General features: G+C 41.8%; 2 protein-coding genes across 10 annotated transcripts; one reads left to right on the top strand and one right to left on the bottom strand.

The window, feature by feature from the left end:
- The first annotated feature begins 29,272 nt into the window (after positions 1-29,272).
- On the top strand, positions 29,273-61,326 carry ENO4 (enolase 4). 7 transcript variants are annotated; one of them, XM_053389080.1, is made up of 14 exons: positions 29,278-29,796; positions 31,555-31,683; positions 34,806-34,996; positions 35,959-36,101; positions 39,836-40,005; positions 40,644-40,775; positions 49,680-49,745; positions 50,543-50,599; positions 53,248-53,415; positions 53,693-53,818; positions 56,962-57,151; positions 57,927-57,994; positions 58,993-59,110; positions 60,796-61,326. In XM_053389080.1, exons 1-14 carry the CDS (start codon positions 29,605-29,607, stop codon positions 60,906-60,908), a joined length of 1,863 nt encoding a protein of 620 aa, XP_053245055.1. In that variant the 5' UTR covers positions 29,278-29,604; the 3' UTR covers positions 60,909-61,326. The 7 variants fall into 7 exon arrangements, with proteins under 7 accessions (XP_053245060.1, XP_053245058.1, XP_053245056.1 ...); XM_053389086.1 differs by lacking the exon at positions 29,278-29,796 and adding an exon at positions 29,923-30,104; XM_053389082.1 differs by lacking the exon at positions 29,278-29,796 and adding an exon at positions 30,123-30,235.
- Positions 61,327-62,169: 843 nt separating this feature from the next.
- On the bottom strand, positions 62,170-132,114 carry SHTN1 (shootin 1). Of its 3 annotated transcripts, none has more exons than XM_053389077.1 (17): positions 131,888-132,114; positions 123,982-124,034; positions 117,984-118,044; positions 109,461-109,555; positions 102,656-102,824; positions 101,631-101,728; positions 98,817-98,898; positions 97,234-97,328; positions 92,618-92,764; positions 89,059-89,212; positions 85,954-86,068; positions 81,017-81,099; positions 79,698-79,804; positions 78,775-78,828; positions 76,485-76,605; positions 75,644-75,815; positions 62,170-68,291 (listed from the first exon to the last, which is right to left on the bottom strand). In XM_053389077.1, exons 1-17 carry the CDS (start codon positions 131,943-131,945, stop codon positions 68,087-68,089), a joined length of 1,869 nt encoding a protein of 622 aa, XP_053245052.1. In that variant the 5' UTR covers positions 131,946-132,114; the 3' UTR covers positions 62,170-68,086. The 3 variants fall into 3 exon arrangements, with proteins under 3 accessions (XP_053245052.1, XP_053245054.1, XP_053245053.1); XM_053389079.1 differs by lacking the exon at positions 131,888-132,114 and adding an exon at positions 131,528-131,621; XM_053389078.1 differs by lacking the exon at positions 131,888-132,114 and adding an exon at positions 131,333-131,488.
- Positions 132,115-143,215: the final 11,101 nt, after the last annotated feature.

The raw sequence follows: 143,215 nt of genomic DNA, 5'->3' as shown, positions 1-143,215 counted from the left end.
TGCCATGGAGGTCTGCACCTTCATTGGAGGTTTTTAACTAGAGGTTGGAGGGCCATCTGTCAGGGATTATTTAATCGTGATTCCTATATCCAGGAAGTTGGACTAGGTGACATTTGGTGTCCCCTACACCTGTATGGTTCTACATAAATGTGACCAGTGATTAATAAATGTGATTAATGACACAGGAAATATAAGCAAAGATAAGCTGACAAATTTACAATGTATGATTACTCCAAGGCTGAACGAGAATACTTGGCAGATGCACCCATGATTTTACACAGAAATTCTGAAATATCTAGCAGTACAGACAAGATGGCTTGTTTCTGTGCGTATCTTCATTCTACCCCTTCCTGAGCTTCAGAGTGATCACCTGTTTAAGAAATTCAACCACAAGTGTACCTTATCAAATGTATATATAAACTACTGAAATTAAAATTACCTCCCACTAAACAGTTGGTGTTGCTGGATCACAATTGTCAACGAAAGACAGAAAGCCAGCAAGTACATACAACTTTGCAGAGGACATCTAGGAGAAACCGTTCATGTCAGCCTCTTTCTCTTCTACTTGCCATTTCCTTAAAATATACCATACCGTAAGTAGCAGGTACTGCTGCTGAGGGATAGCTTTACACCAGCTTAGCACAAACTGCAATAAGATGCCTGATCAATACTTTGTGCAAACAAGTACAATGCAAGGCACTTAGGAAAGAGTAAGCTGAACTGTTTCTGTCTAGAGGTAGTTTTTGCTTAACTAGCTGCAATTACTGGAAAGGAAGCAGAGGATACTGCTGTCAATGTGAGATGCTTAGTTGTGAGGAACCATCTAGCGGAAGCCAATACACTGATCTAGAAGTGGTAGGAATGAGAGATAAAATATCTCAGGACCTGAGTCAGCATGTTGATGGTGGTGGTGGTGATTTCCTGTCTTGGTCCCTTTTGTGATTTGCCAGTCTTTCCCAAATAGGTATGGAATGGTGTTTGTACCAGTTAGAATGCCATCATGTTTTATGGGAGGGAGAAAGTCTATCAAGCAGAGGTTGGGTGGCCATTTGTCAGGGATGCTTTAGTAGAAATTCCTGCATTGCAGGGGGTTGGACTAGATGAACCTCAGGGCCCCTTCAGACTCTACAATCCTATGATTCTATGGTGTGTCAAATTCCAGTGCCCTTGTCCCAACAATAAGGCCAGTACCTTGCGTAGAGCTCTATATTGTCCCATGACATCTGACAGGAGATATCAAGATATCAGGACACGGGTGGCGCTGTTGGTTAAACCACAGAGCCTAAGGCTTGCTGATTGGAAGGTCGGCGGTTCAAATCCCTGTGACGGTGGTGAGCTCCCGTTGCTCGGTCCCTGCTCCTGCCAACCTAGCAGTTCGAAAGCACACAGTGCAAGTAGATAAATAGGTACCACTCCAGCGGGAAGGTAAACGGCGTTTCCGTGCACTGCTCTGGTTCGCCAGAAGTGGCTTAGTCATTCTGGCCGCATGACCCGGAAGCTGTACGCCAGCTCCCTCGGCCAGTAAAGCAAGATGAGCGCCGCAACCCAGAGTTGTCCACGACTGGACCTAACAGTCACTGGTCCCTTTACCTTTACCTTTTATCAAGAAACAAGTCACTGCCTATCTACACTATCCTTCCTTGGGTTCTATTTGTCAGGAAACTGACATTTAGACATGTAGCTCTCATTTAGGTTGCATGAATTTGTTGCTCTCCAAAGTGGTTAATCTATAAATGTGTGGCCATTCATACTGCACAATTTCAGACCTTGTTGTTTCCCCTCATATTGATACCCAAAGCAGTTTCATCCTTTTGCAATGGAAAATGAGAAGTTAAGTTCCCGTGGCTTTTAGCACTATTATCAAGTTCTATGGAGAAAAACGCAGGCCTTTGGAGGGAAGCCACAACACCCAGCAAAATCCCTTGGAAGGAAAGATGAACCTCGTTCCATAATGAAGCAATAAGCTAAGCTCAGGGGAAGGCTTAATGATCGATACAATAAACATTTACTCAAATCTGGAAAGGGAAGGAATGGATTAGTAAAGAGGTGTAAATCAGCATCTCTTTGCAAGACATCCTATTTTCATGTTTACTAGTCTACTTCACTTTTCCCCTTAAAATATTTACATTGCCTTTCCAAGTTTAGTAACCAGAAGGGAATGCACTTCCTGGCAGCTGGTGCAGAGGACAAAAGGTCATCGTTTAGACATTAACTGTCAGGAAATGATCTCCCCCATGGTTATATTATTACTTGATGCTTTTAAGGTTCTGAGCGCTCATAGGTTCCTTTTCTAACCCTCTTCTGCTTCTAACAGCAATTTATCTTTTCTTGAGTGCTAAGCTCTTTTTGCAAAGCTTTATGCCCCACTGCCTGCCAGATGCCCCTTATCTTGGAGGCAGCTATCACTTAATTTCCAGTTCGTAATAGCACTATGTAACAAGTGACACTTATTTTTCACAGCTGAGCTTTCTTCTTGCTATAGCACTCCATCAAATGGATGCCAAATATGGCATAATATTTGTATTTGGAAATCCCATCTCCAGACAGGTTAAAGCACATCTAATGATCAATGGTACCCAAAGACTTCCTTGAAAGGATTCTCATCTTTGTACAGCTACAATCCTAAGGCTTACATAGGAGTAAGCTCTGTTGAAGACAGTGGGTTTTTTTTAATATACTTTTGAATAAACATACATGGGTTTGCACTGCACAATTTCCCTCTTTTCCAGAAACAGAGGCTACTTCATTATCTCAGGGACACTTCCCGCAAATAAGTGAATTTATTAGAACCTAATAAATCAATGTATCAAAAGTACATAACGCTCACTCTGCTTGTTGTATGCAACTATAGTTACCCAAGGGAAACAAAGCAAAATAGGCCAGTTGTCCATACGAGAGAAATTTGTCATGTATTCCCAACTCTTCTTGAAAGGCATCGTACCGGAATGATCAAGCATCTGTTCCAAGTATGTTAAAGGGATTTGATGTGTGTGGTCTTCACACTTGAGAGGTTCATAGAGTTTGTATTTGGGTATCCAAAAACGAAGTGTAGGGTGAGAATTGGCTAGGAAACAGGAAGCACAGAATCAGACATTCAGTTTTATGTCAGAGATCTTCTAAAACTCCCCTGAGAAATATTTCTAATGGAGTCTTGAACATCCAGTAGCTAAACATCCCTCTGAAGAGGTTTTATGTGCTGACTTACTTGGCTAGCCTATTAATTTTCTTTCTCTGTTCTTGTCTGTAGTTTGTTTAACCTTACACAAATGCCAAAATCCAAAAACCCAGGTTTCCATTCATCCCAGTAATTATTAAAGTCACCCTTTCCTAAAATTAGACATGGAGATGTCTCAACCTCTTACACATAACGAAAGCAGCCAGCTGTTATATATTCTACAATGCACTGCCATCTTGCGGTTAAATTTAGGAATGACTGCACTCACAGAGCACAATAGGGGCCATCCCACTACATTCCTGCACATCTTTTGCATCCTGAACAGCTGATCTATTTTTTTTGGGGGGGGGGCGAGGCACATCCCTAGCGTCTGAATTTAGAAAGGAACTATGTGCATAGCACCCTCATATACACGTAGATGAATTAGGGAGCAGGTGGCGCTGTTGTCTGAGTCTCTTGGGCTCTACTGAGCCTCTTGGGCTTGCCAATCAGAAGGTCAGTGGTTTGAATACCCAAAATGGGGTGAGCTCCAGTTGCTTTGTCTCAGCTCCTGCCAACCTAGCAGTTTGAAAGCATAGCACCAGTTACAGAAAGGTAGCTGTGTTGGTCTGCCATAGTCAAAACAAAAAATTTTTTTCCTTCCAGTAGCACCTTAAAGACCAACTAAGTTAGTTCTTGGTATGAGCTTTCGTGTGCATACACACTTGTGTATCTGAAGAAGTGTGCATGCACACGAAAGCTCATACCAAGAACTAACTTAGTTGGTCTTTAAGGTGCTACTGGAAGGAAAAAAAATTTTTGTTTTGAAAGCATAGCAGTGCAAGTAGATAAATAGGTACTGCTGTGGCAGGAAGGTAAAAAGTGTTTCCGTGCGCTCTGGCACTCGTCACAGTGTTCCATGCTCCAGAAGTGGTTTAGTCATGCTGGCCACATGACCCAGAAAGCTGTCTGTGGACAAACACCAGCTCCCTCGGCCTGAAAGCGAGATGAGCGCCACACCCCATAGTCAAGTTTGACTGGACTTAACCGTCCAGGGGTCCTTTACCTTTTTAGATGAATTGCATCTCCAATTCAAATAAATCCACAGATATCCTTCAGTTGTTATAGGCTGCAATCCAATACCCACCTAACATAAGTGTCAGCTTTATTGAACTCACTGGAACTAACTTCTGTGTAAAAGTGTACAGGATTGCACTGTTAGGACTGTACTTCATATCACGACTGAGTTATGAACATTTTAGCACAGTTCATGAGCAATGACTCCTCCTTAAGGGCAGTGCTATTTTTCTTGAAACAGAGGTGCTGGAACTCACCATGAACGCCTTCCTTGCTCTCTTATAATGGCAATGGTGCCCACTTGAAAGATGCTGGAATTGACTTCTGGCAAGTTCTGGCTGGGGAAAAAAGCGCTGCTTAAGGGACAGATGAAATGATAAAACCATTAGCTTGTCTTCACCAGCACAGGTGAAGAGATATCTTCCAGCCTCAATACTTTAATTAAGATCAGTTCTTCAGCTAGCATCCAGGAAAGGGTGAAACATTTAGAACTCCAACACTTCAATGTTCACATCCTCCCAAAAGTTTCAAGAAGAAATTATGAAACAGATTTTTCTAAGCTGACCTTTAGTTGGATCTTTTTATGAATAATTAATTGGGAAAAAGGAATCTTCTCTTTACATCAGTGCTGTGTTTTTAATTACCGTATTTTTTCGTCTATAAGACGCCCCCATGTATAAGACGCCCCCTATTTTGGGGGACTCTGATTTAAGAAAATGGGGGGATATGGCCCCCGTGTATAAGACACCCCCAAATTTTGGACATTATTTTTGGTCTTATACACGGAAAAATACGGTACAGGCTCTTCATTACAAGGATTGGTTTTATCAAACCAAAATGAAATATCTGGCTCCTACAGCCTTTCTTTTATGCTAACTAATGGGAGGCGTAGAGAAATATTTTCTACACCTGCTCACAGTAACATTGTTTTAACATGGCCATTTCTCCTAAGCCACTGCTATAAAAGCCATTGCTATATAAAAAAGTAAAGGTGAGATAAAACAAAATGATCTTGCAGCCCAAGCTACTGTGTGTTCTGAAGCAGAAGGCAGCTTTGTCTTCATCAAGGTTAGTGCCTGGACTCAGAGTGGGGCTGTGGGGGTGGAATTGGGCTCTCAGCACAAGACCCCGCTAAAAGGATGTAATTTCTTCTCTCAGCTGGAAACCAAGTGTTAACTGCTTGGACCCCACCCTCCAAAAAAAGCCCTCTGCTCTGCTGCTCTCAGTGATTCTGCAAGCCCCACCCTGCAGGGAACACTACCACCCATCTGTTTCTACCCTGAGCCTGGGAAAATTCTGGTTCTTTATCCCCAATGCATGCATCCCACCACCCTTTGCTTGAGTGGCAGGCTGTGGTCTCAGACATTCTAATTGATCTTTTGGCAGCAGTATACTGTAATTTGTATGGAAATGTGCATGTGTCAGCTCAGGCCGTCCTGCAGTGGACTGTGCACAGTCGTGTCGTTTAAGAAGAGCACTTCCTGATCCATAATTTTCTCTGTGTAATTTGCACCTCTGCTTTGCAGGCACACGAAGAACATTTCTATATACACACACAGAGGTGATGAGCTGTCAAAACATGAAGCTTTTGAGAATATTCTATATTGACTCAAACTCGGAGCACTTAACAACCCTCCTTCAAGCAGAATAAATGAGTTGTAGGCTGTTTCCTACCTAGGCTGATGTAGTAACTGAATTTGCATATGTTGCTCTTTGTGCCTTGCACTAATCCAAAGTAAATGGCCAGAGATATGTGCATTATGTTATGTGCAAGAACATCATTTTTCAGTGGGATTTAGATAGTTGTGGGGCATTCCACTCAAGGCATAGCATTCAAAGGTCTGGATTCTGACTCATCTGCAAGCTGTAGCTCAGCCTAGACTTTAATGTCCTGAATATTGTGATACCAGTATGTTTTTTCCCTACTTGTGATTGCCCTTTCAGCTCAATCTTTGTAGATCTAAATTCATTTAGAAAATGGCTTTTATTCCATATTATATCTGCACCAAGTACTGAAAAATTTAACTAATAAAGGATTGCGGTTTAGAAAACAGGAAAAAGAGAAGAGAAAATAAAATAAAATAAAATAAATAAAATAAAATAAAATAAAATAAAATAAAATAAAATAAAATAATAAAATGGCTTTATGATGAAAGGGACACATTTCACATAGTACAACATTGTTAATCACTTCATACTTTCCCTCTGTTAGCCTGCTGATCTTTCTTTCATTGTGTCTCCTCGGTGAAACTGCGTGTTCATTTCTCCACTTCTGCGTTTTCTTTTGCACGTAGGTGGGTCAGCCTTATGAGCCTATCACATATTGATGGAGGGGGGAACTGAATTGTTCTTAGCCATTTAAAACTGCATAACTATTTAAGAGGGAGGGAGGGAGGGAGCAATAGTGTGAGAAAGAGTGCCACACTGAGGATGAAGGGACGGGGTGGATATGCCACAAATACAATCCTCTAGAGCAGTGATTTGAGCCTGTGGCCCCCCAGCCATTATTTGACTCCAGCTCCCATGAGTTCCAGTCAGCTTGGACAATGGTAAGAGATGATGGGAACTGTAGTGCAGCAACTTCTGGAAGGCTACAGGTTCTCTGCCTCTGCTCAAGGGCCTTGAATGTGGCACATTCTGGTGAAGAAACCAGAAGCCTTCCTCCTGGGCATGGTAGGCCAATTGGTGTCAAGGAAAGATAGGACGTTTTTTATGTACGCTACAACAGCAGCAAGAGTACTATTAGCGAAGTATTGGAAGACACAAGAACTACCCACACTGGAAGAATGGCAGACTAAGGTAATAGACTATATGGGACTGGCTGAGATGACCGGCAGAATCCGTGACCAAGGGAAAGAGACGGTGGAAGAAGATTGGAAGAAGTTTAAAATTTATCTTAAGAACTGTTGTAAAATTAATGAATGCTAAAATGTTTTGGGTAATGCAAAATAGAATTGCAGCGATTAGCAATTGGATATGAGAAATAAGATCTAAAGAAAGTATTATATTGAAATTAGGGGATGCTGAAAAGATTGATAACAGGGATGCAGAAAGGGGAGGTATGGGGAAGTCGCTGAAAGAAGGCTTAAGAAATGAAAGGTTAAGAAATTATACGTGTTTACATGTTTGTATGTCTTGTATTGTGTTGTATTGTCTTGTATTATGTGTGGAAAAAACCAATAAAAATTTTTAAATAAAAAAAATTTTTTAAATAAAAAAAATAAAAAAAAAAAGAATGTGGCACATTTGGTATACAGTATATCTATATTTTAAAGTGTGGGGTGATTTTTTTTAATGCTTTTGTGGCATCTAATTGAAGAGGCATCAGAACCACAGATGCGTTCATCCAGTACGGGCCTACCATCCAAGGCCTGTGAGAGGGAAGGGCGTATTGTCCATGACCATGATGGGCGGTAGCATGTGTGTAGCCAGTATTTTTGTTAGTGGGGGGGGAGGACTTGGTTGGGGGAGCAGAAGCAATGTGATTGGTCAGTTAGTTAAGTATTTCTATTGCTTTACTTGATCGGGGGGGGGCAGCTGCCCCTCTGGCTACGCCCATGGGTGGTAGATCATAGAAAATACATTGGAGTGGTTTCAGCCGGAAGCTATAAGTGGCAACAAATGTGGTTATGTTTCCTAGCTATCTCTGGCCCCCCAAAGGGAAGTCTGCTGTGTATACAAAGCTAAAGCACTCCTGATTGAATTGTAAATGGCAGTTGCCTCGGAAATCTGATTTTAGGGCTACCATTTTCAAGAGCAGTGAAGCAAAATTTAAACTCCATCCACCTGCCGTTTAGATTTGTTATTCCTATTTTATGGGGTATTCTACAAGTACTGTGCTTTTTTCTTTACTTTTCTTTTCTTTTCTTATGACTGTAATGGCTTAAACTCTGGTGCATTTAGGTCTCGCAGATGATTGACAGGGATTTGTTAAGGATCTTGACGTAAGAGGTAAACAATGAGAAAAGCCCATTGCCCACCTAGTTTTACTGAAAGCTATTTGATGTGTGTTCCTATGCAACAAAAATTAAGTGTCTGTGTAGGTGTTCCATGTTTTTACAAGCTCTACTCTTCAGTTGTTATAAGATAAAAAAAAAACCACCACAATTTTCACCCTCAGTAAATGCTTCCTTTTGGAGAGAGAAAAAAACCCACTGGAAAAGCATAATTCATCTGCCCACTTACAGCCTCTATTTTCTTCCTGGCAGTGAAGCATCTTTGACTGTGATTGTTGTTTTCCCTTTAAAGAAGCCAATGTTGAACAAGTGACAGATAAGACAATTTCCTACCTTCCCGTGACCATACAGACCAATTGTTCATTTGAACTGAAGCTGGATTTAGTAGAAAGAGGGGAGGGGGAGACCCTACAAAGCAGCCAATGCACTGCAGTGAGGATTCTGCTTGGCAAATTATCCTTCTAAACCCGGAACATTTAATGGGTGCTCTCATTAAACCAGCAGGGAGTTTAAAGGCAGCTTTAGTTCTCACATACATACAGTATATGGTGGTTGTGAGGTTGTTTTTTTAAAAGCATTCAGTGATTTCCCCCCTTGCGCTGAATCATTTTATTTTCTCTGCAATCTTTCAAAACTGTTTGGAAATATTGTGCATCTTTAGCTGGGAATAATAGAATAGAAAAGAAATGCATTCCTGCAGAATGCTGTAAATCTTTCTGAGGATAAAAATCTATGGAGATGGAGGAGGTGAACATGGTCTAGTTAATGCTGTGCTGTGAACCAACGTATTTCCACTCTTCTTACACTTGTTCGTATGTTTTTGTAAGTGAACACCGTGTGTATACAACAAATACAGGTATGCTGCATTCTCATAGGATCATCTTGCAAAGTGTACGTGTCAGGTAAAAAATGTTTCATTGAAATCTGTCCTGGCCCCCGCCCCAAAATGAGCTAGCAGAGGCTCTTACTTATAAGTAAGAAAGAGATCCTTCTTCAGACAGGTAACAGTATGGGCCCAGCAGAAAACACAGGGCTCAGGAGCCTTAGTTCAGGAGTTCAAGAGCAGGGCAAGAAGTTCAGAACCAGATGGAAGCAATGAAGATATCCCAAAAGGTTTCGATGCCCCACTCACCAAGCTGTTAAAGGCGAGAAGTGACCTGCTGACTCATGAGGTTTGTGGGAATGTCAGGATTGCTGATGCATGCTCAGTCAGGATGGGTGGGTCATTGCTCACCTGTGAAGGCATTGCTTGATTCAAGGCAACAAGATTGCACCCTCCTGTTCAGGCTCCTGTTCAGTTGCTATTGCCTCCTGCTCCCACCTCCATGGCCCTCCACTGAGGCTCTCTGCTCTGCAAGAAGGGAGGGAGGGAGGCAGCACCCCTGCTCCCCCTTCCAAAGCTGCTGATGTCAGGTTGGAAAATGGTGATCCCTGTTCCTTCCCATAATTCTCCCTCTCCCTCCAGTGTCGGAACCGGGCTCATGACAAAATTAACCATTATAGTTATATCGAGCCATCTGTTACACTTGATTAGACTCTGTTATTCTTCAGCATAGCTGCTCTGAGCCTCAGTGAGAATCTTCCACACCGAATATGCCAACTAGTGAGCATGGCTGGGGCAGGCTTTGCAGCCAAGGAAACTCTGAACACTCCACGGACTTTTGCTGCTCAGATGGCATTGCTGGATGGGGGCCTAAAAGTCGCTGTGGCAATCAGTATTGTCACTCTGTCCAGGTGCTTGTGAAATGCAAAGTTATAGGACAAACCGGGCCTTTATTTTTGGATGCAGTTTCCTTTTGAATGATGGAGGGCTGGTCTGGTAGAGGGTATTTGATAAGTGCAGGCATGACTAACAATATTAGCTTTGGTTTCTAATGTGGCTTAAACACAGCTCATGGGGTGGCTGGGCTCTGCCACCTTCCATGTTCATTCATCTCATCTGGCTTCAGATTCACAATGTGAAGTGGGTGGCTTTCTGGAGCCTCTGCATTGTTTCTGCCCCAACGCCTCTGGGTTTATTGGCAAAGGAGGAGGATTGCTGCTAATGACCTCCCAGAGGGGGAGAAAAGGGAAACTCCTGATTTAGCGAAGGCCATTCTTGACCTTGACACAAGATGGGACAGGCAAGGGGAAGGACTCAAAATAGAGCAAATAAAAGAAAGGGAGATCAAACAAGAGCTTGAGGCTGGCCACATCCCCTCACCCCCCATTCAGCTAACACCTGGCTCAGTTAGAAAACATGACCGGTCCAACCTTCCCCTTGCAGCCAATTGAAGCTGTCATCTCCCAGCTTGTCACCCGCTGTATCTGGAGGCCCCCAGGCTACCCCAAGAGCTCTAATTAGGCCGAAATAGTCCTTCTGCAACTGACCTGCTAAGACCTTTGGCAAAGCATTTAACATCATTAGTTAACATTTTTTTCTTTTTCTTTTTTCTTTTTTTAAAAGTGTGAATGTAAATGAACAGCCAGAGTATTTCAATAGGGAATGTCAGTGGCATCGTCCCCCACACCACCTCACACAGGCATATTTTTTTCATGAATAGTTTGCTTGTACTCACAAAAGTTGGGAGGCGGGGACAGCGGGATGGGTGTGCAGCACAGAGGGATCCACCAGCAGATCCAGACACATGCAGAGCAAAAGCAAGGCCAGACATGATAACCTTCCTGCCCTTTGGAGATGAAAGGAGAGGGGTGGGAATCAACAGTAACTTAAAAGATAGCACCACTCTTTCTGCAAAGTCAAAACCAGTGTTTTCCCAAGAGTTAAATCTGCTCATCACACATGGAATTACATGTGGAGGGACAGGGAGGGAGAATAGGAGTTAGTGCAGTTTTTAAGTCAGTTTCTGCTGTAGCACGTGTAAATACCTGAAGGATAACCATGAAGTAAACATATTGAACTCTGCAGCTGTGTAAACATGTTACACATACGCAGTGCTTTTTTTCTTTTAAAAAAAATGTTTAGTGCTACTGAGCTCCCGTTGCTCGGTCCCTGCTCCTGCCAACCTAGCAGTTTGAAAGCACGTCAAAGTGCAAGTAGATAAATAGGTACCGCTCCGGCGGGAAGGTAAATGCCGTTTCTGTGCGCTGCTCTGGTTCGCCAGAAGCGGCTTAGTCATGCTGGCCACAAGATCTGGAAGCTGTACACCGGCTCCCTTGGCCAGTAAAACGAGATGAGCGCCGCAACCCCAGAGTCATCCACGACTGGACTTAATGGTCAGGGGTCCCTTTACCTTTTACTCTCATTTTGACTCAAGATAATCACCATTTTATAGTTCAAATCAGGCAAAATAAATACAGTAAATGGACAAAAGATTCACAAAATGTTTAGGGGTATGTGTACCCCTGCGTACCCCCAGAAAAAAGCACTGCACATGTGCCTCCAAAATAGATGGCCAAGGCTGCACTTGAACTACTGTTCATGTAGTTCATGCACGGGTTCATGTCAGTATCTGTTTCTTAACTTGTCTCATTTGGGTCCAAAGGGGAGAATCTTATAATTCTACTTTTCCCCTGCAGGTGTTTTGATGAGTCATGCAGAAGACATGTCAGGACGTGTACATATTTGCAGTGTGGAAATGTGTAGAAATGAGCCTGCAAGGTACAACCAGAAAATTACCCTGCACCATTTCTAGTCCTTACACATCTAACAACTACGCTCATGCTTGCCATGCCTATGATATATCCCAGTAACAGCTGGCGCAGTCTGCATTCTGTTAGTCATGATAGCTATGTTCTGCCTTCAGTTTTGGAGGTAGTATACCTCTGAATATCAGCTGCCGGGAAGCACATGCAGGGAGATTACCACATGTACTCTGGTCCCACTTGCAGGTTTCCCATGGGTATCTAGTTGGTCACCGTGAGAACAGGATGATAGACTGGATAGGCCTTTGGCCTGATCCAAGAGGGCTCTCTTGATCATCCCTAATCACTTCCCTTCAAAAAAGTGAGCACCCAATATATTCATTTTCTCTCCAGGTCCCTTGGGTTGTTTGGACAGATTTTCAGGGGAACATTAAGAGTGCCATTCATTCATTCAAACAGGCACTTTATCTTCAATTAAAAATCCCCGGTGCAACTACAAAAAACCCCCAGTGCAACTAACAACTAACATATGGAAAACAGTTGTATTAAAAAGAAATTTCCAAAAAATCCTCTCGAACAAAACATCACCATCATAACTAACTGAACAACGAAACCTAGCAAGTCTATCACCCAGAAATGGATGTGTCTCAGAAAGTGTTTTGGGAAACAACAGCAGTTCCATAGAGATGGACCAGAACATCTCCCACAGCCTTTGGACCACTTATGAGAAGGCCCCTTGATGACAATGGGCTACAGCCTGTAATGTGAAGCAGCAGGCAGGGCTCCTGGAAGAAGTGGGGCTGTGTGGGGCTAGAATCCTTTGTGTGATTGGAGGTGTGACACTGAACATTCCTGGGGATGATCTGGCAAAAATGACTGTCACTTCAGGCAATGCTAATTTATAAAGAAGGGGAAGAGGTGCAACTTGTTTTCTAGGAACCAGAACGCAACCGAAGTGTCTTCCTCGCTGTACCTTGGGAGCAGAGCTGAGGTCATGGAGGGTGAGAGAGCCCCTGACTAGCCTAAGGGGGAACTGTATCCTCTCCTCATGCAAATTCAGAATGTAGTGTTGGTTGTGTCCCCATCCCATGGGATTATCAGTAATGCTCCATACAAAATTGTAGCCTAATGGTGCAATGACCTAAAAATAGGGTTACTGGCTGATTGAAGAAACTTTAGTTGATTAATCATAGAATTGTAGAGTTTGAAGGGACCCTAAGGGTCATCTAGTCCAACCCCCTGCAATGCAGAAGTCTTCAGCTAAAGCATCCATGACAGATGGCCGTCCAACCTCTGCTTAAAACCCCCCAAAGAAGGAGAATCCACAACCTATTAATTGATTAATTCATTAGCCAATTGATCAAATCTGCAAAAGTTTGCATAATAAGACTATAAATTCAACACTTCTAAAGAAAAATGTGGTTTCGTTTTCAAATGATGTGTTACAGCAAACTTTGTCATATAAGAGCCATGTCTTCATCAGTTCAGGGGAGGAGCTGCTTTTAATACAGTTGGTAAGTACTTGTCCTAAAAATAATAGCATCCACCACTCAGGAAATTGGATGTTTTTTGTTTTTCAAAAAATTTTATTGGGTTTTCACAAAATTAAGAAACAAACAAACAAACAAACAAACAAACAAACAAACATAAATCACATCCTTATTAAAACTAATCTTCTTAACATTGTTAACTGATTTCCTCGTGTCCCCCTAGCTGGGTTTCAATGCAAATCATTTTAACGGTTTTCCAAATCAAAGTTCTTAAAATCTTAACTTAATCCCTTAACATCAGTCAATCTTCCCAATTCAGCATTAAACATAATAATTCCTCACATTGCTTATTTAAATCCTAGGCCTAGTTGGAAATTGTAAGCTTTTCCCAATTATTTTAACTTTATCTATTTAGCTAAATAGTCATTAAATTTATTCCATTCTTCCATACTCCTCCTCATTCTGATCGCGGACTCTTCCGGTCAGGTCGGCTAGCTCTGAAAAGTCCATCATCTTCATCTGCCATTCTTCCACGGAAATTGGATGTTTTTTTGATATAATTGATGAACTTGCTAAATATTTCAGTCCTAAGGAAAATACTTTAAAAAATGTCTTGTCATGTCATTCACACCGGAATCTTCATTTTTCCAGCCATTAACCAAAGTATTCAGTAGCACGTGCATATATAGATGGGTCTTAAAAAGATAATGCCTGCAAATCCCTGCTTTCAAGATAATCCAAAGGAGGCTTGTTGTGTCTGTGCTTTGCAAACTGGGTAAATAAAAGGGATGCCTTATTTTGACTCTGCATGCAAATGACAGGCTGACAGAGATAACATTCCCATTGGCCTTCCCAGGGCGGAATTGTCAACAGAAATTCTGCAAGATACACTTCGGGGTGATGATTGGGGGGTGGGGTAACCATGGAGAATATAAGAAGCCCATCATAAAGGAGCATTTAGTGCTTTAAAGCTAAATACCTCAAGCATTTTAAAGCAAAGAAGAAAAACCAGCGAAGGGAAGCCAGTAACCTTAAGCACAGAGTACTTGGGAAGTCAATGGTGCTCAGGTGCCTAACCCCTTTCCCATCACAGACCTGTCCCAACCCAGCCATTTAGGGGGCAGCCCTCCAGCTGGGAAGCTCATTGAAAAGCTCTGGCTCCCTGCCTTGCTTTAGCACATTTGCGCAAGAGCCTCCCACTGTGGCCACAATGGGCTCTGGGAGAGATGAATCAAACCTGTCAACAGCTGCAGGAGGTAAGCCCGCAGCATTGTCTTAAAGGGCCAGCCTTGTTAAACGCAACCCTAAGCACTGTGGCTCAGGCACCTGCTAACAAGATGAAGCTCCCTCATCTTCCCCACGTGGTGGGCATATCTTGTCTTTGTGTAATGATTTAGCCTGATCGGCTTTCCTTCCTTTCACTGCTGCAGATAAAGGGGAAGGGAGACAGGGCTGCTCCAATGACCAGATAAAACAATTCCCTGGGAAACATTGCTTTACAACAACTGTTCCTGGAAATGTCTCAGTGATTGGGAAGCTCTTAGGGCAGTTCAAGAGCAAGGTTGCTAAAAAAGATGTTTCTGCATATGGATGATATGTCTCCTTCGTGCATTTGCCGGGAATAACAGTGAAGTTGTTTTCAGCTTTCCCAGGGCATTCCCTCTGCAAATCAGGAATTTCCATAGGATACAAAGACATTAATTAAGGAAACAATTTAAGGAAGGGGAAATTATCATTATCATTATTCTTCTACCTGGAAATAAGTCCTACTAAACACAGTGGGACTTGCTTATGAGAAAACGTGTAGAATCGAACTGTTAATGTACATTAATGACGCTTAATTCAGGGTACATGAATCCTGGAAGAAGACCATGGCTGCAATCTTGTGCATATTTACTGGGGTGTAAGTCTCATTGTACTCAGTGGGACTTTGGAGTATACACACATAGGATTGAAGTTACATTGCCAGGTTCAGGAATGGAAGCAACCGTTGTAGTGGAACAGTTAAAATATTGGACCAGGAGACCAGGGTTCAAGTCCCCATTCAGATATGAAGCTTGTTGGGTGGCCTTGGGCCAGTCATTCACTCTCAGCCTAACCTACCTTACAGGGTTGTTGTGGGGATTAAATGAGGAGGGGGAGAAGAAGCGTGTATGCTGCCTTGAGCTCCTTGGAGAAAAAGTGGGATACAAATGCACTATATATATAAATAAAATAAACAAAGCATCCTAATCAGGATTGTGTGATTTAGGCTGCAATCCTAGCCACTGAATTAGCTATTCCCTTCAATTTCAACATGCATACACAGTCAAGGAGATTTTTGGTACTGGGGCCTCACTTATGGAACTCTGTCCTAGGGATGGGGAATACACTGGTTCAGTTCACATTTAAAGGCAAAGCTGCCTGATTTGCACATTCCAAAACATTAAGCAAACCGAAACACAGCTGTCCTTCAAAATGAGCACTTCTCTGAAAAGTGCAGTGCGGTTCTCCAGCCAAGCAAGGTGTACATAAATGCATATACCAGGGCAAAATGTGCACGTACATGTTGAACGTAGCATACAAAAATGCATGCCCCACGGAAAAACAGTATGCAAAACTGACATATATATATATATATGAAATATCACGTATATATAGGAAATATCCTGCCTGATGCCTGTACCTGACATCCAAAGACAACCAGAGTCTGTTAACACCATCCCTTGCCTCCATATCAAACATTTGGGTCTGCAAGGTTCTACTTTAAATTTTCCAATGCCCAGGAGTTATGTTACATTGAGCACTCTGCAGCATTGTGGGAAATGTAAATAGCCACTCCCAGCCATCCTGGGCGCCCTTCTGCCAGTGTAAGGTAAAAATTAAGTGACCTTTCATGGTAGGCTAAGAGGCCACACCATGACTTCACTCTCTTAAGCAAGACAGAACAGCAACAGGAAACTCTTGATCTCACTCAGATACACCTACGCACAGCACCACCTAGTGACTAAGCTGTATGATGGCGTTATCCACATAGTGCTCATTAGTGTGAGCAGAGGCATAAGAGGGCACTTTGCTCAGGGCCACCTTAAAGCTTGAGCCAGCCCTGGGATACAACAGAGAAAAACCTGGAAAAGAGCAAACAGAAATTTCAGATACTGCTTGCTGCTCTGCACTATCAAGATCCTATGAAGTCCTCACTGCCCGTCACTTGGTGGCAGCACTGACACACAAGACACCAAAATCCCACAGCAAATCTCCAGTTTACAGAGATTTGCTCAGTAGCTATAGGCAACCACCATTTCCTGAGGAATATTATGTGAGCCAACAAGTTATTCAAATCAAATTTCATCTTGTTAATAGCTAATTATTACACCACAGGTGTGAAAAAGAACAGAATTGGCGAGAGCTACCATTTCATGCCTAACCTTTCTTCAGACTGAAGAGATTTTGCAAAAAAACAACCACCCAAAAACTGAAACAAAACACCAACTTAGCTGTTGCAATTTTAAACAGGATTCCCAGCTCAATATTTGTTTATTTAAAAATGAAAAACATTATACAACAGCAGTAGCATTTACTCTACAAAGAGGGGTTGTTCTTTTAACAAAAGGGAAATGCTAGAATATCTGCAGAAATGTCTGAACATTCAGAATATTGGTTGATTCCCTGCTGGGATTTTTAATATTTCATATATTTAGCTCTGACTTCTTACTTTTGACAGCTGGGTTCGGAGGGCACAGGAGCTTTGCAACAGAGGAAACATGAATGGCATTGGGATTAGCTTGATTTTTGTGTGTACAGCTGGCTTGCTAATGGGTTTAGATCACGGGTGGAGAATCAGCAGCCCAGAAGTCCTATGCACACCAACTCCATCCAGACGTCCAGACAACCACTCTTTCCCCCTGAGAATAGCTTCCTTTTCTGCACTGTGTTTCAAAGATGGTTAGAGATGTGGCTGCCAATGTCCCCCCAAAAGGAGAAGGGGTTCAAGGAAGAAATAGAGTGGTGGGAGGGGGAAAATCAGAAATGGGCGGAACCAAAACATAAGGAAACTTGTGGCAGGGGGAGGGGAACTCACTGCAAGCGATCAGTTCCAATCTGTGTTAATGAAGGGGGCAAAAATGGGGAGAGCTAAAATGTTTAAAGAAGTGTGGAGTCGGGAAGAGAAAGGGGGAGGGAGAGAGAGAGATGCCAGCACTATGAAATGGCACAATGCTGAAAATTATACTCATATTTGGCTCTGTGTCTTTTTGCTCTGCCCACCACAGAGATGCAACCCCAAACAATTCCTCCTGAGGGAATGTAGATTGCAACTGGGGACGAAGAGTCTCCTTCACCCCAATTTGGATTATGAACTCCAGTTTGTGTGTGTGGATTTTGGTTTTATGGTTTTTACTTTTGGTATCTTGGGATTTATTTATTTTTAAAAATTCAGTGTATAAATAATAATAAGCCTTCCTGCTCTTGAAGTCTTCACCTCGGAGATGCGTGGCCTGCTCTAGAAAAGAAAAGTCGCACAAACATCCTCATTGCAATGTTTGTGTTGGCTCCATGGAATTGGCTAAGCAAATTATTTCATGTACAGCAGTGTACATGCTTGTCCCCACTTCATGTTATCTGTGATGTAGGTTAGGCCGAGAGAAAGTGGCCTAAGGTAAGCATTTTGGTTGACTGAGAATTTTGTTTTTGTTTTTTTTTAATAAGATATTTATTAAGATTTTCAAAATATTACAGAATGAAAAAAGCAAACCATTAAAGAAAATAATAATAAAAGAACAAACCCCTTCCCACTGTGTAAAAAAGAAGAAAAAAGAAAAAATTCAAAATAAAAAGAGACACAAAAATGACAATAATACAACAATCCCAAACCCTTAAAAAAAAGACAAAAAAGACAAAAAAGAAGACATTTAAAAACAAATTCATTATTTTCAGATCCTTAACTGTCATTACCTTCTTTCTTAGACCTCCTCCTCCTCCCTTCCTTTGTATCCTAGTTATAAATTATCCCAGCAAATCCTTTCCATTACATTACCCCAAGTTGTTTTAGTCTTATCTTTCTATAATAGAATAAACCTTAAAATTTAAAAAGCTAAAATCTAGACCTTACTAACTTCTTATAATCGTAATATTCTTTCATAATTCTTTAAGCATCTTTACTAAAACCGAGTAATTTCTTCCAACATTTTTCTATCATTCATCAACTTTGTAAAGCATACTGAAAAACAAAAAAAACAAGATACAAACAAATCCAATCTTTATCCAACGTCCCTCTCTCCTGGTTCCGGGTTTTGTCAGTCCTTGTTCCCATCAGCCTAGCCCATTAACCTGGTAACCTTATGTCCGAGGCCCTCAAGTCACTTCCATGGCCCTTCCGCGGCTCTTCTTCATATTTGTAACTGCGCTTTCCCTTATCTCCTGCTCGTAGTAACTCCAGCCTAGCTACGTCTCTTGCTTGTGGTAGCTCCAACTTGACAATGTTTTTAACCCTTCTCGACAGATCAGATTCTTTTCCGTATTCCTTGCTGCATTCCATGTAGTATTTTAAAGCATGTTTCGAGGGCCTTCCAAAGTTAGGAGCCCCCACAGTCCCAAACATTTCACAGCCCATTGCCATATTTAAAAAGTCCAGACATCCCAACATAGGGGGGGTCAATCCAGCCCCCCATTTCCAAACCACGCCGAACTTTCCCTTTCCAGCTCTGGCTTTTCCCAAGTTCATTTGTCCAGTCCACAATATCATACTCCTGTTGAGTCTGTTCTGTCAAAACACACTCCTGGTTTAGTGCCTCAAACTCCTGTTCTGTCAAGACACACTCCTGGTTTGAATCCTGGGTAGGCTCCACATATTTTCTCACTGTCTGGTCCAAATGTCCCACTGCCTGATCAAGATTTCTAGTCAAGGTCACCATACAGTTCACCTTTTCATGTAATTCTTCCAGTAGAGCATTTGTTTTGTAGAAAGCAGACACCAAGGCTTCTGAGTACATTGTCCTGCAAGGTCAAATACTTGTTCCCACGGTTACTCTGTAGCAGCTGTCAGTTCCCTGGAGTTGGTTACAATTTCACAAACTCCCCCTAGGGGGAAGACTTGTTTTTATTCTTGCTACAGAATTTCCTTTTTAAAAATACTTTGTCCTTATATATTCCTTTAAAATGCGAAAGGGAACAGTGGAATCGCAAAGTTTCTCTTCTTTTAGCTATCTGTCAAAAAACAATTGTTTTTGGTCAATGAGCTTCCCACGTCAGTCCTGACATCCCTCTCCAGGATCAGGACGGAGGAAAATTTCTTCCCTTTAAAGTCACTTCAAACAAAAAGAAATTCACAAGTTAAAATGTTGAAATCCAATCTTTTAAAAACGATTTTCTGAGCTCTAGTTTAAATTGCCTTTGCTTTATTCTGTTTACAAAAGAACGGAAGAGTGACTTCCTGTTTAGCTCTTCCCGTTCCGTACCAAATTCAAATAATTTTTTTTTAAAAGTCCGATTCTGTCCCGCTCTCAAATCTTTGTTCAATATCCAGTTGTCCAATTTCTTAGTACTCACAGGTGCTTATTTTAGAGTCCAAATTGTCCCAGGATAAAGGCAGCGCTCTCTGGCAACAGCTATGCGGCTTCGCTCCTCGGAAGTAGCGATTGACTCACAGCACCACGCCGCTTCCCCCTCCTCACTTCGGAGCCCGTTGGTGGGTTACTTAGCGGATTGGGGGGGTGCTAAAGGTGCCCGCCGAGTCCCACGGTCACAGGCTTCATCCGCCTGTGATTTTGAAAGGGTCCCCGCTTCGCCGTAGCGGAGAAGACCCGTTTTCCGAGGAGCCAGTCCCTCCAGTTCAGAGGGATTCCGCCATTGCTGGTGGCGCCACCCCGGAAGTCCGCGGTTGACTGAGAATTTTGAATTTGAGCTTTTTAAAGGAAAGGATCAAGGAGACACAAAGTGGCTAACAATATGTTAAAACAAAAACAAAAGCACTAAAAAGCTGCAGAATGCAAAAAGATACAAAGCCATTGTTACAACAAGGAGACATCCCCCCCTGCAATAAAGACACTTCACTGCTGTTCTCCTCTTGAACCTAAGGACTAAGATACAAAACGTCTCTGACCACTTGGAGCAACTCTGTTGGACAACTCAGAGCAGGTACAATAGTGGCAGAAAATAAAACATCATCACTGTTACCACAGAATAATGTTTTAAGATGTTCAGCAGCCTGTGTTTGATTGAATTTGTCACTAGACTTTCTGCCACAGTCTAGTTGTCACCCTTGCCATATTGTTGCTGCCACACCCTTGGACCACCAAGGAGCTAGCATAGCACGAACAGGAAAAGGATGTTCAGGAGCGATCCTATTAACTGCCTGAGTTGTTTCCTTATTCCAGAGGTCAACCAGGGCTTCAACAGGGTTGTAAATTGAGTGACAGAAAAAAATCCCAAGATTCATCATGAAACCATCTGGATTCATCAATCTTCTGGAATGGACCATCTTAATGGGACCACTATCTCAGCAGACACTGGTAATTTCAAATGAAATCAGGTAAGAATCTGACATGAGGAAAGAACTATACTAAAGGTTATATCCAATGAAGTTGCCCTGTTAGTTTAAAGACTTAAGTGGGTCTACTCTGAGGATGACTAACAATGGATAGCATCTCCTGCTAGTTGCTCATTTTCCATCATTCTTTGTTGTCTGTCAATTTTGGCATATGCCAAGAGGGGGAATAAAGGGCAAAGACAAGTTAAATTCCTTTGATATTTAGTGTTGGGAGTTTTTTGTTTGTTTTTTAGTTTTTTTTACAATAGCAATATATTCACTTGTCATGTTCTTTTCTCCCCCTCTTGTCTGTAACCATTTCCTAGAATTGCATAAAATGTTGCTTAAACTTTTCACATGAACTCTCTGTGTATTGAGAGTTCAAGCAAAGGCCAGTTTGTTCCAAAAATAGACAGCAGTGGCAGCTTATTGACACCAGCTCCTTCTCTTCAGATGTGTTAGGTTTGGGGGTTGTTTTTGTTGTTTTTACCTTTCATGTAAAATGTCTCTCCAGAGCCCTAGTCGTTTCCACTCCTATCACACTGCCAAAATTGAAGTAGATACCTATTTTTTTGACCCATGGTACCTAGTGACCTACGATAGTGAAGTTATAGTTCCTTTGCCAAATTTCCTCTATATAAGGTATACAATTATTATACAATATAATAAATCAGCAGTGCATCTGTTGTTTTTCCTCTGTGGAATTTTCAACTACAGAAGAGACAAGGTGCTTTTTTAAGTGGATTACCTCTTCAGTTAGTGATAGTTGCAGCACCAAAACTACTAATGGACAACAAATTCAAAACAAATTGATTCTGCCATGTTTTGATTGCAGCTATAGAGAGCGAGGCTAGTTACTAATACAATTGTTATAGTCACTTAAGCTAAATATACCTTTGGTACCTCAGCTATATATATTGAATTAAACAACACATGTCATAGTTGTAGTCATCGAAGAACACAATATCTATCTCAGCTTTTTTATATAAAAAAATTAATAAATTATTATTATTACCGTATTATTATTATTGAACTGTCATATTTTAAAATATTTACTATGAGGATGCCAATACAGATAACTTCCCAGTAAACCTCTCAATTTGTTTAAATGAAACATTTATTTTTTTCCCCTTATTAAAAACTTCAGTTATTTGGGGAATAGGAAAAACACTGAGACATTAACACCATGCAAAATTAACATTATCTGCTTTTTTAAAATAAGTTTTGTTCACTGAGTCAAATATGCTAAATCATATCTCAACTGAGTTAGGATGTCAGAATATCTTTAGATTCAAAATGTTCCAGAAAACCCACATCTCCCAGCAGAACTAATACAGTGGTACCTCGGGTTAAGTACTTAGTTCGTTCTGGAGGTCCGTTCTTAACCTGAAACTGTTCTTAACCTGAAGCACTACTTTAGCTAATGGGGCCTTCTGCTGCCACCGCGCTGCCACCGCACAATTTCTGTTCTCATCCTGAAGCAAAGTTCTTAACCTGAAGCACTATTTCTGGGTTAGCGGAGTCTGTAACCTGAAGTGTATGTAACCTGAGGTACCACTGTAGTCTACTGGAGATCTTAGGACTTGTATCAAGTCTCATGCCAGTCACCAATTTCAATATTATCATAGTTGGGTTACAGTAAGCACAAGTAAGGTGTGTCTTCTCAGAAGCAAACTCTGCTGAGTTCTATGGGGCTTGCTCCCAGGTAAGTGAATGATTGATTGCAGCCTACAATTATTTTAAATGGCTATTCAAACCTTTCGAATATATTAAAACATCATCTGGTTCAAAAACCACAGTACGAATAATTCAGGATGCAAAATATTTTATTGTCTTTACCTTAATGTAGCATGAGTTCATCTGAAAAAACCAGCGTGGATTTCGCCAAACATCCAAATTCGTTACTGCTTGTATCTTAATATTTCATCAATTGTGATTAAATTATGAGTTTTGCATAGGCATAGCAATAGCTGATATAGAAACATACACACATGCACAAAATGTAAATTTTGTGCTTATAGTCTGCAAGCCCATTAACGCAACAAATGACAACATTGCCAAGAGAGTCATTATAGTCTATTGTGTCAATGATCCTTGAACTAATAAGTCTTTAAGTAAGCCTTGACATGATAGCTTACAACAGCTCCTTCATAATGTCAGTACAATAGAATCCTAGTGAGACTTGAGATCATTCTCTTACTATGTAGATAACCTATATTGTACCGCACATACGAATGCACACACTACAGTCTCCAAATGGATTAGGGAGAAATTGCTGCTGGTTTCCCATAAGCTAAGAAGTTAGTGATGTGAGTTGTTCTGAACACTAAGCAATTATGTTTTAGTTGTTTTTTGTATCCCAGAGCATCAATCCAGCTGGAAGGCCATCTCATACTAACTGGCAGGAAAAAATATTCTTTAAATACCCCTTACTCCTGATAACATTTTATGGAGAAATGCTATGAAGAATCAAAGTTAAAACCATCCCCATGTTATAAATTTTATGTAGTCATCATTTTAAAAAAGAACACTAAATGCAACAGCACAGGTATGACTACGCTGTAGCTGGTGAGCCATGAGCTGTTTCTGTGCAGTATAAGTGCAACTTCATTTTCTTGAGAAAACGAATCAAAATGCTGCTGTCTAGGTACTAGTAATACACCTTTTCCTCAAACACATGCAGGCATCAAAGGGGAAGACAGCAGTAGTGCAGTCCCCCAGCCTGCAAATTATTGGAGTTTGCAGACCAGTTTGGCTGGAAGGGAAGAAACTGGCTAGAGAACATCAAATGGTGTCAGGGACTGGTTGGACACAGAGGAATGATGGGGGGAACGGGACCAGCTGGGGAATACTAAAGGGAAGAAGGCTCAGAGCCTGGGGAATGGAGGTGGGATGACAATGAGTGGTCCGAGGGAGAAGACTGGAAATAGAAGGTGTTGGAAGCTGAAGAGGTAACAGGGATTAGTGAGCAGGGAGAGTCTGTGGCAGAGAGAAGTCAAGAAGAAGAAGAAGAAGAAGAAGAAGAAGAAGGAGGAGGAGAAGGAGAGTGGGATGAGGGAAGTCAAGAGGCAGAGATGAGGGAAGAGGCACAGATGTTTTCCCCTCCTGCGGTGACAAGCTACCCTGGTCTCCCAGAAGCAGGAAAGGCATGAAGAGGGCAGAGGAGAAATTATTGTCACACATGTGCAGTCTCAGATTGCTTGGCTGCCCCATTATCAGAAATGCAACTTTGAAATGAAATTTCCAATGGGAAGCATAACAGTTCCTTCCAAACTGCAATTCAATGTGAATTCCACATAATTGGAATTGGGGATCTAGCAGGAATTTAAGGATAACCCAATTTAGAGGAAATGAAACTAACCAAAGTTTGAGACAGTCACTTTATCTGGACACATATGGAACTGAAAGTGATGTCGCAGGAGACTTTTCCACAATTTAGCCAGATCTCATGGGATGTAGAAATACACTGCAATCACAATCACACCTCCTTTAAGGAATGTCTTTTCAATTTAGAAACTTCTTTGGTGAATACAGAGACACGAGGAGGGATTAACTCCCTGGAGAGATACTGTGATATTTCAGAAAGGATGTGAAAGGAAAAGAAAATGATTCAGTGAAGATTTTTCTTCATTACTTCCCAGCCCACCAAAGTGAGCACACAATGAGGGAAGTTCACAAACATTGATTTTAGATCTGAGGAAGTATACAGCTAACAGCATTTTAAGTGTATCAATTTTCAGTTAGTTCAACAACATTACGAATGAAAAAAGAAACAAAGTGAAAGTTTTTATGGGAAATTGCAGGCTAAAAGTGATCATTTAGATTGTGAAATGTTTCTTTTCATGAAAAGTAAAGGGTTTTTAAATACAGAAGTAAAGTCAGGTCGGGCTTTTGCTTGCTTTATCCTTCCTAGACATTTTGCAAGCTGTAATCTGTGTCCCTTTCAGGATGGTAATCTTCAGCAATTTTGTTGCTCAAAGAGTCTTTTTTTGATCCTAAGAGGTACTTGCTAGAAAATTTATAGCAATAAAGATCATAACCAACCTTTGAGAAGTCTTGAGAAACAGTACACTCTGTGTTCAAAAATAAAAAAGGCTGTACACATCGCTAACCAAACTATTCCTAAAGCTTTCTGCAATAAGCAGTTTATACAAAAAAGAGCAGTTTAAAGCTTGCTTTATGAATATTGTCAAGCTTCATAAATAACTAAGTATAACCCTGGATTTTTCTGTAGGCCTTCTTGTATGCAACAATAAATAGTCCTTACGAAGTTATTCCCATTTTATAGATGGAAATGCTTAAGATAGCAGAAGTTCAAGTAAATGGTCTAAGGAAGGCAATGCATCAAGGTTCAATGACAACACAGAAGAAAGAACTAATCATTTTCATATGAAAACATTACAGTGCCTAATTTATTGTGATGTGTATAAACAGCTGCAAATGTTGAAATACAGATATAGCATACCTCTTTGCACAGTTGAACCAAAGAGCAAATGTAGAAAGGACATGGTAAAGCAAATGACCTGTTATGGCTGTGTTTGAACATTGTAGTAAACCATGACTTATCATGATGAGAATGAACCACAGAGAGCCTTGGGTTTAAGTGTATTCCCCTCCTTATCCCTCTGTGGGTATCTGTGCAAATAGTTCTGTTTTTGATTAACTGCAGTTCATCATTTCATCTCAACCTGACAAACAAATAAATCTGTTTATTCTTAACTTGCAGCACTGAAGTGACCTCCCCGGGGGTACAAGCCTGGGCAGTGTGGTGGAGGTCCTGGGCTGCCAGGTGACAAGAACCTTGGCCTCATTGATGTGGCTCAAAGGAAAGCAGAGCAGTGTGTTTGGCACCAACTTGGCAGCAGGAATTGCCAGAAGGAGACGTACAAGGCACCATCCAACCCTCTGAGGGACTTCACTTCCGATTTGTGTAGGGTTTACTTCTTAGCCTTTTCTTCTCCCAAAGGCAGCACAGGTTTAGGATCAGTTTTCCTTCTCCCTAGATGTGCTGCTTTCTCAGGTTGACTAGCTCCTACAGCACTTGCAGAAACTGCCTTCTTGATTGTTGGACCCACTATTGGTCTCTTCCACCCAATCTGCCAGAGCTTGTCTTCACATTCAAGGGAAGTTCATTGAAGGTTTGAGACCCATTGGCTACTCTCACCTTGTTTAGCCAGCCAGTCGAAGCTATTCCTGATGTGGCATGCTGACAGCTTCTAGGAGCCACAGGTGAGAGCTGAGTGCAGGATGGAGATCAAAGGTAGACAAACTACTCCAGAAGGAGCACAGTGTGTCTCCCACCTCCCCCAACATCCCTTATTAACTATGGTTTGTTTAAAATAGGCCAAATTCAAACCATGATTTCTGAAGTGAGCTTGTCAATCAAAACTGGAAGTGAAAGCTTCTGATCTTTTTGTGGCTCTGCTAGAGGAGAGCGAGGAGCAAATGAGTCCAAGACTCACATCAGTTTGTATAATAAACCATGGTTTGTCATGATGTGTGAATGAAGCCAGATCCTATAGCAATGTGGGAAACTTTCTTTCTTAATAGGCATCCGTCCAACTAATCCAACTCCCATCTCTTGCAGGGGCTCAATTAATGCCAGCGCCTTCTGTCAAGAGTTTGGGTATAACCTTTGATGCCTCCCTTTCTATGGAGGCACAGGTTGCAGCCACAGCAAAGATGGCATTTTCCCATCTCCGCCATATTAAGCAGTTGGTCTCTTATCTCTCTCGCCCTGATCTGGCCACAGTGATCCATGCAACAGTCACCTCCAGGCTTGATTATTGTAACTCACTCTATGTGGGGCTGCCCTTGAAGCTGACCCACAAACTCCAGCGGGTGCAGAATGCTGCGGCAAGGCTCCTTATGGGGTCCTTGCCATGGGATCACATTCATCCAGTACTTTACCAGCTGCACTGGCTCCTGGTGGCGTACAGGGTCAGGCTTAGGGGACTGGTTTTGACCTTTAAAGCCCTATGCAGCCTAGGACCATCATACCTCTCCTGGTATGTACCGCAGAGGACCTTAAGGTCCATAAAAAACACTTTGGAGGTCCCGAGCCTCAAGGAGGTTAGATTGGTCTCAACTAGGGCCACAGCCTTTTCAGCGCTGGCCCCAACTTGGTGGAACACTCTGTCACAAGAGACCAGGGCCCTGCGGGATTTGACATCTTTCCACAGGGCCTGCAAGATGGAGCTGTTCTGCCTGGCCTTCGGCTTAGACTCACTCTGACACCTTATATGGGATTTGGTATATAAATTTCCCCTTGGCTTTTTTGCTGGCCCATGTAGGACCAGCATGGATAGCTGGCTTGGGTGAATATCTGGTGTTTCCTCCCTTTATGGTCTTGATTTATGGGCTACTACTAAAATGAGGCTGCATTTTAAGCTGTATTTTAAGCCGTTTTTTAATCCCCCCCCTATTTTTTTCTATTACATTTTATTGTAATTTATATTTGGTGTTAGCCACCCTGAACCTGGCCCTGGCTGGGGAGGGCGGGGTATAAATAAAAATGTATTATTATTATTATTAATAATAATATTAATCTGATCCTTTCTTTGGAAAATTGGAGTGGGCCGCGTATCATTTTTGGAAGCTGAGCTGCAGGAGGGCTTTCATAATACAGGTGAACCACTTCCTCTGTTTTCAAACTTCTTTTTTAGACCAAACACCATCCCTGCATAAAAGGGCATATTAGGAGGTCTGACGAAACCCAAAGGTTTTGCAGAAGAACAAAAAATATTTAGGAAAAAGCCGAAGGTGAGAAACCTCCAAAATACCAAAAAACCCAGAACACATTCAGTAGCTATGGGATGCTGACCGGGGGGCAGGGGAATGGAAAACCAGCAGAAGTGAAATGGAATGGAGTTTCATGAAGGAAGATATGGTTGGCTGCTGCTCAGCACATGTGAGTGATTCAACAGGAAACAGGAGGGGTTTGCTTCTGCTTCTCTCTCACCCTCTGGATGGCCTAGTGGGGAAACATGTGGCTTGTGGTGCTGTGCAAAACAAGAGGAACAAACAAGAGCGAGGCCTCTTCCAGCTTTTTTGACATCTCTCCGGGTGACGAGGCTGGATGCAATGGCACTGCTGAGTTAATGGCAGTAAAAGCCACTGCCTATGCTGGCTTTTACTTTAGTGTCAGCAGCATGGAGAATTAAGCCCACTGGGCCTAATCAAGGCTGTTTCACCACCCAAAGGGAAAGCACAGAAGACAAAGAGGGGTCATGCTGAGGCTGCTCCTGTCTTGGACCACCTTTCCTTGTGGAAACTGCAGCAAGGACCCTGGGGCTCACTGAGCCTCCTCTGGGTGGCTCTGTCACCCAAAGGAAGAGAGCAGGTAAGAAGCCTTGCAGGACCAGCTGGCACCTGTCTGGCTTGCTCAGTGTCTCCAAATGAGTGACAGGGAGCCTGTGGTCTTGCAGATATCAGTGGGGAGTCCAATTCCCATGAGCCTCAGGCTGCATGGCTAATGGTGAGGAATGACAGAACAGCTTGTGTGACAGCAGCTGCAGGTGGCTGTATCACTGGCTGAGCAGCTGGCATGGGTAGCACATGCACGTACTGGGAAATTCCCCCCATTAAGGATTCCCTTATTCAGGTTGAAAACTGCAAAGGTTGAGCTGCTGGTAATAAACGAGGCTGCCCAATACCAGGTATGCTAGGCTGGCCAGCAGCAGAAGCAAGCAAGGTGGTAACTAGAGGGGATGCTGTAAAACCAGAAAATTCATTGGTGGAAGATGATGTCATGTCTACAAGGCCCCTTGCACTTGGGATGAAGTATCCTCCTCTGAAAGGAGTCCTACTTGTCCATGTAGGAGGCCCCTTGAAAGGACATCAGGAAGCTCTCTCATATAATGTGCCCTCTGCAATGCTGGAAAAGATTTCAACAGGCAAAGACACGCTTGTGTGCTGTGATGATAGCAGAAACAGCCAAAGAATGTCCAGAGCTGGGTGCAGAGCTCTTAACTGCCATTTTGCCTGCCGCTCCCCCATCACCGCCAAGTCCAAGTGGGGCTCCATTGGTACAGCAATGCCTGGCAGTGCGGTTTGGAGGCACTTCCTGATGATTTCCCCTTAGTGTGAAGTTGAAAGAAAAAACTCTGGCTGCTCCCTGCCTGACAAGAAAGGAGGAAGGAGTGGGCTGCAAGCACTGATGAAAGCAGGCATGAGTCCCGGACAAATAAGCATCGAGACAAGGGAGGGGAAACAGGGCTAAATAAGGGAAACAAGTGTTTTTGGGGTTTTTTAAGTTAGGAAAAACAACACAGGGAGTAAGCAAAGGGAAAAGCGACACACATACGAAAACAGAATCGGAGTCAAAAATCAGCAGTTGAAAATTGGTTGGGGGGGGGACCAAAATGCAATCACAAGCCTGAGCAGAATGGCAGGAGGGTCTCTCTCTCTCTCATACACGTTCTCTCTCTCACACATGCGCACAGAGGCGTCTGTCCCAGGTGAAGACAGGGAACAGGCTGAGCTGACAAAGACACGACTGCGCTTCCCGCCTTTGGGCACCAGGTGGCGCTACAACCCGCCGTGTCCCAAGTTTATTCAATCTCCGGAGGAACCTAATCAGCCGGCGCCGAGCCGGAGACGTTAACAGGGCTCAGCAGGAACCTCCTCGTCGTGGTCCTCCCTCAGAAGTCGGGGCTGATGGATTCGGAATGGGCTGTGCTACACTATTCGGCACAGGACCGAAGCCCGAAGGAAAGAACTTGAGGAGAGGAGGAGAAAAAGAGGAAAGCGATCCCGCGAGAACACGGTAATCTCGGGGCGGGAGGCGCGCGTGCCCCGTCTCCTAGCAACGGAGCCCCGGCGCTTCTCCGGGGAGACATGGAGTATTGCGGGAACCGGGCTGCGGGCGAGCAGCAACAGCAACAGCAGCAGCAGCAGCGGCGGTTCACCATTACTGATCTCAAACACCAGGCTGCGGAGTATTACCGCAGCAACGAAGTGCCGCAGCGCCTGGAGGAGGTGCTCAACGCCATGTTCTACCAGCGCCCAGAGGACTTCTACGGGCACCTGGTAAGCCGGACCCGCGTGTAACGGCACCCCCGCTTGCGCATGCGCCTTTGGCCCAAACCGGGGGATGGTGCGAAGTGTGCCTAGTGCGCACGCGCACCGGGAGGGGGGGGGGAGACGCCTTAGGTGTGGGACCGTCTGAGTGGGAGTGCAGAACTCCCTTAATGCAAGTCGTGTGTTGCTGGTGTGTGCATCTGCATGGTAGTATTTTGGCCCTTTACAGGGCGAGCTTCTCCATGATATTTCCGAGGCAAGTCGCACTGAGCTCCTGTGTGTCCCCATTCAATCCAACGAGAGTTACTCCTAGCTAAGTAGGTATATAGTGGCTGCATATTTACTGCTTAAGTAAACAGCAACCGAGAGCCTTGACAGCACCTTAAACACCAACACATTTATTTCATGGATGGAAATCTGCATCATCAGCTGTGAAGAGTGCACTCTGGTACATGAAAACCCGTGCCATAATAAATTTGTTTGCAGAGTGATCCTGTGCAGGTCAACATAGAAGTAAATTGGGCAGGGAGTGGTTAGCATATGATACTGTGCTGCCTAACCCTGAATTCTTGGCATGTAAAAAGCTTTGATTCTTACTAATGTACATAATTTTCTCTCAACTGGCAACACTGAGAACTTGGTTCTAGCTTTTCTTATTCTGGCCTCTCAATGAGGATGACTGGCACTTGGTACATCAGAATTAACTGTAAGATTATTAAAATGATTTAATAAATAACTCTTAAAATATGAACTGACCTGTATTTTGTCTTCTATTTTTTTCTGCTCCTACAGCCCTCCAATAAACTTACATTGCTACATATCAGTATAATTTGCATTATGATGAGCAAGGCACACTTAGGAGGTAGAAGGGTTCTCATCCTGTACAATTTGCAAGTCTATTGTAAAGAGGACGTTCATGGGATTCATGCCACATAACTGTATATGTTGGCAGAGTATACTTACATGGTGTATAATCTTATGAATTTCCTCTGAACAATATACTGTAGCATATACAGTAAATGTCATGGTCTGCTTTAGTTTCCCATTGGTAAAATGGTAATCTTATGACATAATCTCAGTGTTGATTCGGATATTAATAAATCAAGGGTTATAATGCACTAAGCCCACTAGAAAATGTGATTTAAATAGGGAATTAGAAAATGTGAACATATCTTTTTATGATACCATTTGTCATTGGAAGCAGAAATAGTATTATATGTCATAGCAAGCTCACATTTGGGCAGGCTACTAAGACCTGACAAAATTTGTGGACCTCTACCTTTGAAATTCACCCATCAGTACAAAACATCATAGTGCCTTTTGGAGTACTTCCTGATCGATCATTTCTCCTGATTGCCAGGCAGCATGCCGTATACTAGCATGTGTCAGGGAAAATGCTGGTCCCTGTATTAATTCCTGCTAGTCCAAAGGGCAGGCTAGGATCCTGCAGAATCAATGTCAGTGGCACAATCCAAGAATTTATTGTGATCCATCCTTGACTTCATCTCAGATGAACTGGTATCATTACAGTTTACCATACTCCAGAAGATTTAGTGAAAGCCAAGAGGGTACCATTAGGATTTTAAAAAGAAAGGAGATAATATTGTTGGTAATAGATATGATCCCAAGCCATGGGTGCAGGAACTACTAAATGAGCAGTCTGATAAATGTCAGGGAAAAGTTTCACTGCAGACGACTGTGTACTAGGAGAATAGAAGTCTCATTTTAAATATATGGGAAATAATTGCTATAATTGTTATCTTCCAGGCAAACTACTTCTCTGAATTATCAAAGCCTCCAGTGATAACCAGATTAGTTGGGAAAAAGGTGCTTGATGGGATCGGTAGGCCAACGTTAGAAGTGGAAGTGTCATGCCGAGTTAGGAACTGTGTCAAGGTATGAACTGTTACGTGCTTTATTCTCTATTTGATCCAGAGACATCTGACTGCCAGACTGAGGGCTGCTTGCAGCCCTACAAATAACATTGTCCGTGAGCTTATATGGACACTGGTCAACCCCTGCCAATTTTTGTCTCAATATGATGAAACCAAAGGCCCAAAGTAGGTTTGATGTTAAAATGTGTCAAGGCATTTACAAAGTAGGTTTGATGTTAAAATGTGTCAAGGCATTTAACATATCTAGGTGTTTTCCCCCTTAACTAGCTGCTGTGTGTTATGTGTGTGTCAGGATTGGGACCATGGTGCTTGGAGAAGGGTTTCCAATATTTCTTTTTTTCCTTGATGAAAATCCCCCCTCATGCTATTAATGTGAACACAATCTAATTAATGTGTCCTAGGGCTGGTAGCAATTTTGGTGGAGCGTTTCTTCAGGACCACTGCATGGTAGAAAGTGGTAATGTTTCCTTTCCCTGTGCACCATGATCCTGAGTGTAAAAAAAGTTTAGGGGCAAATTAGACATCATACTATCACCCTTTTGAAATTTGGAAGGGTCTTGTCTGCTGTGACTTTTTATAAAATGTCTTCACTAGGGTTGAGGGATAAGGATAAGGATAAGGATGAGACACCCAACAGTGAAGTATGCACAGGGCTGGCCCAAGGCATTTTGCTGTCTGAGGTGAAGCAGAAAATGGCATGCCCCTGGGAATTGTGGTTTGTTAAGAGTGCTGGGTTAGGGCATGGGCAGGGAATATTAGGCTCAGAGACCAAATGCAGCCCTCTAGACCTTTTTGTTAAGGTCCAGGCCAGTCCTCTTCAGTCCTGCTTTGAGTCCTCTTTGAGGGTTTTTTTGTTGTTGTTATTAACTGAAATGTGTTTTTGGATGGAGAGAAGGTACTGTGGTTGTGGGATAGGGCTCATCTCATCCCCCCTCAAAACCCACTGCCTCTTTCCATTCTCCTGGCTGACCTCTGCCTTGCCTTTGAACCATGGCTTACTAGCTGGAAACCGTGGCTGCTCTTTTGCAAAGCTGGGAGCTTGTCCATCAGGAGGCAGCTGCACATGCAGCGTGGCACTTGAGCAGGACTCTGTGGGTTAGTGGCTTGATAGATTTACGGAAAAGAAGATGTTGTGAAATGGGGAGGAGAAGTGCTGTGGTGAAGCAAGGGGGACTAAATGCAGATGGATAACAGGGGTGGGAGGAGAGGGAAACTCCGGAAACAAGGGAGGGTGAACTAGAGAAGGAAAGAGCAGGCAAGGAGAGGGAAAGCAGGGAAGCCAGAAAACAAGTATGATCTGGAGAATGAAAGTGTGGGGGACTTTTCTGCATTCCTGAAGAAATTGCTCCATGTAGGAAGCAGGGAGGTGTGGACTGTACCTAGATGCAAATTTGCCACCCCTCACAGAGTGCCACTTGAGATCATGGAAGGGGTGGCCCCAAGTTTACACTTCCATGAGTACATATCTCTCACATTGGGTAACAGAAATGGCATGAGTGGAAGGACAGAAGACACCCAGTGTTTCTGTGTTTTTGCTCTTGAAAAATGTATATTAAGGTGTATTCCATATTGAGGTATATTCAATAGAGAATCAAAGGATAAATAACTGTTAGATGGATATGTAGCTGGTTGATTGACCGAACCCAAAGAGTACTCATTAATGGCTCCTCGTCACCCTGGAAAAAAGTGACAAGTGGGGTGCCGAAGGGTTCTGTCTTGGGCCCGTTGTTGTTCAGAGTCTTTATAAACAACTGATGAAGAAATTGGGTGGGGGGAAGAATCATAGGCATAGCCAGGGGGGGCAGCTGCCCCCTATAATCCTCAAAAATTATTGAAAAGCATAAAAAATACTCAATTAATTGCCCCCCAACAAAAGCCTGTAATGCCCTCTATTAGGGGGAATTTTAGGCATGATCTCACCAAAAAAGCTCAATAACTTTTTGGGACCCCCATAACAAAAAATGTGGCTATGCCCATGAGGGGGGTGCTAATCAAATCTGCAGATGACACCAAACTGGGAGGGGTAGCTAATGCCACAGAAGATAGAATCAGGATTCAAAATGACTTTAACAGATTGGAGAACTGGGTCTAAACTAACAAAATGAATTTCAGTAGGGACAAATGTAAGGTTCTGCACTTAGCCGGAAAGAACCAGATGCACAAATATAAGATGGGGGGCACTTGGCTTACTAGTAGTACATGTGAAAAGGATCTTGGGGTCTTAGTGGACCACCACCAATAGTGTGATGCAGCAATAGAAGTATAGTATCCAGATCAAGGGAAGTAATAGTACTATTCTCTTCTGCCTCGGTCACACCACACCTAGAATTCTGGGCACCACAAGGGATATTGACAAGCTGGAACATGTGCAGAGGAGGGTAACTAATATGATCAAGTGCCTGGAAACCAAGCCTTATGAGGAATGGTTGAAGGAGCTGGGTATGTTTAGCCTGGAAAAGAGGAGGGTGAGAGGAGATATGATAGCCATCTTCAAATATCTAAAGAGCTGTCACATGGAAGATAGAGCAAGCTTGTTTTCTCATGCTCTGGATTGTAGGACTCAAACCAATGGCTTCAAATTACAATAAAGGAGATTCCAACTTAACATCAGGAAGAGCTGTTTGACAGTAGGAGCTGTTTGACAGCGGAGCGGTCTCCCTTGGGAGGTTGTGAACTCTCCTTCATTGGAGGTTTCTAAGCAGAGGTTGGATGTCTATGGATGCTTTAGTTGAGATTCCTGTATTGCAGGGGGTTGGACTAGTTGACCATTGGGGTCCCTTCCAACTCTACGATTTTCTAATACTGTAATATAACCTAGAGGCATTTGCATTATTCAGAAGTTCATATAAACAGTGTAGTTTACATGGTGAAAGAAGCACATGGACTAAACAAAATTGAAATGAAAGGAGCTGTGAAGAATTCTACTCTAGCAATAAAATTATTTTAAATACCTTGTCAAAAGATTTGATATGTGGAGTTTATAACATTTGACAGTGAAAGTGATAACCCTTTCCATACATCAAAAATAAAGCTTAAATAAACCTTTAGCACAAAATGATTTCAATGTAGTGTTTATTATGTGAAATTTCAATGGTGAATCTATTTTTAAATACTATTCTGCAGAGGATTTGTTCTAGCATGATCTCTTCTCATGCTGAAATTCTTGAAAACGCTTCACCAGAAGCAATTGATGCTGATGAAAGGGAAAGAGAGGAATCTATAAAGATAGCAATTGAATGGATAAATGAATCACTGAATGAAATGTTCACAGGCCTTCAACCTACTGACCAGCATAAAGCTGATGAACTTCTAGGGTAAGTTTCACATATTTATTCTGCATGTTATATAGCAATTCTTTTCTTTTGAAAATCCATTATGTTGCACTTACAAGACTGTAATTCAGGCTGCAATTCTATACTTTAGAGTAAGCCCTTTTGGACTCAGTGGGACTTACTTTTGAGCAGACTTGTATTGGATTGTACTTGTACTTGTACTTACCAGCATGTGGCATACTTGAGGATTTGAAATGGCTGTGCTTCAACCATAAGAGTCTGGTGGTCTGGAGGCAGATTATGACTGAGTTTAAGCTTAGTCTGTAAATAAAATTATCATCTACCTTTGGGGGGATACCAACCTGGAACCCATGAAAAACTGTACTGTGTCAGAGCCTGCTGCCATTTTATTTTAAACAAAAAAGTACCGTAAGTCTCTAAGCCCTCCTAGAAAGTTAAGCAAAATGTGCAGGTACCCTTCTAAGCAATTTTAGTGAAATGATCACTCATGGGCTAAAACCACTGATAGACAGGAGTAAAATCAGAGCTGTGATAGATGAGTTGCTTGGACACCAGGCAATGGGAATACCTTGGGTCCGAAAGAGTTGCTGGTTTCCCTTTTATGTACTTTATCTGCTTCTGCCTTATTTTCTAGTAGTCCTTAGAATCTCCATAGTTTTCCCTTCCTTTTTACCTAGCAACCAGGAAACATCTTCCCCGTGGTGGGTTTCTCTGAGTTCATGTACTCCCTAGAAGTTATTTTCTGCAAATATAGCTACACAGTAAGTGCGAGTGGGGAGGTTAAAGACCTCCACCCCCCGGGCAAATACAAAATACCTCTCTAATTTTGTGTTATGTGTTTTATCAGAAATGTATTACTATTTATAGAAGTGAAGGTAACAAATTTCAGTGTAACCTGTCACCCTAAAGTAGACTTGCATTTGTCAAGAAGTTTCTTGAAGTACTAAAGCAACCAGCGGTTACTGCGCTTCCTTTTATTACAGTGAATATTTTGCAAAGAAAGCAGAAGCAGATGAAGAAAGAAGGGAAGCTGAAAAGGAGAAAGAGAAAGAAAACCAGGAAGCAGAGGCTTCTGGTGCTTCAGCTGCTCCAGCTCCTTCTGGGAAAAAAAAGCCAAACAAAGCAGGTTATAGAATAGACCTTGTATCTATAAAGTAGATAGCATTCCATTCGATTTACCAAATGGGTATCATGGCTCTCAGGCTTGTATCCAACGAAGTTGTCCCGTTCATACAACTTCTGTTTGTGTAATGGAACTTCCCCTCCGTCTTCTCTTCCTACATGCCCCTTGCACACCCACCCACCCACCCACCCAAATCTTTCTCTGGAGGGTTGGCGGAACTCCCAGAACAGATTTGGGAGGCCACCTGGGGAGGAGAGCATGGGGAAGTTCTATTCTGCAAGTAGGAGTCCTTTCTGGGATAAAGACCCACATTTACTTTCTTACCTAAGCTTGTAGAAGGGAAGGGTAGTTCAAAGCATGCTTCTGCTAGCTTTATTTTGTTTTATCACATTTTTATGAAATGTTATTGAAATATTATCAATGTTGCATTTTTATTGTTTTTGAGTAAGCCACTTATTATTATAGGAAGGGGTATAAAATGTTATAAATAAATGAAACTTTTGCACATAACCCGTTATGCTTTCCTGGATTCTCCACCCTTCAACATGTTTTGTGTCCCCATATCACTCTGCATACTGGACTTAATGATCCCAAGTAAAGTCATGGCAGTTGTAGATTGAGGTGTGGGTGGGTGGCTTGCTTGCCTTTGTTGCTATGTGATGCTTCAAAATGGGAATCACACAGGCAAAACAAAAGAAAAAGATTGGGAAACACTAGATCTAGATACCTAGCTCTCTTTTCTTGGGCAATGCCTTATCTGAGTGTCAGATATGATCCCTAGACTGCATTCTTTGTCTTGACACGTGAATACGCACTCCATTGTCTCATGTTGATTTAGTTCATTTTATTAGGAATCAGTTTGATAGAGGGACATGGAACAGCACACCTGCTGAGAAGTTTATATTTGTTTGATGGGATCTGGCAGGAAAACAGCACAGTGGAAGGGGGCTGAAGGTGTCTCCTAGCCACACCTTTTGGCTTTAAATTGAACTGCTAGCTCATCTAGTTGCCAGCCAGGGCCATGCCACTTGTTATCTGTAACGTTCAGTAACGTTTCACTAATGGAAACAACATCGAGATCATGTTGACCCTTGAGAGCAAGAGTCTTAAGGATGCAACACCCATTGATTGTTTAACTCGAGGGAAATGTGTCGAATGTTTCTCCTCTTATTGGCTTTTTGCATAATTGCAGTGACCTGTTCATGATAAGAAGAAAGTGTTCTTATTCATATACTCTTTAACATTTCGTATCTTTCATGATTGTCGCGGTGCTTTTTTGTCTGACAGTACTCACCAGTATGGAGTACCACCACCCCTTTTGTAGCAGCTCATGACAGCCATTTTATGCCAGCACCCATGGCATTTTAATGAAGATTATGAGTACTGGCACCCCATTTTGTACCAAAAATACTGCTCGGAGTTAAATTTGCTTAAAAGTAGTACTGTAGCAGAAGTTTGTATTGTTGCATTTGCCTCACTGATAATTTTAATTGCCATTCTTGATTTCTTAGCAAATATAACAAAATCATTTTTACTTTTCTGGGAGAAAATATTTAATTACTGGAATTTCAGTAGTCTCAATAAAAGCCGTTATAGAGAAGTTGAACTTCCGAAGAGTAGAATTTGTCATTTTATGGAGAATAAAGGTGATTTTTGAGAAACTTTAGAGAACAGCCTGTTGCTTCATGCCTGACACCTCACTCATAATGCACTCATTGCTGTGCATTCCACTCCTAAGGAAGATCAAATATATGATGTGGTTCAAATATATGATGTGCTTCAAACACTTTAGTTGGGTGTCTGCATAGAGTTCCATAGTTGCACTTGACAGCTTTCATGTTCTGCTGTTCGAAAGTTCTGTTAAGTGCTTGGATTAAAAGGTCAGGTTTTCAAAGGCACTCAGCACCCACAACTAGTGCTGGATTTTCAAAAGATGCCAGCTCCTATTTTAGAGTCAAAGCAAGCCATTGGATGATAAGAATTTGAGGACTTGAGGACATAAATGTCACAGTGGGAGTTTATGGTTGCTAAGCTCTATGCTTCAAAAATCCAGCCATTATTAAGGTGTCCAAGTGAGAGCCAAGTAATTTTCAAAATCTACTCTGGATTCTTAAGTTTTGTGCATATAAAATGCTCTTTGGAAAGTCTGGAACTAAGGGTGCTGGAAGATGAAGGGCATAATAATAAGCAATGGAAGAGAAAAGGAAATAAAAGAGAAGGGTTCTATCCAAGACTGAAACAAGCCTTCATTGCAGAGGTCAAAATATCAGATTATTGTGTCTAAGAACAGGTGTGATTTAAGCCTAAAAGTTAGGTGTGACAGCATGGGTTATAGCCTGCATCATGAGAGGGAAAGGAGGCAAGCCAGCCAGCCAAACCAACCCCACGCCTTCCTCTCACCATTGCCACCATGGATGACGTTTATTCTTCTCTGACTCCCTGACTAAACAACAGCTTCAACTTTCTATTGGTCCACTTTAAGCGGTCCAGCTCCTGTCTATATTGGGAGGAGTGGTATTTAATTAATTGGTTTATAAACTGCTCCTATATTCAGTAGTGTGGAAATGGTGTAGAGAAATAAATATAAAAGCAGATAAAAAAAACATAAATTTTATTTATTGAAAACTGCAGACACATACTAATTTGGGACGGGCTGGGAGAAAAGTTTTTTACATGACAACATGGAGGCTTGTTTCACATCTATGGAAGGTGAATTCCAAACAACTGGTGCCACAGTTCTCAGAGCATGTGCCTAAGTCACAGCATGGTTTACATGCTTTGCTATAAGCATCAACAGATCTCTATTCCCAGATCTAAGTGACCAGCATGGGATGTAGGGGGGAGAGGTGGCTTCTTAGATGCAGAACTGTACAGGCAATTCCCGTTTCCACAGGTGTTGTATTCTGGGTCAAAGCGCGTGTCTGCGGAGCACACATAAGCCTGCCCTGTTCTGCCCCCATTCCTCCCTCTTCTGGGTACAAAAGACCTGTGCGTCGGCAGTTGCGTGCTAATTGGACATGCGTAAATGGTCGCCACCTGTATAGGGCTTCTTATACCAGTAGCAAAGTCTTGAAACTAGCTTGGAGGCAAATTGGCAGGGGTGAATTGAATAACAAGGTCTCATACCAAATTCCCTGCTGCCCAATAAGCTATGCTTTTATTTAAGGCTGCGGTAAGGCATCAAGTTAAACACTTTTGGGGGAAATGATTTTAGAAAAAAGTTAATTTTACAGTTTAATTCAAGCACCTTTTCTTTCTTGCAACTCTTCAACTTTTATATGGAATATTTTAACTACCCCCTCCCATTGAGGACGAGAGTCTTGGTTAGGTTTCTGTTTCTCCTTAATTACCAGCTTCCCGTGCAAAACTTCTCGAACTAGTATTCCTTGCATGTTTCACCTTCCTGCAATTTTTTGACCCCTATATACATGAGTTTTCAACATAAAGGGCAACCATTTTACAGCCTAGTTACAAACAAAATGCTTCAAAGTTCTGTTCCATCACAACAGGAGGTTAGTGTTAGAAAGTTCGTTAGAAGAAGTGTCTTAATATAAGGGGTTAAGATGGCAGTCCTCAAAACACCTATCTCTGGAGCAGTGTCTTTGACTCCAATAGAATTGATCTAGAATAAGAAGTCCCGATTCTTTGTTTTAATTGACTTCATAGCCATATTTTACTTAACCCTATGATGCTGATATTGTCAATAGAAAACTATAAACATGTTTTTGTTTTCTCAGCAAAGAAGTTATCTGTGCTGGAGAAGCCAATCCCTCCTGCAGAACCCGCGGAACCTGTAGTTATGGGTAGCATGGCTATTGGGTGTACATCTCTTGCTTTTGCAAAGACTGCTGCGACTCTTCGTGACATGCCTTTGTACTTACATATCGCTTTGCTGAAACACGATCAGGTACTTGTCTGGATTTTAGCATCCAGAATTCTCACTCAAGATAGGAATAAGAAGTAATCCAGACATACGTGCAGCCTAAGTTCTGCAGAACCTGTTGCTCAATGTTGATGTGGTTTGTATCGCAACCATATTCTAGTACATTTATTATACAAGTATGGCTTAGCTCTGTGCTCTTTCTTCCACCGGAATCCATAGGAATGGCCATAATGAATCTGGCAGATATCTCTGTGCTAGAACCAGGGCTTAGTCATCACCTGGTGTATTGCTGTGCAAATTTGTGCCCTTGGTCACTAATATGCAAGTGTCATGTTTTGTGACATAGCAATTAATTCCTTTGGTTTTAATTCTAAAGGCGTCCAGGTAGTCGATGCTGCCCCATGCTTACTGTGCTCTTGCTTAATTTAATGGGGGGGAGGTTGCTGTTGACCAGCAAGTAAGCCTCCCAAGTAAGGGAACTGCATGGGATGGGATGGGATGTAAATGCCGAAATTAAGTAAATAAATAATATGGAGCAATCAAGCTGCATCTACAGTTCCAGCAGTCCATAGTATTTGGAGGCATATGTAATCATCTTTCTGTTCCGGATAATTTGCAAAGTGAAGCCTAAAGAAGTTCCCACATGACTTTTTCCACTTTAGGAATCGCCTAAAGAACTGGCTTTGCCACTTCCAATGGCAACAGTTTTGAGTTGTGGAAAATCATCACCTGGAAAACTGAATCTATTGAAAGAAGTGATGGTTATACCTCCACACTGGTTACCGGTTAAACAGGTACCGTGCGCAACTGTTTTCCCTTGTTTATAATAAAACACAATATTGAAAAGCACTTGGCCATATTTTAATCAACCTGTAAGAAGTTAATTGCTTTTTTATGGCATAATCCAACTTCCCGTTCCACACGCTTATACATGCTGTCTTCAACTGGAATAAGAGTGAACAGGACGTAGGATTGAAGCCTTACTGCCTCACTACTTGTTACTATCGTGGCATAATTTCTGATGATGTGGGGTTACACGTATTAAATACCAGGCATTAGGTGGGAAGAGGGCATTGTCCTCAGGAATGAAGTATGTGGTTTCAGTCTACTCTCTCCAGTTGTGATAAAGGTGAAAATCATCCACTCCATATGGCAGTTAGCACAAGGAAAAAGTCTCATTGGTGTCTCCTCTGTGCTTGGTGGTATTATTATTATTATTATTATTATTATTATTATTATTATTATTATTATATGATTGCTAAACACATCATTAATGTAACATGTTATTATTATTTTTAAAAAAGATATTTATTAAGATTTTCAAAGTTAATACAATGAAGAAAAAAGAATCAAAAAAAGAAAAGAAAAAAGGTACAAAAAGTAGAAAAATACAAAAAGAAAAATTAAAAACACATAAAGTTCACAATAGTTATTTTTCATTGACATATTTCCCCGACCTCCTCATACCTCCCCTTTTTGTATTCCAGTTCAAATTATTAGTTCAGCAAATCCTTGTCAATAATTCTTAACCTAATTCCACATCTTTTTTTTCCCTATCCCTCAAAACATTACAGCTGCAAACCACTTAGATTCTATCCAACATCATTCTAACATTCATTAATTTTACAATATTTCTGTAAATAGTCCTTAAATTTCTTCCAATCTTCTTCCACCGACTCTTCTCCCTGGTCACGGATTCTGCCAGTCATTTCTGCCAATCCCATGTAGTCTATCATCTTCAACTGCCATTCTTCCAGAGTGGGTAAATCCTGTGTCTTCCAGTACTTTGCAATAAGTATTCTTGCTGCTGTTGTAGCATAAATAAAGAAAGTTCTGTCCTTCTTTGGCACCTGCTGGCCGACTATGCCTAGAAGAAAGGCCTCTGGTTTCTTCAGGAAGGTATATTTAAATACCTTTTTCAGTTCATTATAAATCATTTCCAAGAAAGCCTTAATCCTTGGGCACGTCCACCAAAGGTGAAAGAATGTACCTTCATTTTCTTTACATTTCCAGCATTTATTATCGGGCAAATGATAAATTTTTGCCAGCTTGACTGGGGTCATGTGCCACCTGTATATCATTTTCATAATATTCTCTCTTAAGGCATTACATGCCGTAAATTTCATACCTGTGGTCCACAACTGTTCCCAGTCAGCAAACATAATGTTATATCCTACATCTTGTGCCCATTTAATCATAGCAGATTTAACCGTCTCATCCTGAGTATTCCATTTCAGCAGCAAGTTATACATCTTTGACAAAATCTTAGTTTTAGGTTCTAATAGTTCTGTTTCCAATTTTGATTTTTCCACCTGGAAGCCGATTTTCTTATCCAAATTATATGCCTCCATTATCTGATAATAATGAAGCCAATCTCGCACTTTGTTCTTTAGTTTCTCAAAACTCTGCAATTTCAATCTATGTCCTTCTTGTTCCAAAATTTCCCAATATTTCGGCCATTTGGCCTCCATATTGAGTTTTTTTCTGTGCTTTCACTTCCATTGGTGACAACCACCTTGGGGTTTTGTTTTCCAATAAGTCCTTGTATCTAATCCAAACATTAAACAATGCTCTCCTGACCATATGGTTTTTAAATGCTTTATGTGCTTTAACCTTGTCATACCACAAATATGCATGCCATCCAAAGACATTGTTAAAACCTTCTAAATCCAAAATGTCTGTGTTCTCAAGAAGCAGCCAGTCTTTCAGCCAGCAAAATGCTGCTGATTCATAATAGAGTTTAAGGTCTGGCAGGGCAAATCCACCCCTTTCCTTTGCATCCGTTAATATCTTAAATTTTATTCTAGGCTTCTTGCCCTGCCAGACAAATCTAGAAATATCTTTCTGCCACTTCTTGAGACAGTCCATCTTGTCCACAATTTGCAATGTTTGAAACAAAAACAACATTCTAGGCAATACATTCATCTTTATAGCTGCGATTCGGCCCAACAAGGAAAGCTTCAGATTTGACCAGATTTCTAAATCTTTTTTCACTTCCGTCCAACATTTTTCGTAGTTATCTTTAAACAAGTTCCCATTTTTAGCTGTCATGTTAATCCCCAGGTATTTCACTTTCTTAACCACAATCAAACCTGTTTCATTCTGGAACCTCTCTCTTTCAATCAATGTTAAATTTTTCTCTAACACCTTAGTTTTTGCCTTGTTCAGTCTGAATCCTGCCACCTGACCAAACACTTGAATTAGTTCCAAAACCCTTTTAGTACTAGATTCTGGCTCCTGTAACGTTAAAACTAAGTCATCTGCAAATGCTATCAATTTGTACTGTTTAGCTCCAACCTGTATACCTTTAACCAACCGGTCCCTTCTAATGTTCAGCAGGACCTCCAGGACCGATATAAAAAGCAATGGGGAAATTGGGCACCCCTGTCGTGTCCCTTTTTCAATCTTGAATTCTTCCGTAACCATGTTATTTACAATTAATTTGGCCTTTTGTTCAGAGTATATTGCACCTATACCATTCTCAAAACCTTGACCCACCCCTATACCCTGCAGGTTCTTTTTCATAAAACTCCAAGAAATGTTGTCAAAAGCTTTCTCCGCATCCACAAATATCAGAACTGCTTTAGTGTTTATATTCACTTCTAACTTTTCCAAAATGTCAATTATGTTCCTCAAATTGTCCGATAAATGTCTTCCCGGAAGAAAGCCCGCTTGATCCTTATGAATCTCCTCCATCAACACTTTTTTCAGTCTCTTAGCCAAAATGTCAGCAAAAATTTTGTAATCCACATTTAATAAGGATATGGGACGGTAGTTCTTAAGTTGAGTCTTTTCAGTCTCTGTTTTCGGTATGAGTGTAATATAAGCCTCTTTCCACGACTCTGGTGCCCTTTTCCCTTCCAAAATTTCATTGCAGACTTCCTTCAGAGGTTGTAATAACCACTCTTTCAAAGATCTATAATATCTGGAGGTCAGCCCATCCGGTCCTGGAGACTTGCCTAGTTGCATATTTTGGATGGCACCTTCTATCTCCTGGTCAGATACTTTACAGTTCAACATTAGTTTGCTTTCTTGTGAGATTTTTTGTAATCCATTTGTTTTCAAAAAACAATCAATGTCCATTTCATTCTGTGGCCCTTGTGCATATAGTTGTTTGAAATACTTCTGGAAGCAATTCCTAATCTCATTTGGGTTATGTATGTCTTTTCCCTCTACTTCCAGATTTGTGATGGTATTTAATTTTTGTCTTTTTTTCAGTTGCCAAGCCAATAGTTTCCCACATTTATTCGCTGATTCAAATGTCTTCTGTTTCATTTGTTTAATTTTCCATTCTATTTCCTGATTCATCAATTCCATATATTGTACTTGATAGAGTTTTATTTCTCTCAAGATCTCTTGTGACTTTGGCTTTACTCTCAGTTTTTTCTCCTTTTATTTTCTCCAAAATTTTATCTTTTTTCTCATTTCGACTTCTCTTCTTTATTGCATTCTGTTGAATCAGAAACCCTCTCATCACAGCTTTACTTGCATCCCATATTACTCTTTTTTCAACATTGTTGACATATTTATTTCAAAATAATCTCTCAAAGTTTTTTGGGCCTTCTTATATACTTCTTCATCTCTAAATAAGGTGTCATTCATCCTCCATCTAAAGGTGCCGGTTGTTGTTTGCTTCATCTCCATCTTTACAGCATTATGGTCAGAGCAAGTTTTAGGGCAGATTTCCACTTTCTTTATCTTTGGTGCCATTCCTCTAGTAATCCAAATTTGGTCAATTCTAGTCCATGTCATCTTAGCTTCAGAGAAGAAAGTTCCCTCTCTCCCCAGGGGGTTCTTAATTCTCCAAATGTCAATCAAGTCCATATTGTGAGTCAATTCAAAGAAAGTTTTTGGTAGTCTACCATCTTTAGTGACTATCTGTTTTTGTGCCTTGTCCATGTTTGTAGATACGACACCATTCATATCCCCCATCAGAATTATATTGTAGTCCATATAGTCCAAAAGGGTCTCATGCAACTTCTTAAAAAATTCGGACTTCCCCTCGTTCGGTGCATACACCCCTACAATCAAAAATTTCTCTCCTTGAAGTTGAATTTCAGTTGCCAAATATCTTCCTTGTTCATCTTTGAAAATTAATTTCGGTAATAATTTCTCTTTCGCATATATCACCACTCCTCTCTTTTTGACCTTGTCAGACGAAATAAACTCTTGTCCCAATCTTTTGTTGATAAGTATTTTCCTGTGTAGCCTCATTACATGTGTTTCCTGTAAACATATCAAGTCCAATTGTTCTTTTCTTAATATATGAAAAACACCTTTTCTCTTTCGAGGGGAGTTAAGTCCATTACAGTTCCAACTTAGAAGTTGCAGAGCCATGATAAGTTACTTGGTTTTACCTCCAACTGAACCAAGTTGTTGTTCTTCTTCTGTAGGTGGTTTATCTTTCCCTGGGCCAAGAAGTCCAAATGATAAGTTTGCTATGTCTAAAATTCCTTTTCCTGATGCAGTTGACTCCTCACCAGATTCCACCTCCTTCTGTAGATCCTCCTCGTGGTCTTTCAAAAACTTGTCTTTATCGTTCACTGTCCTTATTCTTATTTTCCTTCCTCTGTATTTAAAAGATAGACCTTGGGGGAATTCCCACCTGAAGAGTATTCTATTTCTTCTCAGAAGAACCACAAGATCTCTGTAGTAGGCTCTTACGTCCAAGATATATTTAGGTATATCCTTGAAGATCTCTACAAATGTGTCCTCAATTTCCAAAGTTCTTTGGTAGTGCAGATTCAAAATTTTGTCTCTTATTTTGTTCTTAAAGTAATCAAACAGTCTCTTGCTTTATTCTTTCTTTGTCTTCTACCAAGTCTAAATGCACTCACTATCTTGAATTCCTCTTTTCCCAGGTCCTGTTGCCAAAAATCTGTAAATTCCTTTGTAAGGAAATCTGCCAGGTTGTCTTTCTCACTTTCAGGTACTGCTCTAATTCTTAAATTTCTCTCCTTTCCTTGTAATTCAATCATAGACAGTGTCAAGTCATGATCCTCTAATTTCTTATATACCGGTGGTATCTTCTCTTGGACAGCAGTTGCAATTTCCTTAGCCTCCTCTGCTATCTTTCGAGTTGAGGCCGATTCCTCTAATAATTTTTCAATGGACTGTGTATTAGAATTCACCTTCTTTCCCAATTCATTAATACTTGTAGTGTTCAAGTCAATTTTTGCTGAGGCCTCAGCTACTTGTTTATTTGTCTCTGCAACCTGTATATTTGTTTCTGCAACCTGTTTAGCTAAATTTTCCAAAGATGCATTAATTTTACCAAGTGCCTGAGCCAATAACTCTTCAGATGACATAGCTTTTGGTTTTACTTGCAAAGCAGCAGCTCCTGCTGTGCCTGCTGCTCCGGATGTCGAAGCCCTTCTCTGATGTGTAATATCAGTCTTGTATTGTCTGCCAGATCTAGTAATTCTTTCCTGTGCTGACTCTATCTTCCCTTTCCCATCTGCCATAACACTCTCATGTACAGTCCAAGGTCAGTCTCACGCCTGGTAAGTTTGTTTTGAAGAGGAATTTTCCAAAGCTTAGTTACTTAGTGGCTTAGCTGTTATTGCAACATAGTCTCCTCTAGGGGGACACACTTCCAACTTCACTTTGCAACTTTTAAAACAAATATAGTTTTTATAGGTCCCCAATATCCCTTAAAAGCCACAATTTCAGTGTCCTTAAAAGTTACTTTTTAGTCAAAAGCAGTTCCAGAAACACTGTATCTTTCACAGAGTTATATCACAATTCTTTACCCTTAACGTGCTGACAATTCTTCCCACTGTTCGGCTTTCCCTGTCATAAGCAGTCCGTTCCCAGATTTCAGAGGCAGCAGATATATCTTTGCTTCCCTCTTTCCTTGCAGGTGAATATTTCTCAAATTTATCCCCTCCGCTCCTGCCAACAGGGGGGGTTGGATTTTTTTGGTGCTGGATTTTACGCCTTCAAAAGACGTCTTTCACAGTTACAGCTTTGCAGTCTCTTTGCTCTGATCTATTTACAAGCCGGAAAGGTAGACTTCCTGTTTTTACCTTTCCCGTTTCGGTCCCGAATTTTTAGAATTTTTCCTCCAATTAAGTCACTTAGTCCTACTCACGGGTAGTTGCTTTAGAATCCAATTGTCCAGAAAGGAATCAGCACTCTCCGACCATGGCCGTGCGGCTTCACTCCGCGGAAGAAGTAGACGATTCTCAGCCCCGCGCCTCTCACCCCCGCTCCGTTCCGTAGCCTTTAAAAAGGCTCCTTCGCAGTCGGGGGGGCGCAAATGGAGCCCGCCGAGTCTCCAAGTTCACAGGCTTCACCGCCTGTGATTTCTTCGGGTCCCCGCTTCGCCGCAGCGGCAAGACCCAGTCCCGTGGAGCCGATTCCCTCCGGAGCTCAGAGGGAATCCGCCATTAGTCGCTGTCGCTGACCGGAAGTCTCCCCCATTAATGTAACATGTTATTAGGTCTTTAAACATAACAAAACATTTCTGAATAAATAAATAAATATTTGTGCAGTAGCAGCTTAGAGACCAACTAAGTTTGTTCTGGGTATAAGCTTTCGTGTGCGTGCACACTTCTTCAGATACCTCATGTGCATGTACACGAAAGCTTATACCCAGAACAAACTTAGTTGTCTCTAAGGTGCTACTGGACAAATACTTTTTTTATTTATTTCGACTGCATCAGACCAACACAGCTACCTACCTGAATCTAAAACATTTCTGAGTTGGTTATAAGGATATGGAGGAAACATGCATATGGAAGTGTGTAATAAATGGCTGTGCTTTTAATGCACAAGACGCATTCATTTTCATCTGGGACGTTGCCCGCTGATGTGTCTCTTGTGAGTAATATTGACAATGGAAAGATATAGCAGAGTTCTGTGTTATAGTAGGCATTTCATTTTCACAAGATGAGACATCACATTCATATAGAATGAATGAGTTATTCTCCTGAAAGGTCGTTATTATGATGACTCCAAATACCTTGAAGATAAGTTTTAAAATTTCACTTTCATAGATTAATGTTTTTGTCAAATCACCTTCCCAGGTAACTTTTGTTCAATCCCACCTCACTCCTCTCAGATTAAGGATGTATAATGGTACACTCATGGATAGAACAAGTGAGAGCAATGAAGTGGGTAAGATGGGGAAGAGATTTAATTAGATATGGTAATCTTCTTTTGAGTCAAGTAGGAATTGGCATAGATCCCCAATTACTAGTTCTTAAATGGGGGAAAAAATGGTTAAAGCAAATGTTTCATTCTATTGCACAACATCATGTGTGTGAACAAAATTAACTCAGGTATACGGTAATTGCATTTTGGCACACCTGATTATAATCTTGTATCCTCTTCAAAGCCAAGGCACAACTCAAGGTCTTGTGAACCACGCTGAGATCTTTTGATGAAGGGTGGTATATAAATCTAATTAATAATAATAATAATAATAAGTGAAAGACAAGACCATTTTTTCAAGGACATGGAGCTTGAATGATAATACCTGAATAAAGCAGTATTATTTCAGAAGTTAGTAGGCGCCTGGCTAGTACTCTTCGCTGGTTGTGGTCCTCATACCCTTCCTACCACGCAAGGTGTTCTTTATGCTCATATGTGCTTTCCCTCCTGCTAATACCTGGATTTACCTACTTGGCAGGATTTAAGATACTCTTAATCCCCTCCAAAACATTGCCACTGGTGTTGCGGTTTCTCCAAAACTTCTCATGCAACTTGGAACATGTCTATTAAAGTGAATAGCTGCACTTTAATGAGCATACTGATCAGAAGGGTGGTGGTTCGAATCCTTGCTATGGAGTGAGCTCCCGTTGCTCAGTCCCTGTTTCTGCCAACCTAGCAGTTTGAAAGCACGTCAAAGTGCAAGTAAATAAATAGGTACCGCTCCGGCGGGAAGGTAAACGGTGTTTCCGTGTACTGCTCTGGTTCGCCAGAAGCTGCTTAGCCCTGCTGGCCACATGACCCGGAAGCTGTACGCCGGCTCCCTAGGCCAATAAAGCGAGATGAGCACCGCAACCCCAGAGTCGGTCACGACTGGACCTAACAGTCAGGGGTCCCTTTACCTAGTAACTTTTGGAAAAGGTCACTTGTTTTCAGAATGTAATTGTTGTGAGCCTGGCTACTTTGGGACCGGTGGCAGTTGCTGTCAGGAAGAGGAGAGTGCAAGCATGTCAACAGCATGGAGTGGACCAAGGGGCGTGGTGCTGCAAGCTCCATTGCCCCTGGCTCCCTGTCAAGCCCGTACAAACAGGGAAGGAATTCCTTAGCAATGGGGGAAGGCATCAACCAGTCAGGAGGGGCGGTTGGACAGCTGGAGGAGTCAGAGGGTCTGACCTCTGACCTCTCACAGAGAACTTAGTGCTGTCTGCACCACTGGGAACAGGCCCATGCCCCATTTGGATAAGTGTGTGCCACCCGTCTCATTGGAAGAGAGGCTTGTGTTGCAAGTGACCATGTCTCACTTTTAGAAACTGGTGGAGGGCTGTGCCCCCCCTTTTAAAGACTTCTTAGCTTTCATCCAGTCATGAATTTTTAGGCTTGCCTTTGGTGATCTGCAGCTGTAGTGTGGCCTAAATTGCTGTAAGCCTTGAATAAAGCTTACTTAGACACATACTGTCACTGAGTAGGGGATGGGAGCCAGGGAAATTACTTTTAATAGGGAAAAAAATTGTGGTTCTGTGGGTTTTTTTATTTTTATTTTGCAGGGTGTAGAAAGGTGCGTGGATATTCAGAGAGAAGTAATGAAGTTGCTGAGTCAAACTACTAACATGGTAAGATAAGTTATAAATTAATCATTTTTTGATTTTCAGGAGTGTGTGTGTGTTTATGTATATGTTTATGTGTATGTGTCTGTGCATATATACCTTGCTTTACAGAAGGTATACACAAGTCCAGTCTGTTGCCCTGGTTGACAAGTTAACTTTTCAAGTAAAAGCCACCAGAAGTAAATCAAACCCATTATCTTTTTATACAGTATGGCAATCATTTATTTCATTTATGCACCAGGAAGACCAAACAAGAAAGCCACCTCAAACTCATGGAGAGACCCATTTAATTAGGGACTCAAGTTACTATTGTGTCTGTTTTTCACATTTCTATGCAGTTGCCAGGTTGTCTTTTAATTTTTTTTCAATAGAATGAACGATTAGCTGCTTTTGCATTGGCTTACGGTTCACGTTTATTTATTGACACATATCTGTTACTTGCTGTGACAAATACAACCTCTCCAGATGCCCTCAGGATGTGGTGAACTATTATATATGTCATTTATATTTCATGTGCCTAAATTCTGAAAAAAGTCATTAATGTGCTTCATTTTGTTTGCTGCAAATAATCTGTTCAAAATCAGGGAGGTTTATTCATAGCGATGTTTTGGATATCTGTTGTCAGTTTGCAATAAATACATTCTGTTTCAAACTCTGTGTTCTGTACTATATCCAACCTTTATCTTGGATAGTATCTTTGAAGCTATTACAGTATTTAAAAGATGACTAATTTTTTGGTTACTATTTTTCTTGAATATATAATGTTGGTGTTTCTAAACAATTTTTAAAAACCTTTGTAACAGCCTAGTTCTGTGGGAGAAGGTAAAAAGACTTCACGGGATGCTGCAAAAAAAGCTCCGGTAAGAAAAAATAACAATACAGTTTTCAACTTGAGGAGTGGATTATTGCAGAAAACAGTTGTTAGAATCATAAGGTGATAGGTTTATTAGCAAGTGTGATGGCCCTTGATGTATTGAGACTTGTGTACCATTATTTGTTGGGAGGGATTTATATTATACTATATTGTGAATAGAAAAAGAAGATTGCTTTCCATCAATCAGCCTTTCTGACATAATTATATCAACCATTAGAAGCTCAGGTTTGTAGGAATTCCTACTGCACTTCACACTGAGGGAAGAAGGAAATGGAGGCACACACTGTCTCTTAAACCTGGAACCAATGTTACTCCTGTGATGATGGCAGCATAGTGCTCAAATAAGTCATGCTGGTTTTGTCTCTAGATCCTGTTACTTGGATCTGTATCAGTCCACAGGTTGCGATTTCCTAGGTATTCTAGTGACTCAAAATGTGGTGCATCCACTTCCTATGAACTAGGTTCAGTCATGTGTTCAAAAGCAGAATATGAAACCATCCAGTACCGGTAAGAGTTACTTATTTTTGATAGCCAAATTGGAAGCCCAATTTGGATAGGAATGATTATTTATTATAAGAGCATTCCTAAAACAACCAATTCAATAAAAATATCATAGTGATGCACACTACAATAATTAAAACATCATAAAATTATAAAAAAGCATAAAATGTAGAACATGTTTATTGTATTTTATTAATTAGACTGGGAGTTAGCAATGCCCCTGTGAGGATGTATGTATGAACAAATATGGGTTATGTAGGTTGGATGGTGAGGAGCGGATGCTCTCCAGGGTAGGGAGAAAAGAGCAGGTAAATTTAAGTGGAAATTTTTACGTGTACAATTGCATTTTAAAAATGTTTTCTCTGTAATACTCTTAGATTTAATGTTTAATAAACGATTACATTAAATGGATGTATTTTTATTTAAACCGTTGCTAAAAACCATTTTTATAAGGTAAGAGAGGAAACTAAATAAATATTGTGTGAAAAATGTAGTGTGAAAAATAAAAATATACCGGATCATATTTAACATTGGTTCTGCTCAGAGTTAGACCCATTGAAATGAATGAACATGAGTAACTTAGCACTATTAATTCCAGTGGGTCTACTCTAAGTAGCACATACTTGCACATAACTGATAATTACATAGACTTTTCTTACAACAACAACAACAACAACAACAACAAAATTTTTATTTATACCCTGCCCTCCCAGGCCAGAACCGGGCTCAGGGCAGCTAACACCAATAAAATTACAATAAAACGTAATAGGAAAGAAAACAACAACAACAACAATAATTAAAATACGGGTTAAAATACAATTTAAAAAACAGCCTCATTTTAGCAGTAGCCCATAAATCAAAACCATAAGGGGAGGGAAACATAAGGGTCAGACTGAGTCCAAACCAAAGGTCAGGTGGAACAGCTCTGTCTTGCAGGCCCTGCGGAAAGATGTGAAGTCCCGCAGGGCCCTGGTCTCTTGTGACAGAGTGTTCCACCAAGTCGGGGCCAGTACTGAAAAGGCCCGGGCCCTAGTTGAGACCAATCTAACCACCTTGCGGCTCAGGACCTCCAGAGTGTTGTTATTTGTGGACCTTAAGGTCCTCCGCGGGGCATCCCAGGAGAGGTGGTCCCGTAGGTACAAGGGTCTTAGGCTGCATAGGGCTTTAAAGGTCAAAACCAGCACCTTAAACCTGACCCTGTACTCCACCGGGAGCCAGTGCAGCTGGTAAAGCACTGGATGAATGTGATCCTGTGGCAAGGACCCCGTAAGGAGCCTCGCCGCAGCATTCTGCACCTGCTAGAGTTTCTGGGTCAGCTTCAAGGGCAGCCCCACGTAGAGCTGATTTAGTAGGATTGGGGGATGAGACAAATAAGCATGCATATAATTGCAGCCTTTTGGGTTGATATTCTTAGGATTTTACAACAACTGTTGTTGGTGGTAGGATTCTGCCAACAGCTTCAGTGTTACATTGTTTGCATTCTAGGGCCAAGATGGCTTCTATTTCTATTGTCATTGGCACAAATTGCCCACTTTTAAATTGACTTCAGTGGAAGAGTTTGGCACATCGTTAAATCTCTCCAACTGAATCAGATTAATTATGCTTCATTTTAAGTGAATCATGCCCATTACTTGTGTTTCATATTTTATTAAACTTCATAGGAATATTGCATCATTTGGAAGCAACAGAGTTGTTTCATCCTGTTTCTTTTGTTGAATTGCCTAAGGACTACAATATATTTCTATTTTCTCCCTTTTCAACTTTGTGGAAGTATGTCAAATCTGAATGTATGAAACAGCATGCTTGGAAATAGTATTGTTATCTCTATGTGTCATCTGTTCATAGAAACTGGGAACATTAGCCAGGCCATCTGCAAGAAGCTGGTTGCCTTCATGTAGATGCTGATAATTTATATACAGTTGGTGCACATACAAAATAATAATCCAATCATAAACTGAATTATAAAATAGCTATACAGGGAGAGAATGTTCTATCTGGCTAGGTTGTAGGACAATATGGTACCTATATAATGCAGCAGGGGATGGTCTTGGGGGTCTTATTCGGAGATTGGCAGAACACTTCTTGTACATGACTATATGAAATTAATACCAGTGTTTTTAAATTCATTTACAGTCTCCTGTTCTTAAAAAGATGTCTCACTTAGGCTGCCTGGTAACAGGGTTTGAAAGTCTTGAACAACCTCTGGCTTTGATCCAGTCTGCTTGTACACACCTTTCCTTGGAACTAGGAATAGATGTATATTTGGGAATAAATTGTGCTGCTCATGAACTAATCGACTGTGTAAGCATTAATTTTTGGTATCTTTATTTTCAACGTTCTTTTGTCTTTTTCAGTACCTCTTCCTCTCTCCCCAAAAGGGATCTATCAAGGGGGTGGGCTCTGTAAAGGGAAGGAAGTCGATCAACAGACTTCATTCATGCAAAAGACCAGTGGCTCCTTTGCGGCACCTCAATGTTTCTAATTATTGTACTTTATTCCTATCATTATCTATTAAAAAGAAAAGTGAGCACCTTCAACTCTGATAGTGATTTTTACCTTTCAGTATTTTTAATTTTAGTCTAAGGGAAAATATGAAGTGATACTTGGAACGTTCAAGAGCCCTGATGAAATGGTGGATGTGTATGTGGACCTAATACGTAAATTCCCATCTATTATGACATTAATAGATCCACTGAGGAAAGAGGTAGGAACTTTTTCTCTCTTTGTTTTGGTATTTTTATCACTATCCTTGAGGAAAACCCAACAACAAAAGAAACACATAAAATGTGCTTAAACTTTGAGAGGGGTACATTTTATAGAAAAGAGGACGTCATAGAGGAAAGAAAATTTCACTGAGCTTCATTCCTCAGCATTGTGGCCCCGATCCAATTAAAGTTAGACACACTTCAGTCCTACTGAAATCAATGTGACAGAATTTTGACTAAGATGGCAATCCTGTATCGGGATATGTCTTAGTAGACAAGAAAAGGATTTTGTTGTAACTTAAGCTCCATTATAATGCTTAATTCCCATTGATATCAAACTTTAGATGGCTGAGGGGCCTGTTTGAATGAAATGTATGGCATGCATGCATCATATTAAAGTCTCGTTTTCAGAGAAGGATTGCAAAATACAGCAGCACAATTAACTAGGACGAGAATATTTGCCACATTTCTGTGTTCAACTATTTGATATTTTAAGTCTATATATTATTGACTTGTGTTTTGTTGTGAACTACCTTAGAAGGATTTGTATCCTGAAAAGAGGGCTATAAGTGACTATAATAAATAAATACATTAAAGTAAAAATCTGTGGCAATGCCATTACCTTGAATTAAGTCTCCCTCAGTAGACTTAAGACATTTAATAGATATATGCTTATAGATACAAGTCTCGCTCTCTACCAACTGAGCTATCCCAGGTCACATGACAACATAGATTGCCATCAGAACCCAAATGGCCAAAGAATAGGCAAGTAGTTTAGAGCCTCAAAGTTTTAAATTTGTGATATTAACTTAAAGTCAACATTTGTCACCTTCTATTGTTGGAAAGTTATAGTAGTTTCATTCTAGATAGCTGCTAGTTCTGTATGCAAATTGAAATTGAAAAGTTGACCATGTACTTGTACCATTGTAGGAGCTAAAGTGAGTGTATTTTGAGTGTATTTATGAGGGAGAGGAAACCATCAGAAACAGACATGCTGCAGTGCCTACATGTTTTCTGCAGTCTCTCCACACTCATGAGAAAGGCTGTGTGCTCTGGAGCTTTCCTCTTCCTCCTGTGAGGCTGGTAGAAGTGAGTAAGGAGAAAAGAGAAATAAACTTGGACATCACCCCTGTCCTTGATCCTCGATTGGACTTTCAGACAGTCTAGTTGCCAGCTAACTGCTATAAAATAGGATAAATGCTTTCATATCTGAGCAGGACTGAACAACCAAATATAACTGCCTCCAGTCCCCTCTTAATGCAGGCCATTAAAATCCAGACAAAACTAAGAGGTCTTACAATAGTTCTGGGAAGACAATCAGGCTGTGATTTTGGCAAGTCTCCAAAAGGAGAGAATTCTGTAATTGTGGAGCAGCCATTAAGAAGCGGTACATGCCCATGGCATACAGATTGTATACTGAGAAAATGTTTTGTCAGTCTTTCTCAGAAATCATAGTGGAGACATACGAGAGAGGATGGAAATACATATCTTGCTGCTTTAGAATTACTGGCAAAATATTGGTAAAATATACTAGTTTCCGTTGTAGAGGTATGGATAAGGAAATGTTGGCAGACAAAGCATAATGGATAACATTGATTTCCTTTAGACCTAAATGAGATGGGAAAATTCACTCTATTGATTTCTTTTAAAAAATCAGCCTTCTGTTGCAAACTGTAATAGGAATAAAACTGTTACACATAAATATAAACACATTTACTTTTTTTAAAAAAAAAGATAAAGTGTTGTGAAGTACATTGGGGGGAAATGTGAAACAGGAAACATTACATATGGTTAAATATATAACTATTAATTCTGCTTTACTGTCATATAAAAATGCATTGTTTTAAAATAAATTGTTCTCTTTTGTGTATAAAAAAATGTAACAAGAACAAATTTAAATATAGGGAAGATGGCAGGGTTTTCCCCCTATTAGGAACAAAGATGACTATGGCTTTACCACATTTATCTGTTTACTTGATGCCTCTCTGGGTATTGAAAAGGAAAGGAAAATAAATGGCTAAATAAATAGCACAATATAGTCCTGTGAGCTTCCAGTACCACAAAGAATGTTGATGGCTTAGAGATAAACTACCTTTCTTATTGTCTGAAGAGGGAATTCAGAGTTTACATTGAATGCCAGAGACTGCCTTTGCTGCTACCTTTGTTGGATGGGAACACGCTGTTGCTCATTAATAGCTATGCTAAAGTCTGTAGGCAGCTTCCCATACACCTTCCAGCCAAGTGGGAAAGGGAAAAGAAAAGGTCCAACACAGAAATGGGGGCTGCTTTTCAGCCCGAGAGCTGCATGTCCCCGTGGGCAAACTTCCAGGGACTGTGTGCCAAGGGTGAACAGGGCCAAAAGTGGGGGAAGCAATGACTTAACATTTGTATGGTTGGGTCTGTATCAGTCTGACAAAATTCAGTGGTTTATATGCACAGCACACATATACACACTTTCCATCCTCAGACGTGCAAGAAACATCAGAGTTAAAGAATACATTTCAGCAAAACAAGATCCCTCAAGGGCACAGAGCAGGGCCAGTGGGGGGCAGGGTCTGGCCTGTAAAGAGGGTGTGTGACTTTTGGAGAACCCTCACATCCCACCTTCCTGTATAGCAATCAAATATATGGCGGTTGTTATAATTATTTCATTCACGAAGTGATTTGCAATATAATAAAAACATAGAGAAAACAGTTACATGTGTAAAATCATGTTTAAGATACACACACACCGAGTATATATATTTATAGTTTAAAACAAAAACAGCACATACTCAATTCAAACCCACTACCAACTGGGATAAATATCTGATTAGAAGGGTTGACTGTTCACCAATTGGCTGGTGCTGATGGGAATTGAACTCCAGCAACATCTGGAAGGTCCCTTGTTGGCTATCCCAGCTATATGAAGTAGCGAGGGAAGAATGGGAACCCAAAAATGCATATTTTGGGTTCCTATTCCAAGCAGGTTAGAGCCTTGGACAGAAGCACTTCTGTAGGGTTGCAGGTATTAGTTGTGGGGGCCCATTTGTCTTCTCTAAAACAGCACATACTGAAGTTTATACTGAAAATACAGAGTATCCATCTGGTTTCTGGCATTAACTTCTGAAATTCTTAATCCCTTATTTTGCTATTTGTATAGGACTGCCAGCAGTGGATCACATTACGCAACACGTTGGGATCTAAATGCTATATTTTTGCAGAAGAATTGTGCAAGAGTGTATCTAAACTTATGGAGAACCACAACACACCAAAATGCAGTGGTCTCGTCCTAAAATATACCAATGAAGCTAAAATTTCTGACCTCTGTAAAATAACTCAGCTTTTAGATGGTGAGGAAAGAACAGAATTAAAATGAAGTATACACTATAGGTTTGCCTATACGATCTGTAAAAGGATGTAACATGTTATACTTAAATACAGTAATTGACAGTGTTAGAAATGCTTATTAGACATAATTGGCTCTCATCATGGCACAACAATAGAGTTGTGGGCTCATGTTCAAAATATATTAAATGAATTCTTGGAATACAGTTCTGCTCAAAGTGCTGTATAGAGCCAGGGTAACAGGGCGTATCTCTCATATGAATCATTTCTGTTGTATATTTCTATGGACATTTTACAAGTTTTCAAAATGTAACAAAGCTGCTGAAATAAATGAACTCTAAGCTTCAGAATTTAATTTATACTAGCTAGAGAAGTGGTTTCCCCCCTTTCTTCTTTAATCTGCAGCTATATTTTGTATAAGTTTAGATTAAATTAAATGCCTCAGTGCCTCACTTTTGTCTTGAATATGCTACCAAAATGATATGTTCAGTCATTAGTAGTTGTAGAAAGTGACAGAGCAAGTATTTCAGCTGTTATACAGAATGCCCACAATCCAACACTGAGTTAAATGAGTTCAAGCCCTTTTAAATAAGTGAGCTTAAATTCTCAAAACTCAAATGGATTATGAACCATGGATTTGACAGAACAAGAGAAGACATAGAAAAAAACAAGAAAAAAACTATTGTAATAGCCAAAGGCAAACAATCGAAAACAGATAGTCTTTGGGCCGGATAGAGAAATGAAGAAACAAAAAGCACTTTTCATTTCCATCCTATACAGGTCGAAAGCGCATTTCCATTTTAGGCAGTCCAGATGGAGAGACTTCTGATGACAGTCTTGTAGACCTGGCAAGTAAAGTAGCGAAAGCTGTTCAATTGCTCAAATACTGCTTTTTATCTTGACGTGGCCCACAGTAGAAATGTTGTCTGTAGTTGAAACACAGGTAACCTTTTAGAAAATTGGCTTTTTTGAGAGAGTTGCCTTTTAAAGAGAGTTAATCTTTGAACTATAAGGGGCGGGGGGAGAGATGCACAACAGTGGGCAATGGTAGCACAGTGAAAATATGTATTGTCTCTTGCTGACATTTTAAGGAAAAGTTAAGCAAATTATTCAAAACATAGAGCACTGACAGTATTTCTTGAATAACAGGTCTTAATGGACTCAGGCTAGTCTCTTTGTGTTAAAGCATAATTGCATAGAGGATGTCACTAAAAATTGGCCACTTATTTAAAATTAATGTGTGAATTTTAGTCCACCCCCCTCCCAGTCACCCTACCCTGCCTCCTGCTGTCTCCTGAGCTTCCAATTCCCTTCCTTTCAGCACTATACTGTTTTCCTGACTCTCAGCTCAATGTGGTTTCCCTTTCCTCTTCTCTGGCTTGGATAGCTCTTTCTCCCTACCTATCCCACCAATGCTAGAGCTTGCATGAAATTCCCTCCTAACAGAGTTTTTCCTTTGACTCATCGCAGCCAAGGTATTTGTTAAAATGCCATGCCTTACTCTTACTCTATGACCTTACAGCAGTCCAGTCAATGACCTGTTTACATGAAGGTCATGGGGTTTACATGTAGGAAGCAAAAAATTAACCAGAAGCCAAATTTTAGCACAGCATTACAAAGCAAACACTCACTGTCCTGTGGAATAAATGTTCCGGCCATACATATGGCAGTGTTACAAACACAAGAATAAATGCTGAATTGTAGGCCTCCACATAGAGATGAGAAATATGAATGTTACATAATTGAAGTCTGCTTCTAAGTCACCCAAGTTATGTAAATAGCAGGAAAGGGGATTCATTTTTTCCCTCAACGCTGAAGGTTTAAAATGGTAATTTTTTTGTTTAAGGCTGTTGGACTGAGAACTAGGTTCATCAAGTTGGGAGGTCTTTCACGTGGTGAGAGGGTCGCCAAATACAACCGTCTTCTTGCAATAGAGGAAGAACTCGGCAAGAATGGAAGACTTGGTAAAAAAAAAAACCCTTTCTTACATTGTTTTCGGTGTTTAATGAATAAGAATACAAAGATTGGAAAAGGAGTGATTGAAAACACTCTGCAGGAGGGAAGGAGAATCAAAAGACTATAAATAAGCACTTGCAGAAAACAGGATGACATTTGCCACAAAGTACATTGTCCTTATAATGAGTTGTCTGTTTACCTGAATGTTAAAATAAGACATCCTTTAGGCACAGCCTACAACAAGCTTTTCATGAGCAGTATTAATTGGTTGGAATCTTCAAGGCTAATGGAGAACATTTCTAATGTTATTGGGATTTTTTTTTGTTCACACAGAATTTTAGCTGGAGGCAGGCATGTTGCAGATGATGCTTTGAAAATTGTTCTGTAGCATTCCATATAAAGATGCAGAAATATAGCTGTGTGAAAAAGCTACATGGCAGCTTCATATAGAATATCATATGTGGTAGCAGTCCTGGTAAGGGACCTGCTTGGTGATAGGTCAGAGGCTTTGCACCCAGAGGTTCCAGGTTCAATCTGTGGCATGTCTGACTAAAAGGAGATAGCATGTACAGTCATACCTCAGGTTGAATGTGCTTCAGGTTGAGCGCTTTCGGGTTGCGCTCCACGGCAACCCAGAAGTAACGGAACACGTTACTTCCGGGTTTCGCCACTCATGCATGTGAAGATGCTCAAAATGACATCAGACACATGCACAGAAGCGACAAAACGCGCTGCGCCGATGTGCCGTCGTGTCTTACATTCCATTCAGGATGCGAACGGGGCTCTGGAACAGATCCCATTTGCATCCCGAGGTACCACTGTAATGGGAAAGGTCTTTTCCTGAGACCCTGGAAAGAGCAGTTGCATGGACAAATGATCGGGCACCGTGTACGACAGCTTCCTATGTTCCAGTTCATTCTGCCAGTGGCATCAACCCAAATGAAAAACGTATTTCCTTGTATATTTCCCATGGCATGTCATTGAAATTTTACACTTGTCAGCTGTTCCCTAAGCTGTGCAAAATCTATGGGCACAATCCCTATGCAGGAATCCCCAAATGGCATAGCCGAGGCCCGGTTTTACCGCTTTCTTTCTTTGTGACAGATGTCGCAGCCAGATCGCCCTCACATCCAGATGCACACAGATGCAGGCACTGTGCCAAGCCATTACAGGGAATGAGTGTATGTGCGCATAACTCCATAGCCTCTCTTATAAGCTAAGGAACATGAGTTTGAAGTTCACATTCCTTCAGCAGAGTGAGGAGGGCTGGATGGATATACAAGGAGTACATATGCTTCCCATCTCCTAGATTGACCTGAAACAACTTGGATGTCGCCTGTTTAAATACACGTATGCAAAGAACTATGCTGTATTCACAGATTCAGAGATGTAGTAGAATAGAATTGTTTACAAATGGAATAACTGTCCATGCTTCTACAGAGTCGGTGTAGTGTATTTGCTAGGAGTGTGAGCTGTGAGGCAAGAAGGCCTGGCATTACACTGCACGTGACTTAACAGCGCAATTCTACACCTGTACTCCTAGTTAAGTATGTCCAGGATCCCAGCCATACCATAGGTACAAGCCTGCTAAAGTTAAGCACTTTTAAATCACATTGCTTTTGCTGAAAGACTTTTGTAATTACTGTATGTGGGTTTTAAAAAAAATACTCAAGATACAAATATTCCATTTCAGGTGAAAGAGAGGATCATGAATTTGTTGATTATACTGAAGAGGAGGAAGAAGAGGAGGAGGAAGAACTTGAGTCTACTTATATTACTGCAAGGACAGAGCGCTCTGCTACATAGAAAGTGATGTTTCAGACTTGACTTTTTTGGCCCAGAACTGACCCCTGAATTCTTCATTTGGAGGCCAACAACATGTTCCTACAGGACTATCACAATGGGGCAACAGTTGGCATGACACAGTCAGTCCTTTGGTTTTATTTTCCTTTAAAATGTTTATATTTCTGCTATGCATCCTTTAACACAGCTTAATGGGAATTTACCATATGGAATAACAGTTGTTTGTTCTATAAAGATATGACAGCACTCTGTTTGAATCGGGGAAAGTGTAGGACAGAAGGACCACAGAATCCATGAGTAATGCATGCTTTACTAGTCTGTTACTCCATTTATGAATGAGTTTTTTTAATGCAGTGTTCACTTTGGAGTCCTTTTTTCCAAAGCATAATAATAATAATAAAATTTAAAATGTTTGCCATAATTTTGTTTTAGGACATTAATTTTCACACACAATTTTAAAAACCACTTTGCCAAGCTGATTTTCCTTTCCAATAACAGTGTCAGCAGTCAAAGTATAATTCAGGTTTAAATATCTCTGAAGTAAAATTCTCTGAAAGTTTGAATAGATCAGGGGTGAGGAAACTGACTCAGAGCCAAATGTGGCCACCCAAGCTTCTTTATTTGGCCTTTGAGACTCTTTCCAGGCCACATCCCTCACCAGTCCTGCTCTGTACTCTCCCTCAAGTGCTTTTGCCTGGCTTGACTATATATGCTTGAACTATAACGCCTTTTGCATGCCTGATGTGGCAGGAATATACCCTGTTGTACAAGGCAAAAGTCACATCCATTACTCTGCTCATTTTTGGCTCTAACCCCACCCAACCACCACTGCCCATTGTCTGAAAAACATGTCACAGCCCTGGAGTCTACAGTGGTCATTTTCAAATGCAGGTGTGCAACCAAATGCAATGAGTAACCTTCTCAGCAAATGCTTCCCATTCAACAGAAGACCTCTATCTTTGCACACAAAGAATGCATATTTTGATTTGACTCCTTCCATGGATATTAATTGGTATGATATAACCTGTATACAGAAGAGTTTCATTCATTCATACATACATATGACCTTGACTGGGCTGGCTTTCATTACTGACTGTGAGCTCTGTGCTTTTTCTGGGGCTCTGTCTGTCTTAACGACCCATCTTTGATTCCTGTATCTTACGGCCAGTCACCAGTTTTGCTACATGACAGACTAAAAACAGATGTACCAGGCTACCCCTGTCTTAAAGCTGGAAAGAACAACAAAATGCCACAATTTCTGGGAAAAAAGTCAAAAACCCTTTTTAATAAGCAGCATTAAAAAGATAAATAATTTATATCATAGTATAACAAATAATTTAACTAGAAAGAAATACATTTTTCATTTTTTTGCATATTCTCCTGTAAGAATTCAAGGAAAAATACATTTAGAAATTGTCGTATGAAATTCATTGTAATCAAACTTATATCTAAGTGCAAAAGCAATTAGTAGGAAACAAAACCTACTGAAGGGCAAGTTCATGGAAAGCAAATGGACATGTTTCCCCATATTTATGAAACAGTTAACTGATTAGATCGATCCCATTATTTGCTTAACAAACATGCAAAATAAAAATAAAAATTACGCACACAGTTACCACACTAACAATGCAATCCTAAATGTATCTACTTAGGGCAGGTCTCGACCAATACATTTTGCTGCCTGAGGCAGTGCAAGCAAATTGTGCACCTTTGGTCATGGTGCATATGTACCTTAGGCTGGTCAAGTTACTTTGACATCTGAGGCAGAAAATCCCACAACCACCTCTTCCTGGGAGTAAAAACACAATAATAAATTAAATAATTATTTGCTGTCCTCTCATGGCATCTGCCAGAGACTGCTGCTTCACTGTGCCTAATGGTAGGGCTGGCCCTGACTCAGACAGTGGGGCTTTCTCCCAGGGAAGTGTATATAGGATTATAGCTTTTAATGATTTTGCTTTTCAGGAGATAAGCATTGAACAACTACTATAAAGCCAAGCTAACAAACCAAACACATTCATCATTTAATCCTAATTACTGATCATTGTCTCCTATCATTAAAATCTCACAGTGCATTCAAGAACATTACTACCCAATTTCAAACTAACATTAAATTGCTCAAGTGTTTTTTTGTTTTTTAAAGGAGAAAGTCCTGACCGCACCTGTCCACTGTAGTGTAAAAAGTATGTTGATTTTGGAAACGTGAAAACTGTGTAAAAAGCACATTTGTCACTGTCTTCACTGGGAAATGAGTGATGCCATAATTGTGCTATGTAAGCTATTTCACTTAGTTAAAAAAACCCCCAACAAAAACAACCCCATGATGTTTTGACAGGCTATTGTTTTCAGGTGTCATTTTACAGTAGAATAAAAGAAGCCTGATGCTGATTCACTGCAACATATATAGCAGGCACGTCCAACTCCCAAGAGACTGTGATATATTCCTAGTATATATATATAAAAACCTGGCCGTGATCTACCCATTGTCATTGGAGGGAGGAGGAGTGTGCGTGGGGTGGGTGGGTTGCCCAAAGTTGTTGAGATTTTTTGGGGGGGAGGATTGCAGAGCTTTTGGGGATGATCTCGCAATCTACCAGGATCAGCCAGGGATCTACCGGTAGATCATGCTCTACTGGTTGGACATGCCATGATCTACTGGTTGGACATGGTGCTTTGTGGCCATGTACATGTTGGTTTACAAGTAAATATTCTTTAAGCAGCACAGCACATGCAAATGTTTATTAATCTCCTCACTGGAGGGGTGCAATGGAGAAAGGAATTTTGGTGGTCTCCATATGAGATTCTATTACTCTGCTCTTAAGCCTTTTAAAACAGACAGAAGCTGCTACCTATACTTGATCCTAAATACTATACCTACGTTTATTAAATATGGAGCCACAGGAGAAGGTCAGCTCAATACAAGATTTCTATAGACTTGGTCTTGTGAAATGATTCAGCTGCCTGCAGCTCCATGTACATGTTACTCATGCATAAGGCATACTCTAGTACAGACCAGAGCATTTTTAAGAACTGTGCATTGAGTGTGGCTGTCAGTACAAACATACATAATTTTATTTGTATGCTGCCTTTCCACAGTTCTGACCATACTCAAGGCACCTTACAACATGAAAAAATGTAACAAAAGGAGTGACAAACAATAAAGAAAATAGTAAAATGCCCAAGCAGACCAAACAATTTCCACATAAATCACAGGATCTAAAATTGGACCAAAAGCAATAACTCCCCAACAACACCCCCAAAACAGCACCCCAGCCACAGTCTGCACAGGAATGGCAACATGCCTCCTTGTCCGTAAGGCTTTGTGCATTTTGGACACTTGGCTGTTTGGGCGTCCTAACTGCATGGAGGCCCTACATATGAGGAGGTGCTTGGGTGTTGGCCTTCTTATACCGACAGCCACACTTTATGTGTGGTTGTTAAAAATAAAGCTGGATGTTTAAAAAAATGCTCTGGTCCATACGCATGCATTCTCTACACATGAGTAACATGCGCACAGGGTTTGCACAGCCTGGCAGAACAATCAGGAAATGACATACTGGTAGACTGAATGTTTAGTTGAAAAAACAGTTGGGGAAAAGTTTTTTTCCTCAAGAGATGCCTCAAAATGGTCAAATATACTAATTTCTGATCGCTGTAGAAACCCAAAATGTGCAAAGTGCTGATAAAAAGAATAATGGAAGTCTCAGCAATTAGCAACCAAAGTCCCATTAGAGGAGGACCACCAAGAGCTGGAGGCATGTTCTAGATGTGCCTACACACAACATTCTTCCTGGGTTATTGATAAGCAAAGAAGTTGATGAAGTGTGTCACAGCTGCACATGGTTGACAGTAAATTAGAAACATGCACGGAAGTAGGCATTTCAGTGAAGTGCATGCAGGCAACAGAAATGCTGAGCCCTTATTTGAAAAGAGCAGAACGTTTGAGGCAGCACTTTAAAATATGGCTAAGACTGCAAGAAACTGTAGGCTGACCTCTTGCCACAGGCAGCAAAACCATGACCACCACTTTTCTCCTATGCAGCACAGAGGTGTTAGTGAAGATCACAGCTACTTTAAAATGCCACATAAACTGGAAAACTTACTATGATGCCCACAGCTTTCCAGGGAAGAGGCCATGGCTGCATAATGAGAGCTAAGTATTGGTTAACGTAAGTTGTGTGGAGACACAACATGGTCTAATCTCTCAGGAAGGACCATGAATTTTCTGGGTGGTGAAATGACACTCTGACTATAGAAAGGTTTTTAGTTTTCCTAAGTTTATCTAACTCCATTAACACCTTGCCTGGTGTGCCACAAGGCCTAGTTGGACAACAACAGCTGTCTTATCCAGAGAGATGGCTAGCTTGTTTTTATTGAGTGTACAGACGAAAATATTTGCTTGGGGGTTTAGAGCAGTTTAGCAGCTACTGTATGTATTTTAGATGCTTTTGTTTAATACAATTTGCCTCTCATTTCCAGGTATAAGATAACTGGCAAACTACTTCTGGTAGATGCAATGCACTTAATTCTACAATATTTGTATGCAGGAAACTACAAACCTATAATAGGAGTAAGATTTTGAACATTACGGATATAGGAACTATAAGAACTGAAAGATGCAATGAATCTGGGTTTCTTAACAGATGGACATTGAACATTGTTAACTATGATTTTGATTCATAAGTGAAAACTATGACACTCAGGATTTTAGCCAGCTTCTGCTCATGGCCGATAAGTGCCTTACGTAGTATGAGTACCACTGGTGTAACCATGGTGGAAGGTCAGATTTGCCTTCCTTGTCTTAGAACTGGGGTGCTGCTTTAGTCTGCCTCCCTGAGCAAGTATTTATTTCATCAAGGAAGACAGATGAAGCCAGGTGGGGACAGAATTAAGCAACAAAATGGCAACCAAGCAGAAGTTGCATGAAACTGCATCCATATGAAACAGCATCCGTATGGTCAGTTCTTTGCATGAGCCAGCTCACTATGCTGCCTGTTTTAAAATGGCACAAAACATCCCTGGCAGATGAATATTGTAGAAATTATGGTCCACGTGGTGAACCACCACACATTAAGAGCCCTCTGCGTGGAGAAGCTTCCAAGCAAAATCAGACCATTTTATGTTAAGGCATAAAAAGGAATTCCAGATTCCCTCTGCAGTGAAAATGGAACCAGGATTAATGACTGGTTTGGTGCTAAGTATGAAGCTTGCAGAAGCATGAAGAAAGAGTGGCTGGGGAAATCCAGCCAGGTGGGCAGGGTATAAATAATAAAATTATTATTATTATTTATTAAATATCAGTTGAAAGGAAATTAGGTGAGAAATCAAGCCATTTATATAGATATCAATGCAAAACCTAGCTGGGTTGTATGATGTCTGAACAGGTAGATTATTTTAAAGGAAATAGGCCTCATTTACTTTCTTTTCCATAAGGAATTCAGGGGCATTGAAAGCCATGCCTCGGAAGCATCAGCTTGCTATTGCCAACTTCTCTGACTGATCCTGCCAACAGCAAAACAATACTCAAGGGGACACTGCTGACAAGAGCCTGTTATAAGGCAGAACTACCGAGTTTTTGCTTTTCAAAAGTATCTAAGTACAGCTGTTATGGGTAAGATGGATAAAATAGTCCTTATATAGAATTCGTTTGGGCTACTGAGGTATAGCTATGTGGGTATGAATCCATTGGGGACTTTTCCTGTAGAAGCTTCTTTGAAACGAATGGAAATTGCATAAACTCTTGTGCATTTTTTTAAGGGTGTTATTCTGTAGCCACCTACCTAGGAGTAAACCCCAATGAATCAATGGAAAAACTTATGAGCAGACATGCACAGAATTGCACTGTTGAATGACTGAAAATGGTGCCCTAATTAGGGAACAGCTTAAAAAATAACTAATTTAGTACAGAACTTTTAAAAAGCACCACTGGCATTCCCCATGAAACAGAAGGAGGAATGTGTCTTTCATGATGATATCTCCTACAACATATTTGTATATAACCTAATAACCAAGAGAATCGATACCTTTTCTTTTAAAAACTGTGCCTCTTCGCCATATGCAGATATATGCAAACAGTGATATATTAAAAGCAATACAATTGACTGACTAACAGTGCAGTTCTAAACATTTGTGCTCAGTTCTACTATTTTTAATGGGACTTACAGCCTAGTGAATGCACAAGACTGTAGCTAAAGACCCTTTTAATCAAGTGGTAGCTCAAAATTTCATAAGTCTTGCAGAGAAGTCCCCAGTACATTTGGGACAAGCCTTTTGGCTGCACATACATCCTCAATGAACAACAACAAAATGCAGCTCAACACCCTGGCTTGTTCCAAATCTGTTAACCAGATCTGTTAATTAAGGAAAAACTTCCTGGTTGGTTGGATTGCTTGTGTGAAGAGACCACATGGATGGCCAAAAGGCTCACTTATATCTTTTCTTATTAAAGTGAGTTATGTTCATCTTTCCTTTTCTAAAACTGATTTGTGGCTGTATCTATCAGTAGAAGTGCATTTCTGTGATTACCTAAATAAAGCTCAATCTATCAGTTTTGGTGAGCTTTCAGTCCTAAACAAGGCATCAATATAAAATAATATCAAAATAAATTTTGATGTACTGCATAATTTAAGAAAGAAACCCAATACGATAATTCAGTAAAAACTTCCCTGCTGCTACAGGAGAAAGTCAAATTGTATATAACTTAAGGTCATTTCAATAAACAATTATGGTTACATGATTAGAAACTAGGAGGAGTTGCATTCAGTTAAGCACTACTCCAAGTAGTCCCATTGAAATTAATAGACTTAAGTTACTTACACCCATTAATTTCAATGTGTAGAATTCCAGGCTGCACTATGGAAATTGTTCCAGTGCAAGCATTTTTGCTTGCCAGATGGAATGATCTCCACTTGTGCTGTTCTGGGGGGTTTCCTGACCTGAGCAGATTTGGGGAGGTAGCAGGGGGCACACAGCGGGAGAAGTCCTTGTTGTGCTAGCGAGACTTATTGCATTGGTTTTTGCTACTGCAACAACTTAGCTGAATCCAACCCAAAGGATCTACTCTGAGTACAACTAAATTGGATACAACCCTACAGAATTAAGCCCTTCCCAGTACACATAAATGAAACAACTGACGCTCACTGAAAGGAACTTCCAGAAGTTAATGCCTTTTAGCACATCAATTAGCAATGAGAGCTGTCTATCTCTTTTGTTTTCCCAACGCTAGCATCTTTATGAAGCTGTTGACCTTTTTCTTCAGTCCCCTTGTCTTGATTCACATGTCCAGGCGTGTGCTCTTTGGTTTTCTCAGGATTCAGTAGTACCATGGATTCTGCTTCCTTTTCTGTACCAGCAACCTTATTTTTAAGCCCCAGGTTGGTTGATGACCTGGAAGCACAAAGCAACATGTAAATATAGGAAGAAATCATTAACATACTAACTGGCTTGCATCCCAACTTCAAAAGCACTAAGTACAGATTATTTGGCTATTTTGAGGGCAGAATATGGTAGCTGCCAAGAAGCTATAAGTATTGGAAAGAACAAGAAGAATCCTTTGGGGAGAACGAAATTGATGTGATTGGCGCAATTATTATTGGAGCAGTTTGGGCAATTGTTCAGGAAGGAAGGTAACTCAGCAAGGGCAAGGTGAAATAGAAATGCTGCCATTTCAACTGTTTTGTATTTGATTTGACGGGAAAGCCGTAAAGCCCTACAGTTTTAAAGAAAGAAAGCCAGATCACAGAAATAACCAATTGTCATCCTTGCAGAATTTTATGTTCAGGTGCCAGATTTCTTCAGCAATAAATTGCTACTTTATAACAGCAAAACCCTGTTCTTCCTCTGTGATCTTCATGGTTCAAATTATATACACCACAATCACACCAAACACTGGAACTTGAGACTAACTAATTCAGAACCTGTCTCTAGCCGATCCATTTGGCAAGTCCGTTTGGCCATTATTCAAATCCCAAAGTGTTATTTTATGCAGATTCTGCCTGGTGCTTATTTTTGTTTTTTTGCTGAAAGTGGAACAGGTTCCCCCCCTTAACATCACCGTGAATGAAACTTTGGAACTGACATAAACAACAAGAAGAGTTATTTTAGAAAATGCTACCTCTGAAAAGCTGATTGCCCCAACACTATCAAAATGGTCCAAGCCATAAATGCCAAGGTCTTTAAAAAAATAAATCACTTTAGAGGTAACCATCTTTCAAAATCTCAACAGCTGGACTATTTAACACAATCTGGTGAATCAGAGTATAATTCTTCATTGGGATCTCCACAGGGGGCCTGCATTAGTGGATGGCAGCAATCCAACGGCTGATGCACTGCCAAAGAGTGTGAAGCCTGTGTCATTTACAATAATAAAAAAGGATAACAGAGCAATCATATTTATCACCTTTGAGGACAGAAAAATGGGAGATTAAAGTCTGTCACTATAACACAGTTTAATGGCAAAACCCAGTGATTATGTACTAGCACAAAATAAGAAATTGCCGCTCAGGGTTCCTTTGGTGCATCTCCGCCCCCAAGTCCCCTTTTTACACAACTGCTGTTATTTACGGTGCAATATTATTGTTAAAAACCATAAAATCTCTCTCAAGTGTTTACTGCTGACTTACCACACTGTATCCTGAGCTGAAATTTGGCACAGCTTAACGACACAGTGCAAAACAGATTTTTGAATTCTGTATAAAAGAGTACAATCCGCTCAGCTTTATTGTAACTGTCAGTGGTACTTTATTGTTCTGAGCACAATCTGTACAGGAGCAGATCATAGTGGGATTGCACTCAGCCCTTACTTCAGACCAGAAAAATCTCAGTGGCATTGGTGAAACTTTGCTCTTCTGCTCTGGAATAAGTTTCAGCTGAAATGAAACTGATTTTTAAAAATGCTATCTGTGCAGACTATTTTTGTGGGGAGGGCAGTTGGGAGGAGAAAAAATAAGTCTGCGCTGTATTGCCATGAAGGATCACTCAGGTGTTTTTTGACCTATACACCAGTTTGTATGGCATGGTGTTTAACTAGTACTTGTAAAGGCAGATATGAAGTGACGGAGAGTCTTAACTTCTAGCTCTGTGCATACTCTACTGATAACACGCTTCTGAAAGTCAATATGCAAATTAATAGTTGTGCAGGAAGAAGAAATCAAATTTTTTTTGAAGAAAGGTTGGATATAGTCTCCTGTTTATGTAATGGCAGCAGCACTCAGTCCAGATTTTAAACACCAGCTAAATGCTATTAACCTTTGAATTAAGAACTAAAGACATAATTAACAAGATAAACAGTAGCAGCTTGGGGTTTTATTGTGTAAGCTCACACAAACATTCTAATAATAACCGCTATCAGTCAAGAATTTCAAACACCTGCTGCCACTCTCAATGCAAGGACTTATACATCACAAAAGATAACACAAATCATTAAACGTGGAAAGGAAAAGTGATAAGACAATACTCCGCATGAGCATCAGGGTTATAAGTCACCTGTCCACCATTTTCAAACAAAAACAAAAAGTGTTAATCCAAACAGCAAACACAACAGCATAAGCTAAGGAATATGTGTGCCTTAGATTTTTTGATCTCCCATTGAAACTTGATTTATTTAGGTATTTTTATACAGCCTTTCATGTGGCATCCCATCATACTCAAATCCTCTTGGTTTTGATGCAGCATTTACTTTACTACAATCTGAAACTGAAACCTTAAAAAAACTGAAACGATTCTCCAAAATACATGCCAGTCTGACAAATGGCCTTTATAATTTGTAGAAGTAATGGAAACACTGTCATATTTTGCTCTAGAGTCTAGAGCAACGTTCTCTATCTGAAGTTTATGGGATATCTCCATTGAATGTAAAGCCTCCGGACTGCATTAATTCCAATTCTACAAAGGGAACTAGAAACTAATTTGTCACCTTGGAATTATTAAAACACATTGCTCCTGGTGAATATGAATCATGCATCTGAGCCACGGAAGACAATTATCAGTGACTCCCCCAAAGACCTCCTCTCCAAAAGACCTCCATGATTAGACAGGGGCATTGGGGATCAGGAAGTCCTTGAGGCACCCTGGACCCAAATTGTTAATGGCCTTGTAAACTGGCCTGGTAGCATACTGGCAACCAGTGCAGACTTCTTGAGTACTGGAACTATGTGCTGGTCATAGTCTGTCCCCACCAGCAGTCTAGCCACAACATTTTCACCAGCTAGACCCCCTGGGTCAGACCCATAGAGTTCTATGCTTAGTACTGATTACAAACCATCAGGGTATTACTGTTTGAAGTAACAGGCTCCTGGGTTACCCGGGAGTAATCTCATTGAGCAGTACTTATACAACACATGAGATACATAAAGAAAATACTGAGCAGAAATGCTAAGGGCTACTGCAGCATAGAAAGGTGGATATGAATGGGGACACAACATTGGAGACCTTGTGCTAGATCTCATTTTTAGGAAATATTCTTAAGATTTCTTCTAGCCATTGTATGGCATGCAATAAAGAGCAGCGAGAAGATGCTGAAACTGCTCAGTTTTCAAGCATGTTTCTGATGTATCTATGCACCCTTCTTTCGCCATCCACAAGGCATCAATCTTTTAAGGAAGAAGATTCTCAACTTCCAGCACATCCTGTTGTTCTTTCCAATTTGTTGTTAAAGCTTAATTGCCCATGCACAAACTGCACACAGAAAACCTTTGTAGTTGACTCTCTCTAAGGCTGAGCTGTTTCCTGCAGTGCCAGTAGACAATTCAGTGGTGCTAAGATTACAGCTGAGGGAAAGAGAAAATCCTTTAATTGTATAAAATCATCAGATTAAACCTTACCCAATATGTGGCTTCTTCTGTTAACCGAGTCCTCTACTACATAGAAATGTTTACTAAGTGCAGAGAACGTACTAAGTAAAAGGAAGGGGGTAGGGGGAAGGTTGGAAGAGTAAGATACAGCAACTTTCCCGTCCATGTACATACACCACAGGAACGTCAGGAACTGTTCCACACTGAACAAAATTAGCACCTAGTTTCTCTGAAGAAACTGCCTAAATGAAACTCCTGCTGTGTTTAATTTTGCAGAGAACAATTGGATTAGGTCTCACGTATTATACACAACCTAGCCTCCATCCACTGGTATTTTCTCTTGGTCTTTCATCCCTAAACCACTTCCTCTGCAACTTGGGCTGAGCATGGGAGCTGGGTTCAAATGTACAGCGGACTTTAATGATTTTCTCAAACCAGGCCAGTTTTGGTTTTTTTTAAAAGTAAAATCATTTTTTAAAAGCAGCTGCAGTGCAATCTGATAACAATCAGGACTGTGGAGACAGGGACACACACATACAGGAGGGAAACTGCCACTGGTTCAAATTTTTATCAGGATCACAGTCCAAGGAGGAAGGGTGAAAATAAAATCTCTCCCATCTCACTACAGTCTGATCACCCCCACACATTAGTGTAGCTAGCTGGGGGAGGGGGCTGGTGGTGGTGGTCCACTGGGTGCCACGGGGGTCTGTAGTGCGGCACGGTGGCTACTGTGCGTTGGGATTCTGGGCAGCAAGGGAGCTTGCGGGCAGCGGAGCCACTTCTCATCCCTGAAATCAGTGGCTGCCCTAAAAAAAACTGAACAACAATGGTCTGTTGCTACGCCACTGCCCCCACACCACTGCTATTTGAAGAATCATGGAACACCAAACTATGTGTTCAAGTGTAATGTGGAATCTGTTCCTTGTCCTCACGTCACAAAGCTTGACTCATGTTTTGTCAGAATGGTTCTGTCATCCTACTACAGTGCTTATTTGCTATATATCATTGTGTGCTCTCTCTCTCTCTCCCCCTGGGATGTATGGGGTCTTAGGGGAGCAGTAGTACCTCTGGTGGGGGACATGTTGTGCTCCTTTTGGGGAAGTCTTTCCACCTTTGGTCCCCACCCTGCACACAGCTCTCACCTGTGGCTCCTAGAAGCTGTCAGCATGTGAAAGTGGCCACACCCTGGGAATGGCTTCGACTGGCCGGCTAAACCAGGTGAGAGTAGCTGATGGGTCTCAAACCCTTGGTGGGTTAGGGATTTCTCCTGCTTGCAATGACAAGCTCTGCAGATTGAGTGGATGACGCCTTGTATGCCTCCTTCTGGCAACTCCTGCAGCCAAGGTGGTGCCAAGCATACTCCTCTGCTTTCCTTTGGACCACATCAGTGAGGCCAAGAGGGGGTCTTGTCAACTAGACAGCCCAGTACTTCCATACACACTGCCCAGGCTTGCATCCTGAGGAAGTCACATTGGTGCTGCTAATGCAGCGGTTTGACTTCATCCCCAGAGGCATAATCCATCGTCTTGCAAGGTAGATGGATGTCAACAATTTCTCTTTGCCACTCTTTAAAAAGTGCCACAGAGTTTTGTACAATTATACACGCCTACAATATTTAAACAGTGACTCATGCAAACATAGATGCAGGGAATGCTCATATAATCAAGGCAGCCAAGTACAAAACAAGATAATGTGACTATAAGGCATTTGAGCAAACCCAAGAGGGTTTAAATTGGCAAAGGTTCCACAAGAAAGCAAGCCGTAACCCCAAAATTCCCATGTATGGCAGCTACTTTAGTCTAAGGACATTCAGCTGAAAGCAAATCGGGTCTTGAAACTGTCCAACAACGTTAGCACCTCTGCAACAGACTATTTCTAATGTGTATCTATAAACATAAATTAGACTATGCAATTCTTAAAAATACTGATCAGTGTCCTCTTGTTCTGGTAACAGCTAAGTGGCCCCTGTAGCAGTTGCTCTTTGTAGCCCCCACAGAGGGGTACTTCCCTAGTTAGCAGTAGATTCTGAAAGGCTGCTCAGATTGCCCCAGGTAAACATTGCCAAATGGACCCACAATTCAGCAGTTTCATAAATTGGCCATTGTCTACTGGCTGCATGATTAGGTCACACCAAGACTACATCGCCTCTACAAAGCCAGTGACACTTGTTTTACTTTTTAAGCATATAATTTTAAATAAGAAGGTGTCCTTTTTGGTTGTTGCTGAATAGGCAAGCTGCATAATCAACAGAGTTTCACGTATGCTTTTACAGCTCCTAACAACTATGACAGTCGATACAAGATCCTTTTCATGGTCAATTCATCACGCATTCTGGGAGACCTTGGGCCCCGCAATTATTTCATTTCCTTCCTTGCAAATGCAATTTCCACTTAGTTTACTAGAATAAAAGGTAGACAAAAAAGGTAGCAAGAGTAAGTAGAATCTTCTGATTAACATTATCCATCCAAAGCAGTGGAAATCCACAGATGAACAAAGCCGTAGTTCACAGAAAAACAACAACTCATCCCTGAACTAAATTGCCTTTGTGTTTCACTAGTGGCTCACAAATGCAACAATAATGATGTCAAATTAAACACATTTAATCGGAAAGATAGAAACTCGGTAATCTTTTATCAGGGGTGTGTGAATGAGAAGAAACAAAATACAACTGGAGAGAGCTATTTCCTTTCAAAACATACTTTAAAAAACACAGATTTATAACAGAATGAAATGAAAACCATAAAAGCAAGAGAAATAAGAAATAAGGTTTTTAGCCTGTTTTTACGAATGATAAAGGAAGCACACAAAAATAGGCGTGAATTGAATTTCCACTTCATTTGCTGAGATTTGCCCCTTTGAACTATGAGATGCAGTTGTTTGAGAATAGGTGTTCCTTTTTCAACTGATAGAACAGGAAATCAGAGGTTTAATTAACCATGATTATAACATTTTGCTGATCTGATTTGTCTCACCTATTTCCTTTTTTCCTCTTTAAGTAATAAACTGCCTAACATCCTGGAAAGAGGACCAAACGGAAAGCATCAGAGAAGTTTATAGAAAGCTGGGGATTGTTATAAAACAAACTGACCCTCGACCGGATCTGTCTGAAGTGTGCATTTCTGAAGCAGGATTAACTCTTTGATGATTAAACAGCACTTTGAAAGAAAATGTACAGTCAGGTAATACCTTGGGCAAACCAAACTGTGGATTTATTCAGCCAAACAGATGGAAGCTTCAAAGCTCTTGATCACAACACCTCCAGGTAGCTCAGAATTCTGTTTACCGCTGATTAAAAGTTGCATTGCCAGCTGCATCTTAGGCTAAGAAAATACACATATTCCTGGCAAAATTGAATATGCATTGCTGCTGCTGAGATATATTGTCTAATTAGTTAATGGCTAATTTGCAGTAGTATAATTCAGTTATTCAGGACTGTGGCAACCCAAGAACTGCAGCTGACATTTAAATGGGAACATGTATACATCCCAAACACTGAAAAATGAAATACAAATAAGAGACAGAATATTATGACATTTAATGATATAAAGAGCGATATTTCAGTTTTCCATCTTCACAGAGAGTAATGCCCAAAGCCTTTGTTATCTCAACTAGATTAAACTTAGGGCATTAACTAGAAGGCTCTAAGATGCAGCACTGGAATAATTTTTCATGCTCCCAGTTTCCACAGCTGAGATATGCAAGTGCTTCAGTCTACTTTGGTACAGAAATCATGCAAGTGAATATGAGCAGTAATCACAATCTTTTTTAAAAATGCAAATGTTATTTTCTGCATTGTGCTTGGAAGTCATAGTTTTATACCTGCTGTGTCATACACATCTAGATCTTCTTGCAATGTCAACCCCTATTTTTGAATGGAGGGGTTTTGAAAGACCTAATGACTTTTGATCTCATTGCAAGGGGAATCATCAACAAACATAAACTACTTACTGAATGTCGGAACTTGTGCTTTCAACCATTTTGTGACACTTTTCATCTGACCCCAAAGAACTGGGACCAAGTTCTGCTGCCAGAGTTTTCTTGTTCAATCCAGACTGTGTTTCAATGGAACCCAACACTGGCATAGATTTGGATTCAGAAGAAGCCAATATTCCAATTGGATCTAAAACCCAAAGAATACAGCATCTGCATTATTAAATTACATTATTATACACTTATAGAGTGGCATTGTGCCAAAGCATTAATTAGTCCAGATCAATTTTGATCACTATATGCACCACTTTCTATTGAAGATTGTGCCACTTAAGACACACACACACACACACACACACACACACTTTTCAAGGTTTTCTTCCCTGATGTATTATCTGGATGTGCTCACTTTGGAAAATAATTAGCATTTTATTTGTATGTACAACTGCTCTTGGAACAATGAATAAGGTTTTCTTATATCCTATGAGTCTGAAATCATATTCCTGATGTACAAGCTTATATGATAACTATCAGTTATTGTTCCTATGATACACAGGTGTTAATTTACGAACCTATTGGAAAGAAAGCATATCGGTGGAAAGGATCACAATGGCTTTAGTGTCAGTGTCTGAACTTCAGAGCAGAAGGTTGCCTAGAATGGCTTTACTGAACAATGCTGGGGTGTTAGAGTGCAGCTCTTATGAGACCATAGATCAGCCAGGAAAGCAATCAGAGCGCACTCAATTAATGAGGACTGAAATGTTAAAGGTTTCAAAAGGAAGGCAATTAGACCTTTGGAACAGCATTGAAGAGATAACATAATTCAGTTGCAGGATCAGAAAATATCTTGGTAACTTACTGCTATTATCTTGATCGGTTGTCACCTTCCTGAGCCGCAAAATTCTTTCTAATTCTGTTTCATTACTATCTGCCTCAAGGGATTTTAGGCTTCTTGAACTTGCAGATGTATTCATTGTTTCCTAAAATAAAATATATCAGTAAAATGTTCGGCCATGTGACAGTCAACAGAAGATGCCATAACCATACATCAAAATTTGCTGGAAAGCATGTAATCCTGACTTGGTTACCAAAAATTCTTCACACGTGGGGCTGCCCTTGAAGACTACATAAAAAGTCCAGTTGGCTCAGAATATAGCCTGATTATTGACTGGAACTGGTCACTTGGAACTTATCTCAACAGCATTAATGATAATAATAATAAATTCACTCCTTGTTTGTTTCTATGTACAATTCAAGCTGATGCTTTCAACCTACGAATGGCTTGGCACCAGGATATACTGTTGCATACTGGTGACACTTTGCCCCAGTTCTCCCAATGACCACCGCCAGCAGCTTCATATAGACATCAAATAACACTGGAGACAAAATTGTGCAGTGTCCCCCAGAGATCAACTAACAGAGTGTTAAGGCACACTCACCTAATGCTACTTTCTGGAACTGACCCTGCAAGCAGAAGTGAAAGCACCATAAAACAGTGCCCTCAGCTGCTGACTCATAGAGACAGTCCAAGATGTTACAATGAACAATGGCATCAGAAGCCACCAACAGATTCAGCAGAATCATCAGGGTTACACACCCTTGTTCCTCTCTTGAAGGAGGTCCTCTATCAGGAATACAAAGGCTAATTCTGGTCTGAGCTCAGAGCTGGAATGGGTCAAGATAATCAGCTTCATCCAAGAGCATCTGTAACTGAATACCTACCACCATCTCAATCACCTTGCCTAACAAAGGTCTATTGGTAATTGGGCAGCAGCTGGAATAAACCTCTGGGTCCAGGGCTGGTTTTTTTCAAGAATGGCCATATCACTGCTTCCTTTAAGGAAGTAGCAACCACCCTATCACACAATGAAGTGTGATCTACCCAGTTAACCTTCCATGGCAGGCACAAACCAGCCAATGGGCATGTGTTGAGAGCATGTATTAAGCCACACAACTGCAAATTCTTCAAAGGGAAGAGTTAGTCTCCTTCCCCATGGAACTGGTGCAGGGCCAATACTAAACTGCATCTCCTAGCCTGCACATGTAAAACCTCAATTGTGCTCACGCTTCTCTTGACTATTGGGAAGAAAACGGAAAATGCAGCACATTAATTCTTAAAATTGGCACATCTTTCAAGTTTTCAGCAAAACAGCACTTAATTCGCAATGTTTCCTTCAATTAACTTAAATCCTGCATTTTGTTAGCATTCTGAATTTAACAGAGGCGGCATATTATTAACACGTAACTCCTTGGTATTGTGCTCATGCTACAGATCTAGTAGCAAAGGAAATAAAGTAAGGTGTTTTACATCAAGCTTGAAATGGAACAAATTAATATCACTTTGTTTACAACAATTATACGGAGACCTACACAAAATGCATAATTAGCACAGTAACAATATGCATATAAGGATTTAGCTTTACACCTCCCAACCTTATTTTTCCTGTCTCACTGTGCTAATGACTAGCCTGGCAAATGCACTAGAAGTTGGTTTTATCGAGTGTTCCTTTTACTTTTCATAGTGAAGCGATTTGCATGGAACCAGTTAGATCTATTAGACCAGGTACTAAGATTCAGCTGAAATTAGGCAGGCGTAAATCTGTCAATTTCAGTTTCTCATTTCCCCCAATCTTAAATTAGGTACTCCACATTTCCATATTACTTTGTGATTTTTTAAAAAGGTCTCCTCAGCATGTAAGTGCTGATTTCTCCTAATGTACGCATTTTTGCATGCAATTTCCCCTGATATAGTGCATTTTTAATGTTATTTTCACACATTTATGCATTATATACACATTTTACTCTAGTATATTAATTTTTATACCCATTGCTTGGCTGGAGAACTGCACTGTAAAATTTGGAGAAGCACAAAATTTGAATGATGGGCATGTTTCAGTTCGTGAATTGTTTCAGAAAGTGAGAATTAGGTAGGTTCACCATTAAATGTCATTTGATCTGAATTTCTTCCCCATCCCTAGGTGAAATCTTTGGAATGTCACATGAGCTCGCATAATTAAGCAAGAAAAAGAAAACATAATTCTGAACATCTGTCTACATCCATCCATCTTGTTTTCCTTGGGTTACTTTTCAGCAATGACACAAGGACACAAAGTATAATGCAAAGTTGTTGTTTTCTCTCTTTTTCTTACCAGAATTCCCTTTAACTCTTTCATTGCACTCTCAGAGGGTTTGGGTACTTCTGGCTGTAAATGAAAACAAAACACCCATCTAGGTAATGTGATTTTGCAGACATTGACTAAAGCACTCAAGGCGTGCAAAAAAGGAAAACTGGAGGCAAGGATATTGGAAGAGGATATTTCTTTCACCACAAAGAAATACACTAGACTATGCTAGCTTCCCAGTAGGTGGGTTCCTGTTGCCTACTAGGAGGGAGTGGGGTGGGGTGGAAGGGAGGTTGGTGTGGTGCAAACATGCTGACAGGAGCACTGAGCTGGCTCTGCTGGTGTGTTTGCACAATACTGACCTCCCCCCACCTCAGTAAGCAGCAGTGACCTACCTTGCAAGAAGCTAGCGCAGAAATTTGATCTCACCCAGTGACTGCTTCTGAATGAAGTAATAGAAATCAGATGAACCTTAATAGTAGAAAATGGTTTGGGAAACTTTCAAAAAAGTTATTATTTTGCTATCTGCCTGGGTCATCTCCCCTTGAAAGGGAAAATAAATGAGTGTGGTCTTATAACTTAGTTATATAATGCTGCATTAACTCTGCAATCCAGGTTGGAGTGCCTCAGCGGCTGTTACCCTCTTTTCCTTCTGCCCAACATAATCAACCCCATTCCTTCTGACAGATTATGGCAAGCTCTTGCTTTCACAGGCGTTAGCTAGGGGTCAGTTTGAAGAGATAGTTGGGAGAGTGAGCCTCCCCCTCTGATTACTTTTTAGCGACCTACAGTTTATCTATCAATAGTCCAACAATATTTTGGGATTTAAGGTTGAAGCACACTGCACTAGAGGAGCTTCAGGTCCCTTCTACTCTCCTGGAACAGAGCATGTATTTTATAATAACACAGTTCTCCCCCCGGCATGTTTTACACGCAAGTTGTTAACAAACCTTTGTCTTAGAACGGTTGGTCTGATTAACAGGTCTAAGGTGAACCCCCTTTTTAATTCTATCCATCATTTCTTCAACAGCTTGTCTCTTCAGATCCGATACTTCTCCTGTTGCAAAACAACAAAAAAGTCAAATTACTTTCTTTCAGGAGGTTCCTTCCTTTCATTGTAAATTGAGGAAAACAAAGAGCCAGAAAGAGCCTTCCTGACTCACACTGCTTAAGAATATTGATTTCCAAACCGTACTACAGAAGTTATAAGGCTAGAATTAAGGATGGGATTTGGAAGGGAAATAGTTATTTTTTAATTATTATTTTAATATATTTCATATTACTTTGCCACTTTGCCAGCTCATATTAGGTGCTCATGCTACTGACTTGCTACCAAGTTAACCTGGAATTCTACTAGCAGTTTTTGATTTACAAAAATAAGGTGGGTCCAAAAAATATACATCTCAAGTGTCAAATGCCAAGGTGAACAGGTGGCATCTTCAGCATTTACTGAAAGCTGTATAATGAAGGTGTCAGATACACCTCTGTGGGGAGGGAGTTCAGATTAGGGGCTGCCACAGTGAAGACTGTGGAGATGGTGGTTCAGAACCTGAAGACACACAGCTACTGCCCTAAATTGGCTCCCTGCTGCACACATTTGCCCTCCAACACGCGGAAGGCCACGGGAGATGGGCACTGGGATATGGATGAAGCTAGTGTACACAACCCTGATCTCCTCCTCATCGCTTGAATGACTGAAAAGGGCTAAAGATGGTTCTTACAATTCAAGAACACAGGAAAATAATAGCCCTGCTGGATGACACCAGTGGTCCATCTAGCCCAGGCATCCCCAAACTCAGCCCTCCAGATGTTTTGGGACTACAACTCCCATCATCCCTAGCTAACAGGACCAGTGGTCAGGGATAATGGGAATTGTAGTCTCAAAACACCTGGAGGGCCGAGTTTGGGGATGCCTGATCTAGCCCATCACCCCATTCTCACAGTGGCCAATCAGATTTCAGCAGGACCCGAGCACGGGAGCACTCTCCCCTCCTATGGTTTGCAGCAACTGGTATGCAGAAGCATTACTACCTTGGATCATGTAGGCAGAGCATAGTCATCATGGCTAGCAGCCATTGATAACCTTATCCTACATGAATTTGCCCAGTCCTGTTTTAAACCCATCCAAGATGGTGGCCATCACTACCTCTAACGCAAAAAGGTTCCATAGTTCTGATGATGCACTGTGTGAAGTGAAATGAAAAGCTCAGATAACACCTTATTGAACTACGAACAAGGTTCATTTTGCTGGGAAGAAAATGTGCTGTACCTGAGCCTTGCTGAGATGCCTTTTCTTTCTTCGCCATGCTGCTATTTGCATGAGACTTCTTACGAATCATTGACATCAGTGACCTTTCACAAAGTAAAGATGGAAGACAGTCACTCAAGCTTTCTCTTGAACCTGACACCTGCACTTTCAGAACCAACTTAGCACGCTTAGTTGCCCGTAGTCCCATTTGACAAGAAGACATAACAAACACATGTAGAATCGGGGCCTGTTCCTATGACATGCATTGTTCCTATGACATGCATTGTGGAAAGAGCATTAACCGACAAACAGCTAAGCTTTCTAATTGACATGAGTGTTCAAACACTTCCAGACAGAGGCAGAAATGTCACACCTCCTTAAAAAAAAAAGATTTAAAAAATACAGAGAACATATTATTTGTTTCACGATTGCTGTTGACAAGGCATAGTGCAAAACACTCAAGATCTGAATATTAAAAGGTAACATGGCACCGTGACATGTGTGACAAAATAAAGCCTTCTCACACAATAAAAAATTGAAGGGTTAGGAACGTTAACATAACGCATTACACTCCAGAGAACAATGCCACCCAGCAGGGAGCCTCCATATTGTCCCCTCGTTTCGACAGTATGTATTTGCTGGAATAGGGCTACTGGTAAACAAACAAAATGAGAACAGAAAATAAAAACCCTCACATTATCTATGCTTTTGGTTCAATCTGCAAGGCATGATATTAATCTTAAACAGGCACTGCCAAGTCAATATTTGACCAAATATGAGAGGTTTGCTGTCATTCCTTCCTCCTTTCCTTTTACTTTAATACAAAAAGCTTTCAACATGCCTTAAAGGGGGAATAGGGGGAGCTGTTGTTATTATTATTATGTGTCTGTACCTGGATGTCTTGAGCACCTTTTAAAATGCTAAATGGCAGGCAAATGAATAAATCAATCCAGTGATCTTTGAAACAGCCACCACAATTGCCTGCAATGTTTGGAGGATAAGCACATTTGAGAACGGCAAGAACACTTCCAAAGCATAAAGGCTAACCTGCATGACAGGTTGCATGCTGATTAAATTGAAATTGACCAATTTTCATTCTGTGTTAAAAAGGATCAAAGTGTGCCCCAACCATATTTTATCCTTTGTGAAGTATGCCAGTGACAATAGTGCAATGTCTATTACAAGTATAATGGACAGAAAGGATGCCTATCCCTGTCTCTCTTAAAAGGAATCTAGATGCATTTATTTATCTATTTAAAGTTATTTATTTTCCATTCTCCCTCCATGAGATCAGAGAAGTTGACGGTATAACAACAAACACACACACACACACACACTATAAAATATGAACAAATTGAGAAAAGAGTGAGGCCACGAAGTGGTGGGGCCGCCACAGAAAAAGCCCTTTCACACACTATCAGCGTATGAATCACTGAAGAGGCAGTTGGAAGATCTCAATTCTTGGGCAGGATTGTACAAAACAAGTTGGTTCTTCAAGTACCGTGGTTCCAAACATATATGCACATGCATATGGCCTCTTTTTATTCTTTTTAAGTAAGCCCGTCCCACACACTGGTGGAGGAAGAGGCATGCAGGGGAGTGCCCCGTCCCTGGCAGCGCGATCCTGGTGGGGTGCCATCGCGGCTGCCCCCCCGCTCGCGCTGGGCACCACGCCCCTATGGGCGGCACACCACGACCCCAGGATGCACACAAGCCCCTAGTGTCGGAGCATGAAGCTCTGCCACTGATCCCACAAAAACAAAAGCAACCGAAGCAAAACTTTAGCACATTGACAAGGCAACAGAAGAGAAGAGGTACATGAGCAAAAGGCTGTTTGGTCTGCAGGAGGGCTTTGCCACCTAAAACTTTCTATCATGTAAAGAAACAACTGCAATTAACTGGATAACTTCTGTTTCTTTGGCCAATCATGTTATCATAGCAAGTGAGAGCAATTGATAGGGTGTTGCATTGACAACAGGACATAACTCAATTTGTTTAATAGATCACTTTAAAAAAAATCCTTTATTGTGAGTAAACAATTTTACAATCTCCTAATTTAACACCTTTACAAAAAACAAATTTACAATTTGTTAATTTAACACCTTGAAATGGTGTAATTGGTGTGATATTTTATATATATATATATATATATATATATATATATATATATATATATGACTTATTAATAAGACTTAGCTGACCCAATACTTTATGGAAGGAGAACGAATAAACAAAATTCCTTTCAGCTTACCCCCACCCCCATAAAGACAGCCACATATTAGAGACTAAAAATGAAAACACAAACGCCAGTGTTAACCTCAAAAGAATTAAAGGACATTGTTTTGTGTAGAAATGAGATGGCTTGTAGATCAACCACATGAAAGTTCAGAATGATTTAAAAGACCAGCAGGAAGATGCATATAAAAGAATTGCTAAATAAGGTAGATGGTTGGAAGAACACAAGACTAAGTCTAGGGTGTGGGGAGGGAGTAAAAGAGAAAAAATTTTCCCCATTAAACACTTAATATCTTGTTTATTAGTATATAATACCAAGCTAGAATCAAACCCCTTTCCAACTTCAATCTCACTATCAGGAACCAGACAAGAGTTAAGGGTTAATTAAGTTTTACAATAATAGTTTAATCAGTGTGTGCAGCAGACTATCTGATGGAAATATAGCTACTATTCTGAGATATTAGTAACTGTGCTCATCAAATGTAAGAAAGCATGCAAAAAATCTTCCATAATCTGTTATCAATTTTAGATCTGGGATGTTTTAGGTTACATAAAAAATAATAAAAATAACTAATAATAACCCCCATCATTCTGCCCGGACACTGAGGTCCAGCACCAAGCACCTTCTGGTGGTTCCTTCATTGTGAGAAGTGAAGTTACAGGGAACCAGGCAGAGGGCCTTCTTGACAGTGGCGTCCACCCTGTGGAAAACCCTCCCATCAGATGTCCAACAGATAAACAACTATATGACCTTTAGAAGACATCTGAAGGCGGGGGGACATTTTAATGTTTGATGTTTTATTGTGTTTTATATTTTTCTGGAAGCTGCCCAGAGAGGCTGGGGCAACCCAGTCAGATGGGAAGCATATAAACAACAACAACAATTTTATTATTTATATCCCACCCGTCTGGCTTGGTTTCCTTACAGCATATATAAAAACACAATAAAACATCAAACATGAAAAAACAGAATATCTTAAACAGACAATAAATAGCTTTAGAATGATGATTTAAGATATCATTCATTCAGTTGTTGAAAACGCGAACCTACAGTGTGCCTTCATCTAGGCTTTAGATCATGTGTGAATATTATTCTGCATTAAGCACTTCATAGATTTAAAACGGATTATACTCCTGCCTGGTTTTGGAATACCACAGAAAGGCTTTTAAGAGATACAGTACTGAGCACACTGGGAGCATGGCATGCAAAGAATCAACGGAGTAGCTGTTCTCTTCAAATAGACCTAAATTGCACTGGAAGTAAATAAAGCAGTTGGGCTGAGTAAAAAGATTAAGCAAATCACATGAGGCAAAAGGAAGGTAGAAACAGGAGGCTTACAAAACAGGGCTATTTGGGAGTTCATGTGACTGAATTGGATGCTTTATGGCAGGCTAGGTTTCCATTAAAACTGCACATATTTAAGTTACACATTGATACATGTATTGAAAACTACTCTTGTTCAGAAAGTTTGGAACAATAAATTGCAAGGAAGCATTCATCCTTACAATTTTTCCCCTATGTTATAATGTCTGTTCTTGCTGAATGCTAAGTACACGCAGCTAACAATTACTATGTTTTAATGGGTCTGGATTCATGCAATGTCCCAGGACCCCTGTAAACCACCTGCCATAATTTTGCTTTGAGACAAAGAGAATAACTCCAAACTTCTTAATGGCAGTGCATGGCTGATTCCTGAGATCACCTGCTTATAGGCAGCGGGATATACTGCTAGTAGATTGGATGATTAATATAATTATAGAATTTTAGAGTTAGAAGGACCTTGGAGGTCATTTAATCCAGCTTCCTGTTATAATGCAGGATCCTTGAAAGATGGTTGCCCAGCCTCTGACCAAACACCTCCAGCAAAGAGCTCACCAACTCCCAAAGCAGACAGGTATTAACAGCCTGATTGTCCTGCAGAATGGGTTATGCAACAGGTTAAATTTGTAGAAATTACATATGAACTGAGTATATGTATTTGAATTTGGTTTCACCCAACCTGTTTTTCTTCCTAGGAGGCAAAAGTGCATGTTTATCCTTGATATGCTTATAATTAACTCCTAAAACAGGGGTCAGCAAGGTTTACCTTACCTGGGCCGGATCACTCCTGTGGAGATTGTGGGTCGGACCAGCGCAGCGCCGGAAATCGCATCTGTGCATGTCTGCGATGCCAGAAATCGCTTCTGTGCACCGAAAACCATGCCTGTGCAGAAGCGATTTCCGGCATCTGCACAAGCACAAAAGCGATTTCTGAAGCCGCGGAAGAGAGGTGTGCCGGGTTAGTGCAGCGTGCCAGGACTCGCCGAGCGGGTGGCTCAGTTCTAGGGTGGCTCGTGGGCTGGTTAAACGGCCTCCATGGGCTGCTTCTGGCCCATGGGCCACACGTTGCCAAACCGTGTCTTAAAAGCATATACTTCTGACCAGGAGCAGTGGGCAGAGTGGGTCACGGCAATGCAGCAGTAGCACTGCTGCCACTTACCAGAAGGGAAAGGGAGAGGAGAGAGGTGGTGAGGAGCATGGCACTCTGACGGCACACCTGTGGAGACAATCCAGTTTCCCTGCCACTCACCTGCACAGCTCTGACCTCCCTGCCACCTCAGTAAGTGGTTGCAATGTCACTATCAGGAGGCCAGGGCTGTAATGCAGCCCCTTCATCCTGGCCACTCCTGCTTCTGTCTAAGCAAACAGTGTAAAGAATCAGTAAGTATATAATTTTACTTACCTTATTGGATTTGGAGGTGGAGGAGGTGGAGGAGGAAGAGGAGGAGGAGGAGGAGGAGGAGGAGGTGGTGGCATAACATTTTCTGATTGGTGTATTCTTTTTTGAAGCTCTTCGACTGCACAGAGACAGAATCGAGTCCTCAGCTAAAATGCTCCTCTACCCATGTGTATTTAAATGATGCATGCAGGGGGTTGGCAAAATAAAAAGCAAGTCCTTTAAAATGCAAACGGATTAACAGCCCAATGGACTATGTGAAACCCCAGATACAGCTTGTCACAATCAATTAGGTACTGAGAGTCAGTAAGTAAGTATCCTATACAGAAATAATTTCTTGTAAAAAATAATGAACAAAAATCAAAACCTGAGAAACCTGCATTTTGGAGATTTTATTAAAATAACTAGGATGAAGATATCACTGCCTCTCTCTTCTATCACTGTCTGTTTTATTATTATCTTAGTATTTTTGTGAGGAGAAAATGTCATCACACTGCCATTTGTGTGGTTGTCAACAGGCAACCATGCAAACTGTATATAGCATGATAGCAAGTGGGCCGATATCAAGAAAAGCAAGCAGACGACTCGATTGAGCAGGATGGCAGAGCAGGCAGCCAGGTGGCCCAGGCAAGTCTTCCCATGTTGCCTGTTTTACCACTGCCACCTGCCTGTTTGCTCAAGTGTCCAGGCAGCCAAGTGGCTGGGTCCAGGCAGGCTTTCACATGCTCTCTGTCCTTCTCTCTCTCTCTCTCTCTCTCTCTCTCTCTCTCTCTCTCTCTCTCTCTCACACACACACACACACACACACACACACACACACCACAGTTCACCCAAAACTCCCCCCTCACAGCTTGCCCCCAAATCCAAGAGCCCACTGCCATTTGCACTGGAGAGGGGAATGAGAAGGACTAGTCTTTCCCTTCTTTGCCCTGCACTGCCACCCACTTCCTCCTGTAGGTGGGCTTGGTGAGCAACACAAGCAGGGACAGCAGTTCCTAGTGCTATCCTAATGAGGAAGCAAGAATTTTTTTATTCAAGTATGAGAGGAAATGTAATGGCTGTTGCTGTCATGTGCCAGACTTTTGCTCCTGAAGGTAAAGAAGCTGTCTGCCTAGTTTTCAGGGAGAAAACACCTCTCTGACCATAGCACTCCCTAAATATATTGTCTATGGTTTCCCTTTTGCATGTTCGAGGTTTATGGAGTGTTGGAGTAACAATTAGGACGGATGAAAAGATCTTGATCCAGGTCCTTTGCAAACAAAGGATCACTGAAGTCAAATGAAAATGTATGGATTCCATAGAAGCATCATTTCTCTCTTTTTTCTGAGTTCATGGGTCCAACTTAATAGTGTCCTTTTCGGCTGGTCTCTGTTGCTAAACTTGGAAGCTAAATCTAGGACACACAATTGCATGCTGGGAACAGCAACCAGCTTTGGCTCTTAAAACTAAATGTTTTTGTACTGATAACTGGTTTTCTTTACTCGTATTTCATAATACGTAGCTCTGGTGGGCATGCTACCACTTTGAAATCCCTGAAGAATCATTAGTGGCTTCTTCCTTCTCACTTTTTGATACTGTAAACAACCATTATTTTTATCGTTCAGATAATAGCTGAATGTGGCAGCCATTAAAGGACGCCATCAAGTTGAAATGTAGTCAATACATATACTCAGGTAATTTATTTCGTGTCCTATAGTGGTCCCTGAGTGGGTTCCCTTGGTAATTTCCATAGGTTTTCCAGTCACTTTACAAGGCTGTGATTAATTTAACACACAACACTGTAAAACAGTTTTAGGACCTTGCACAAAGGCATTAGTATGTTTTTCTTTTGACATTTTCCATCCACGTAATCCAGCTGCTTTAGGATAGTTAAACAGTACTTCCCCTGCTGGTAACTGTATTTTGAATTTATTAAGAAATGGCAATCTTAGATAAAGAGTAGTAAATTACAGTTTTTAGCATTTAATAGGTACGATGCTGTAAGCTGGTCAGGCACCATCCTGGCAAATAAGTCTTTGGTAACAACTAAATTACAGTAGTTTATCCATACTGTATGCATTCTAAGTGGTTTTGTCAGTGCTCCTGATGTCTTGCTTTAGCCTATAAACTGGACAAATAATAGCCAGCAAGTCAGACAGTTTCTACAGTCAGATAGTGAGGGGTAAATGTTTTGCCTGATGTGCAGGGAATTAGCCACGCAGCTCCCATGGATTTTAGCCATTAACACCCATGGGAGTTGCAAAGCTAATTCCTTCTGCATAGCCTTCGACACAGCATTTACTTTTTAAAATGTCAGTCGCACAAGGGCACATAACGTGTTGTTGCTTCCCAACTCTCACTGCAAAGCGCTAAATCATTTCTTGGAATATACTAATAACTTCTGCAACTAGAATGTCGTGAGGATATTTTTTTTAATCCCTATGTGACTTCTGCATTTGGAAGAAAGAATACCAACTGAGTGAATACAAAAGGGTTAGACAAGGTGGTCGTGATGCAAATTAAGTCCTGCTGGTTTGAATGGGGAATAAGTGCACCTAGCTAAGGCTGCAATCCAAACTCACTCACACCTGCCTGTGGAGCAACTACATCCACAACCCAGCCACTCACGGTGGCCACAGAGACAGTGGTGGGAGGGCAACCAAGCCCTGCACAAGCTCCAGGCTGATGCACTGATAGGGTGCAGATCAAGTCCAGTGCTGGCCACAAGGACTGGAGGACTAGATCAAGATCCAGCCAATCCCGGGCTGGCTCAGCTCCTCACTGTCCTTAGAACACCCTGTTTGGGGACTTTCCAATGGCGGGGATACCACCAACAGGCATCTCTGCCCCTCAGCCAGGTGAAATGAGCAGTGGGATGCTTCCACTCAATCCAAAACACACACAGAGAGACAGCCTGGTGTATGGGGCAGTTGGATTGCTTTCTTTTGTAAACATACATTACAAAACACATATTTATGAAGTTCTAGTCACGAATAAAGCTTGAAAACTCCGAGCACTGATTATCATGAAACAACATGGTTATGTCTTAACTGGAGTTCACATTTAATTCTATTTGTTTTACATCCATCATACTAAGATTGAATATGGTATCAAATTTATTCAATATTTTACCTGAATGCTTTAGGTTTTTAACTTTTTCTTCAGCACTCTGGTATTTTTCCTCTAATTCTTTTTTATCTTCTTCTAAAAGTTCTAGCTGCTGTTTAAGGGATTTGATTTCCTTATTCAAGACTTCGTTAGCTAATTGTTCCTCCAGCTCTTCAACCTGTTATGGACAAATACAACATTGCAATGAAAATCAACATCATGTTTTGTCCCACCCACCAACTTAACAAAGAAGCACACCCAACCAAATCAAGCTAATGACTCCCCAGAACCCAAAAGATTATCTGGCAGTAGGAAGACTGGGATCCTGACAATATGTAAGAGGAATACAGCTGTACCTTGGGTCCTGAATGCCTTGGTATTCATACGTTTTGGCTCCTGAACGCCACAAACCCAGAAGTGAGTGTTCCGTTTTGCTAACATTCTTTGGAACATGAACGTCTGACGGGGCTTCTGATTGGCTGCAGGAGCTTCCTGCAGCCAATCAGAAGCTGTGCTTTGGTTTCTGAACGTTCTGGAAATTGAACGGACTTCCGGAACAGATTCCGTTCGACTTCTGAGGTACCACCATACCCTAAATGTTGTTATTCAAACCCAGTGCTTAATAGTTCAAGGTTTAAAAAACATGCTCGAAATGAGGAATCATTTGTAGCATTTATGGACGCATTGGGTTTGTTTGTTTGTTTTTAAAAAATCTGTTCTACTCCAGAATTTCCAAGTTTTATAATGCAATTTTATAATGCAATCCTAAGAGTGGTCAGGGGAGAGTGGGATCCACGACTGCATCCTAAGTCTTCTGAGGGCAGATCAACAGAGGAAGAGAACTGACATTTTTTTCTTCCATTTCACACCAGCTCCAGGCTTAGAATAATCATTAATCATAGAGTAGACACATGGAACTTGATAGACTTGAGCAGGCACCCCCAAACTCAGCCCTCCAGATGTTTTGGAACTACAACTCCCATCATCCATAGTCCCAAAACATCTGGAGGGCTGAGTTTGGGGATGCCTGGACTTGAGAAACTCAAGTTCACTGATTTTAGCAGGTCTGCTCTTAGTATGACTTAGCTGGATATTACTCTGTTTTGAAGCTACAGTCTGAACTATTGTATACTCCACTCTTGTGGCTACAGCATTGGGCATAACTACTACTGAAAACCATGGACTACACATGTCACAAGCCAGATTTTATACCTGCAGCATGGTTAATTTCCTGAGTTGCCTGACAGTTGCTTAAAATCAAAAAATCCATTCATCTAGCCCAATGTTGGGAGAAGCAGTTAATCAAAATATATGAAGAACAGGACAAAAATCTCCCCCTTGGAGAGCCACGAAGATCTCATAATTTGGTTTGTATTCAACTAGAATGTTGTTTTGTCAATTATTATTTTACAAAACACTTCAATTCTGGAGTGCCTAAATGTTTTAAAGAGGATTTAAAAGAGGGGAGCGTACACCTTCTTACATGGTTTTTTTTTTATCTCAAGCAATAAAACACTAATGTAAGTTATTAAATGGTTGCCTTTGTTAAATGTTATTATTTGCACACTCTTTCTTTAACCCCTGCTGTTTGCAATGGGTGAATTATAGAATAGTCAAGTTGAAGGGCTGAGACACGGTAAAATAAAGACCTCTTTGCCCCTGTACACAATTTGAACAAATTTGGAAAACAATCCTTTCCCAGAATCTGGGAATTACTCCCAATGTATAAATACACAAACATGTGTGCATTATGTTTTCGAAGCAATCGCTGCTTTCTTTTTAACTATTCCTAAAAACTGGGTGAAATAACATGGCTTCAATTTTAACTATTATCCAAACAACTTAGTAATTGCTTCCAGTACTGTAGATTGCTAAAATCTCCACCAAATTCAAACCAATAGAAATCCAAATAATTAATCTCCAGAATATTCCAAATATTTCCGGTGCCATTTGTTCATGTGTGTATCACCTACTTTGCATATGTAGCTTGTTAGCCTGCTTTCTTTCATCAGGACTTAAAAGACAAGGGAGCACACTTCCTGTTTATTTGAAGCTCCCTCCTCCTTTTAAAGGCCACAGTGTGGTGTCTCAGTGGCCTGCTTTACTTGTTATGCTAAGCCAATCTCTGCCTTAGACAACTGTCTGAGCATGTGGGGCTTCTGGAGAAGAGCTCATGGCCCAGTTCTTTTTACTACTGCACTGTGCCAACCTGCATCAAAATTTGCTCTTACTTACAGCACCTGATTAGTCTGGAGAGAGCTTAACTATGACTCTGGGTTTGGAGTACATACCAAGGAAAACCTTTGACTTATGGTCCATCCATACTTGTCCCATGATTTCAAGTCACAGGTCCAAGACATTCTTCTTTTTAGCAGCCACTTTCCTTGGGAGAACCCGCTGTTTACTGCTAAATCAGAACCAACATGAGTTGAGCTTTTTGTGGATTGTTCTGACTCAGCAGGAAAAAATGGATTTCCCTGGGGAAAGCAATGGGACAAATAAAAGCACATGGACCCATGACTTGAAATTACAGTACAAATGGTAGTGTGGATGGGTCCTTAGTTTGCTGCAGCAGCAGCAAAAAAAAAGGGGGGGACCAGGGAGTTTACAAAACAATTACAAGCTCCTCTCTGGAGACCCAGGCATTCTCATTAAGCCAAAGAATTGTAGATTTGGAAGGGACCCAAATGTCATCTAGTCCAACCCCCTGCATCACAGGAATCACAGTCCTGATCTTCCGGCCCTAGAACGGCTGGCTGTGTTGCCCCTCTGGCTTAGCCCCTTCAGCACCCACTTTGGGAGGATGGTCAGAACCTCCCCCCAATTATTTGTGATGCTGTTGCACTGTCAAAGCTTGATTGTGCAGTCCAGAATCTCACTAACAATGTCTTGGTGCAGAAGGGGATGGATATTTCACGCTGGTTTAGACAACTTTTTAGTTGGACGACCACTTTTAGTGTTTCATATTTGTAATCTTTTATTGGCTTTTTAATGCATTTGAAATTTTATTATTGTAAATTGCTTCAGGACCCCTCTGGATGTGTGAAGTGGTATGTCAACGGGATAACCTAAACTAAATTAAACCAACTTGATAACTTACAATCAGAAGTGGCTGGCAAGGCGGGTCAGAGCCACTACCCTAGCTTTCTGGCAGGTGGGTAACTGTTGCTTACTGGGAGGAAGAAACAGAGGAGTTGGGGAAAGGGAACCATGGTGCAAACACACTAGAGGGGGTCCTGGATTGCCTTAGTTCAGGCATCCCCAAACTCGGCCCTCCAGATTATTTGGGACTACAGTTCCCATCATCCCTGACCACTGGTCCTGTTAGCTAGGGATAATGGGAGTTGTAGTCCCAAAACATCTAGAGGGTCGAGTTTGGGCATGCCTGGCTTAGTTGGTGTGTTTGCACTGCACTGACCTCCCCACTGCCTCACCTCTCCCCTTCTCCCTCCCATTAAGCAACAGTGGCCCAAAGCTCCTTCCCACTCAGTGAGCTACTTCTGCTTACTATATATTCTTCAGTTTGGGAAGACAGGTGTCAGAAACAAAGCACACCAGTGTCTCTGGAAAGTACAGTGCTTACCTTTTGCTGGTGTTGCAGCCTCTCTTCCTCCAGTAATTGATTCAGCTTGGCATTTTCATCCAGAGCTTTCAAAAGCTGTTCGTCGGGGCCAGCATTTTGCAGGAGAAGCTGACTTTGCCGCTTCAGTGTTTTTTGTTCAATAAACATCTACCAAACATGACGAAATTGCAAATTAGATCATTTGCCCAGCATTTATTCAAACCCGGGTATATGGGAAATTGGTTATCTAGCATCCAGATGGAGCAAGCATCAGGAAAATCTACAAGCACACACCAGAATCTTGTCTCCTCCTCTATCTAGGAAACGTTCAGGATCTCAGCAGGTCAATGCTAAGAGCAAATACCTGGACTATACCCTAAAGTCTGCCTAGTCTTCTATTAGATTCGCTCCAAAGGAAAAAGGCATTATTTTACAATGGTGGAAAAGCTGGAAAAGAAGCTTCCTATTCCTCTTAGGAATCTTTATGGAACTGTCTAATTTCAGATCTGGCGGCGGCTGGCTTGGAATGGCAACGGGCAGAAGGGTGGTAGAAGCCGCCCCCCACCTCCATCCCTGGCTGCCTCCTGAAGCAGCAGCAACTGCGGCAGCCTCCCCTTCCCGCGGCGAGGTGGTGCGCAGCTTTGGCTGGGGCTCACCCGCCCTGCCACCATGGGGACCGCTGGATTCCCGGAGGGAGGGAGCCGGGAGGGAAGGAGTTCCACCCACCAAACGCCTCACCTCGGGCTGCTGCTGCGACGGCAGAGGCAGCGGAGTGATGCGCACTCTGCCCCTGGCAGCACTTGGCGGGCGGCCAAACTCTATAATTTAACAGCAAAAGTTGGGGGGTCGTCTTATAAGCCCAGTCGCCTAATACACCAGAATCTACGGTAGTTGGGGCATGTGCTGTACTGAAATATTATTTCAAATTAATCTTTTATATTTAAAAGATGGTGTCTCTCTATTTGAGCACTCATAACAAAATCCTTAACAATTTCCTTTTGTTCCTTATGCTGAAGTTGCTTTCCTACTTCATTAAGACTCCTTCTTAATGAACAACAGATGTAAGACTAAGCCTGGTATCAGAAGGTGAGGGATTTTTAAAAAAATCTATATGAAAGACAATATTGCCTATTTCTGCACAAGGTAGGATCTTCTGTTTATGGAAAGAAAAAGTAAAGTAATTATTTTAAAATGACTAAGAAATTCATTTGTAGTGCAGCAAAAGCAGAAATGTTTTTTAGGATTGCTGTATTAGAAACAGAATGCCACATTATTTCTTGTCCAAATTCCATGCTGTTTGTTTACCAGCACAGTAAATAACCACAGCATGGTGGCTGATAGATTCTTACTATCCCTTATTAACATGTCATTAAACAAAAACGGAAACGAAATCAGATATCTGGACACTTGCTTGTTTTTACAAACAGCCCATGCACCACTTGAACTTACTGTATTTCCAAATCTACTGAAATATGACCAGTGCTCTCTGCTCTTAACTTGGTCAATCACCTGATTGCAAATGAGGTAAAATATGGCTGAGTGGTAGATTTTGGCATTTATTGGCTTACGCCCTTCAACCTAACAGGTGTTTCAACATGGTCATGATGGATAGTGCTGATCACAGTTCCATAGACAAGGACCTACACTGAAACGAGTTCATGTGGAAAATGTAGTGAAAGAAATAAACACAGAAAGAACAGTGTTGTATGCCAGGTCACCAGGTCATGTGACCACGCTGAACAGGCTTAGGATGCAGCCTAAGTTCCTCTTTTCTGGTCCCGCCCCCAAGAACACCCCTTTTTTGGAAGTTACAATGGTTTCAAGTCAGGCAGCTGTGGCTTACCTGGCTAAGCCAGAATGAGCAAGTTACACCGATGTATTTTTGGCTGAGTCACAATTGGGGACTTAATGACAGCTGAGACTAAAATCAGCTGATTGAGCAGGAGATCAACTGCATTCTAAGCTTCTCAACCCAGCAGATCTTGCCATATGATTGGCCCCATAGTATGACAAATATTAGATTCCTTTACAATGGAATTCCTTGGCACTCTCCCTCCAATAAGCTGAATCTTCCATTATACTCTGCAGGTGACAGGTTTCAGATTCTAAGGCTAATGTATTTGTCCCCTGACCTCACCCAATTCCTGTATATGACAACTGAAGCTATGGAGTGTTACATTAATTATAGTCATATAGCAAGTCCCCTTGCTCCCACCCTTTGCGAACTAGGCTATACATAAGAATCTTTTCATAAGTGCAGGTTTTTCAATCCATTTAGAGACACGTCACATATTAATGGAAGAGTTATTACAAAATAACCCAAAGGCCATTAATGCATCTAAATGAGAGTTATTGTGGAGCTCGTCACTAAAAAAGCCCATTGATATCTCTGAATCAATAGCATGCAATCTCATGAGAGGAGCAACATTCTTATACAAGGAGGTCATGGCTGTCGGAAATGATAAGCGTTTTCCTCTACTGTTGAGGGGGGTGGAGGAAGCAGATAACAGCATTTGACCTTTTGTATGCAAATGTTCAATACTGGATTTTAAATACAATGTCTGCCAAGTGTTGCACAATGACAAGGGCATCCTAAGTAACCAAGATAAGTAAAGGCATTGCACTTTAAAAATAACTGTATTATGCACATATTAAATTGTGTATGGAACCTTTATTACTTACACATAGGCAGTCAAATTGAGCAAAATGATAGGCAGGTCAATGGAACTTTCCTAGCTCCCAACCCACATACACCCTCAGTGTCAGGCTGCACCAGATATCAAGGGCAGAGGAGAAGGGGGTGCAGGAGGGGTGGTCTGCCCCAGGTGTCATCATTGAGGGGGGTGACAAAATGCCGGGTGGCAATCACCACGGAGCCTGCAGCACGCTTAAGCCACGCATCTCTCCTGGGAGTGATGCGGTGGCGTGGGCGCCCGCAGGCTCCACACTGCCCCAAACGGTCCGCCTGCTGCCTCCCCCTCAGTTGTAGGGCGGCTGAGTGGGAGGAGGAAGGCAGACGCCTTGGAGGCCCCACGGGCAGCTGGCCCCGCCCTAGGCACCCGATCGGCTAGCTCCGGTGCTGCCAGATATCACCCACATATTCTCAAGCGCACCTCCATACCTTTATGGTATAATATCTGTGCTTTAAATCTAATCTGATAGTGTCATTCAATTCAACATTAGCAAGTGATTTTGCAACAGGTGTGGTAAGATGAGCACCTCTATCCCGACTTGAACAAGTTCAACTTCATTTGAATGCGAGACTGGTGGGTTTCTAAAGTTAGCATTGCAATGGACAAGAGAGACTTTTTATGAAAGAATTCGGTACATTTTGTAGCATCTGCTTGCCTGCATTAAATTTATAAGAGACAAGCTTTCAAATACTAGCAAGACGCTAACTTGAATGAAACAAAATGAAACAAATTTTTTCCTGAACTTGTTGTCTAACGCCAATTTCCCAAGGCAATGAAATGTGAAATCCAACACGTCATAAGCATATGGCTGTATTCTGAAGCCCTGAGCTATTTCTTGCACATGATGATTACATTTCACCAAAATCTATTTTGTGATGCGGAAGTTCAGTGCTTCTGAAAATCAAGCTATGCCTACTGAACCAAGATACTCATGTTTTCAAAATGAAACCGTGGTGCTTTTGCAAGTTTTTCTTGTTTAAAACAAGGAGCTGATCTTTCCTCTATTTATTTGCATTGCTCGTTTAAGAACCTCCCCGGGGTTTTTGCCAACCCCACATGTAGAATCAAACCTGAGACCTGATGCATGTAAGCCATGTGCTCTACCACAGAGTTATGGCCCCTCCCTGAAGCAAAAGCTGAGTGCATTTTACAGATTAGGACCCCAACCCACAACCCAGAGAGCATATAGTATATACCACATGAAGCCCCAGCTTTACAGATAAGCTGCATTCAATGCTGATAGATAAGCCACATGAGAAACTTCTTAACTGGCTTCCAGTTTAGCACAATAATTTGCTTCCTGCAAGCCCTTGTGCATACCCAAAAGCATGCACTACACAAAAGGACACCAAAGTGTCACAGAAATATGGTCAAGGCCACAGATGCACTCTAGTCCAATTCTGGGACTAGACACTCTTAAAACGAACATGATAAATGTACACCCTTCTGCAGAGTGGAAAGAAGACAGTATTTATTTATAAATAAACAGAAGCCGCTATGGAGTAAATGGCCCTTTACTTCAGAAAACCTGTATCAAGCTAAAATATACAATTGGGTAGACATACAATCTACAAATACTAGAGTCTTATTACAGTTGTGGCATATATATGAACCTTGACAGATTGACTGGACACATACATACAAATGGTCTTAACTGATTTTAATGTTGTATTCTTACATTTAAAAAAAATTATTCTGTAAAATATTGACCATTATTGCAAAGGACAAATAATAATAACAAACATTTCCCCAACTGATGACCATTGTGTCTTGGCTTTTGTTTACTTATGAATACATCCGTCCCCCACCTTATTCTAGACTGTTTGTGTGCTGCACATATTTAATGTCTGTGGCATATATAACCTTCACTCCTTACTTAGGTCATTTTTAAAAATCCATGTTTCAAAACCTGATTTGATCTGTAGATTCTGTTGGCTTACATACCTCCTGTGCAAAGGATTCTGCTCTCTGTCGCAGATCTTTCTCCAATTCAAAGTTTACTTGCAGCTCTTCATATTCTTCTACTGCCAGTACAGACACTATTTAAAGCACAAAAAAGACAAAACAAATCCAAACACACCACAACACATAACAACACACAAAGACGAACAACAAATTAGGAAGCAAAATAAAAGTGACCATCAGCGGCAAGCCATTGCAATTCACATACAAAGTGCATCAAATATATAAACTTCAAAATGACATATTGTATTATGCCATGAAACAAGATTACACAAGATTTATGGTTGCATGCCACCATAAAAGCTTTAGCTGAAATACTGCATTGGTGGATAAATAATCCCAGAACTGTAGTGCAGTGGGGTGGAAGACTGGCTTCTGTGCAAATAGCTTCGCTGGGGGGAAGGAAACATGTCTTGCCTTTTCCCCAAAATAAAGATTTGTTGCTGTTATTTATTAGAAGTATTTATAATCTGCCTTTCACCCAAGCCAGATATACACAATCTAAGCCCAGTCTAAACAAAATCTAAAACAGCATTGTGGGCTGGCCTCGCTCACCTGATTGGTTGCATCACTGCTGCTTATTGCAAGGTAGATGGGGAGGGGCAAAAAGGCAGTGAGACAGTAAGGAGAGGGCATCCTAACCAGTTTCAGCTTTGGCCCACTGCAGGTCATTAGGACTGAGTTTTGCAGCTAGGCCTGATTCTTGGTTTGCAATATTCTGGCAGTGCAGATCAGGTACAAAATTCTGGCCGTGCCCAGCAAATCTCTTTTAAATCTTCCTCACTGTCGCAGCTTTCCTTATGAAATGCAAGTTGAAAATTGGTTGCCTCTTGGCAGTTTCTAATTCATATTGCAAAGGGCCTTTTCATGGTGCTTTGACTGTTTTGGCTCTGGCGAGGGAGTGCTTCCAAGCACACAGTGGATTTACTGAGTATATAGATTTTGAAATTCTATGCCGTTATTCTGAAAACTGACTCTTAGAGCTGAAGTATGTTGCGAAATCAGGGCTTGTGAGCAGTCATTAAGAGATTTTGAAGAGTTGATTGTTACTACTTTCAAGTCCCGGTTGAGCTGTGTGGGCAGAACAATACGAAAGAGCCTGCACAATATCTGTGCACATTCTGGGTAATTTTAGCCAGCAGGCTTGGCCCCAATTTCATGAACCAGTGTTTTGCAATCAACTTGTGGGGCTGGGAGCTATGTATTGATAACGTTTAGTAATGGAGAAACCTGTTCTATAGGTAAGAACGTAAGAAGAGTCTGTTGGATCAGCCTTGCTCCCCTGATTCTGGCTTTTATTTTATTTACTTACAATAATTTATAAACTAATTACTTTTTTAAAAATCCTAAACAGTGTACATAAAAAGAATATACAACAATTATAAATAATATTCAAATAAAACCAGGAAGATTTTTTTAAAAGAGTACACAAAACTAGATATGTTTTCTGATTTGGGCCTTGCTGCATCTATATAGGAGAAGAACTGCAGTAACAAGGCTCTCCAAATGGCAGTGCTGAGAAAGCAAACTGGAGGAGAAGATGACTATGAAGCAAACGTACGTACTTCGGTTACATTTTTCCAACACCTTCTGCTGCTTCTGAACTTCGGCTGTCAAGACTGCATTTTCTTCCTTGACTTTATTTACCTGTGTAGTAGGGGGAGACATAGAATCATGGGAGGCACCACAGGGGTCATCTAGCTCAACCCCCTACAATACAGGAAATCTTTTGCCTAACGTGGAGCTTGAACCCACAACCCTGAGATTAAGAGTCTCATGCTCTACTGACTGAGCATAAAACATAACAGAGATCATCAGGAAAACAAAAACACTTAATGATTTACATGGTATGAGACTTGGTTGTAATTCAACCAATATGCTAACACTAGTATTTCATTTAGGTATTGGCCTGTACAGAGTTCTTCCATGTTCTTTTCTGCTCTTGCTGATGTGCCTGTAAGAAGTGACAAGCCCTTTTTGTTCATAATTTTTCTAGCTAACCAAGCAATCTTAAGTTACTCTGACACACGCCTTGGTTTCAAAGGAATTTACTTTTTAATATGTTTGCTCAGCATATCAACCAAAGCTGCACAGAAACAGCTGGAATACCTTAAAATGCTTTACTGAATAATAACCGAGAGCTGAGAAATAGCAATAAGTACTTCATACACAGCAAGGAGATTTTAAAGCTCTTACATACAAGGATGTAGAATCTTAGCTAGCAAGATCGCTTGTGGGAGATGGAGGGGGCAGGAGGCTAATAGACACACAGCTAAGTCTCTCTCTGGCTGCAGATTTGTACAGGGTAATACAATAGCATCAAACAGCAATGAGGGGATTGCTGATCTCCACTTTGGTGAAGTTAAGAGTGCTTTTGAGTCATACTTTCTGCCTTTCTGCCTTTCTGCCTTTTGAGTCATACTTTCTGCCTCTTATGGATTTTGGAGGCCAGCTGATGGTTGTGATACAAAGCTCCAAAATCCTGACGCTGGACCTGAGAAAAAGCTGGTTGGGAGAGGTTACCCCTCCCAAACTACCATAAAAGCCCCAGTGTTCAGCCCTAGTATGGGACTGCACTGGAGTCTGGTTAGTTTGCAATATCAGGGCAATCCACCTGAGTGCACAAACACTCAGATACTGATACAAATTACCGTATTTTTCGCACGATTGGACGCACCGGACCATAGGGCGCACCTAGTTTTTTGGGGGGGAAATAAAGTAAAAAAAATTTCCCTTTATTTCCCCCCCAAAAGCAGGTCAGGGAAACCGAACCAGGTCGAGGAACAGCGGGATAGTGGCGCTGCGCCTCCCTGCTGTCCCCCGAGCTTGTGGGGCTGGCCGATGTCTGCCTGGCGCTGGGGCGCTCTGATTCAGGGCGCCCCGCCCGCCGGGCGGCAGGCTGCTATCCGCAGCTTGGGGAGTCTTGCGGGGAACTCCTGCAGGGCTCCCCACCCTGCGGATGTCTGCCCGGCGCGAGGGGCGCTCTGATTCAGGGCGCCCCACCCGCTGGGCGGCAGGCTGCTATCCGCAGCTTGGGGAGCCTTGCGGGGAACTCCTGCAGGGCTCCCCACCCTGCGGATGTCTGCCCGGCTCGAGGGGCGCTCTGATTCAGGGCGCCCCGCCCGCCAGGCGGCAGGCTGCTATCCGCAGCTTGGGGAGCCTTGCGGGGAACTCCTGCAGGGCTCCCCACCCTGCGGATGTCTGCCCGGCGCGAGGGGCGCTCTGATTCAGGGCGCCCCGCCCGCCAGGCGGCAGGCTGCTATCCGCAGCTTGGGGAGCCTTGCGGGGAACTCCTGCAGGGCTCCCCACGCTGCGGATGTCTGCCCGGCGCGAGGGGCGCTCTGATTCAGGGCGCCCCGCCCGCCGGGCGGCAGGCTGCTATCCGCAGCTTGGGGAGCCTTGCGGGGAACTCCTGCAGGGCTCCCCACCCTGCGGATGTCTGCCCGGCGCGAGGGGCACTCTGATTCAGGGCGCCCCGCCCGCCGGGCGGCAGGCTGCTATCCGCAGCTTGGGGAGCCTTGCGGGGAACTCCTGCAGGGCTCCCCACGCTGCGGATGTCTGCCCGGCGCGAGGGGCGCTCTGATTCAGGGCGCCCCGCCCGCTGGGCGGCAGGCTGCTATCCGCAGCGTGGGGAGCCTTGCGGGGAACTCCTGCAGGGCTCCCCACCCTGCGGATGTGTTCCCGAAGCGCCGGGCGCTCTGCTTTCAGGGCGCCCGACGCTCCGGGAAGCAGGCTGCTATCCGCAGACTAGACACGGCTAGCGGAGCGCTAATCCCGAAGCTTGGGGCTGCGGAGCTCAGTGCGCCCCAAGCTTCTGGGTGCCGGCAAGGTCTAGACGGCTAGCGGAGACCTTGCCGGCACCCAGAAGCTTGGGGCGCGCTGAGCTCCGCACGCCCCAAGCTTCGGGATTAATGCAGCGCTCCGCTAGCCGTGGGAGAGCTGGGTCTCCCACGGCTAGCGGATAGCTTCCTGAAGCCTGGAGAGCGAGAGGGGTCGGTGCACACCGACCCCTCTCACTTTCCAGGCTTCAGCAAAAGCCTGCATTCGCTCCATAGGACGCACACACATTTTCCCTTGCTTTTTAGGAGGGAAAAAGTGCATCCTATGGTGCGAAAAATACGGTATTGTTTACCACATTCCTTTTTCTAGGATCCAACAGATAATGATTCATCGAAAGGAAAATAGATATTTGAGATGGGAAGCGGACAATGGAAAGTCTCCCACCCTTAAAAAACAAGAAGCAGTTAACAATCCTGATGAACCTGTGGGATTAGGTATTATCCAATTAACTTCACAGTGGACAGTCATAAACCAAAAACTAGGCACAAAAAGTCAACGTCACATTCACCAACTCTCTGCTTTCCTGACACAATACTTACATCCACAATTTCTTCTGCTAATTTGCTCCTCAGGTTTTCCAGCTCAATGGCTAAGGCCTTCTTTTCCTCTTGAAGAGATATAATTTGATCCCGCAGATCTACATTTTCAAGAGCGGTGGTGGGAAGAGTTCGTTTTTCATTTGAGACAAAAACACACACAATAAGCACACAAAGACAGACACCGGCAGGAAAAGCTGAAGAATTGGTCATCAATAGGTTCTTAAATTATTAAGAAGGCAGGTGCCTTACATGCAGATACCATTACAAGTTTGCCTTGTCTGGTCCTTTGTCTTAGTTTGATTTTCATTGCAGAGACATCATAGTCTGAAAAGCCAGAAATTCAGAGGCTGTAATGCTTCTGAATACCAGTTGCTGAGAACCACAGGAGGGGAGAGTGCTCTTGTGCCCGGATCCTGCTTGCAGGGTTCCCACAGGTATCTGGCTGGCCTCTGAGAGAAGAGGATGCTAAACTAATTGGCCACTGGCCTGATGCAGCAGGCTCTCAACTGTTTTGGGTTCAGTTCTGCAGTGCACAATGCATCTCTCAGCCTGCCTTAGAGACCAGGCTGCAGTTCTCGGTGGTAAAGCCCATGCTTTGAAGGCAAAAGGTCATAGGTTCAATCCCTGGCGTGTTCAGGTATGGCTGCAAAAGATTCCTGTCTGAAAACCCAAAAAGCTGCTGCCCGATTATTATTATATATTATTATACAGCCCTTCATCCGAAGATCACAGGGTGGTTTACACTATAAAAACACAAAATACTTGAAATAATAATAATAAATGGATCAGTGGCTGACTCAGTAAAAGCCAGCTTTGGACCCAGTCCAAAATAAGAGCCCATGAATGATGAAAATTTCATCTCTGTGCGGGCCCTATTGGTTGGTTTCAAATCCTACTGGAATCCCATTAGCTGCATCTAAAATCTCTTATACAACTAGACAAACATTTACTCATTACAGTACAACTCAACTTGATTCATGCTCACTTTTTGAAAAGGCACCCCGCCCTAATTCAGAAGCACCCACCTTTTATCATCTGCTGGCAAAGCACCGAGTCACATGCCCCTGGACTACCTTCCGTATCTGTGGACGATTCTTCATCATCAATGTTTATTTCTTCAGTGATTATATCCGGCCCCAGTTTTGCCATGTACAACATGCTGATTCTTTTCAGAGTCTTGTTTTCTTTGTTCAGCTACAAAATTCCAAGCACATACTCTGTTGCTTAAAACAAAAAAGCCCTTTCTCTTTCCTTTCTTAAGTGAAACAGAACATGTCAGTCATCCCAAGGCCACCAAGCATAAATGATACGAATCTGAAACACTCGCTGAGATGGGACTGTGTCAAGCAAGCGTTTCAGAAAGAAAGAAAAAACAGCTTCTGGTGGCTGGAGTAGAGTGGGATGTTCAGACTTCAGAAGCAGAGCAATGGGTTGTATCCAGCAGTTCCCTTTGTCCAACAGAAAGAGTTACTCCAGAGGAAGTGAACCTCTAGGTCAGGGCTGGGGAACCTGGTGCCCACCAGATGTTGCTGCACTCCAACTGCCATCAATCCCACCTATCGTGGCCATGGTCAGGAATTTGTAGTTCAGCAATGTGTGGAGGGCCAAAGGTTGCCCAGCCCTGCTCTAGATGCTACCTAGCTTTTCTTAAACTCTGGAATGGGCCATTTTGGGGAATGGACAATGTCCTCCACCCAGCAGGTAAGATCAGAGGGGCAGAGGCAGGCCACATGGAACACACCTCTACATTCATAATGCTGCTCTCCCCACCTCACAGCACCTGCCACCAGAGGCAACTGCCCCATCATATCTAATGGTAGGGCTGCCCTGCCTCTGCATTGTTTTTAAGTGTGGTTGTCTAGTAAGCATCTTGATTCAAGATTAAATGGCTTACCTGACTTAAACCACAGAAAGCTGCACTGATTCTCTGAATTTCAAAGAAAAGTTTTGCAGAAATGGAGGTGGGGTGGGGGTTAGGAGAAAAAGAAAGGTTTTCATAAAGAGTCTGAAAAATCAATTTTGAAAGGAGGTCAGCAGAACAAGAGAGAGAACAGAAAGACTATGCTAGACAATCACTATGCTTATTTTAGCACTCTCCATTCCTTTCATTTCTACTGTTTTTGCCCCTGAATGTACATTTTCATTAACAGAAGGAAAGTGTTCACAGCAGCCATGATTATTCCAGATCAGCAATGGAAGAGGTTTTATAAATATGGAGTCAAGTTCCAAAGTCTAATAAAACCAAAAGAGCAGAAATTGACAAGGTTATCCTACTCATTTGCACATTGGGAGCCCTTATAATATACCATGCTTTTGTCATATTCTGAAATATGCACTGCACTAAAACACTACATACTAGCATGGCCAAGCCTTACAAATGAGGACATTGTTCACTTAGGGCAACGCTGAAAAAACCTGCTAAAATCATAGCAGGCAGTCTCCATGATCTATGCAAGATAGAGACATGTATCATAATCCTGCAACTTGTTGTGGAGGGGGCTCAGTGGCTTGCATAGCTTTCCCCCCTAAATTATTCTGTATTACAAGATGTGTAAGAGGCTGCCATAGACCTAATAATGCAGAAAGCATGCATAATAAAAATCAGTGCAGGTGCAGAGAACAGGCTGATGGACAGGTCCCCCCCTATCCACTTCTGAAAAATCTGAAGTTTCAATGCATTCCTGAAGACATAGCAACTACCCTGCTCCTAGCTGTACCCCATGTGATACTGGAAACCCTTGAATTGTGAAATGTAGGCAGCAAGCATGGCCTTGCCCAAATTGATTGGTAAACTCTCCCAAACTTGCATGATATCTGTCTGTAGCAGGCAGGGGTTACATTAGTTTTGATTTCTTGGACAGGTCCTCACATAATAGTGATTGATTGCTTAGGGTGGGGGAGAGACTGGCAGTCTCCGGTTTCTTGAAACACAGGATCTGGTTTTGCAGCTAGGGATGGGTGAATCAGTTTCATGCAGGTTAGAAGATGATGGGGAGACAAAGGAAAGAATGGCAGCAAAAAGAGAAAGGGGCTGCAGAAAGAGAGAAAAAGAGGTGACAGAAAACAAAAATGTCAGTGCCGACCTTTAAATCCCTAAACAGCCTCAGTCTTGTATACCTGAAGAAGCGCCTCCACCCCCCCATCATTAAGCCCAGACACCGAGGCCCAGCTCTGAGGGCCTTCTGGTGGTTCCCTCATTGTGAGTAGTAAAGTTACAGGAAACCAGGCAGAGGGCCTTCTCGGTTTGACATGTAATGTTTGATGTTTAACTGAGGTTTTATATTTTGCTGGAAACTGCCCAGAGTGGCTGGGGCAACCCAGTCAGATGGCATAATAATATAAATATAATAATAATATATTATAATAATAATAGATGAGTGGCCTAGCCCACCTTTTGCTCAGTCCCTACCCATGTTTCGCTCATTGCTATATGTGGTCCCTTACTGCTGTCCCACAAGGGAATGCAGCCCTTGGCAGGAAAAAAAGCTTGCCTGTCTCTGTAGTATAGTGTAAAGGTAAAGGGACCCCTGACCATTAGGTCCAGTCGTGACCGACTCTGGGGTTGCAGCGCTCATCTCGCTTTATTGGCCGAGGGAGCCGGCGTTTGTCCGCAGACAGCTTCCGGGTCATGTGGTCAGCATGACTAAGCCGCTTCTGGCGAACCACAGCAGCGCACAGAAACGCTGTTTACCTTCCCGCCGGAGCGGTACCTATTTATCTACTTGCACTTTTATGTGCTTTCAAACTGCTAGGTTGGCAGGAGCAGGGACCGAACAACGGGAGCTCACCCCGTCACAGGGATTCAAACCACCGACCTTCTGATCGGCAAGTCCTAGGCTCTGTGGTTTAACCCACAGTGCCACCCGCGTCCCTGTAGTATAGTGTAGAGGATATATAAAATAGATAGCTGAACAAGTGCAATTATTGTTAGCATATTTTATGCAGCCGATGCTGCTAGTGTGATTAGTGTAAGTCACATAAGATGTCTGAGAAGAGTGTGGGAACGGAAGACTGTCTTATCTCTTCTGTCTGAGCGTGTTATTGTAACTGTGGTGTCACTTTTGCAGTATGCAACAGTTGTTCTGCCAGAGCTTGGAGAACACAGACGTGATTATGGATTGTCTGTATAGAATGTAAATAAAATGTAGTTTAGATCTACGGATGTTTCTTTCTTCTTGCTGTATATGACGTTAGAAGACTTGTGTGCACTTTTCATATGAAAAGTGTCACAGAGAGGCACTCTGGAGATGAAGGGACATGCCGTTCCAGAGACGTGCCTACCGGGAGACGCTCAGAGGGGCATTTTTCTAACAATTATATCCTGTATCCAAGCATAAGAAGAGTCCTTCTGGAACAGGCCAGTGCCCCATCTAGTACTACATCCTGTTCTTAGTGGCCAACGATATGCCCATGCAAAGCCTGCAAGCAGGACCTGAGTGCCACAGCACTCTTTACCGGTCTCTGACCGTAATAATTAATTATTACAACAGCACTTTTCCTCCTGCAGCTACAAGCAAATGGTACTCCAGCAGTCTAGAACAGAGCTTTCCAAACTTTTCCTGTTGTTGACACACTTTTTATACACTTATCATTTCGTGACACAGTAATTCAGTTTTACTAGCAAACCAGGGGTTAAGCCAACCTATTTCCAGCCCTGGGAGGAGTGAAGGAGTGTTTGTACAAAACACCTACACACTGCAGCCAACACACAGTTTGGAAAGCTCTGGTCTAGAACATGGCCATCAGGATCAGTGGCCACTGACAGCCTTATCCTCCATGGATTTGTCTAAATCTCTTTTAAACCCATCAAAGCAAGGCAGCCAAGCAATGTAAAACTATACAGGCAATCAACTAAAAGCAAATGAATCTATCTTACAAAGTTATGGACCACATGATCCATAACAGGTGGCATTCCCCATTCCTTTTGTGTTTGTTCTGTCTGTATGATAAAAAAATGGAACCACCCCCATTGGGAGATGCACAAGGTCACAACGCAAGGACAGCTTGCAGATCTGACCATGGGAGATGTCCAACTTTTATTTTGAATTATATCACCAAGGGGATACAAGGCACTTGTGCTTTCTCATAAGCTCCCCTGTCCAACATTTATAATAGCAAAAAGTCATCCAGACTCCACTTGTCCTGCTGCTTTCCCCTCAGGAAGCTAGCTGTCTTTACTGCTGAAATGTCAATCTGGTTTTCTGCAGATTGACATTTGCTCTGATTCAGCACTAAAGAGCAGAGGAAAGCAGAGGACAAGCAGAAAACCACTTGGACCCATTCTTTCTAGGCACGGGGGAAAGTGGAAGCATGAATGAGCCCTAAGACACAAGATCTTCTTTTCCTGGGAAGGGACGCCACATAGTAAGAAGAGACCACCACTCTTGTCCTCAAACACAAATCCTCAAGCTAGATGTTTGAAAGAGGGAGATCTTCCCAGTCACCCTGCACTGCTAGTTCCCCTAAAGATCTAGACAGAAAATGTGAGAAATCCTTCCAGGGTTGGTCGAAGAGTGAGTCAGCTTTGACATAGCAAACCAAAGAGGAAGGTGCTAGTCTCTTAGCTGTCAGAGTGTGTCACTCCATGCAAAGAATGGAAAGAAAGGATAGTTACAGTCATAAATTCATTTTCTTAGTTATATGTTGATTGACTATATTATGAATCCTAATATAGTATCATTATGCAAACAATTAAGTTAATATATCCAGAAAGTACATTGCTAATGAATCTAAATTAAAAAAGATTTCCTACTGGTGGGATTTCTGCTACATCTGAAGAAGTACTTTGGGAAGGAGATTTAGCGGGGGGGGGGCGTGCACAAATGCACACAGACTAGCCAGCATTGCTAATGAAATTTGGCTCAGAATTGCCACAATCCATTTTCTGATTATGAAGTGGCTCAGATGTGTTATTCACAACCGTGTGTGTGTGTGTGTGTGTGTGTGTGTGTGTGTGTATCCATGAAGAGATAAAAACATTCTGTAATAATAATAATAATGTACTTCTGATGAGATGGAATATAGAAAATTATATACTTGGTAAATTCATCAACCTAGATGCAATCAACAGAGCAGTACAGGTCACCTTTTGCTTGCTCCACGGTTTGCTTTCATAAACAATCACCTGAAATGTAATACTCTGGCTGACTTTTCCATTTGATTCACACACTGAAATGCTCATTATTCTTTCATGTCGCAGACACTCAGGACATTTCTAAACTTGTTTATCAGTTAACCCAGATGCATAAAATGGTATGTGGGAGGTTGTGGTGAAGGGAGGCAGAATAAAAAAGTAAACATTCAATGAATTATCCTTTTTTTTTTGCTTTGTTTTTTTAAAAGCTTGAAAACCCAGTCAAGCAAATCTATCTTTAGCGGACTGCACATATTGAGCAAATAAAATACTAAGACACATATTGCATTGCTTGAAAGAAAGCAAGCAAAAAATCATTTATTATGTCCAAAAGTAAACAGTCAACTTCCCATCCTCTCCGCGCTTCCTGGCTCAAGCAAACAGGGCTGTTTCATAAAGCTCTTTTTTGTCAGAAATAACATAAAACTCAAGATTGTCACATATTATGACTGCACACACATATTTGGACCCTGACAACTCCCCTGCATATGTATATGCGACAAAACAGAAGCATCTATAATCATAATATGACTATTTTTCATTAAGTTGCAGGCCACATTCTACATTGGAGTGCTTTCCATGTAGGAATTTTGTCATGCACTGAATCTGTCTAAGGGCACATCCTTCAGCACTGACAAGTATGGAACTGATTGCACATATATACTGGGGTGTCAGGTTGTGAGGGGCTGGGCACATCCTTCCTGGGTGCAAGACATACTGGCTGCATCCACACACCTGTTTATTCCATTTCCCTAACTGTTAATTTCCATATTATAATTGAGCCTTCACACAATGTAAAAACCACTACTGGAAAACTAATGGCACCTATTTAGTGCTTGTTTCTGTGTTACTTGGTTCCAGGGGAAAAAACTACAAATCATTTGCAGCCAGAAACCCAGAAAATTGAGGGAGTCAGGTGACAAAATCTGGGGTGGTATACTGGCATACAGTTCTTTCCTGTTGGTCTCATGGGGGAATTGTGCAGGAACAGACACATACATGCGCAGAAAGGGTGGGGGAGTAGTGACACAGAATGAAATTTAGCACAACATGCTGGTGTCTCGGTTAAAAAGCCACAGTTGCACAATGCTATAGGTACTGCAGTGTGAAAGGAAAACATATGTGTGAATGTGCTTGTCTGGACACGGCTTCTTACACCTCTTTGGGCAATTGACGTACACTGTTAGATTATTTTTATAACTGCAGCCTCTCCTAAGTACTATGCAAAAAATAATAATTTTTAACAGTATATTTTTAAAAGGAAAGGAAAGGAAAGGAAAGGAAATGGACAGAAGCAGTAGCACTTTAGTCAGGGGATCTAACACAATAACTTACACATTTGAATGTGCCCACAATGCATATTAACTCAGATATTAAACCTCACTCTTCATGAGCCTCAGTGCCAAGCAGCAGCACACAGGATCTCAACATTAGAGAGCAATCCTTTGCGTATTTACTTGGGGGGGGGGTTGGGAATCATTCTGTTCAGAGGCACTTACTCCTAAATAAGCGTGTAAAGGATTGTGGTTTCAGTCTCCTCTGCTGACCTTACAGCTTCTTGGGCCTTCCAAGTGGACTACAAAGGATCAGCATCATTGTTATGCGACTTAAGCTTACCAGCCAAAGATGAATCATTGTTTCAGAAACCCTCAGAGTAGGTGTTCCACACAGAGGAAAAATAAAATATATATTCTTACCTTAGTGGCCAGAGCTTCTGCACTTTCACGGCATGTCTTCTCAATTTCAAGGTGGCTCTGTATGCAGCTCACTTCCTCAATGACCATGTGAGAAACTAAAGCATAAGGGGAAAATATTTGATTCACACAGTGCTTAATGAGTCAAGCCTTCCCTCACTCTGATTTTTATTTTACTCAGATCATTCATCCTATGATTATGAAAATCTAATTCAACTTCCACGTCAACTACTTCTTTAAAGCTAACACTTTATCCATATTAAGCAAAACATATCTATAAAAGGACCAGATGTCTATGAATGATTTAAAAAAAGAACTAAACATTAAGGTCAAAAATGATACATAGTATTTCCAAAGTTTTGAATACAAGGAGAAACAGGATTCCCATCTGATCCTATGGCTATTTGATCAGACTGCCTCGGAAGGAAGGCCCACTATTTTAATGGGACTTATTACCAAGAGAGAGAGCGCTGGATTGCAGTCTGAAATTCCTAACAGAACCTACTAAACATTAACTCTTCTTTCCCAGTGCTTCACCTCTCCCCAAAGTGCACCCTGTATTATTTCTAGTCCTTCTACTGTACCTCTACTTCTGCATGCTTGCCTTCATCCTCCCTGCCCCAAATCACCACCCCTTCAAAACTCATGCCTTCCATTCTTATAACAATCACATTTTATTACCTCTTCCCACTTCCTATAGCTTATATTACAGCAAACACAAAAATAATTTCAAACTAATTTCTATCATCCTAATTGCTGTTGTTATGATTACATTTATATCCCAACTTTCCTCCAAGCACTCAAAACTGGCACACATGGTTCTCCCCCACCCCAATTTTATCATCACAAAAACCCTGTGAGGTCGATTAGGCGGAGAGACAGTGACGAGGCCCAAGCTACATGGCCGAGTTGGGATTTGAACCCGTGTCTCCCGGGTCCCTGTCGAACCACTACACCGCAGTAGGAATTGGAAGGGCGGGGAAAACAATTATTTTCTATAAATAAAGGTTTTTAAGTACATTTTTAGCTTTCTATCTATTTTTTCAAAGCTTAATATTTCCTAAAGCCTAAACTCTGTCCCAAACGGCTTAATTCCAGTCCCCAAAGCTGGCTGAAAAGTGCAACAGAGTTTTCAAGATGCAAAGATTCATGGGTGACACTGGTGGACTCTCTTCCTTCATACGAACATAACATAGGAGGCTGCCTTACACTGAGTCAGACCATTGGCCAGTCTAGCTCAGTAATGTTTACATTGAGCCTGCTGACGTTTCAGGCAGGGTTCTCTCTAGGAGTGGCCAGTGGCACAGAGTGGGTGGGGCTGTGTTGCCCTCCCAGCATCTCAACACTGCTGCTTACCAAGAGAGACTGGGGGGGGGGGTGAGGTGTGGCGGCTATGCAGCCAACCAAAACTCCTGCCACTAAGCACTGCACCACACTGAGCTCCCCACCCCTCACCCCGTCCATAAGTGGCAGCGACAGTGTTGGGAAGCCAGGAAAGCAATGGAAAGAGAGCTGCTTCTGGTTCTCTTCCAGCCTTACTTGGAGATTGAAGCTTTGGCATAGAAAGTCACACATGACTATTCTTCAGAAGCACCCATATTTCTGGCCAGACTTCCCATTACTGTCTATGATATTTTACACATATTTGATAAAATTGCTTGAGTTATTTTGAGGCATTAAATATAACCTTTCTAAGTGCCTTTAAGAATTATTTAACTCTTCGGTGAAATTTTGTTTCCAAATTTATTGCAAGCTGCCATGAGCATTTTTTAAATGGAAAGTTGGGTGTAAATATTTAAACAAACAACTGCCATCACCGTCACCCAATTTACATCGCAAACATTTACATGTTTACTAAGGAGTTCCACTGGGTGGTACCGTATTTTTCTGTGTATAAGACGATGCTTTCTGCTAAAAAAAAAAGGGACAAAAATTGGGTGTCGTCTTATACACAGATAGTGAATGGAGGGGGGGACGTGCGATTAATGGCAGCAGCAAGCAGGATATTGGGCAGGCGATTGGCGGCTGTAGAAAGTGGGCGGGTGGGCTGTTGCTGGCGGCAAGCTGGTGGACAATTGGCGGCTGTGGCGAGGTGTGCAGTGGCTGTGGCAGCGGCTGTGGCAAGTGATCGGCAGTGGCGGGAAGGTAGGTGAGCAATTGGCGATAGTGACCTCCCTCACACACACACCCAAAGCTAAACAACTTAATTTCTTAATTTTGGGTTTAAAAAATAGGGGTTGTCTTCTACATGGGTGCATCTTATACACGGAAAAATACGGTATTTGACTTTTAAAATGTGCAAGCAGAACAGTTTATGTTTATGTACTGGAGCTTTCACCCTCTCCTTGTCCCGCAGCATCCCCAAGTCCGCTTGGGAAGGTTGGGGAAACCCCACAGAACAGATTTAGGGGGCATGCACTGGTTGAAAGCAACTCATTGCGTTTAGTAGGACCTGTTCCCAGGTAGGCATGCATTAGATTGCCCTTGTATATGTCCAAGGGCAGAGCTATAACCTTGGCATCTCTGCCTTGAATACATAAGTCTCACTGTCTCATCTTCCAAACCAAATGAGAAAACTTCAGAATAAAAGCAGCCTCCAGTTGTAGAACAGTCACCCAACTGCATATAAATGATATTGTTATGAAGTTGTGAATATCTGTTGCTGGGAATCACAAGTCCTGCTTTCATGTCTTGCTTACGGGTTTCCCACAGGGCATTTGGTTGGCCACTGTGAGAACAGGATGGGTCACCGTTCTGATCCTGCAGTGCTCTTCTTATGTGTACTGTGTATCGTTATGGGATACTAGAGTTGATGTGTTTTCTTCCCACTCTATTCCGCCTTGGTCAGACCACACCTGGAGTAGTGTGTCCAATTCTGGGCACCACAATTTAAGAAGCACAGTTCTATGATTCTTTCACACTTGAATCCAAGCTCTTTGGGGCTTTACTGGTGGTGGTGGGGAAACAGTGCTGTGAGCTATGGCTCGAAAATGAATAAGAAGCCAATGGCTTTCTCCCTCTTGTTTGCTATAATTGTTATTTATGTTTCGTGTTCTGTCAGCATCTGGCACTGTACCACCAGAGAGATGAAAGAAAACAGCCTTAACCGAAGGAGATATACATAGACACACCGCAAGAGCCTAGATGTGTTGTTATAGCTGGGCCTAGAAAACCAACACATGGCAGTAGTTTCCCATGTAGATGAGGTAGAAACACAGAGACACCAAGGGAAATACTCAGCCCTGGGATCCAATAATCAAAAGAACACAGAAGCCCTGTACTTTAAGAGGTTTATCTTCTATTAGGTCAACCCAGGCTACCTATTTGGCAGCGTGTCATAAGCCAAGAACAGGGGTAAGCACTGCATGCGCTGCAGACATACTGTCAGAAAATGGAATGAGTTGAGCAAAGCGTGGGGAAATGCCGCAAATAATCTCTGCCACATGCTGCAGTGGAAGGCAAGAATAATAAAACAAATGGTCATCAGCCAACCTCTCTTAGGCCACAATCCTACACCCACTTACTTGGGAGGAAGCTCCTCTGAGCTCAGTGCAAATCACTTCTGAATAAACACATATAGGATCAGGCTGCATGGAAAACCAACTTCAATGTCCTAGAAATCTAAAGATGTTGAGCCAAGAAAGCAAAGCTCATAGGCTGGATCCTGCTAAAGAAGGTATTTTGTAGTCTTCTACCACATCAACCTGGGACGTTACAATTTTCTAAGTGTACACAAAACAGGTTTTACATGTACAATTCAGTGTGTAAAATGTACATTTGTAAATGTGGGAAAAATCCAACATTGTGTGAGCTGGCTTCTGCACCCCCAGCTTCTGGGAGCTGCACTAGGGAGAAGAGGAAAGGGAAGTCCCATTGTGCAAGCAGATGTCCGTTTTGTCCATACATAGACGCCACTGAATTTCACCCAGCGTGTATTATGCAGATACACAGACCAGGTAGTTCAGGTTTGGTACCCGGCTGTATGGTAGCGTAGAATACATTCCAACCTGAAGAATCACAACAAGCAGAAAAAATAAGCTATTGCTAATGTGTCACCGAGTTGTGACATCTGTCTAATCCACTGTCAAAAGAAAAGAAAAAGTGATTACATGGCATTTGTCCAAAAAGCTGCTTTGTTGTTTCATAAAGTTAGCCAAGAAAGTTCTGATTCCTTTTACATTAAATGGTAGGAGTAGTGCATTAAAAAAAAAGAGTCACTTTACATTAATGGTAGGAGGTGAAAATTAACTAGATTTTTCATGTAAAATATAAAGGGTTTTTTTTTAAGACCTCATGGTTCATTTAAAGATTAGTTAACCTGCAATTATGATTAAATTCCAAAGGTAAAATGTATCTGAACACACACACACATATATATACACACCCATACATATACCCCCCTTCCTAAGACTGTCCGAAGTTCTTATTATGCTGATATTAAAATTCATAAAGCAACACTAAGTGGCCAAAAACCTCTCCAACCTCAACATTTTTTCAGGGGTAATAATAATATGCAGCAAATGCAGGCCAACCAAAAACCACTTAACTAATTAGTAGTTGCAGTCGCCGAGAAAACATGAATCAACACTGTTATTACAAGTGGCACATTTGAGTGGCATCTAATTATGACTTGATGAGCGTGATACTTGCATTATCAACATTACTACCGCATCCCATCAGGGACTAAAAGCCGCTGATGGCATTGACTGCAAGAAACTCCCCCTCAATGGCACTGCAGCACCCAACAATCTCCTTGGCAGGGGCACCCTCACTAAATGACACGTTAAGCGTAATTACTGGCCGACATTGTAAATAAACAGGATTGGAAGTGAAAATTGTACCAAGTGCATAAGACACAATCTGACACATTGGAAGTGGCAGCCTTAATTGAGAGTTTCTTTGACTGCTCAAGATCATTTCAACTGCATTTCTCGGAGGACAGTGATTATAACTGTGGAGACAGACGGCATAATGGTATCAGCACTGCTGACAGAGCAGTGAATTAAATTGTATCTGCTGTTGTGTGAAAGCCTTGATGAGAAGTACAGATCCTTAGTGGTCTTATCATTATCACACAATGGTCATGTTGTCATCAACCTTTCTGGCTCCAATTGAAAAGAAATGATTGTGTGTTGAAGCTTCCCCCCCTACCACCACCTCCTATCTCTTCTGCTGAATAGAACCAATTTTCAGAGAGCTATGAAATCACGCTATAGGGCCTAAAATGCAGCTGCTTGGCATACAGACTGGGCCCCATTAAACAGGAATCACGCACAATATGTGTTTATGCCGGGAGAACAAATAGAAGCTGAGCGCAGGCCAAGTTTATTCACAGACACAAAGCCCGTGTAGCTCTTCATCAATATAATTGCCTTTTATATTGTCGTTTAAATAATGGGCTCCATTATTGCTGTAAAATCCTAATATTCCTGGCATTTTATCGCTATGTTTACAAGGTATGTCTTTTTCCCCCCTTTCTTTTTTTAAAAAAGGGAGGGGGTGAAGCACATGAAAAGGAAGATAAAGGAAAACCCACGGCATTTTACAAGAGCAAATATTACTTTCAAATTTTAAGACTCCACTCCTTGACATTTTCTGCCAGGCTCTTGAATTCCCAGTATCACTAGCACATATTAACAAGTCACAAGGTGTCTGTGTGTGCCTGCCCTATTCCTTCCACTTCTTTTCACAGGAATTTGACTTCTTAGGCCTTTTACCCCCTCAACATATAGCCACTCCACCAGATTATTTCAAAACAGCTTAAAGTTTAGGACTATTTCACTGGAGGTTTTTCTACTGCATTTATGAACCGACGCAAACCCCAGCCGTGTAAATTTCTTTGTCATCTATGTATGAGGTGCAGGTTCTTTCTTTTAACCCTCTATTGCTAATGCCTAATACTGCAACAAAACACACTATGGTGACCTAACAGAACAGGCTGCAATACTGTTGTCATCTCCTCTCTTGAGAAGCTATTCACGGGAGGGCTTTCCACTCCCATTAGCTGTGCTTTGTTACCTCCAGACACCACATGGCATCAATAGAACCATTATCACACAAGAGGGAAAACTGGATATTTGGTGGAGGGGGTGAGGGGTGGGGAGAGTTGTTAGCATATTTATTCCTTGCGCCAGTGGGAGACATCATCATACCCACTTTAAATTTGGTTATGTAGATGTGCTTGATCCTTCATAAAGAAGTCAGCAGCCTGAGCCTTAGACAGTAAAGCAAACAAGCCTTCTCCAATATATTGAATTTGGGTCCCCACCCCATTTCCCACCACAGAGATATTCAAAGGAAGAGTTCCACACAGCCGTCACAGCCAGTTCCAATTAGAACCCTCCATATGTGGGCAAGAATAGCAAAAGCACACATGAATAAACGTGAAATGTAAATAAAAGAAGGCAAGGGCAGAGAATTATTTTCCTTGCAATTCTTTGAACTAAGGAAGATGTTCTCTGTCTATCAGCCCCTGGCTAGCATTCTGGGTATTCCAAAAATTAAAAAATAATAATACTTCAGCAGTTGACAAATGTTGAAAGTAAGGAGGCAAAAGCTGGCATTTAGTGTATTCGTTTCAAGCAATTTTACTTATAAAAGAATAAGTCTTTTGGAGAACAAATACTCCTATCACTTTTCAACCCACGTAATGCTATCCAAATGGAAGTATTTAAAGGAATATTTCATTCCCCTGTACAGATAAGAAAGGAAAGAAAAAGAAAGAAAGAAAGAAAGAAAGAAAGAAAGAAAGAGGAAGGAAGGAAGGAAGGAAGGAAGGAAGGAAGGAAGGAAGATTGCAATAAGACAGTAAACAGAAGTGATTCTTTGACCAGAAAATGTAAATGGAACTGGTGATGCTTTCACCATGTCAGAACTGAAATGTAGGTTTTCTATGAGGTTGCAAGTGCCTAGAAAGCATATTGACATATGCTTTTGGCACTACATCACAAAAACAGTGTTTATTGTTTTCAAAAGTCTGCAAAACAGGCAGAAATTCCTCGTCGCTGCATCTTTGTGACAGGGAGAACTATACCACTTGAATGTCTGCCTACTTTTAACAGCATTTGTGCCCTACGATAACTTTTTTAAAAAAACAATATGCAGCTTGCTTCCTATTTATTTAGAACGAAGTAAATGATGCTTTCAAAGCTCTACAATTACCTTTAAAACTTATACAATAAAATCTTTCTCATAACTGCAGTTCCATCAACTTATGCTTCTCATGAGGCATTTAAGCAGGGGAGGGTTGGCAGAATCCCTGCTAGGAAAAACTTTGTGCCTAATGTGTCAGAAAAGGTCATCCTTGTCAAGCTTTATCTTCCGCATTTTTTGTGGGTAGATAGAAAGGATAATTTCAAGGAACTGCCATAAAACTGCCTCTCAACCTGTCTCAGCTTTTGCTTTCATTCCTACACATTTTTGTGGCGGTTCAACATCTGGAAAATTTTACCAGCTACAATAGGGAAATGGAAATCCCACAAGAGGACTATTAGGACTATTTAATGTAGTATTTTGAGGAGGGAAAGAATATGATGCAAAGTGGGGAGAAAGTGACCCCCTTTCTCGAGGTCTCTGTATGTGCCAAAGGAATTGTGGGACACAAAGGGGTCTTACAATAGGCTTCAGAGAAGGCAGAAGTGAGCAAGTCTATCCCACTGCTGCTACCCCTCACTAAAACCCAGCCCAAGGCAATGAGAATATTAGCATTGCCCATTCCTGAGCATGACCTTAAAGAAGCAGAGATGATAATGCAAACCAAAAACAAAGATCACCTCCTCCAAGTTACCCGTTCCTTTGTGGGGCCAAGCCATAGGAGCCAACTCCTAGGAGCCAAGGTCACTTCGGCCCGCTCAGTAAAATATTTGAGGGGCCGCCCCCCCTCCGTTTGATGGGCATTGCCATTCAAATAGTGTGCGTGCACTGTGTCATGTGATCAATTATGTGCAGCAGGGCTTACCACCTCCCCCCCTCCCAAAATGTATTTTACGTTGGCACTCCTGGGCCAAGCATATTACACCTAGTCAGTACCACACTACTTACTGGTTTGCCCAATCCACAAGGACTTAAGAGCAGCCTTGTTCAAAGATTTAAATCTCCCAGTTGAGAGATCGACTGGGTACCTGATTAACTTTTTATTAGGGGACAAGTAAGGAGAAAAGTTTGCAGGGATGGTAAGCTGAATTCCTCAGGGGAGCAAACTCTTATCTGACAGAATGTCTGATTTTAATAATCATTCTGTGTAATGTATTTTACTCTGTTTAATTGGACTACTGTTAGTAGTAGTATTTTTGTACATTATTATTACTAATCTTCACTCTCTTTTTAAATTTCTATTTATCTTTTATCTTTTTCTTAATTCTTTCCTTGCTAAATCTGAAAATGAAAAAATAATTTTTAAAAACCTGTGAGGATAAAACCCCAGAGTAACTGAATTACTGTACAGATTTCCAAAAGTTAGATTTGAGTCACAACACGACATAAATCTGTTAGCAAAGAACCCTTATTCCTTTGGAAAACACTACTTACTTTTCTGAATCTCTTCCAACTGCTTGACTGCTTCATCTCTCTGCTGCTTGATTTTGTCACACTGCCGGAGGATACAATGGCATTTTCAGAATTTAAATAATTAAATCATCTTCCACAATCAACAGAAAGCAAAACAACGATCAGGAATTAGGGTAAAGCTAAAAGAGCAGATTTAACTTAAAACTAAATTTTAAAGAAAGACAAATGGTAATTTGGAGCCAATTGCTGCTTTTGGTTTTTAAACTCCAGTACAAAAAGCGTCAAGGTTCAAATGACAAGATTCATAAGCTGCACCATCAATTGCGGAGAGGACATGCAAGTTAAAATGGACAGGTTTCCACTAAAGATGTTATTAGCAGCTCAGACTACCTTGATATTTCCCAACTTAACGTTCCACCTTAATATTACAGCTTCAACAGCTCTTTTCTCAGAGGAAATTCCTTTCCCACAGCTAGTGTAAGTGGAGTAAGGAAAGCCACTTATGAAGAAGCACTAAGCCGGTTGGATCCTCCCTCCTAACAAATGTCAAGTGGAAGGATCTGATCCTGCATGGTGCTGGTCACTTTTTCTTGAGCAGCTTCCTTTATGTGCAGGGAAATCACTCGTGAAGGAGGATCAGCCAGCGCCATGCAGGATCGGATGCTCCTGCTTAGTTAAGCAAGAGGACCTGATCCTGCATGGTGATGTGCATCCAAACCTTTTCAAAAAGTTTTTAATGCACACCCGCTCAACTGTTGTGCAGAAGAATCCAGGGTGGGATGTGTAGCCCTGATTCAGGGCCACAAAGCACGCCAAGGGGATTCTTGTACAGGCCTTAAAAAGCATATTCTTCCACTGCTCTAGGGCTTGTTTCTACAATCACAGATGCTCACACTCATCAAACTTGGATGGTTAAGAATCGCTGTTACAAGCCTTCCTTGCCCACAGAGACAAATTCTTGGGTGATTCAGTCTTCCTCCCTCTACACCCATCTCTGGTTACTTGTAATCACAAAGTATTACACCCACCTTAGCGTGCCATGGCCCTGCTTTCATTTGAATGACATCTATTCAGTCAGTCATAAGCTATTCAAGAATGACTAATTGTCCTAGGGTATCTCACCTTTTCTTTCAAAGTTCAACTAATCCCTTGAATGGGTAAACAAATCAGGCAGTAGAGACCTATCCTCACCTTCTATGTGCATATATACTGATCAAGTAAAAGAGGAAGGGGACCAGCCTACTGGCCCTACTCCTGACTTCTACATGTGTCAGAAGTCCCATGCTCACCTTCTGACAAATGCACAGAGGACAGGGCAGGACCAGCAACATGATCTGCTTCCCCTACACATATATGATATGCGCACATACAGGAGATGCTAAGGGTTAAAAGTCAAGCAAGATGTGATGCAGGAGATCTGTGATCAGGCTCTCTTGTTTCTTTTAAGTTATAAGCAGCTATAGGGGGAGGGGGCTGAACTGGATCAAGGCCATTCTGCAGGTAAAACACGTTGCCACGTGCAAGTTTCCACAATATAAATCAAACTACTTACCGTATTTGCCTTACAGGGGGGAAATGCACCAGAAAAACAGCAGCTTTTGTTTGGTGTGCGCGCAGGGGCAGAAGCTGATTGGAATACTAGTGTGGAGAAATGTCTATCCTCTCTCCACAATGCAACTTCCAAGTTTGATTGAACCATGCTCATATCTCCTTTTACCTTTATTTGTTTGTTTATTAACAAAGGATTCCTGACCCTGCTTGCTCTGCTCACCAACTCTGCCAACTCACCATCTCCTTTGCCAGTGCCCTTTCCCATCACCTGGCCAACCCCTCCTCCCTTTACACAACATTCACCCCCTCACAGCTCTCACAAACCTCCCTATCCCTTCCAAAGGAAAGGAAAGGGAGGGGCTTCACAGAGAAGTTTGTCAAACGGTTATTTGAAGCACCTCCTCCCCTTCCATTAAACCTCACTGCAGCTGTGTTTAATGGAAGGGGCAGGTACTTCAGAGAGCAGTTTGGCAAACGACTTTCTGAAGTTCCTCCCCTTCTCCGTTAAACAGATCACCTGGGAGGCTTACAATTTTAAACACACACACTAATTAAACTAAAAATCAGTTAATAGACATCAGTAGCCATTCTTTTGACACATGCCATCAACTATGCACTTTTAAGGGAATAACAACAAGCAATGATGAAGCCATACAAATTTCCTTGGGTGGGGAGTTCCAAAAGTGTGGGGCCACTACTGAAAAGGCCCTGCCCCTAGCACCCACAAGCCTTGTAGTTCTTACTGGCAGGCCAGTGAAAGACAACCTGGAAAATCACAGATCTTCCATATCACATCTAATTTGTGCTCTGCAGCTTTTCAAGGCATTGTTATAGAAAGGTAACTGTCATAGAAACGTTAGCTGTTATTTCAACCTAGCAAAATCCAAATTCTACTGAAATTTCAGGACTGCAGCCTGCATATCCATTCATTGAAATAAAGCAAAATGATAAGCAACTGTAGAATTAAAATGTCTCATTGAAAAACCAGATATGCCTGCCACAACAATGGGGTTGCCTAACATGTTTTTTAATATATTAAAAAAGAAACCCTTTATGTCTTAGAATGCTAATGAATGGTCAAGGACAGCAGTTCTGGAGGTGCCAGCTGCCCCTGCCTCCAAAGTAGTATTCTTTTCTCTAATCTTAACACACGAAAACATCCACAAAAAGATAAACCCTCTTAGGGTATGGAAGAGAAGACGAAATATTCATGTCAGTGGTTCACATTGATCAGACTCAGAGGCTTGAATATACGGATAGTTTTGCTGTAAATCAATAGTATGTTGTATTTACTTTATGGGAAGAAGACTGTGAGTGGAAATAAAGAAAAGGAACCAGTGCAAATGTATAGCTTTATAGCAACAGAAACTGGTTGTTTCCATGAACAAAAACATGCAATGTCAAAAAAAAAAAAAAAAAAGTTCAGAAATATGGATTAGAGATAACCAATGACTTATTATTCTGACTCTCTTAAAATTTGTCTCAGTGCAGATGTTAATGCCACTGTTTTCTTGTTAATGCCACTGTTTCATTGTTAAAAGATCAGGAGCTAGTCACAATCATGTCCATTCACTTCCCAAGCCCTGCAACATGAATTTCCTCCAACGTTCCCTTGTCAGGTTCCGTCTCAGCTAGAGAGTGCAAATCTGCATCAATTTCAAAATCTGATTCAGATAGCAATTCTGGTTAGTGTTGACGATCGTTAGTCTTGATGATGTAGGGGTGTACTGCAGTCTACAAGAAGTTGTTTTGAGCTGGAAAGTGGGGAGAGGACTACACAACACTGTAGCCTCCTCTCATAGTTTTATCTGCGACATTACCGATGGAATTAGTACACTAGTCTAGGGTAGCTCCTTACTGCCAAAAAAATTCATCACACAAAAGGCCTTTGAATGTGCTAATTTATATTTACAGGTGCAAATTTGTAATTCAAACAGAAATATAGTGCATTCTGTCCAGGTGCCAACTGATAATGGACAACTTCAAGGCCCTCTCCTTTCTTGTAGAGCTTATCTTAAACTGGACCAGGACTGGATGACCCTTCAGATGATGGCCTCCTTCAAAGAGAAGAATGTCTCCTGACAGCCCTTCAAACCCTGCAGTAAACCAAGGCTTGTGGTTTGTTGCTCCCAGCTCCATGAAGGGTAGAGTGACACAGGAACAATTCAACAGTGTGTTTGAGCAAAGTGCTTGTTGGTGGTAAGCCAAGGTTTATGGCTTATCATGGCATGTAAACAGAGTACAGGAAACAGAATTATTATGAATTAGGAAGCTGCGATGACAAAACCCACAACCCTGGAAAGCCCCAACCACGATGCATCAGTAAAGGCAAGAGGGAGCACAGCAAGATCCACCTACTGGCATTGTTGGTCAAACAATTATTCATTTAGAAGATTAATTGCCCACCTTTCAGTACAAGTTTCATAACACAATAAAGGCAATCACAAAAACAGTAAATGGAAAAACCCAACAGCAGCAATAAAAGCCTCAATAGTATCAAGTCACATTAACTTAAAGCCTGTTTAAAAAGAAAGAAAACTATTTAAACTGATCTAAAAAAGACGAGCTCTCAAATTCTTTCCTCAGCTGTCACAACTCTGGGAGACCACAGGGGAAACTTGCTTTATGGGTGTTAATATTCTGATGGCCCATCAAGTACTGGATCTCGAAAGGCAATAGAGTACGTATGGGAGAAGATGCTTCCTCAAGGGTGCCAGACCTAAACCAGTGCCATCCTTGACATGTCTACTCACTTAAGTCCCATTAAGCTCAGCAAAGCTCATTACCAGTAAAGTGGGTATAGGACCACAGCTTAAAAGAAATAGCACTTCACATTTAGACTACAAACCAGGGATGCGCAACCAGTGGCCAAATTCCTCTCGTCTAAGAAGGGATGTGGTTCACACATCAAGAGAATATGATAAAACGTGATTGTGGACATTGTCTTGGCATGGACATCTACCAGGAGCACTCCCAAGCTGCCAAGCTGCCCCTTCTGGGTGAGTGTGATCCTATTTAGGACGGGCATTTCCATCACTCCCCAAGCGGTGGGACCACTCACCATGAGCTATTTCTTCATCCTGTCCAAATTAAGCTTCTATTTATTCACAGTCATCCAATCCACAGGCAACTTTAGACCATCTTTTAGGAATGGAATGTTGGAGGCTGCCTTATACTCATTCAGATTAATGGCCCATCCAGTTCAGTACTGTCTACATTGACTGAAGGTTGCTCTGCAACATTTCAAGATTGGAGTCTTTCCTAGCCTACCTGTAGATGCTGGGGATCTTCTGCATACAAAGGAGATGTTCTCCCAATGAGGTAAAGACCTTCCCACTAAATTAGACCAGGGCACTGGGTTCAGATGGAGGGGAGGAATGGTGATGGGAGTCATTCCACATAATTCACTGTTTCACTTGCTGTAGTAACCACCATGAGCACTAGGTTTCTATCCATTTCTTTGTGTGTGAGGGTAGGGAGGGGTTTGCAAGAAACCTGATATTTGTTTTTGCTTTGCACCTCTAACAGGCAGGAGAAGAAAATGATTGCAGTGTGTGCTCCGGCTTGCAAACTGCATCCAAGCCAGGATTAGGATAGGAATCATTATCTAAGAGGCACATTGTGGTGGTGGTGACAGTCTGAAATTACTGTGTAAATAAGGAAGTAGTTTTGTTACTGGTTTCTGCTGAAAACTTGCATGAGAAATTTTCTTATCTGAACTAAATACGGGCAATGTCAACTATAGCTAACTACAACAAGAATTCTCTTATATCAACATATCAAGTTTGGCAGTTCTCATTTTTATCAGTCTATCGCTGCAATCCAAGATACACTTACCTGGGAGAAAGTCCCACTGAACTTAATGGGGCTTACTTCTAAGTAGACGTTTATGGCCTTGTTATCCACTGGGACATACATATACAGTATGACTATACACTGTGCCACTGCTGGGAGCTGCTGGTTGGCACTGGCTCATGACAGGGCCTTCTAAGTGGTGGCTCCCTGAAGAGGTACATCTGTCTCCCTCATTACTGACTTTTAAGAGGAATTTAAAAGCATTCCTGTTTAGCCAGGTATTTGATGGCTGAACAACATTGAATCTGGCAAAAGGAAATAATTGACTGAGAGAATGTGAATGCTTTAAAATAGTATTTTTAAACTGTTTTTAGAACTTTTTAAATAGTACTGTTTTAGTGCTGCTGCTCTGGCCTCCTTTTGTGGAAGGCAGGTATAAATCAAATAAGTAAATAAAGGACAAAATTACTAAGCAAATTGGTGATACACAGATATATATACCAGTAATTTCCACCACCACAGTGGTACCAAAGTACTACTATGGTTATGGAAGTTGCTGCAAATACTTCCTCATATGGATAAAATATTTGTAAGGGGAAATGCCAATTGTGCCAAGGTCCATCAAAATCAATAGTTAGACAATATTTTATATCACATGAAAACAAGTACAAACCTCTTCTTTTGTTTTCTTATTTTCTGCTCTTAGATCTTCATATTCACCAATAGCTACAAAAGCAAGATACATGAAAAGTTATCTCGGTGGTGCTCTTCATAGAAATCTCATTAACTTTCACACATCCATAAATTTTACAGCTGCAAACATCATGTTGCAAGTCTATAATAAAGATCACTTTGCTTACTGGAATAACACATAGCATTTATACAGAACTTTAAAAGAGTGTTCAGGTAGTATCATAGAATCATCACAGACATTATCTGAGCAATTAAAAGACATTTAGGATGCTATATATCCAGTCATTTTGTTACTCATGCAGAATATACCCTTTATTTAGAAATTTTGCATTACTGAACTCATGTTCTCTCACAATCAAACTAGCTGGTATAATCACATCATGAGTGAAGTTAGATCTTCAGTAACTGCAACACCAATGGTGTTTTGACTTTATAGCCTCAACTTAATTTTAATTACTGATTTCTAATTTTCCCCACAAGGTGTGCATAGCTGTAGGATGGTTCACACAACATCACACACACAGTCACAGTTATGACAGTATACATATAACTTTGATATTGTTACCACAAACAAAATGCTTTTTAGCAGGTTCAGTTCACACGTCCAGCTGCAAGTCATGTGCTTATTTATTATAACATTTATAAGCTGCCCTTTAAAATGTTCCCAGGAGAGCTTTACATCAACAACAAAATTACAGAAACACTAAAACTAATAACAAATAAAAGCAGCATTTAAAAGCAATCTTGCATAGAAATTGCAGGTATCTATTTATTTAGTTATTATATTTATTTGTTATCTCATACAAGAGTTCTCTGGGCAACATACAACGCTAATATCTAAAACCAGAAGTAAAACCATAAAAAATACAAACAATTCAGCCAATATTCAAGTCAAGGGGAAAATATCAAATGATTTAATCATACAAAAAGAGCAAAAACACCCAGACACAACCTAAAACCAGGTAATCCCTATCAGTTTAGAAGAGCCTAAATTAAATAATATTGAGATTACGTTTTAAAAAGATGTTTAAAGAATAGAAAAGTCTTTGCCAGGCATGCGTAATTCTAGCACTATAGAGGCACTTTGAACCCAATGAGTGATGCCCGACTTGGACTTGTCAATTGATTTCTGTGGGTCTACTCTGATCACGACACACAACTGGGTATCACTCTGTGATCTGCTTTTATATAAAAAAGTGAGTCAGACTTTAACCTGCTGCTTAGCAAATTATGTGGAGACATTTTCCATGAAAGATTAACCAGTTGTCACGGAGCCCAAGATGATTCCTGTACCATGTCTTCTGCCCAGCTTTAAACTGTTCCTTCTGACAATGTCTCGTCTGCAACACATTCAGAACATCTATTAATTATTGATGCACTTTCTAAAGTATTTATAAAGGTAACCTTAGTGTGAGGCGAAAAGTCAGAAGTTCTGGAAGTATAAAAGGCTAACAGAAGTGCTAGACTTCACGGACTCAGGCTGCAAGCCTATGCAGATTCTTAGAATTAAAAAGGTACAGGGACCCCTGACTATTAGGTCCAGTCGCAGACGACTCCGGGGATGCGACGCTCATCTCGCTTTATTGGCCGAAGGAGCTGGCGTACAGCTTCCGGGTCATGTGGCCAGCATGACTAAGCCGCTTCTGGCGAACCACAGCAGCACACAGAAACGCCATTTACCTTCCTGCCGGAGTGGTACCTATTTATCTACTTGCACTTTGACATGCTTTCAAACTGCTAGGTTGGCAGGAGCAGGGACCGAGCAACGGGAGATCACCCCGTCACAGGGATTTGAACCGCCGACTTTCTGATTGGCAAGCCCTAGTCGGACACGACTAAACGACTAAACAACAACAAAAGGCTCTGTGGTTTAGACCACAGCGCCACCCGCGTTAAATCCCCTTGAATTCAATGGGGTTGACTTCTGAGAAGACATGCCTAGGAGTCTGTGGCTAGAGTACAAATAGCCTCTTAGGTCTTTGTTTTTTTAAAAAAAGAGTGAGGTAGCTTCAGCCTTGTGAGGCCTAGAAGCCACAAGGTCTCATTCATCTGTGTTTTAAATTTATAAAGCATTAAGTGCCTATACAGGATCTGCTGGGGCATGCACAAAGTAATCTGGGTTAACTGATCCAAAGAATATACTGCTATTTACACAATAAGTTGCCACGCACAGTTAGATTCAGGTTTAACTAGTCCAACATTCTTTGTAAGAATCCCAGCAACCAAATAAGTACTAGGAGGCCCACCAGAAACAAGACATTTCTTTATGGGGGGAAACAAGGGCTAATCTTGAGCTTCCAGGTTAGCGCCATCGGCTAATGGCGGATTCCCTCCGAGCTCCGGAGGGAATCGGCTCCGCAGGATCCAGGTCTTGCCGCTGCGGTGACGCGGGGACCCTCAGAAATCACAGGCGCTGAAGCCTGTGAACTTGGGCCCCCCCAACCCACGAAGGAGCCTTTTTAAAGGCTTCGGAACGGGGGACGGGGTGAGCGGCGCGGTGCTGAGAGTCGACTGCTTCTCCTGCGGAGTGAAGCCACATGCCATTGTCGGAGAGCGCTGACTTCTTCTTGTGAACAATTGGACTCTAAAAGTAACAACCCGTGAGTAATACGGAAATTGGATTTGTAAAGAAAATTTTTTTTTTGAATTAGGCACGATCGGGGAAGGCGCAAACAGGAAGCCCGTCTCCCCGTCTTATAAATAATCTAAAGCAAGGACTAGCTAACTAAGGTCGAGAGAATTTCTTCTTCTTTATTGGGTAAAAGACATTAATTTCACGATTTGGCAGTATAAGTAATTTCACTGGAGGATAAGAGCTAATTTTGAGAGCTGAAGTGCCACCCCCCCCGGACCCGGGAGTGATCCGCGAGAGAGCCTGTTGAGGAGATATAGAAGAGTTTGACAGCTGTCAAATTAGCTGTCAAGAAGGAAAAAGAGAACTTTGTTTCTGCTATCTCTGCTGGATATATTTGCTACAATTTGGTTATATTTTGTTGAAAACAAGGAAGAACTGATACAAACTAACTTGATTTTTGGATTTGAACTGGAAGGAAGATAAAGTAACCAAAATCCCTCTAGAGGGGATTTTGGGACATTACAAGAATGGCTGAAGGAGGAAAAATTCAAGCTAAATTGGACAGAGTGTTTCTTCTCTTGGGAAAGTTACAAGGCCAAATTGATGTTTTGGCTACAAATGTTGCAACTCTGGACTTAACAGTAAACAAATCCATTGAATTTGATAAGGACTTGACTCATGAAGTCCATGCAGCTGGACAAGAAGAGAAACTTGAAAGATTTGAGAGTGTGGAGAAAGAGATATATGTTGTTTCTGAGGAAAAGGAAGGAGGAGATGTAATGTTGCAGATGACGAAGGAGAGCCAGAGGCCTGACATGATGGCTACAAAGGAAAATAAGTACTGGATGATGAAAATCTGTTTTGAATTGAAGATTGAAGAATGGAGAGATCTCCTTATGTGGAGATCTGAAGACCTATGGATTACAAATTTGATTAAGGTGAAAGTTGGAGCTTTTGGGACATTTGCATTTAAAAGGAGTAAGAAACAAGATTCAGGCTCCACTTTTAAGTATGGAGGTCTGGCTGGAAGAAATATGGACCCTATCGGGACAGAGCTTCTCCGAGATCTGGTGTTTAATATTAAGGACTACCAAAAAAAACCGGCAGAGAGGAATTGAGAGAGAATTAAGAGCCTCGGACGTGAGGTCTCCAGGCTGATAGTAGACTAAGACTGATGGACATTTGTTGGGGATTGAAACCGGGAAAGGGTGGGGTGGGGTTTGGGAATCCAAAGGGTGCAGAATAATAATCTGGTTTTTTTATTTTGTTTTGTTATTAGTATGAAAATTGGGGAATTCGTGGAAGGGAATTTGGGTCGACTTTAGAAAAAAGTTTTAAGAATGAGCACTGATGTTTAAATACTGATGTTTATAAGTTAAAATTGGTTTTTTTAAAATAAATTAAATATAAAAAGGTCAAAAATTGGGGACAAGAACTTGTTGAATTAACAATTTGAATTGGAATATAAGAAGTGGAGGTGTGGGGAAGTCAGGGAAATATGTTATTGAAAATAAGGATTGTAAACTTTATGTGTTTTTAACTTTTTTGTTTTTTCCTTTTGGATTTTTTAATGTAAAAAGGTGGAAAAACTCAATAAATATATTTAAAAAAACAACAACAAGGGCTAATCTTATTTATTTATTTATTTACTTACTTACATACATGTATACACTGCTTTATTGTAAAAAACAAAACAAAAAAGTCAAATGGTTTACAAAAAGATAAAGCAAAACAAAAATATAACCACACTTAAAAGCATACAAAAGTTATAATACTAAAACAGCATCAACTTTCTAAACACCTGGGTAGGCTTGGCCTACACTGTCCTATAATGCTAGCAAAGGCAGCTACTAGTGTCCATGCCATTTAGGTATTCCCAAATCAGCAGTCAGGCTTTGATTTGCCTAAACAGGCAGCATGCTGACACTAACTGCTCAAGTGCTCTCACTTTGCTCCTCCTAGTAAAAGTAGTGTGCACAAATCAGGAAGCTTTGTGTTCATAATTATGTCAAAATCACAGATTGTGGTATGTTGCTCCCTAAAACACAAACTTCCATAAGCCTGCAGCAAACCACAGTTTAGGGTATCGATAGGAAGCAATAAACCATGGTTCATACGCAATATAAAGTCAAGGTTTCCTGATTTATTTACCACCAACGTGCTGCTCATTCATGGTATGCCAGTGACATACTGTATCTGAACATGAACGTTCCAAATAGTCATTGAGACAAATAGCCTGTGGTTTATGTTCTATCAACCATTAATTTATTCTCTGTGAATTTATGACTCGCATCCTCCATCTCCCTGAAATCAAAAGGACCTGGGAACTAAACTCTAATAGTCAGAAGTATCCAGTCAACAGTCAGAAGTATCCAGCACACAAAAGAAGGCTAGATACTTGGCTACTTCTATATTCACAACTGTCTTTAAAAAAAATAAAAATGGAAAAACCAACATTCAGGGGATGCATGTCAGCAGTAAATGTGGGCAGCTGATGTGTGAACATGTAGAAATATGTGATAATGACTGGAGCTGAGGGGACATTGGATGACTCCAAAGTTTAAAGGGAGGGTAGGTTTTCCACATTCTATCCTGGTTATGATTTCCTCCACTGAGATTCTCTGGTAAGTGTAAAATACTGTAATACAGCAAGTGTTTGATAATGTTTTCCTGCCACTCCCTATACAGTGGTACCTCGGGTTACAAACACTTCGGGTTACAGACTCTGCTAACCTGGAAGTAGTACCTCAGGTTAAGAACTTTGCCCCAGGATAAGAACAGAAATCGTGCAGTGGCAGCACGGCGGCAGCAGGAGGCCCCATTAGCTAAAGTGGTACCTCAGATTAATAATGGTTTCAGGTTAAGAATAGCCCTCCAGAACGAATTAAGTTCGTAACCAGAGGTACCACTGTACCTTAGGACCACATTCACACTATTCACTTGACACATTATGATACCACCTTAAACATTCATGACTTCCCTCAAAGGATTCTGAGAGCTGTTGTTAGCAGGCTCCTCCTGCCCTCCCAGAACTACAATTCCAGAGTGGTTTAACAATCCCTCTTCCCATGGAATTCTGAGAATGGTTGTTCCATGAGGGGAAGAGGGCTCTCCTTAACAAACTGTAGCTCCCATAACTTGTTGCGGGAAATCATGACTGTTCAAAGTGGTATCATAGTACAGTGGTACCTCGGGTTACAAACACTTTGGGTTACAGATTCCGCTAACCCAGAAGTAGTACCTCGGGTTAAGAACTTTACCTCAGGATGAGAACAGACGTGCAGGGGCGCCAGCAGGAGGCCCTATTCGCTAAAGTGGTACCTCAGGTTAAGAACAGTTTCAGGTTAAGAACGGACCTCTGGAACAAATTAAGTTCGTAACCAGAGGTACCACTGTATTTCAAACCTATGACGTCAATTTGGCCTAGAACAGTAACTCTGTTCACACATTCTATTATCACTGCATTGAGTGGGAGAGCAGGCACCCACATATGCCCTGCGAGCCTCGCCTTGTGATATCCGTACACTGGGGAATGCCTGAAAATGCAAGCCTGCTCTTCCGCCTCATGATTTGCAACTATGTTCTGAATGACCATTCTGTAGACATGCATGGCTTCCCTTTTCAAACTTTCCCCAAATGCATGGACAGCAGAAGGGGGAGGGCAGTAGGAAACGTGACCGCAGGCAAGACCCTGATCTCCACAAAATATAATATTGTGTGATTTTGAATGTCTGCAACCTTGGAGAGCTGCTGTCAACCACAGTAGTCAATACTGAATTAGATGGGCCAACAGTCTGACTCCCTATGAGGCCAGATGCCAACAACAAAAACCTTCAGATGCCACAAGCTGCCCAGGGTGTACCATCAGCATGCACAGAACTGACAGGAGGCTGGTAACATGGCTTGAAGTTTAAAACAACCTGAAAACTAGAGCTGACACTGCCTGAATAGGCAATGGAAGAATAGATGGAAGAAGCAGGGATGCAAGCTGACCACCACCCAATTCTACTAGATGATATATATTTTAAACCTTCCCCTTTCTCCAAGGACCTCATATAGTTCCATGGGAATAGCCAAGGGGGGCAGGGAAGGGCAGCTGCTTCCCTAAATCAATAAAAATGCACAGCAAACTGAGGTTCTGGCCCCACTAAAAAAAAGGCCTCCCCCCCCACAAAAATCCTGGCTATGCCCATGTACAGTTCCCTTCTTTTATTCTCACAACAACCCTGTGAGGTAGCTCATGCAGCGAGAGCATTAGCTGGCAGTTAGCCACCCCATGAGTTTCATCACTGAATGGGGATTTAGAAATTTGGGGTTCCCTAATCCTAGCCTAGTACTATAACCACTACTCCATGCTTCCTTTAGTTAAATTTTAACCAGCAGCAGGCATGTATTTAAAAGTTGCCTTCCTAGATGAGCATCAGCTCTCTGCTCAATTAGTGGGGAGACTCCCTAGTCTGAATCATTTTGCGCTTTGCTGCGGGGAACGTAAAAACACCAGGCGAACGTTGTTTTCTTGGAACCCTTCCAACTGGGAAAAAGGGATTGTTTCTCTTTGGGGAATAAGGTTCTTTCGTAAGGGGGAGGGGACGTACAAAGCCAGGCACGTGCCACGGATTTCATCACCCCTTGCGCCCAAACCCACAAATCGTCTTTTCCTCTTGCAGCGCCAGGTGGATAAGAAAACAATAAGCCTTTGCAGCCGATGGGAGGAGGTGGCGCAAGCCGATTAAATAATCAAACCCGCCCGATTTACCCGGCAACCGAGGAGAGGGGATTGCCAACATTTTCCTGCAGGGAGAAACAAGGAGGCAAACGGGAAATCTTCCGAATCCGGTTGGGGTGGGGGGGGGGGTGGAGCGGGTGGAAGAGCTGCCTCCAGGCCTCGGGGTTCAGAGACGCCAGCCCTATTAGCAAGCGCTTCCCCGCGGAGGGGGACCCATTTCCCTACCAGCTCCAATGCGGGGCGGATTCGGTTGCCGGAGCTCACGAGCGAGGAGCGCGCGCGGGCGGCGTCCTCTCCCCCCGCCCCCGCCACCCTGCGTCTCGCCGTCTGGCTGCTGCCTTTGACACTGGGCGGCGGGGCGTCCCTGGTCCAGGGCGGCGCTGCGCGACCTTCCGCCCACAGAGGGGGTCCTCGCTAGGCGGGCGGCCAAAGCGCCGCTCAGGTCGCCCGGGTGCTTTTTGTTTTGGCAGCGGCGCGCCAGCCGCTCCCCAAGCCTCTTGCGGCTTCGCGCCCAGGCGCTGCAGGAGGAGCGGCCGGCCGGTGCAATGGGCCCCCCGGTCCTCGCCCTCGTCCTACACGGCTTACCTTGCTCTTTGAGGCCGCCGAGCAGCTCCAGCTGCCTCGCCGCCTCGGAGCCGCTCATGCTGCCGGGCCGCCCGAGAGCGTCTGGCTCGGCACCCGGAAACGCCGCCCGAGCGCGTCAGGCAGGCGCCGCTTTCACCTGCGAGCGCCGAGAGGGGCGGAGAGGCTGGCCGCGTGCGCTCGGGCAGAGCCCTCGAGCGGCCGCCGCGCTACTGCTGCTGCCGCTTTTGCACATGCCCGGCCTTCTGGCGGCCGCTTTCGCCCCGTTCGTATAGGGCAGGAGGGAAGCCAGGTGTTTTTTGTTTTGTTTTGGTTTTTTTAAGGAAGCGAGAGAGAAAGTTTGCTTCCCCCAAAACAACAAACAAGTCATGGACACGTAGTGATCATGCCCAGACCATTTCTGTTATGGCTCTATCCTCGCCATTACTCCTGTTTTGGGAATGAATGAGCTTTCATCTTTTACATCCCTTGCAAAATATTTGCCACGCACTGTTCCCAGTGGTGGTTGCAAGGTCCCAGTGGAATGAAATTGGATGAGCCCAGTTAAACAAAGGAAGGGCAGGGAGTTCATGGACACAGTGTGTGGTGAAATCTTACATTCCAGGGTGCTGTTCGCATCCCGAAAAGTCCGTAATCAGAGCGACGCATTTGCCGCGTTTTTAACCTGAAAAAATGCAACATGAAACGTTCACAAGAAGAGGTATGATTGTATGTGCATGCCCAGGTACTCTACTCAACTAACTAACTACCAGCAGCTGTGTTCTGCACTAGCTACAGCTTCCAGGCAACCTCAAGGGAAGCCCCACATTAAGTGCATAAGTTTTTCATGAGATTGTTATCAGCACGAGTCACAGTAGCCAAGCTATCCATGATCAGGAAAGCATATAGTTGGAATATCAATCTAAGTTGATAACAGGCACCCCTCAAACCTGGGAACCACTTACCTACAAAGTCTTCATCTTATCAGGAGTCCATCTCACCTGTGGGCTCCATCCAGCACACCACTGCATCCAAGCATAAGTTCAAATGAGCTACAGTGGTACCTTGCAAGATGAATGCCTCGGAAGACGAAAAACTCGCAAGACGAAAGAGTTTTTCGTTTTTTGAGTTGCTTCGCAAGACGAATTTCCCTATGGACTTGCTTTGCAAGACGAAAACGTCTTGCGAGTTTGTTTTCTTTTTCTTAAAACCGCTTGAAGAGGTGCAGTTGTGACTTGACCGTGCTTCGCAAGACGAAAAGACTCGCAAGACGAAAAGACTCGCGGAACGAATTAATTTCGTCTTGCGAGGCACCACTGTATAATAATAATAATAATAATTTATTATTTGTACCCCGCCCATCTGGCTGGGTTTCCCCAGCCACTCTGGGCGGTTTCCAACAAAGATGAAAAATACACTAAAATGTCACATATTAAAAACTTCCCTGAACAGGTCTGCCTTCAGATGTCTTCTGAATGTCAGGTAGTTGTTTATCGCTTTGACATCTGATGGGAGGGTGTTCCACAGGGCGGGTGCCACTACCGAGAAGGCCCTCTGCCTGGTTCCCTGTATCTTGGCCTCTTGCAGTGAGGGAACCGCCAGAAGGCCCTCGGAGCTGGACCTCAGTGTCCGGGCAGAACGATGGGGGAGGAGACGCTTCTTCAGATATACTGGACCGAGGCCGTTTAGGGCTTTAAAGGTCAGCACCAACACTTTGAATTGTGCTCGGAAACGTACTGGGAGCCAATGTAGGTCTTTCAAGAGGCTATGGCCTCTACTCATTTAGATATAAGAGAGAAGCAGACCTGGTTGTCATCAACATGATACCTCATTCCACCTCCCCACAAACAATGGCCAGCATACAGGAGATATGCACATAGCCCCACCCAATGTGTTGAACCTGGCCCCATACATAGGAATGGAACCACTGGAAAACAAATAAAAGGGAGGATAACATGGTCAACAGTATCAAAAGCCATTGAGATATCAAACACGCAGAAAATGGTCGCACTACCACTCCCTGGACACACGTGTAGTCAACTCCCCACTCCCAGCTGGCACAAATAAGCCATGGTGGGCGAGGGTCAAAAGAGCATGTATTGGGCCGGTTTTTATATCCATCACTTAATACTAAACAATAACCCCGAAATAAACCTGCAAACATCTTGGCTGTACATGAAAATTTGTAGTGTATTATAGGCAGTGTTTTTTTCTCAGGGGACACGGGTACGGTCGCATACCCCTAAGCATTTTGTGAATCTTTGTACAGTGGTACCTCTTGTTACGTACTTAATTTGTTCCGGAGGTCCGTTCTTAACCTGAAACTGTTCTTAACCTGAAGCACCACTTTAGCTAATGGGGCCTCCCGCTGCCGCCGCGCCGCCAGAGAACGATTTCTGTTCTCATCCTGAAGCAAAGTTCTTAACCCAAGGTACTATTTCTGGGTCAGCGGAGTCTGTAACCTGAAGCGTATGTAACCTGAAGCGTATGTAACCCGAGGTACCACTGTACTTTCTCCATTTACTGTATTTATTTTTCTTGATTTGAACCATAAAATGGTGATTTTCTTGAGTAAAAATGAGAGTACCCCTAAATATTTTTAAAGAGAAAAAGCACTGATTACAGGACATAAATAAGATCATGGTAATGTATATTGTAGGTATGGAATGCAAAAAAGAATTTTAAATGGTAGATTTACACAAATGAACTGACATATTTCATTGCAAACCTTTTGCACTAAACACCACCTACAGGTCTACCAAACATACATTAAAGGCTATATATATTAACCAGCCCTCCTCTATGCAGACAATAAGCTCAGAGAAATCTTTTCCTCCTCACCCGTTATCACAGGAAAAGAAGCTGCCACCATGTTCCCGGTTGTGGGGGAATTTAATACAGGACTTTGGCAAGTTTTAGGCCCAAGTCTGATCCAAAGCATTTTTACTCAAACATAAAAATGGGGGTGGGCAGGGTTGACTGGGGCTGTTCAGGACTTCAGTGGGATTTAAGTAGCCTTAATGGGACAAACAGTGTGTGCTTGCTTCAGGGGGATCATAAGTGGGGGGTGTAAAGGTGGGGTGATGTTTACTGATAGACTCTAAGATGTACTAGTGAGATACAGCCTTTTTTAAAAAGAAGGGGGTGGTAGTAAGTTAAATACTATATGGCACATATAAGAGGCAAAGGCATTCAAGATTACTGAGTGGCTGACTCATCAGAAGGTCAATTCATGACTTGTCATGACCTATTCAGCTCGTGGCATGACATCTTACAACTTCAGGATGAAACGGCAGACTACCAATTAGTCAACATATGAAAGCAACCCACAGAGCTAGCATTACAAATTCCAATAAAGATTTTTTTTTTTTTTTAAAATCTACTAGGCAACAGCATCAAATTGTTATGTGTTCTGGCACAAAGGCATCTGAACTTTTCCAGGTCTGTCCATTTAAGTATTATTTTAGCAGTAACTAATTGAGCAGAGCATCTTGGGGGAGAGGCTGTCACTGCTGCACATTTGTGTAGCAATCTTTTCAAGTTTGCAAAATGATTTACTATCTTTCTTGTATTCATTGCAAACCTCTGATTTAGGGAAATACCCCCATTTAACAGAGCGGGAGAGGGTTTAGAGGGAAATGAAGGGTCATATGCCTAGGATTCAGGGATCCAGCTCTCTTCCTAATGGGGCATACACTGCTTTTCACATCTGTAAGTCCCATCATGTTCAGTGAGGCTTATTCCCAGGTATGTGTCTATAAAGGCACTTAGGCTTACTTTCAGACCTGGGAGTAAGGCCCACTGAACATAGTAGGATTACTTCTTGGTAATCATGCATAGGATTACACTATCATGCTGCAATATTTCACACTTACATGGGAAATAAGCCCTATTAAAAAGCGTGGGACTTGCATCTGAGTAAACGTGCTCATTGCACTATGGATCACATATATAGAACAAATAGGGACTGGAAAAGATTGCACAAACGATCCTCTCAGGCCTGTAATTCCGCAGGTGTGAATACTAAACTGCGCTAGTTAAGGGAGAAAATCATTTAAAAAATAAACATTGAGGAACAAACAGCAATAAAAGGCAAGCTTCATATACAGGAGTTAAAGTAATTTGCAGCACATTTTACTGAGTTATCTGTTGTATTGATCTTCAGCACTGGAGACAAACTGAATTGATGATGTTTAAACAACACTGTCTGTTGAAGAATCAATATGTAGCAGCATGGTATCTATCTCTTTTCATTCAGAGGCATTACAGGGCTGTGATTCAATCTATGAGGTGTTTCAAAGCACAAGCTTATGCATGTCTACTCAGAAGTAAGTTCTACTGAATCCAATGGAGCTTATTCCCACATAACTGCATATAGGATTGCAGCTTTAAAATATGTTATTATCCAAAAACATATTTATTCTATGACTGGTAATTTTTGAACAGTAATGCATAATCTGCATTTTAACATATTCATTTTACTACTGTGGTGGAGAGGAATGTGGTTCAGAAATGCGGAAGAGAGGCCACCCCCTTGCCTGTTTGTTCAAAAACTAGATTATTTCTGAAATGAATCACAACTTGCGATGCTCATGTATACTTCTACACAGCATAAGCACAGATCTTGTGTTTCTACCATGTCAGAATTAGTATAACATGTACGTATCTTCCGGGCCGTTGAAGGAAGCATAATATATATTTATATGTAAATGGGTATTTGTGTGTCCCTTACACACACACACACACACACACACACACACACACACACACCCTTGTACAAGAATCATTAGATTTCCTGAGTGGACTTGTTTTCATAGCCAAATTACTAAAGAGAGAGACAACAAGCAAGGTTCAGGCTGCCTTTTCTTTCCACATGTGTATCATTCTGCATTTTGGTATTCTGTCACTCTTAAGCCAGTTTTCTCCAAGATCAGCTCCAGCTTTGAGGGTGGAGCCCCTCTGGTGGTAGCAGTGGTGGGCAGCACTCTGAGCAGCTGGGTCCACCTGTTTTTATTTCCCAATAATGCCCTGGACTGACACTGTATCAGGGACATGTGAGTAGTTTGAATTATTATTGTTATTAAATTTTATATACTGCCCTTCATCTGAAGAACACTGGGCCGTTTCCAGTATAAAAACACAAAATATATAACACAAGAACAAGATGATCAAGGATCTGGAAACCAAGCCTTATGAAGAACAGTTGAGAGAATTGGTTATGTTTAGTCTGGTAAAGAGGAGACTGAGAGGAGATGCAATAGTCATCTTCAAATATCTAAAGGATTGAAACATGGAAAATTGAGCAAGCAGCAGTGGAGGAAGCCGCTCAGGTGCCTGGGGCGGAGTGCCCAGGGGCAGGGCAAGCTGCCCATAGGGGCGGGGCGAGGGTAGGGCAATCTGTCCATAGGGGTGGGGCATACCGCAGAGCCTCTGGAGTCTGCCTGCCTCCTCCCATTCAGCTGCCCTACAGCTGGGGGGGAGGCAGCAGGCGGACCGTTTGGGCAGCACAGAGCCTGCGCATGCCCAAGCCACTGCATCTCTCCCAGGAGAGACGTGTGGCTCGGGTGCGCTGCAGGCCCCGCACTGAGTGCCGACCGGCATTTTGTCACCCCCCCTCAGTGGTGACACCTGGGGCAGCCTGCACCCACCGCACCCCCCTTTCTCCGCCCCTGGGAGCAAGCTTGTTTTCTCCTGCTTTGAAGGGTGGGACCTGAACCAATGGCTTCAAGTTCAAGAAAGGAGATTGTGACTAAACAGCAGGGAGGATTTTCTGACAGTAAGAGTTGTTTGACAAGGGATTGGACTCCCATGAGAGGTGCTGGGCTCTCCTTCGTCTGAGGTTTTTAAGCAGAGGTTGGATGATCAACTGTCTTGGATGCTTTAGCTGAGATTCCTGGATTGCAAGGGGTTGGACTAGGTGATCCTGCGGATCCCTCCCAACTCTACAATTCTATGATTCTATAACAGCAACCCAATAACCCCACTCTCAGACACATTTAAAGGGCCATAGATCATTTAATAAGCCAAGGAAGAACTGTCATGTAGTAGTGTTATTCCAGCATACTAGCTAGAGAACCAAAGTTTAATACACATAAACTGAAATACCCTGATTACTAGAGAAGTCATGAGACTCTCTTTCTCTTTTTCTACATCATCTACACTCCTCAGCCTGTCACCCAAGACACCCAAATAAAGCATCTGAAAATGTGACAGTTTTGTATGTAACAGTTAAAATCTTTTGCACAAAGTTTCAGCAGTATGTGGTGCCTTCCAGATGTTTGACTACAACTCCTATCGCCAAAGATCATCTGACTTAAACCTTAATGGAGGCCAATGGTCCAACAGACATCAAACTGTATCATTTATTAATTCAGTCCATGGGGTGGTCTAAGTGCAGGACTTGAGACATTGCACAACAAGTTGGATGAGTGCAGAGCATTTATCATTTGTATAGCAGGCCAATCCCATAGGCATCTATGTAGGTGTAAGGAAATATAATTGCAAAGACAAACAAACCTTCATACAAAATGCCATAAAGAATTAATGGCAATAAACCATTGAGTCTATAATTAACATCATGAATAAGTTTAAAATGCAGCCCATATTTGCTCTCATATATTATTACAGAGTTGCTAACGGATGCAAATTTCCTATCAAATCAGCCAGGACCAAATAATAGCTCTAGCATAATATATGAGAATAAGTGTCAGCTGTATATCTATCCACATTGAAAACTAACTAATCAAAACACATTCATAACCAAATACCTTCTATGATTAAAGTAGCAGAATCTAATGACGATGAATCCCTTTTAAACTTTACTATTTGATTAGCAGCATTAACATGATTTTTCGCAAGCCGGCCACTCCCACTCTGGCGGATTTTGCCTGTCTAGGCAAAGAAATTACAACCTTGACGAGAAGATAAATTAGGGGGGAAAGCCCAGAATAAACACATAATGTAATGTTTTAAAACACATTGTTCCAATGCAATTAACGATACCGTCTGTGAAATGTACAGCTATGAATGGCGGGTGTCACAAGAGGCTTCTAGAATACCTGCTTCTCCTAGAAGTTACATAAGAAATTTGAAGGTGGTGGTTTGCTTATTGATTTGTACCCAACCTTTCCTCTAAGGATTTGTGGGACCATGAGCAGGCAGCAATATAAATTCATCTATGTGTGTCACCAGCATTTCTATAATACTAGGTGATGGAAGTGCCAAGGAAATAACAGAACAGCACAAGAAGCCTTTTATTACAATAACCTTGGCAAAGCTGATCTATTTCTGAATGACAGCATTTTAAACACTACATCTCTGCAACAGAAGAGCCAGTGTCCATGTTCAGCCTTTGTACCAAGATAAAGGCTAGCAAGTTGGACTCCACATTTTCAAGCGCTGCGGTGGTTTTACAGATTTTCTTTCCTAGAATGGTACAAAAATACAGTAACATGCAGTCCTTTTCAAAGCCAAAACCAATAAAACACAATAAACATGTCCATATGCTGCCAGCAAGACTGAATTCTTTATCCTCAAGTACTGAGAGCTAAATCCGACATTATAGCATCTCAGATATTATGACAAACTATTGTAACCAGAGTATATTGCAGAGAACTTGGGGGTTGCACATTCTCTATCCCCTTCCGATTTAGTGTTGGAGCATACGCAGGCTGCCTGCTAATTCTCACCTAAATAGTATCTCCTTCTTCACATTAGCATCACACAGGAAGTATGAGGCTAGTTCTGATATACTGATATCATGAGAATGTAAGAAAATCTTGCTAGATCAGACAAAAGCCCATCAAGTTCAACATCCTGCTTTCACAATGGCCAGCCAGATACCTGTGGGATACTCACAAGCAGGATCTGAGCACAAGAGCAGTCTCCCCTCCTGTGGTTTCCAGCAACTGGCATTCCAAAGCATTGTTGTTGTTTAGTCTTTTAGTCATGTCCGACTCTTCGTGACCACATGGACCAGAGCACGCCAGGCACTCCTGTCTTCTATTGCCTCCCGCAGTTTGGTTAAACTCATGCTGGTAGCTTCGAGAACACTGTCCAACCATCTCACCCTCTGTCGTCCCCTTCTCCTTGTGCCCTCAATCTTCCCCAACATCAGGGTCTCTTCCAGGGAGTCTTCTCTTCTCATGAGGTGGCCAAAGTATTGGAGCCTCAGCTTCACGATCTGTCCTTCCAGTGAGCACTTAGGGCTGATTTCCTTCAGAATGGAGAGGTTTGATCTTCTTGCAGACCATGGGACTCTCAAGAGTCTCCCCCAGCACCATAATTCAAAAGCATCAATTCTTTGGCAATCAGCCTTCTTTATGGTCCAGCTATTGTGGAGGCCGAGCATGGCTATCATGGCTATCCTTCTCAGAAACCTCACTGGTCATATGTGCCCCTTGGGGGAAAAATTCTGCCTCAAAATCTGGAAAGAAGACCACCTTCCTAAATTATTTATTTATTTCATAAAATTTATACACCACTTGGTTGTAAAAAAATCCACAACACCTCAAAATGGTTTACAAACAGATAAACCAATAAAATCAAGAAAAAATTAGAATACTTTAAAACATGGGTAGGCAAACTAAGGCCCGGGGGCCAGATTTGGCCCAATCGCCTTCTCAATCCGGCCCGCAGACGGTCCGGGAATCAGCGTGTTTTACATGGGTAGAATGTGCCCTTTTATTTAAAATGCATCTCTGGGTTATTTGTGGGGCATAGGTCTGAGGGACAGTGGACCGGCCCCCTGCTGAAAAAGTTTGCTGACCCCTGCTTTAAAACATACAGAAATTTGTAACACTAAAACATTAAAATTCATGTCAGCACTTCTAGGCATCTGGGTAGGCTTGCCTAAACAAAGATGCTTTTTGCAGGCACAAAAATTTAAACACCATCTTGCTAAAAAAAATTGCAGCCTGTAAACTGAATTTCCCCCAGGAAACATTCAGGCAGCGGGGGGGGGGGATTAATTGAAAAATGTTTCATTTATACAGTAAAGAAGAGTCAATGTATCCTTCATTCAATGAATATATATTCATTTCTTTTTTTGCAACATCTCCCAAAAAATGAAGTTTATGAAGTTTTTGAACTATTTTTAGGGAAATTTGCAAAAAAATCAAGACATCCTACAATGAATCCTGGATATGTCTGGGAAGACATGGACATACGACAGCCCTACCTTAAGAGGACCTCTTCTTTTGGAATTGTCAGTCTTCTGCCAGGCAGTTTTGAGCCAACTATATGACATCATCATCATCATCATCATCATCATAATTATTATTATTATTATTATTATTATTATTATTATTATTATTATTATTTTAATTTATATACCGCCCTACAGTATATAAAATAAAAATAAAAGAAATAACCCAATAATACACCCCCCCCAAAAGAGCCACATTTTAAAAGGGTATGGGAATGTTGATCAGGTCAACCAAAGACCTGGTTGAAAAGGAACGTTTTTGCCTGGCGCATAAAGGTGTATAATGAAGGCGCCAGGCGAACGTCCCTGGGGAGAGCATTTCACAGACAGGGAGCCACTGCAGAGAAGCCCTGTTCTCATGTTGCCACCCTCTGGAGCTCTTGAGGAGGAGGCACATGAAGGAGAGCCTCAGAAGATGATCTCAGGGTCCGGGTAGGTTCATTCCTTGAGGTATTGCGGTCCTGAGCCATTTAAGAACATAAGACATAAGAACATGCACTTTGAATCTTGATCTAAAACAGGAATTCTCTTGTGCTTCGGAAGCTGTCCAGCCTATTAAATATGGTGACTTGGTGGGTGCCTTCCTTACAGTTTCTCTTTTGTATCCATCCTGGCAACTACATTTCTTAACTGAGCTGCTGACCTGTGTCATAATTTCATGTGTGAACCCCTTTGTGTTCATGCTCTCTGTTGAACATTATTGAATGGTGATAGAAGTCTTAAAGCTATACTGGCAAAATAATAATGATGATGATGATGATGATGGTGATGATGATTATGATGATGTCATAGTCATTCATAGAAATACAAAGATGCAGACTATAAGTCTGAGCAAAAGCCTTCATCCCTGAGAAATAACGATGCTAAATGGTGACAAATTCTCCATTCCTGGGAAATTCATTGTTGAAAAGGTAGGGCATGTAACATATTCTAAATTTGCCCCTTTTTACGGTTATGTCAGATAGATTTAGTGTTTTCAGTTTGTGCCCTTTTGCCAGGAAATAAGCCCAGTTGAAGACAGTTGGGATTTTGAGTAAACATTCATTGGATTACACTGTTCAGCAATTAGGGGTTGTATGCAGGAACTTTAAAAGCATACTATGTGGTGGTACCTGTAACTGCTTGAGAAGGTATCCAGGTGATTACGTCCAGCATCATCACTCCTCCTCTTAGAGCATAGGCCTGTGAATGACACAGAGTTAAGTTGAGTCTTATTCCCCATCAAGTGTGTCTTGGATTACAGTCTTGGATATAGGGGAAGACAAAGGGATGGTACTAAACACACAGCCAGAAAATATAGGTGGCTGTCTACTTATGGCACGTGATAAGCATTAAAGCAATTAGAGCAGCCTTTCTCAACCTTAAGTCCCCAGACGTTGTTGGACTAGAACTCCCATCATCCCCCAACCACTGGTCATGCTAGCTAGGGATGATGGAACTTGTAGTCCAACAACATATGGGGAACTAATGTTGAGAAAAGCTGAGCTAGAGTGTGGCTCCTGTTTGTCTGAATCAGATATATACAGTGGTGCCTCACAAGACGAAATTAATTCGTTCCGCGAGTCTTTTCGTCTTGCGATGTTTTTCGTCTTGCGAAGCACGGTCCGTCGCAACTGCACCTCTTCAAGCGGCTTTAAGAAAAAAGGGAACAAACTCGCAAGACGTTTTCATCTTGCGAAGCAAGCCCATAGGGAAAATCGTCTTACGAAGCAACGCAAAAACCGAAAAACAATTTCGTCTTGCGCGTTTTTCGTCTTGCGAGGCATTCGTCTTGCGAGGTACCACTGTACAAGGTATGTGTGCATGTCATTTATACAGTGGTGCCTCGCAAGACGAACGCCTCGCAAAATGAAAAACGCGCAAGACGAAAGAGTTTTCCATTTTGGAGGTGCTTCGCAAAACGAATTTCCCTATGGGCTTGCTTCGCAAGAAGAAAGCCCATAGGGAAATCTCCGCCGGCCTTCAGAAGAGGTCCTGGACCTCTTCTGAAGGCCGGCGGGGGGCAAAAGTCTTTGCTCCCCCCCGCCTGCCTTCCCGGGATAGCGGAGAAGCGCAGCGCGTTTCTCCGCTATCCCGACGGCTTTTGAAGGCAGACGGGGGGGGGAGCAAAGACTTTGGCCCACCGCCGGCCTTCAGAAGAGGTCCTG

This window comes from Podarcis raffonei, chromosome 5 (genome assembly GCF_027172205.1).
Source record: "Podarcis raffonei isolate rPodRaf1 chromosome 5, rPodRaf1.pri, whole genome shotgun sequence".
Taxonomy (NCBI): Eukaryota; Metazoa; Chordata; class Lepidosauria; order Squamata; family Lacertidae; genus Podarcis; species Podarcis raffonei.
Note: the sequence above shows the minus strand (reverse complement) of the source record. Positions and strands in the feature narration are given on the sequence as shown.

Bases quoted from the DNA above. Each gene is read 5' to 3' on its own strand.
- ENO4 (XM_053389080.1), top strand. From the start codon at position 29,605: ATGGAGTATTGCGGGAACCGGGCTGCGGGCGAGCAGCAACAGCAACAG. The intron at 29,797-31,554 runs GTAAGCCGGACC...GTTATCTTCCAG, and splicing joins AGGACTTCTACGGGCACCTG to GCAAACTACTTCTCTGAATT. The intron at 34,997-35,958 runs GTAAGTTTCACA...CTTTTATTACAG, and splicing joins AAAGCTGATGAACTTCTAGG to TGAATATTTTGCAAAGAAAG.
- SHTN1 (XM_053389077.1), bottom strand. From the start codon at position 131,945: ATGAGCGGCTCCGAGGCGGCGAGGCAGCTGGAGCTGCTCGGCGGCCTC. The intron at 89,213-92,617 runs GTAAGCACTGTA...TGTCCATAACAG, and splicing joins GGCTGCAACACCAGCAAAAG to GTTGAAGAGCTGGAGGAACA. The intron at 75,816-76,484 runs GTAAGTTACCAA...TTTGGGTTTTAG, and splicing joins AACCGATCAAGATAATAGCA to ATCCAATTGGAATATTGGCT.